Here is a 141,685-nt window from a genome sequence, read left to right on the forward strand (position 1 = left end):
TTGAGGATCAAGCTCCAATAGTGAAAAGGGCTCAGAGAAACCTAGCTGATCATGAAGCTTTATTGGCCAAGAAGAACTCCAACAAACAAGAGGCCAAAGAGCTAGCACAACTAATTGATGATTTGAATAACTCACCTTTCAAGATTGAACCAGAGTTGAACCAACTCAGAGCTAAGCACGCCGAACTCAAGAAAGAACTAGAGAATGTGAAGGCTGCCATCAATCGTCATGAGTCCAACCTGGCTCAAATACTTGATGCCATCAAGCAAAAGAGATAGGAGATGTTGACCAAAGTCAAAGAGAGTTTTAAGAATAAAACCAGATACACACCATATGTGAGCTCAGGAAATCAAATCTCACATATAGCTACAAATAAAGGTAATATCAAAAGACAATGCTTAAATACTTAGCGTAATAGTATAAAGATTATAACCTCAGAGTATAGACAGCGTAAAGATAACTCTGATCTTCAAGCGAAGACTTCCAAATCCACAGGGACAACTGACTGGTTGATCATAAGCCTAATTCCTCCATACTCTAGCAATCTGGTACCCATCCGGGATTTTATCTAAATAATTGAAAATAAAGCAAGCGTAAGTACATATCATACTCAACAAATATAACATGGGGTTCATGAGGCTCAAAAGGCTGACACTGGTTAACTGCGATTAGCTTTTAATTGTCACAATTTTAGCAATTGAGTAGCAACACAGTTATCATAAGCCCATAAACACAAGATCAGGTAAACATGAATAATGAATAGCATAAACAATTAATCATTAGTGAGCATCTTCATCATCCATATCATTAGTATTCATCATCTATTCCGTAAATGTTCCAAGGCCGCTCATGACCGTGAGCACGGCTGATATACCAGTTTTACACTCTGCAGAGGTTGTACACTTTCACTGTGAGTCGTGATTTACCCTTTCGCCCGAGGTGATCAGCCTCTTGACCCACTACCAAGGAAGGTCAGCAGGGTTCACTATAAAGCCTTTCACCCGAGGCCGCACTATACCCGATTCGGCAAGCCATTCTTACGCCAATAAAGATAACCACTAACAAGATAGAAAAGGTCCTCATACTGAGCTAAAGCTAGAGCCATGTAGCCCTCATAGTTGTACTGTAAGTCCCGAATGATCACTTACAGATAAGTCCTTAGGGAGAGAAATCTAGAGCACCATAAATAGCCCAATGCTCTAGCCCCCTTGTTCCATATTGCTAAAAAGCATCTTTTAGTGTTTATTGCGTATACCATTAGTCAAATTACAAGATCATGGTTGTAGTTGAGCACTAGCATCATACTACCCAATGCAATACCCCATAGGTATCAAGGTACAAGGTACAAAGTACTAGGAATTCCTTAATGGCAGTCAAGGTAGACACATGTAGTATGAATTAAATGATTAAAGGTGAATAGGTAACAAGAAAGATCCCATGCTATACTTGCCTTAAAAACCGATCTATCGGTAAGCTTTAATCTTCAACATTCTTCTCCTTCTTCTTGATCACCACGTATATCTCACCGACTGGACGAAATCATAAAGCACCACACAAGCATCCATATAATCATACACGAAGCAAACAATAGATCTAAATTAGAACAGTACACCAATCATAGGAAAATAATAAAAAGAGTTTGAAATATGATTCTATGCATAGCTACGAATACACAGACGCAAGAAGCACTCTAATCGGAGCTACGGTTGAAAAGATATAACTACCGACATATCTACTCATAAACTATTAGCTTCATGTGTTTTAATTATATAAAACATATATAAGAGGTTTTATAGATAATATAATTTAAGTCAAATTTAGATTTGAATTATAAAACTAAAGTGAAAGAAATCATAGTTTATTTATAAAACCAAATTGCATAAGTATTATTCAAATTAGAGTTTAAACCATAAAATTTTAGAAATAGTGACATGGTAACCACTGTTACTAACACGTAGATCTGATTGCTATGAATCAAACACAACATGAATGGACTAAAACGAAATTAAAACGTAGAAGATATGATTTAAACAAGATTTCCTTTAGTAAAATAATAGATTAAATCTAACCTCAAATTTTAAAAGTTGCAAACACATCTAAAAGTGATATAAACATGTAGACAACGTAAATATAAACCTAACGCAAGTTGAATGGATAAAATCGGAGTTAGAACGAAGAAACGGTGAAGATCCATCATTGATTATAAGTGGTGTATTTCTATAGTATTGTTGGATTTGTTTTTCTATAAGAAAACAACCATAAAACATATACATGATGTCATGTGATGTCATCAAGCTAATTGGAACAACTAACTAGAGCAGGGCACGTGCACGGCATCAAGAGCTTAACCAAAATATAAAGGATATACATGCTTACATGGGAACCTTCGCTTCTAGATAGAAGATTACGTTGCTAAGCTTACATACTTGTCGTCCTTGGCGCTTGCTAGCTTGCATTATTGACATGCATGCATGGTTCTATTTGCTTGAAGGTTTGCATATGTTGTAGTAGGAAGACAAAGGACAGAACACAGAGCAGGTTTCCAAGGCAGGGAAGCAGTAGGCCGGCTGCGCACATGGTCCGCAACAGTTGTCAGTTGCAGATGGCATTGATAGGCCTACTCAACTAGATGAGAAGAACTCTAGTGATGGGTAGAAGAACGATGACGTACAGCTCGACGGGGCGGCGACGGGCAGTGCGGCGGAGTCGGCGGCGACGACGACAACGATGGCAACGGCGAGAGAAAGAGGAGAAAAATATAATTTACTACACGAGCGATTTCCCAAACTAGGGGCTCCCCTTATGGTATCTTTGATGTGCTTTGCTCAAGGGGTTGGTTGATATATATAGGAAGAAAAACTCCCCACATCCATGTCAACTAGCGATATGGTACTAATTGACATTGCACCATCCACCTGCACTAATGGACCTAAATAAACATTAAAGCCTATTAGTAAATAAATGTATGTGCCTTTATGATTTACTAGGATTATTGCACATGGGCATTGAGCATTGAGAAAAATGAGAGATTTATTATTTTTGGAATTAATTAATTTCGTGGATAAAATAGTTCCAGAAAGTCTAGAATTATTATTTAAGCTGCGAAAAATACTCTGAGACCTCTGAAAATTTGGGGGAAATTCTTAGAGACACTTTGAAACATGATGAACCCAAATAAAGTATTTGGAGCTCATAAAAATATTGTTGGGAACTTGGAACATAAAGATTAAGGTGAAGGAGGTATGAATTAAATTCCAGAAAGAAGCTGAAAAATTCCTAGAGATAGATATTCATCTCCTAAACGTATAAAAATATATATTTTGCACATAGAAACACGAGGTGCGACCGACATGAATGCAACAAACACGTTTCTACCTTATGATAATTTTTAAATTAATGAAAATTTTTATTTTCCTATGTTTTCATGTGCACAAAAATTCACAAATAAATCATTTCAACTCTATTTCAAAAAATTCAAATTTTAGGGTGTTACAATTCTACCCCCTTAAGATGAATGTCATCCTCGAGATTCGGAAGACGTCGACTAGGAGATAGGAATACTCTGCCTTTGAATTCTTCTTTACTTTCTCATACAGTTCTATCGTCTTGATAAGGATCCCACTTTACTTTGCACACATGTTGACCTTACTCCAAATAACTTACCAAAAAGGATTCCAAGATTCTAATAGATACTCCAAAAGATACTCATGTAACTTCAATCACTACGCACCTTTCCTACAATACCAATTTTCTTCCTTAAAATACTTATCTTCCAACAGAGCCTGATGAATCTCTTAGTCAGAAGGAATTTCTACTACCAACTTTCAAAACATTAATGATTCCGGTCAAGTTGCTCAACTTGGCATATAATTCTTAGTCCTTGGTGTCACCCGAACCTTCTTAACACAACTCTCCTTTGCTAAGGGCATCGGCTGCGACTTTTACTTCACCAGGTGATAGCACTTTTCCAAGTCATAAGCAATTTCATTCCAATGAAGATATCACAAGCTCAAAACCAACTTAGTGAAGATGTCCTATAGATTCTTGTGATCCTCCTATATGTCACTTTTCTTCCAAAAGACAGTACTTCCATGCTTCAAAATGGATAACTCCAGATAACACGTTAGGTAGTTCAACTCACACTTCTTTAATTGACTTAATTAACAAGCCTCTACTTTTCCTTCTCACACATCTTTGGGTATCACCACGCTTCCGCTGCGCAAACTAGAACGTAGGACACTTCACCGTACAAAATTTTCAACTTGGCTACCCCCTTAAGAAAAGATAAACTAGGGGACACAAGAAGGTAGCTTGCACCTTCTTCTAGATGAGCTAACTAATATCAAGATGTTCCGACATCCCAATGATACTCTTGTGTATGGGTAAAAACAAGAAATCTGAAATTCCTCGCGAGATGAAAAACAGCAGTGCAGTAACACAGCTGTAACTCCCATTCTGTTAATCCAATAAAGTTGTAGATTATACCGTTGGAAATCTTATAAAATTCTCCACAACTTCCTTATAGAATACTTTTCCAAATTCTGCCATTAACTTGGTTGAAAATAGGGTACAACAGAAACTACTCCAGGTTCCAAACAGCACAGATGCATCGCCTTGTGATTTTTGTATCTCCATAACCAAAATAGCTATTAGGGTGATTCTTGCGCTCAGAGGAAGATATGGAAGTCTACTATTGTCCAGAATTGTCTCATGATTTTTGGTCATCCGAAATTAGAGATATAAGCTGAAGAGTGCAGACTGCTCCGAAAAGACAAGATAGAGGAAACACAAGAAAACCATAACCCAACTATTTATTTCACTAATCCTTATACCTTAGGCCTATAAACTAAATGAAATTATGGGAACACCCACCAAGATCATTGCAGTCATTACAAAAATCTAAAACCAGCATAAGCATAATGACAGTTCAACAAAGTAATAAAGGTGCACACTCAATCATTGACTCAACTTGCGATACTATCGTCCTTATTATATTAGGGATAATAATCCTAAGACTCATCCTCAGATTTCGTAAGAAGGTGATGAGGAATAGTTCTAAAAGCATATCAAACCAAGGAGTGAAGATGAGAACAAAGACTTTAAAATAAGCACCAAGGTAGAGTTGAATAGCAAGGGTAGAAATATAGTAGAAAAGAAAATATCAAGGTTCATAGAGCAATGGTTTTTGTAGCAACTTTTAAACCTTAGAATGACTAGTTTCTACTAGGCTTGCGTTCTACAGTCAGCATTGCTCTGATACCACTCTGTCGCACCCAGTTTTAAGAATAAAACTAAATACACACCATATGTGAGCTCAGAAAGTCAAATCTCACATATAACTACAAATAAAGGTAATATCAAAAGACAATGCTTAAATACTTAGCGTAATAGTATAAAGATTATAACCTCAGAGTATAGACAGCATAATGACAACTCTGATCTTCAGGCGAAGACTTCCAAATCCAAAGGGATAACTGACTGGTTGATCATAAGCCTAATTCCTCTATACTCTAGCAATCTGGTACCTATCTAGGATTTTTATCTAAATAATAGAAAATAAAGCAAGCGTAAGTACATAACATACTCAACAAATATAACATGGGGTTCATGAGGCTCAAAAGGCTGACACTGGTGAAAGGTTCTAATGGCTAGAGGGGGGGTGAATAGCCTAATAAAAATTTCTACAACAACACTTAACCAAATGGTTAGACAATTATGAGGCGAAGCGAGTGTTGCACTAGCCTACTTAAAATGCAAGCCACCTACCACAATTCTAGTTTAGATAGTGTCTATTCACACAATAGCAAATATACTATCCTATGTTAGTGTGCTCTCAAAGACTAACTAAAGAGCCACACCAACCAAGCAAGCAAGCTCTCACAACTAGCTACACTAAAGAGCTTGTCAACTAGTTTGCGGTAAAGTAAAGAGAGTGGTTAGGATAGTTATACCGCCGTATAGATGAAGAACCAATCAATCACAAAGATGAATAACAATGAAGACCAATCACCTCGGAATCAATGATGAAGACAATGATTTTTTACCGAGGTTCACTTGCTTGCCGGCAAGCTAGTCCTCGTTGTGGCGATTCACTCACTTGGAGGTTCACGCGCTAATTGGCTTCACACGCCAAACCCTCAATAGGGTGCCGCACAACCAACACAAGATGAGGATCACACAAGCCACGAGCAATCCACTAGAGTACCTTTTGGCGCTCCGCCGGGGAAAGGTCAAGAACCCCTCACAATCACCACGATCGGAGCCGGAGACAATCACCACCTCCGCTCGACGATCCTCGCTGCTCCAAGCCGACTAGGTGGCGGCAACCACCAAGAGTAACAAGCGAAATCCGCAGCGAACCACGATCACTAAGTGCCTCTAGATGCAATCACTCAAGCAATGCACTTGGATCACTCCCAATCTCACTATGATGATGAATCAATGATGTAGATGAATGGGAGGGCTTTGGCTTAGCTCACAAGGTTTCTATGTCAATGAAAATGGCCAAAGATGTAAGCCACAACTGGCCATGGGGCTATAAATAGAGCCCCCATCAAATAGAGCCGTTATACCCCTTCACTGGGCAAAACGCGCTCTGACCGGACGCTCCGGTCAAACTGATCGGACGCTGGCCCTCAGCGTCCGGTCGCTCGATGGACGCCACGCGTCACCAGCTTCAAACACAGTTCGTCAGATTCCAACGGCTACGAAGCTGACCGGACGCTCCGATCAAAACTGACCGGACGCTGAAGCCCCAGCGTCCGGTCGTTTCCAGTAAGCTCCCCGAGGCATGTTTTTCCGACCGGACGCGTCCGGTCCACCTTGACCGGATGCAGCCAGCGTCCGGTGCTCAACCCTAGCCTACTGTGCCGTCTGACAGCTCGACCGGACGCAGCCTTTCAGCGTCCGATCGCTGAGTGACCCAGCGTCCGGTCAGTAGACCGACGCCAGCATCATTTCGATCAACTCCATTTCAACTCTAACTTCTTCACCCTTGCTCAAGTGTGCCAACCACCAAGAATTTTGCATCCGGCGCAAATAGAAAATAGACATTTCATTTTTCCAAAAGCGCCGAATCCCGCCTCGCAAGCTCGGCGGGAGGGAGAGAGGGACCCAAACCCATCTCAACCCTGCAAACACCTTGTGCACATGTGTTAGTATATTTTCACAAATATTATCAAGGGTGTTAGCACTCCACTAGATCCTAAATGCATATGCAATGAGTTAGAGCATCTAGTGGCACTTTGATAACCGCATTCCGATACGAGTTTCACCCCTCTTAATAGTACGGCTATCAAACCTAAATGTGATCACACTCTCTAAGTGTCTTGATCACCAAAACAAAATAGCTCCTATGGTTTATACCTTTGCCTTGAGCTTTTTGTTTTTCTCTTTCTTCATTTCAAGTTTAAGCCCTTGATCATCGCCATGCCATCACCATTGTCATGCTATGATCTTCATTAGCTTCTTCTACTTGAAGTGTGCTACCTATGTCATGATCACTTGATAAACTAGGTTAGCACTTAGGGTTTCATCAATTTACCAAAACCAAACTAGAGCTTTCAACTGGTTAACTGCAATTAGCTTTTAATTGTCACAATTTTAGCAATTGAGTAGCAACAAAGTTATCATAAGCCCATAAACACATGATCAGGTAAACATGAATAATGAATAGCATAAACAATTAATCATTAGTGAGCATCTTCATCATCCATATCATTAGTATCATCATCTATTCCGTAAATGTTCCAAGGCCACTCATGACCGTGAGCACGGCTGATATACCAGTTTTATACTCTACAGAGGTCGTACACTTTCACTGTGAGTCGTGATTTACCCTTTCGCCCGAGGTGATCAGCCTCTTGACCCACTACCAAGAAAGGTCGGCAGGGTTCACTAAAGCCTTTCAAAGGTTTATCTAACAAGTTAGGGCCATTAGATTCACTTGGCAAACAGATGTAGAGCCCCCCTTCCTGATGGCACAATGACACGAAGCCTATACATAAGGGGATAGAGGCCGCACTATACCCGATTCGGCAAGCCATTCTTACACCAATAAAGATAACCACTAACAAGCTAGAAAAGGTCCTCATACTGAGCTAAAGCCAGAGCCATGTAGCCCTCACAGCTGTACTGTAAGTCCCGAATAATCACTTACAGATAAGTCCTTAGGGAGAGAAATCTAGAGCACCATAAATAGCCCAATGCTCTAGCCCCCTTGTTCCATATTGCTAAAAAGCATCTTTTAGTGTTTATTACATATACCATTAGTCAAGTTACAAGATCATGGTTGTAGTTGAGCACTAGCATCATACTACCCAATGCAATACCCCATAGGTATCAAGGTACAAGATACAAAGTACTAGGAATTTCTTAATGGCAGTCAAGGTAGACACATGTAGTATAAATTAAATGATTAAAGGTGAATAGGTAACAAGAAAGATCCCATGCTATACTTGCCTTAAAAATCGATCCTTCGGAAAGCTTTAATCTTCAACATTCTTCTCCTTCTTCTTGATCACCACGTATATCTCACCAACTGGACGAAATCATAAAGCACCACACAAGCATCCATATAATCATACACGAAGCAAACAATAGATCTAAATTAGAACAGTACACCAATCATAGGAAAATAATAAAAAGAGTTTGAAATATGATTCTACGCATAGCTACGAACACACAGACGCAAGAAGCACTCTAATCAGAGCTACGGTTGAAAAGATATAACTACCGACAGATCTACTCATAAAACTATTAGCTTCATGTGTTTTAATTATATAAAACATATATAAGAGGTTTTATAGATAATATAATTTAAGTCAAATTTAGATTTGAATTATAAAACTAAAGTGAAAGAAATCATATTTTATTTATAAATCCCAATTGCATAAGTATTATTCAAATTAGAGTTTAAACCATAAAATTTCAGAAATAGTGACATGGTAACCACTATTATTAACACGTAGATCTCGTTGCTATGAATCTAACGCAACTTGAATGGACTAAAACGAAATTAAAACATAGAAGATATGATTTAAACATGATTTCCTTTAGTAAAATAATAGATTAAATCTAACCTTAAATTTTAAAAGTTGAAAACACATCTAAGAGTGGTATAAACATGTAGACAACGTAAATACGAACCTAACGCAAGTTGAATGGATCAAATCAGAGTTAGAACGAAGAAACGGTGAGGATCCATCGTTGATTATAAGTGGTGTATTTCTATAGTATTGTTGGATTTGTTTTTCTATAAGAAAACGGCCATAAAACATATAGATGATGTCATGTGATGTCATCAAGCTAATTGGAACAGCTAACTGGAGCAGGGCTGGTGCACGGCATCAAGAGCTTAACCAAAATATAAAGGATATACATGCTTACATGGGAACCTTCGCTTCCAGATAGAAGATTACGTTGCTAAGCTTACATACTTGTCGTCATTGGCGCTTGCTAGCTTGCATTATTGACATGCATGCATGGTTCTATTTGCTTGAAGGTTTGCATATGTTGCAGTAGAAAGACAAAGGATAGAACACAGAGCAGGTTTCCAAGGCAGGAAAGCAGTAGGTCGCCTGCGCACATGGTCCACAACAGTTGTCAGTTGTAGATGGCATTGACAGGCCTGCTCAACAAGATGAGAAGAAGTCCAGCGATGAGTAGAAGAACGACGACGTACAGCTCGACGGGGCGGCAACGGGCAGTGCAGCGGCGTCGGCGACGACGACGACGATGACGACGGCAACGGCGAGAGAAAGAGGAGAAAAATATAATTTACTACACGAGGAATTTTCTAAACTAGAGGCTCCCCTTACGGTAGCTTTGGTGTGCTTTGCCCAAGGGGTTGGTTGATATATATAGGAAGAAAAACTCCCCACATCCACGTCAACTAGTGATATGGTACTAATTGATGTTGCACCATCCACCTGCACTAATAGGCCTAAATAAACATTAAAGCCCATTAGTAAATAAATGTATGGGTCTTTATGATTTACTAGGATTATTGCACATGGGCTTTGAGCATTGGGAAAAATGAGAGATTTATTATTTTTGAAATTAATTAATTTCGTGGATAAAATAATTCCAGAAAAGTCTAGAATTATTATTTAAGCTGTGAAAAATACTCTGAGACCTCTGAAAATTTGGAGAAAATTCTCAGAGACACTTTGGAACATGATGAACCCAAATAAAGTATTTGGAGCTCATAAAAATATTGTTGGGAACTTGGAACATAAAGATTAAGGTGAAGGAGGTAGGAATTAAATTCCAGAAAGAAGCTGGAAAATTCCTAGAGATAGATATTCGTCTCCTAAACGTATAAAAAATATACATTTTGCATATAGAAACGCGAGGTGCGACCGGCATGAATGCAACAAACACGTTTCTACCTTATGATAGTTTTTAAATTAATAATTTTTTTATTTTTCTATGTTTTCATGTGCACAAAAATTCACAAATAAATCATTTCAGCTCTATTTCAATAAAATCAAATTTTAAGGTGTTACGCTTGTTCTGGACCTTTTTATTATAATGCCTTACAACCCTTAACTTATTGGCTTCAATATTCTGAAGAGCACGTAGCCAATTATAACTTAAGTCTTTTAAATCATCCATCATTAGATTCTTGTAGACTTAAGTCTTCTAAATTCGATACGTACAATTTAAAAGGTTTACCTTATTGAGGAGGAACCAACACAGGTGGACACTTCATATATTCTTTTATCTTCTTAAATGCCTTTTGTTGTACGTCACCCTATTTAAATTCTTGATCATTTTTCAACTTCAACAAAAGAGAAAATGGCAGAACCCTTTTTGACAAATTTAAAATAAATCTTTTGATAAAATTAATCTTACCAAGCAAAGATTGTAACTCTATTTTAGTAGTCAGGTGTACTACCTCATCAACTGCTTTCATACTTTTTTGATCAATTTCAATTCCTCTCTCGTGGACCATAAAATCCAAAAATTGTCCAGCTGATACTTCAAAGGCACACTTATTAGGATTCATCTTTAAATCATGTTTTCTTGTGCACTTCAAAGTCTCCCACAAATCAGCTAGATGTTCTTTATACCCTTTGGATTTCACATCCACGTTATCAATGTAGATTTCAACAATCCTGCCAATCAACTTATAAAAAATATAATTCATTACCCTCTAATAAGTTGGACCTGCATTCTTCAAACCAAAGGTCATCACAACCCATTCAAATAAGCCGATTGCGCCAGGGCACCTAAAAGCTATTTTTGCTATGTCTTCCTCAGCCATAAAAATTTGATTATATCCTGCGTTGTCATCCATAAGACTAATAACCTTGTGCCCGGCTGCTGCATCTACCAACATATCGGCTATTGGCATCAAATAACCATCCATGGGTGTAGCCTTGTTTAGATCTCTGAAATCAATACAAACTCTTAACTTCCTATTTTTCTTATACACAGGAGCAACACTTGATATCCACTCTGCATAACGACACAGTCGGATAAATTTTGCTTCTAGTAATCTTTCAGTCTCCTTTTTAATATCATCAAGAATATTTGGGTTAAATCTCCTCGGAGCTTGTTTAAATTGCTGATATCCAGATTTGATTGGCAACCAATGCTCAACAATTGATTGATCTAGACCAGGCATCTCATAATATTCCCAAGCAAAACAATCTTTAGATTCCTTTAATAAATCTATCAACTCTCGCTTATACTCAGGATCCAACTTAGCACTTATATACGTCACCCTAGGCCTATCTCTAGGACCAATATCTATCTCCTCTAATTCATCGGCCGACGTAAAGTCATGTCATAGTTTACCATCATACCATCTATTAGATTATCCACTAAAACAAGCTCTTAGAGTCGACTACTTGGATCGGCTATTGGCTTTCATCATTGATCTTAATGAAGCCTCATTTCCATCGCTTGCCAGAAAAACACTCAAAATCTTCTAGTTCCCAATATATTGGGTCAGCTATTGCTATACTCATAGAATCATCAGCATGAACCAGCTCAACATCATCTCCATGCCACTGAATCAAGCATTGATGCATAGTCGATGGTATACAATAATTTGTATGAATCCAATCACGACCAAGGAGTAAACTATATGAACTCTTTCCATCAATGACAAAGAATGTAGTGAGCAAAGTCTTACTTCTAATTGTCAATTCAACGTTTATTGCCCCTGGTCTTGGATGCATTACCCCAAAATCCTTAAGCATCATGCCAGTCTCAATAAAATCTTCTGGTCCCTTACCAAGCTTGCAAAAAGTAGTATAAGGCATAAGATTAACAAAAGCACCTCCATCCACCAACATTTTGCTCATCAGCTTTCCATCAACAAAACCTTTCACATATAAAGCCTTCAAGTGCCAATGCTTGACCGGCTTATCAAATATAGCTTACTGTATCACTATCAATTTGGTGACCATCTCCTTATATTCTGATTTATCAAAATCTGAATAGACTTCTTGATCTGCTGGAGCTCTAAATTCTGATGGCAAAAGAAAAACTATTTGAATATTAGCCAATGGTTGACCCTTATCGGCTGTTTGTTTAGCACACTATACTTGAGGTTTATCATATTCCTAAGCCTGTTCTAGCTCTCTATTCCTTAGGCGTTGTACCCTTGTTTTCTGACATCTTGTTAAACCTCCTATACACCATTGTCCTTCTTGCCAAACATACTCCTCCTCATCACATTGTTCTTCATAATTAGCCCAGTTTTGATCAACAACTTGCTTCCTAAGCCGATTATAAACACTTCTATTTTTTAAGCGCCGATTTATATTATGATGATACTCAATTCGAGTATGGATAGAATGGCGGTTGGCTTGAGATTGCCTAAACTCCAATATTGTTCACTACACTCTGGGCAATTATTTCTAGTAGGCAATTTCAAACCTTCATTCCAACATTGTCTGAAAAAGGACAATTCCAATGTAATTCAGTTTATTCTCTTTTATACCTGTCCTTTTCTTGTTGATGCTCATATTCTTTCTCTTCTAACCAACGCTGATAATCCTTTTCTTTCTGCCACTACCATTTATTCAATAAAATTCGAGATGTAACATGCAACCTCATTGCCCCATTTCTTGATGTCTCTCCCTGCTCATATCGGCTCTTCTATTGGTCACGATGCCTTTTAATTTCTCTATATTCATCAATCGATATTTGTATCTCTGGATCAACTATTCTAGTTTTTTTTGCTCTAGTTGATGTTAGGACTTTAGTCTTCTCTTTGAGCAACTTAGCATCAACCATATTCTGATCTCTTGGGAAAGGATTATCATCAACTTTCATCTTTCAAGGTGTACCAAATTTAAGCTTCCCTTGGTGAATAGCCCTCTATATATGTTGTCGGAAAATTCTGCACTCATTAGTAGAATGAGAAGTAGTGTTATGAAATTTGCCAAACTTCTTATTCTTTAACTGATCAGGAGGTAATATAGCATGATTGGTGGGCAATTTGATCTGTCTTTTCTCAAGCAAGAAATCAAAGAGCTTGTCTTATTTTGTGACGTCAAAATCATAACTTTCTTCAACTCCTTTTCCCCAAGGATTTGGAACCATCACTATCTTCTTACCCTAATTCCATTCAGCTACAGCAATCTTCTCTTCTTCATCATCCTCACCATCATCATCAACTAAATATGGATTATAAGCTTCAACCATTGCGGTATTCTTTTGGAATAAGGTATCTCTGCGCATATTCTGGAATTGGCTATTAAGTGCTACCACCCGTTGAGCCAACTGACCTAAATTGTCAAACTCTTACCCAAGCAGTTTTTTTCTCCATGTTGGCAACATTCCTTGAACAGCTAAAGCAGCTAGCTGATCATCAGTCATATTCAATGAAAAGCATAAATTTCTTGTTTCTCAGAACCTCTAGAGAAACTCAGCACCCGATTCATTAGTTCTTGGCCTTATGGTCGTCAAATCTATGATTTTCCTTTTTCTGTCCCAGTATAGAAATATGTATGAAATTTCTTCTCCAGGTCAGTCCAATTGGCAATAAAATTAATTGGTAATGATAAAAACTAGGTGGAAGCTGGTCCTAATAGGGACAAAGAGAAGAAACAAACTCGATGAGCTTCAATGGATGCTTCACCCAACCAAGTAAGATACCAACTAACATGGTCTATTATACGTGTACTATCTTGACCAGTGAACTTAGCAAATTTTAGAAGCCTATAATTTATAGGAAGAGCAACTAAATCATACCACTCTGTATATGGATATTTGTATGAAAAGGTCTGCCCTTTTGGTTTTAAACCAAACTAATTATTCATCATTTCAGTTACTCTGAGCAACAACTTATCAGCATTTGAATTTAGATTTCTATGCAATTGCTGACCTATCTACGGATTAAAATTTTGGGTATCTTGATACCCTAGATTTGGAATCATATGAAGGGTATTATAATATATGCCATAATGATATCCTTGTGGAATCTCTATCTGTTGAGTCTTTTACTAATTTGCTGCTTGAAGTCTCTTATTGTAAGTGTCAGGATCTGTATCTCTATGAATCCTTTGAACTGATGGTGCTATTTTTTGAGCCGACGGTGGTATTTGGCATGATGTGCCAAAATTAACCATTTAATTCTAAACTTGCCCCGTCAGCTATTGCACATGCTGCACTAATGATCCAGGATTATACTATGTTTGATTAGTATAGTACTCTAAACTTGCTCAGATGAGCTCTCAATTGCCTGGGCATCATCATTGCCAGCTAGTGCTGCTTCTTGATGGCTAGTACTAGCTTGATTAGTCTCTTGAGTCGATGGATGTGGAATGTTGTAATAAGCCGGTCTAATCTGATCAATTGGATATCCATGAAACACCTCCTTCATGGTATTGTGGAATGTGTTCAAGAAAGTTGTATTATGATTCAACATGGCATCATAAACATATTTGTTGATAGCATCTACAAAGAAATGCCTATCATCAACTTCATCTTTATCTAACTGCCCATGTATCAAAACTCTTGGTAGTGGATATTTCTGAATAACTTTATTGTCACGTGTCTTGGTGTAGGACAACAAACACTTGTTCTGAAACTCCTCTATAGCTTTACCAATGACATCTTTATCCTCATCAGGTAAGTCTTCATAAGGCACCATAAGAAAGTTCCTGTTGTTGTGAGCTGCCATGACAATTGTGGTCCCATCGGGCGTGCCAAAAAGTGTGTTGGTGCAAAAATGTGGCGATGCAATCAACACACAATAAGTCGGACGATCTGAATAGAATGAGATTGGAGATCTACTTAGCTTCAACACAAGAACGGTTGGTTTCGGGACCAAAGGCGCGCCAGTCAATTTGACCTGTAATTGACAAGGAGAGAAAATCTTATTAGTAGTTTAAGGCGGAACATATCGGTGTTGCTCTAGATAGTTCCAAATATGCGGCTAAACAGCCAATTCGATAGGGCTATCGACTAAATAGTCGATATCCAACATATCAGTAAAGCGAGGATCGCTGAATTGAAGATTATCGGCTAATATCAATGATGATGGTACGAATTCAAAATAACCGATACTCATGGGTCATAGCGATTTTATTATGATTGATTAATCCAGACAGAACAGGTACAATACACCCAAATATAAGTAATATAAAGAAACATCATCAGCTCGATGGATATAATCGGTGTAAAGCATTGAGTCGATAAGTTTAATGAAAAAGAATATAACATGCGAACAAATCGACTGTCTAGTACAAATAAATCTACAAATGCTCTAAATCTAATCTGTTACCATCAACAATAGGTTCGATCGGATCAATACAGCTATGATAATAATAACAAACTAAAGCCAAAGAATCTATAAAACCATCTATATATTGATAGGTTCATGAAAAGCATGCTATATGTGTGAAAGCACTGGCGAATCGGCTAAAATAGTCGATGCATGCATAGAAAACAAATAGAGTACATATCTCATTCATGAACAAAACCACTAATCGATTATCTCTAATCCAAAGTCTTACTAGTGAGGTTCGACCGGGTCGATGCACCTATAGTTGTGTCATTAGATTAGATCTTATTAACTAGTGAACTTACTCAAGATTGGAACATGTCTTTGAATGCATACTATGTTTGATTGGAATAGAGATAAAACAGTCGATCTAGCAGAATTAAGCCATCCATTATAAGATTCAAAGTGTGACTAGGCTAGAAGACCAATTAAGATGATGTGATGCTGATTCTATCTCTATCTCAATCAGGTGATTTGTTATAATTAATAAAACATTAATTATAACAAGATTGATAACTGGTAAATCAACCAAAAATAGAAGGAAAATCCTACTAATCTTAGTAGATTCAATAACTAGTGATATTGTGTTAAACAATAAGTTATTTAACACAAGATTGATAACTTTGATCTATATTATGGTTCGTAAGAGATCAATTAGCTGATGCAGCCTTACAAACAACAATAGGAATCGATAACTAACTTTTACTACAACTCGTAAGAGATCAATCGGCTGATGCAGCCTTACAAGTAATAATAAAAGTTGTGACGGTACTCACAGACAAGCCGGAGGTTGATCAGTCGATTCAGCCCTACTTGTTGAAGAACTCATCAAGATCTATAGTAGTCCTACTCCTAATGCGATGGCGAAAGCCGGAAAGATTATGTTGACTGATTGTTTGTTTTCTTGTACAATAATCAGGGTCCAATATTTATACCCAGAACCTAAACATGAATCCTACTCAAATATGACTCATTACAATTCTTGGAATAAAAGAAAACATTCCTAACTTAAAATAACTTGGACCCTAATCTTTTCCTTTCTGTAGAGTCTGACTATCTTTCCCCATAGTCCATTGATGTCATCTAGTGACGTTATCCAAAAAGAGACAATTCTAGTACCACATCTGAATCAGCTAACATGGATCTTTACACAACCGATTCCTTGATGACACAATCCTAGAAGCTTCGAGTTTTCGCGCTCTCCTTCCAAAATTTTGGTGTAAACAAAAACTAAGGTTCTCTAATTCTGACTTGGGTAAGCTATATCTTCTACTATTCAACTAGAGACATAACTAGGGAAGACACCAGCAGAGGATGCTTTCCTTCACAACCACATCCTACGTGCCCTTACAAATGGGAGGTGGACTACAGAGGATTCAACGAGGCTATAAGAGTCGCCCTAGCGAGCTAACACCGATCCGGAATGTAGGATGCATCTACGATTAACCTAAGTCTAAGCACCATGCTTACACTTATGATTAATACTTTACTCCCCCTAGGAAGAGAATAAAGCACTCAAAAGAGTCACAAACATGATGAACAATATAAACAAGATGCTTACTTGGATCAAAAGTTGATTACTAGAGAAATCTCAGAGGTAAGCTCAGATAAAACTTGGATCCACCAAGGTACAAGCCGTAGAGAGAGCACCGATAGGCCGGCATATCCTCCAAACTCTTCCCCCACTCTCTATATCACTATTATTTACAAAACTAGATCCTAAAGAGGACTAATCTTCTCTTGATAGCTGACTCTAATCCTGACGAGGAGAATATGAATTTGGGTTTTGGGATGGCTTTAGGGAGAGGGGTAGGGGCTGATATATATAGGCTGGAGCATCAATTAGGGACCCTTAGATCAAACCAACTTGAAAGAACGGTGTCGATGCAATCTAGGAGGCGATGGGAAACCGACGTACGAAGGAGGGACTAACTGGTGGGACCCACAGGCTGACCAACCTATAGGTGGGGCCGGCTGGCCCCCATGTCAGCTTCTCATGGTCATCTTCGGTGGAGAGTCTCTTGGAGTCTTCCCACACTATTTACGCGATGGAATTCCGTGATTGCCATTGACGAATAAGTCCTCCTTGGCGGTTTTTTGAGTAAATCCTGCTAAAAATATAGATTCACCAAAACTCATGGAATTTGTAAATTTAAACCCCTAGACCTATCTTGGTGATCATTTTTATGCATGTATACAAGTTATTTTGATGGTTTATAATTGATGTTAGTGACCGTCAACAAGCTCCCCCGAGCTTAACCTTTGCCAGTACCTGAGCAAAGCTAAACTCAGCAATGGATTAGGAGGTGCTACAATGCTTTCACTCCTCAAAAGTACACATGCGTTCAATAAAAAATTCTTCTCTGGATTAGAATAATTGATCTAACTTTCAAACTTACCCATATTACCTTCAACCATGAGGCTTCTTAGCCTTCACTTGGGTCTTGAGCAATTGAAAGACCTAACGATCAAGTCAAGCACTATGTCTTAAATTCTTTGTTCAACCATCATTCTAGAGTTTTTGTAAATTTTCAAAATAAAACTCAGAGATTCCATTGTATGACACTCTTAAGTTTCTTAATATATGTGGTATTTGTGGATTCTCACCAAGGCAATAAAAATGTTATGCCTTTTTCTCTTCCTACCACTAAGGCTTTTGTGGAGTTCATAGGTAGAGAGAAAGCTAGGACATACTTGCAATGCATATATTGTAAAGTCAAACCTCGGATTCAAAGAGAGTTGAGTCATACAATCAAATCAATATGTGCATGTGTGTGGAATATATGGTGGATATATATGGTGGCTAATCCTAATTCTACTTTGCTCCTTAAAAACTTATCTCTCTTTTGAAACTTGGAAACAATTGCTAGAGAGCACAGGCTATCTTATTCATCTCTTTTTTTCAGGCGGGCATCTGAGTACCCATTGTTTTTTATATCTCGGATACTTGTCCATTTTTCTCAACTTTTTTTCTTTATCTTCCCTTTTTTATGAATAACTTTTGCATAGCCCCATGCCTCTTTTCTGCAACAAAACTTTAGAGAGATAGCAACAAGAACTTGGAGCATTTATTTGGTGGATGGAAAACCAGTCTAGCATGTTTTTGTGTTCACTCCTAGTGTAGGAGTAAAACATTTTTGGATGGATCTAGATGGAAGACATGTTTTTGCACCTACTCCCAGTGTAGGAGTAAGGCATATGTGGGTGGTGTGTACGTGATCTTGATTTTAAGAGCATGACAAACTTCTCATAAGGGTCAATAAAGCTTGACAAAACTCAATGCAAAAGCAATCAGCATATATGTGGAAATTTTTCTAGCCTAAATAACATGTATGGCTCTAGTAGGAATTTAATCTTTGTCATAAAAGAACTCATCATGTAGTATTTTTATGTTTTTCAAAAGATAAATCTTCAGAACTTTTGTGTCACTTGGAATAAGATAAACAGTAGCTTAGACCTTCTCATATCATATCCGTCAATTACCTAGACTTAGATCAAGCATACGCTACCCACGAGTTTCAAGTTCAGAGTAAACCCTTATGTCAAAACAATCTTATCCAAAACTCAGGAGAATTCAAGGCTAAAAACTAGATACTTGAAAGGAATTACAACAGAGCAACTATTCATCATTTCCATTTAAGAGATTATTCTAAGTCCTCTTTTTTCAGCTCTTAAAACAAATTAAAGCAAACTAGACACACCCTTTTATTTTGTTTTCAATTTTACTAGATCACACGTTATTACTATAGCTATATATATTTATTATAAAGATATCTTTTTATTTTGTTTTTAGTTATTCATCTTTTTAATACTAAAAACTAAAACAAAGGGGAAAGAATACTTACTTGGATACATGAGGATGCTTCTCTCCCAAGCTAGCTCTTTTGGTGAGGGTTCGGTTTTGTAAGTCCTTCGAACCAAACTTCTCCTTGTGAAGTTCATTGATCAAGTATCTTGGTTCGCTCTGAAGATGAAGATTCTTGTGATGACGCTTTTAATGGTGATGTCACCTTCTTCCGCCAAACCTGTCTTGGTTTTGAGTTTTCATTTTGGTTTGACAGGTTTAGGACCTTTACTTGTAGAAGTTTGGGGAACCGACTGTCTTCCCCCACACTTTGCTTGAAGTGTGTCCTGCTCATAAAACAAGGTAGAGATCAAGTGCATGGGCTCTATTGGTGGGAAAACACCAACATAACTAAAACTTTACTTATTCTTCTCTAACCCTTAAGCACATTGAACAAGATGAAGTTGATGTTGTGTGTTTTGTTCAATTATGTCATGGGTGATAAGATCAAAAGATTGAGCATGAGTGTAACATTTAAGTACATTTGGCAAAAACGGTTGAGTTTCTTAACCTTGGAAGGATTGTCTATCTATAAATCTTTACATGATTATGACTATCATCTTCCAGAGATAAGACATGCAAAGTTTTAGATCATTTGGTTAAGGCTATGAGATTAAGAAAATAGTGCTAGGAACAAGCTCCAAGAACTAAACATGTCGAGTTAGTGAAATTGGATCGAGTAAGTTGTGACTCAAACATGTTTGTTTATTATTTATGTGCCTACCAGAATCAAGGGAAAACTTTTTTCAATAATGGCCATTTACCTTTCGATGTTACCTTTGTCATTGGGGCATGGTAGCACCATATGATGAAGGGTAGATGACTCATGATGGTCCTTTCCTTTTTGCTTGAGGTTTTCCTTGTTCAGCTAGCCTCACAGCTTGAGTTGTTCATAAGCTTCTTGACTACTAGGTTGCACTCCTTTTTTATCCTTTTGTCATTCCATCTTTCTGCTCTTCAATCTTTTGACACCCTGTTAGACCTTCCACCTCACTCATTGTTTTATGCCTGCAAAGGATTAGTGGACAACACATACCCAAAGGAATATACAATTTTGAAACACGGGTTGTTTGTCTAGAATTTTGTAGTTTTCATCTATGCTAATGGAAAGATGGCTTTAGGATTACTTTAGCATAGATTTTGTTTATAATGTTCTATACAAGTATGGCTCAAGGCAAAGGTCACTTGCAATAGAAGACAAAGTGAATGAATTTTGATACTTATAGTTCTTCCATCCATGATGAATGAACTATGTCTTCTTTATGCAATGTTATTGGAGTTCATCATGTGCCTTGCTTCATCTCTGATTTGAATTCATCTCATGACTTATCCAAATTGAATTGAGAGTTTTCTACAGGACGTCCAACAAAATATCTAGTATCTATTAAGGCAATTTTTAGTTCAATAACCAAATTGGACTCCATGTCTAATTTGATTAAGGAAGGCATTTTAACCTAAGCATCTCACTTAATTTAAAATGCCTTTGGAAGTATGTCGAGTACTTCCAAACCAAAACTTACTATGGCAGACAAAGGTAACATGAAAGCACTATAGAGATTTACTCAAACGGAGATGAAAGAACACGATTGTTATTTAGCAAATTGAGCATGGCTTAAAGGTAGAGACAACCAAAATTAGCAACATGGCATAAGATTTTTTTTCAGAGAAGGTTATCCCCCACACTTGAATTTTGCAAGGCAAAATCAAGTTTGGATGGATATGATTCAACGTTGCATGATAATTGGTTGGACATACTTTGAGTCATCATCCTTCATTCTTTTTGCTTCAAAACTGAAATGGTTAGTGACAAAAATGCCCAAAGGAATATTTTCACAATTATGTTTCTATACTTATTTCACAAGGGTATCACAACAAAAGGTGGAAACTCATATTATCTTCCAAAAGTGATTGTTTTAGGACAAAAGCTCGTCCTTGGGAAACCTTCGAATTATGTTTCATATTGGTGAAGTATACATTCCAACCATTGTCGTTGCTCTTTTTGGTCATCCTTGTGTTCTTCATGACTCCTATGCTTTGGTTGTCTTAGTGGATTTCTAGGGTCATCATGAGACTTAGGAGAAAGAGCATAAGAGGGATCATCGGGGTCAAGGATGGGTTCAGATAAGACATCTAATGTGGGCATAGAAGGGGAGAGAATAGGAGTGGCTTCTAAATGCTTGGCTCTCCTTCTATGAGATCACTAGACATGCCATCCTTGAATTCTTCCCAATGTCCTATATGGGAATAAGGATGCTTTCTAAGAGGTCTCTTCTTGAGAGGATTTGAATTATATTTGCTCGAAGGTTTCTTATGAAGGTGAGAATTTAAGCTTTTCCCAAAATTAGCATAAAAAAGATCATCCTTAATTTCAATAGGGTTTTCCAAAGGTGGAATTCCTTCTTCTCTTGGAGGATTTTGGGGTATTGATGGTTTGGGATTGATAGCTAAACCTTGGGATTGGAGTGGTTGTGATTTGGCTATCAAAACATCATCTTCTTGTTCGAGAGATGATTCCTTCTCTTCCTTGGGGAGTTTATTAGGAATGCTAGTACAGGGAGTCCTTCCACTAATTCTATCAAGCATAGACCTTGCTTTACTAGTAGATAAATGATGGAAAGCTCCTCTAGAGGCTGCATCAAGGGATTCCCTAGAATCCTTGCTAAGACCCATGTAAAAATATTGAAGAAGTATAGGGTCTTGAATGTCAAGATTCGGGCCAGCGATGATTAGTTCATTAAAACATTTCCACAATGTGTCGTTTGGGATTGATAGCTAAACCTTGGGATTGGAGTGGTTGTGATTTGGCTATCAAAACATCCTCTTCTTGTTCGAGAGATGATTCCTTCTCTTCCTCGGGGAGTTTATTAGGAATGCTAGTACAGGGAGTCCTTCCACTAATTCTATCAAGCATAGACCTTGCTTTACTAGTAGATAAATGATGGAAAGCTCCTCTAGAGGCTACATCAAGGGATTCCCTAGAATCCTTGCTAAGACCCATGTAAAAATATCCCATATAGGACATTGGGAAGAATTCAAGGATGGCATGTCTAGTGAACTCGAAGGCTAACCACTTTAGAGATGAGAAAGAAACATAAACAAAATTTAGAGCATAGCGTTTCCAAATCTCCTTGCATACTTCCTATGGTTAGACTATACCATTGTTTTGCTCTTCCCATCAAAGAGAACGGAAACAACTTCCATCTTAAGGACTTTTCAGACATGCCAGTGATATGCAAGCATGCGCAAGTCTATTCAAACTCTCGTAGGTGTGAGTATGGATTTTCGTTGCCTTCTTCCAAGAAGGATTTATCCTGAATCAATTTTATAAAATATAGGCGTAGCTCATAACCAGGTGTTATGATAGAGTCTGAGGACTCTAGTGGCTTTAGGCTTTGCGCTTGTGGGTTTAGCATATTGATAAATAGGAGTAGAATCCATGCTAAAAGAAAAAGTAAAACAAAAGAAAGAATAAAAGATAAAAGGTTAAGCTAGGCTTGTAGTTAATTCAACAATTGTTTCCCCGGCAACGGCGCCAAAAAGCTTGTTGGTATTTATTAACGCACACAGATAAATCCACAAGTACACGAATACCGCTGTAGCTTTCACCCAGAAGTATTCCAAGTATCATATCCATAGGGAAACGTGTGAGACTAACTATGGTCTAACTTAACTAAGGATAGCAACAAGGTTAGGATAAATAGGAGCGCAAAGAGGAAAACTAAGGTTCTCTAATTCTGCCTTGGGTAAGCTATGTCTTCTACTATTCAACTAGGGACATTACTAGGAAAAGACACCAGCAGAGGATGCTTTCCTTCGCAACCGCGTCCTACGTGCCCTTACAAACGGGAGGTGGACTACAGAGGATTCAATGAGGCCATAAGAATCACCCTCACGAGCTACCACCAATCCAGAATGCAGGATGCATCTATGATTAACCTAAGTCTAAGCACCACGCTTACACTTATGATTAATACTTTACTCCCCCTAGGAAGAAAATAAAGCACTCAAAAGAGTCGCAAACCTGATGAACAATATAAACAAGATGCTTACTTGGATCAGAAGTTGATTAATAGAGAAATCTCAGAGGCAAGTTTAGATAGAACTTGGATCCGCCAAGGTACAAGCCATAGAAAAAGCACTAACAGGCCAGCACCTCCTTCAAACTCTTCCCTCACTCTCTATCTCACTATTATTTACAAGACTAGATCCTAAAGAGGACTAATCTTCTCTTGATAGCTGGCTCTGATCATGACGAGGAGAATATAAATTATTGTTTCAGGATGGCTTCAGGGAGGGGGGCAGGGGCTGGTATATATAGGCTGGAGCATTAATTCTGGACCCTCGGCTCAAACCAACTTGAAAGAACGACGTAGATGCAATCTAGGGGGCGGTGGGAAACTAGCATACGAAGGAGGGACTAACTGGTGGAACCCATAGGCTAGCCGGTCTATACGTAGGGCCGGCCAGCCCCTCATGTCAGCCTCTCACGGTCATCTTTGGTGGAGAGTCTCCTAGAGTCTTCTAGAGTCTTTCCATGCTGTTTATGCGGCATAATTCTATGATTTCCTTTAACAAATAAGTCCTCCTTAGTAGTTTTCTTAGTAAATCCTACTAAAATATAGATTCACCAAAACTCATGGAATTTGTTAATTTAAACCCCTAGACCTATCTTGGTGATCATTTTTATGCATTTGTACAAGTTATGTTGACGGTTTATAATTGATGTTTGTGATCGTCAACATACGCCCATCGACGTCATAGCCAGATGCTTGTTGAGCTAACATGTTGACCTTTTGATTTTCATGCCTCAGAATATGCTGAATTCAAAATTCGGCAAAATAGTCAATAATATCAAGGCAAGCATCAAGACAAGTTCTTAGTGATCCTTCTAAACATTGAAATTCACCAGCAACTTGTTGTACCAGCAGCAAGGAATCACCGTAGACTTCAACATGTTTTACCTCCATGGAACACAACATAATCTACCCGAATAAGAGAGCTTCATATTCGGTTTGATTGTTAGTGTAATAGAAATCCACGGCTTGACATCCCAATTTCAGCACCATTGGGAGAAACAGTAATAATACCAACACCTTGGCCATCCTTACAAACCGATCCATCAAAATAAAGTTTCCATGGGGTAAAAGTAAGGTAATTGATCTCATCATCTAAATCAATACCATGCTCAATAATAAAATCAGCAAGAACTTGACCTTTTAAAGTTCTCAATGGTTCAAAAGTCAAGTCATATTCAATTAGTGTATATGCCCATTTACCAATCCTCCTACCAAGGATTGGCCAATATAGCGTGTGCTTTATCACATCGGCCTGGCAAGCAACAACACATGTCCATGTCTCAAGATCAAGAAGACGTCAATCAACATAAATGATAACGCATGCTTTCCTTTTGTCTTCTTGAGTCAACACAACACTGATACACCTTCTTTGGCAATAATACATAATGTGAATGGAGCTTCACTCCTAAATGCACAAAGAACTGGTGGTGTTGATAGAGAGTTCTTGAGAAGCATGATTAACTTAACTTAATTTCTAATCAGCTTCTAAATTTTGTCCTGTAACATTGGTCATGGTCTAAAGCCAAACCCAATGACAATTTGCTCACATGGGTTGGCCGAAGTAATTCCCTGTCCAAACAGAATTTACACTACATGATGATATGGAGCCGATCATCAATCGGCTCTAGAGAAATGGGAACAAAGCCTCCTCTAATGAGTTAAAACCAGCAAGGTCTCTCCTTGACAAGCAAATCATATCATCATGCCCCCAAGCAAAGGGGCATCAGCCGTGGTATAAGCCGATGAGTCTGCATGGACAATCTCAACTTCATTATTCACCCACTGAATGAGGAACTAGTGCAAGCTAGAAGGCACACATCGATTGCCATGAATCCATTCGCGCCTAAGAATCAAACCATAGCTCCCTTGCACCTCTGCAACGACGAAAATTATGGCCAATGTTTTGCTCCCAATAGTAAGCTTCATCAAGGCAAATCCTTTGGTTGAAATAGAATTTCCTCCAACACCTTGGACCGCCCTCTTGGTCTTAATCAACTCCTCATCATATCCGCCAAGCTTCTTATAAAGTGAATATGGCATTAGATTCACCATGGCTCCATTATCCACCAACATGTTGTTGACCAGTTTGCCATTAATGTAGCCCTTCACATGTAGTGGCTTGAGGTGATTCATGTGGTCTGTTGGCTTCTAGAAAATAGCACTCTAAGGGGCAAAGCCATCTTGATTTCCAGAAGGCCCCTCAACATGTACAGGAACAAAAACAGGCGCCAAATCAACCAGAGGCATATCGGCGGCTGCTGGAATCATGAGAGTCAACTTAGCCGACTTGGAATCGGCTAGGCCGACTTGCACAATGGCCAGAGGAGCTACACCAGGAGAAGTCGGCTTGGCCGACTTAAAGTCAGCTTGGCCGATTTGGCCAGAGATAGGGGAAGTTAGCTTGGCTGACTGAGAAATCAGCTTAGCTGACTTTGAGCAGGCGATGAGCTTTTTCTTGCTTGACTAAGGGAGAATTGGATCCATCTTGTCAAAAATTTGTTTCCCCATATTTGCTAGCCCTTCTTGCTTAAGCTTCTTGTAACGAGCACGCTGGAGTTTGCGCTTTTGTGTTCTCGACAAACCTGAAGGGCACCATGTCGGTTGGAAGTTCTCGAGAGCTGATGTGCTACTCTGGGCATCATGATCATTGGCAGCAATGCCCCTTGATATTTTCTGCACATCAGATTCATTCAGATTGTAAATGACAATCGGTCCTTCACTTTCTTTGATTAGAGCATCTGCAGAACTGATTTTGCTGATAATTTGCTCATCGGCCTTTTCTATGGGATTAGTGAGAACTTTTTTGTCCCTCAACACATACACTTGCTCTGCTAACATCTTACTCTTTTGTTGGACCTGATTAGCAAGTTTAACCAAAACCGGCTTAATCGGTTCTACCTTGCTGGAGCTCGATTGGTCGTAGCTCAATCGGCTCTGAGGGATACACCATTGCTCATTCTGAACTAAACCAGCAGGCATCCTCCATCGGTGAAGATTTTGATGTATTAATGGGTAAGGAATCAACACTCCATCTTTACATGTGCTGTAATTTTTATTTGTAGCTAGCTTGACCAATTTGGGAAATCAGTCTTGTTGATTTTTTCTGTCCACCAACATTAAAATCAATTTGTCCGACTTTTAAAGTCTGCCTAATAGATCCTCTTTGAACAATAGTGTTAGTGGCTGATTTCTGCTTGTCCACAGGAGTTTGAGCTTGCCCACCAAGCCTAGAAGATTTGATTGTGATCTTGAGACTCTACCGATTGCCATTCAACTTTTCTAGCACCACCTCGTGATCTAAAACTTTCTTTCCCTTCTTTGGTTCTCTAGCCTCGCCGATTATCACATTTTTTCCAATAGCGGAATCGGCTTGCTCCGGCCAAATCAAGATGGCTGGATTATTTATCTCTAGAACTTCAGCCATGGAAAGTGTCTTTTTGTAGGGCAAAGGATGTGCATCTCCGTCATGCGTAGCTTCATGTCCAACTTTGCCTCTTTTGATTTCCAAAACCGATTAATAAATTTCTATGAATCAGTTTGGGAGGCGTCACATGAAGCCTCAGGCATTGGAACCATGCACAATAACTTTGGAGAGTTAGACAACACCATAATATGAGGCAATGAAGCATGTGGTGCTGCTGTCCTGTCATCGGTTTGAGAAATACAAACTGAATCAGGTGTGTATGTAGCAGTAGGAAGAATAGTGCTAACCCCTCCTGAATTGGTCCTATCGGTTTTGGGCGCCGAAGAGACCAATTCGGGTTTCTTCCAAAAAATGAGCTTGTCGTTTTGATCAATATAACAGCAAGACAACCTCTTGCTAGGAGGTATAATTCCAGCCCCTCCTCAATTGGTCCTATCAGTTTTAGGTGCCGAAGAGACCATTTTGGATTGGTCATGTTGATCAAAATAACACGGCTTCTCAGCAAGAAGTTTAGCGCTAACCTCTCTTGAATTGGCCCTATCGGTTTCAGGCGCCGAAGAGGCCAATGTGGATTGATTATCAAAAGCAAACCTACCATGTTGATCAAGATAATAGTAAAACAGTCTCTCATATTGAGGTTGAATAAAAGTCGGGGCCGATTCACTAATATATGTAGCATGAGGTGAAGTAGCAATAGGAGCACCAAACTTTCTTTCCTCTAACTCATCTAATCTGGACATAAGCTTAACCATAGTATGAAAAAGAGGAGAATCTTCATCTATTTCTAGTGCTTTTACCTCAGCTATGGTTGTAGACTTGATGATGCTCTCCTGATCCATTGGATCGGTGAACTCGCCACTGTGACCGTTGTTCCACATCTTGATAAAAGGAGATCAAGACCATATGCTTTTGGCCTTTTGGGCTAGATTAAGCAATGATAATGAGAACACAAAAAGGATATATTGGAACCAATGAATAGGCTAGGTCAGAAAGATCGGCTATAAGAGATAGCTGAACCAATCGTTCCCCAGTAGAGTCACCAAAAAGTGTGTTGACGCTTAATTAGGTCACACACTCGATAAGGAGCTAGACCGCTCGATGTAGGGCCTAGCCGATTTTGGGATCGGCCAGCGCCTAGGGGATGTCCACACCTGGACCTTGTGCCTCCAGCGATGAGCATGATAGGCAAGACATGTCGCTAGAGGAGCCTCGCCGAGGGCATGATACGCAAGACACATCGGCGAGGTCTCTTGAGACTCGAAACCCCACATGCCCGAGAGGGACCCTGTTGGGGCGTGCAGTGGCTATGGGCTACTCTAGCCAGCCTGGCCATGCTAGAGCTTCGCCGTTGTCGATCTACCATCCATGCAGCGTCGACGAAGAACGAGGAGAAGTAGAGGGGAAGGGAGGGTAAAAGAGAGGTAGTAGATTGATTTGTTGTATTTTTTTGTCAATTGGATAGATGGCAACTCAATCGGCCATAATCCTCTCATATATATAGAGCGGGGTGGCCTTATCCCAGTAGGAAACCTCTCCAAGCCTTATTTTCCAAGTTTCCCACAAGTTTGGAACAGTTTGGATCATAATCCAAAAGGCTAGATCCGAACAGGGTTTTTGTTAGGTCTGTCGTAAGTCCTAACATGGGTCGAAACTCCTAACAGTCGAAACTTCCGACCTTTGTCAGAACTCCCGACGTGGAGATAACCCTAGACACCTGAGCAGGTTTCTTTAGACTTCCCAAAAGTCCCAACACCTATTGGAACTTTCGACAGTCGAAACTCCCGACAACAAAGCATCTTTCTGGGGGCATAACTCGTTCATCCAGACTCCAAATTAGACGTTCCATATATGTTTTTTGACCGTCTCGATGAGAGGAACACAATGGTGAAGTCATTCCATATTTTGACAACTTCACAAAATGGACAATTTTGGTTGTCAACAATATGCATGCACGAACACGTCATGCAAACCACGTCCGACTACCAGACCCTGCTGACTCCACCTCGATGACTGAGTTTGACTCCAACTCGGACACACCGAGGGGCTTCTCGCTTGGCTACTACACACCGACTATGCCTTCGTCGGACACGCCCGAGGCCTTCGCCTCTCCACGATCCACGCACTCGTCCGACTACGACTCCATGCACAGACTAAGCCAAAAGCAAGTTATCTGACTGCTCTTCGACTACATCAAGCTTTCCGACTGCATCGAGCTGCAAGCGAGCTGTTCGAGCCACAAGCGAGCCCTCGAGCCTACATCCGACTACTCGGATACTATAGCTCATCGACTACTCCACTCGCCTGCCAATCAAGCTAAGTCATAGTTTAATATTTTTCTAAGTATATTCTTTAATCTTTATATATCTCCGGATATTATACATGTGCCTCTGCAGTCATACTATAAAATTGCATTCCTAACTACTCACACAGCTCCGAGCTTGTAGTCAGAACTACACCTAAAGGCTAGTACAACATGCGCTCTGCGCGCATTCTCTTTTTTCGTACAGCGCCAACTGATCTAGTCTTCTCTTAACGGTTGTAATAATATGTGAGTACTACGAACTCACATTTGTGACGCACTATTTACTCGCATGGCTCACATAGTTATGGTCATGAACCTCATGACCATACGCCGAAGATACAAGTGGTTACAAATACGGGGTCAACTACTTGGGAAATTTACACAGCCTAGCAAGAGCAAGACGCAAAAATTTTTACATGCATTTCATAATACTGGGATCCACCCTTGACCTATTATTTTACATGCATTGGACCTGCTCCTGACTTGATATCCTGAATATCAATAACTATAAAATTATGTATATTTATCTTATAGGGAACCAGATCTGGGTGAGGTACGCGCCTTTGCAGGCTACCTTACTCGGACCACTACTTCGTTGGGTGAGGTATGTGCCTCAGCGGACTGCCTCTCATCAACAACTCGCCACCGCGGCTCGCATCGACAACTCCCCGCTGCTGACCGCCTCGGCTCTCGTCGACAACTCGCCGCTGCCGCTGCCTCGGCCCTCGTCGTCAATGGCTCCAACCATCATCGTCAGCATATACGGCGGTCATCACTGTCAGCATGCCGTTCCTTCCCACTACATGGATGGGTGGCCACGCTGCTACCTTACGTCCGCTACAGAGATTTGCCACTGACGGCTCACATCTCTGTGACTAATGTCGCATCAATTTTACAAGGTACATAACCTAGTGTTGTTCACACCTTCAACAAGTAGCCATGCTGCTACTTTCTAAAACACAAGATATGCCAGCTACCCACGCTGGTATACATTTTTGACTTATAAAGTCACCTAACAGGGATACGCCGACTATTTAGATGGCTCACATCTCTACGACTAAGTATTATGTCGCACCCACGACATCTAGCCCTACGCTAACACATGTCATCCCGGAATGGATTCCTCCAGAAGCGAGGCGACTAACTTGTCCTTCTGGCGCATGAGCCACAAAAAAGACAGCCATCAAGGTCCCTTGAACACATGTGCTTGAGCACTTTATGCCGACAAAAAGTCGCACATGGTTTTTTACAATCGTCCTGACTACGTTGACTAAGCCTACTCAGATAAAATCGTCTTACGTCCCTATGTGGCCTATCAAGACGACATAGTTCACATCTGACGAACTCAAGGCTAAGTCCTAACCGACTATCAGTCTTCATATTATAATCACGACCTCTACTTGGGAGCACGTCATTTTTCAGTCAGACTTCCGAAGGCACTCGGCTCATCAAAGACTAACACAATCCATCAATGATTCAAACTGTCTTTCGAGCCAACGTCAAAAGTTCTGAATGTGTCCTTCCTTGGCAAGCACAGGGCTCCAGTTGAACAGATCGCTACACCAGATCTGCCGGCAATCACTAGGATACGAGTTCATCGCGACTCCGCATGATTATGAACTCCGGCCTCTACATGGCTAACACAAGTTGTCGGTGTTTTGAGTTGCCACCAACAAGTAAATTTCTAATATTGCGCGTCTGGCTCGGATGGTGTGCTAAGAGGACACGAGGTTTATACTAGTTTGGGCAGAACATCCCTACGTCCAATTCGTTGTTGCTGCTTGTGTTACTAGCACCGAAGTTCATAGTAGGGGTTATAAACGGTCAAGAGAGGGACAGGTCCCAAGTCTCTGATGGAAGGAATGAATGGGTGTCGAGAGCTTGATCGCTGCTTTGCTGCGTGTTCGGGGTTTGGTGGATCAACCGGATTCGAGTCTGATGGTTCGATGCGATGTGTTGCGATCATTGGCTCAATGCCCCTTGCGGGACACCCTGCTTTCCCTTTTATAGGCCAAGGGAAATCACAGGTTACAGTGGAGGAAGAGAATATAACAAGAGGAAGAAGTCCTGTAGGATCATCGGATCCTTCTTTTCCTATATGCGGGTCCCACCGACCCTATAGACGTCAACAGGGATAGCTTCCCGTCGCAGCCCTGTCCGTCACTGGCGCCATGTACAGGCGTCGTCTGCCGATCATAGCGCTCCACTCTGTCCTGGCGGACGTCGTGGCGAACTGACGCGCCCGTCAGTGTTCGTACGGGGGTTAGGCAGAACAGTACCGGTACGCCCGATGTTGTTCCTAACATGAACCCCTAGGTACATCCCATCGTGGGTCATGGGCTACATTGAGGCGTGCCAGTCTCTTCGCTGGCATCAGAGCTTTCACCTAGACCCATACGCTTGGATCTGGAGTGGTTGGCGGCGGTATGGGTCTCCATCGGACGAGACGGAGCCCTCGGCCTTAGGGTCGGGCGAGACGGAGTTCCTTGCCAAAGGCTAGGCGAGGCAGAGCCCAAACTCAAGGGTCGAGCGAGGCGGAGCCAGCCCTTAGAGGTCGGGGGAGGTGGAGCCCGTGGCCTTGGTGTCGGGCGAGACGGAGCCTGCCCCCAGAGGTCGGGCGAGACGGAGTCCGACCTCAGGGGTTGGGTGAGGCGGAGCCCGTGGCCTCGGTGTCGGGCGAGGCGGAGCCAACCCTCAAGGGTCGGGTGAGGCGGAGCCCACCGCCTCGGTGTCGGGCGAGGTGGAGCCACCCTCAGAGGTCGGATGAGGCAGAGCCCGCGGCCTCGGTGTCGGGCGAGGCGGAGCCATCCCTCAAGGGTCGGACGAGGCGGAGCCCGCGGCCTCGGTGTCGGGCGAGGCGTTGCCAGTCCTTAGGGATCGGATGAGGCGGAGCTAGCCCTCAGATGTCTGGCGAGGCAGAGGTAGCCCTCAGAGGTCGGGTGAGGCGGAGCCCGCGGCCTCGGTATCTGGCGAGGTGGAGCCATCCCTCAGAGGTCGGACGAGGCAGAACCCACGGCCTCGGTGTTGAGCGAGGCGTTGCCAACCCTCAGGGGCCGGATGAGGCAGAGCCAGCCCTCAGAGGTCTGGCGAGGCAGAGTCAACCCTCAGGGGTCGAGTGAGGCGGAGCCTACGGCCTCGGTGTAGGGCGAGGCGGAGCCACCCTCAAGGGTGGGTTGGAGTTGTAGTTGTGCTCTTGACTGTTCGAATATATCAATGTTGATGGTTATTAACGCCTCCTCTTTGTGTATCCTGATATTGGTCCCCGACATAAGCTGACTTCGTAGCCACGCCGGAATATTCTAATTCAAGTTTCAGCATTCAGATATCCTACATGCTACCGAGTACGCGATGACAAGCAACGACGCGCTGCTCAAACAAGCAAGCTCAGGAGCCGTCCAAGTTGAGAAAGCAAGCAAGGCCAAAGCATATGTGTATATGCATGCACGAACAGGTCATGCCTACCACGTCCGACTACCAGCCCGTGCTGAATCCGACGACTGAGTTCGACTCCAACTCAGACACGCCGGGGGGCTTCGATCTTCGCTCGGCTACTGCGGCCCGACTATGCCTCGAACGGGCACATCGGCATCTGTCATCATCTTTTGATGGGTCCAGTCGCAAGATCTAGTCCAAGTCTGGAATAATAAGACTTATCTACAGTGGCATGATGGATCCCAGCAACACACTGGAATATCCAAGTTAAGGCTTCAGCAATTAAGACATTGCTTCATCACGAGATCAGCCGCCGCAACCACTACGGCGACAACTCGATGATAACTTCGTCAACTCGGACTCGACACACCAGTCCGGATGGGTTCCGAGTGCTCAACATGTCAGTCGGCCGACTGGTTCCCTTCATCAACAACCTCCTGCTCGGGGACGATGACTAAACTGATGCTCGTGGACTCCCAAATCCAAAACGGATCGATCGGCCGCTGCTCGCTCATAACCTGGCTGATATCAACTCAGGGGTAACTCGACTCCGTGTCTCGAGACCGCTCCATGAATCTAGACCCGCAGTAATCAGCGGTGCCCATGTCTTGTCACACGATCTGGATTGCTTCTACTACAAGCTAACGTCGACGACGGTTCTTCAGCCGCACCCATGACACACTCGAACTCCTTGTCATGGGATATAACACTCGTGCTAAACACGCAGTCACTCTGTGGTGGAATTGCTCTGATTAACGGATATGCTCCGGTCATGCAGTACAATATTTTGAGACAAGAAACAGATCGATTTGCTTGACGTTTCCACCAACCAGCAGGAAAGCAAAGAGTCTGTAGTAGGGAGCACCTGCAAGCCACGGAAACTTGCATGTGCACATTCATCTACGTATGAGGCAAATCTGCTCTTTGAATTGCTTGCTTATCTACGTTTTGGAAGATGACGCAACCAGACTAATCTCAAGAAATACGAGGACTTTGCCACCAACAGGCTCGACGTTCTCACATGTACACAACCTCCTCGCCGCGCCCGCGCTCGTCTTGGTTGCATCACGACTCCCAAGTAAGCAAGGTCACGGCGATCGACCACATGCAGAGCCAATAAGCTAGCAGCGACCTTTCTAGAAGCAAATAAAAGAAGATGCACGACTTTCAGAGCTGTACCACGCGGAGAATAAGATTTCGGGATTAGACTCCAACATGAGGTCGACACATCTCTATCTACTCGGGCAATAAGCTAGGGCCAAGCAAATCAGGTCGACACATCTCTATCTACTCAGGCGACACTCCGACTATACTCGGAGGCTCAGATTCAAGGATGGAAGATCAAATTTACAAGCACTAACCACTTTCGGCAACATTAATTGTTCAACCTACTTTCTGACAGGTAGTTGGACAATTACTCCTGCATCCCTGAGTATATTCTTTTTCAAATTCTAGCGCCGACTACAAGTACTCGGACACAGGCTCGGGGGCTGCGGGATACATATCATCAAAGGATGTTTTTTATTCTTTTTTCAAGAATTTGTAGAAAAGACCTTCCAACTCTTTGTCCCAAACAGCAAGAGGCTCGGGGGCTACACTCAGTGAGTGCACTTTTCTGGAAAGTGTACACCACTCGAAGATCTCAAAAAGCGCTACATGGTTTCTCTCAAGAAAGCACTCGGACGACTCTTATTTCTACTCGGCAAGACCTAGAGGAACAAGAAGGTTTCCAAGTTCAACCATACAGTGCTCAGGGGTTTGTTGGTGCAGGGCCCTAGGGGTACCTTGCAAGGAAGGAAGGAGATCTAGTCCGACTAGAATTCTCCACATGTAATCCTAGTAACATTGCTATTCTATAATCCTACTAGGACTCTTACATTGTAACCGACTAGGAGATTTGCCTCCTGGACTATATAAAGGAGGGCAGAGCTCCCTAGATTGGCAGGCCATGACACACAATCATACAAAGCAATCCAACGCAAAGGCTCATGCCGACTGGACGTAAAGGCTTTTACTCGATTCCGAGAGCCCGAACCAGTATAAAATTGCCATCTCTTGCGTTACCGTCGAGTTCCTGAGTTTGTTGAAGCCCACCGAACACCGTCCCGGGTACCCCCGTGATGGGTTGTCGGTCATCGAACACCGACAGTCACTCACACCAATGATTTCAACAAACTCAAGGTAAAAAAGGGTATATCTAGAAATGAGAATGACACCAATTTTCATGTTAACACAAGTCACAAAAGGGCAGTGACATATGTGTCTGTCTGCATTGATCCTCCCATCACTATTTCTAAATTCTACTCCCTGTTTCTCAAAAAGAATGCCATTCTTCCACAAGTCAAAGGAATCTCGAATTTGACCAAACATATATAGAAAATTACTAGTATTTATGATGTGTAAGATATACCACGAAATAAATATTCATGACAAACTTATTTGGAGATACAAATATCTATAATATTTGATATAAATATAATCAAAGTTTAGAAATTTTGACCGAGTTCAAACCCAGTATGACAATTTTTTTGGAAAGGGAAGGAGGGAATATATTTACATAATTTTTTTTGGCAAGAGGAGTATATACACAACTTTTTCTTTTTTTGTGCAAAGAGGAGTATATACATCACTGCTCCGCTAGGGACAAGCAAATCTGATTGTTAACTTGAGCCCAGCCCAAGAAACAGGCGATCACGTTGGGACAAGTAGTAGTAGTATGAGGTAAGCCCATCGTAATTAGGTTGACTTAGTCTAAGCCCAGCCCAATCTTCAGAGCCCGCTTCTACATATAATGCTCCTCTTAGCTAAGCCACTGGCCCACTGCTCCATGTTACTGGGAGTATTAGTAGTCAAATAGGAGATATTTATATTTTTTAGTTGTGGATCTTCGCCCAGGAAAAAAATGAAGCGACACACACAAAGACATGTCCGTCATGGCGTTTAATTGTGGAGGTGGCACGTCCCTTGTTGCTGAAAGCAAACACGGGGAGCGGACGATGCTGTTGCTGTCGGCGGCGTCTCTTCGTTTTCGGACGTCGCAAACGGAAGCGTCCGGCCATCGCGCCATCGAACTCTCTCCACAATGACCATTTTACCCCTCAGCACGTGCCACCATTCTTTTACTAGGGCCTTGTTTAGATGTCATCCAAATTCTAAATTTTTTCACTCTCTCTCCATCACATCAATTTTTAGCCGCTTGCATAGAGTATTAAATATAGGTAAAAAAACTAATTACACAGTTTAGTTGAAAATCACGAGATGAATCTTTTGAGCCTAGTCGGTCCAGATTGGACAATATTTGCCAAATAAGACGAAAGTTGTACTATTTATCGGTTTCACTTTTTTTTGCAATCTAAACGAGGCCTAGCTTCGCTTTTGCACGCTGCTTGTATTCCCTCGTCGGGCACGAGGGAACGTCTCCAATTGCAAAGCTACGACCTAAGTGTTTTTGTTTATTAGGTATGTAGTATCCGTTGAGTATCTGTTACCTGACCGATGCTCGATGGATACGGGAATGAACAAGAATCTATACCCGAGACAGTTAACGGGGACAGGAATGGGATGAATTTTCCGTAACGGAAAAAAGAACTTTTCGACGATACCCGACGGGTATATCCCGTTGCCATCCTTACACTAGTCTTGAGTTATGGACACACGTGTGCGTGTCGGTGTATGAGTGCTGTGCAGATTTGGGTACTCCGTCAGGCCCAACGCGGTGTTGGCCTCGGACACCAAGTAGGAAAAATTGAGTTCAGGCCACTAACCTCCCAACGCAAATATTATGCATCTATTTTTTTTCTACAAACTTCACCACCCTGCACTGTGCAGCTTTTTTCCAGTCCCACTGGTTCACAACGCGAGCTCAAAAAGCAGCGTCCGCTTTGTGTCAGGTGAAGCAGTCCGGAATCATCCGATCCAAAATCCGAGCCTAGCTGAGGCATTTGGTTTGCGGCACGTCATGCAGCGTTTCCGTGAACCAAGGCAAGCTAATCCCTCGGACGAACTCATTCCGCAAAAAACCCGTCGGACGAGCTGATTCCATTCGGTGCCTGACCGATCCATGCAGAACGAACTCAATGTCCAAACCAAACAGGCTGTATCTCAACAAATTTTAAGTCTGATTAAATTTATAGAAAAAAACATTAGCACCAATTATTTCTAAATAAGTTTATTATAAAAGTATTCGCGACTATTTGTCTAATAATGCTAATTATACACAATAAATATTAGTAACTTTATATTTTTGTCAAAGTTGAAAATGATTGATTTCTTGAAAGACAGGTGAAGCATCCCTAGTCATTCAGGAACTCAAATGTGATGCAAATACTAGTCCCAGGAGGCTAGTAACACATTTATTATATCAGATAAGTCTCAGCGCAGTAGTCTCGACAAGCGCAGACAATAAAGACATGCCACGATTAAAAGTAACCAGAACATAACATAGGTCCAGCAGACCCAGAAACAAAGCTCGCTACTACACATCTGACGAATCCCAACGCCACAAGCTTAGTGGGGTGCAAACACGTCCTTATTCGTACGCCACGTCACGGTTGAAGTCCGGATCTTCCTCTGTTCAACAAAGCAAGGGTGAGTACAAAGTACTCAGCAAATCCAACCTTACCATACGAAATGGGATAACAGTATATGCATATGGATAAATCAACGATAAGACTTGGTTTATTTGCATAAAGCTATCTTTTTACACATGCAGGGTTTCATTTATAAATACCTTTGCAAAAGACATATTTTTCGTATATGATAGTATTTCTGAAAAAGGGGTTGTTCACAATTTTAAGTGTTGTTGAACCCTTGTTCCCACAACACATGGCAGACAACCATTTATTTTCAAAATCACACTCACTCTTATGTTTTCACTTATCCCAACCCTCTGAAACAAAACCATAACCCGTCCAAGACCGTGGACACGACTATCTAGATAGATTTTACACTCTGCAGAGGTTGTACATTTTCACCACAAGTAGGATACTGTAACTTAACACCGTCATGCAAGCACAGATCCATCAAAGCCATTACCCTCCATAGCTAGCACTGGCGCTCACCACGGGAACACTAAGGCCACATCTCATAATACAATAATTTATAGAGCTCTTTACATCTCATACAATTCCTCAGTTTCCACATGTATCTCCTAGTGTCCCGTTGCACACCTGCCTCCAGGTGATTGCCATACCAACTAGAGGAATTTAGACTAAGCCTTTCCCATGCAAGGCGAGTGGTTGTACGATAAATGAGTTAGGCAAGATGAATCATCAACTCAGTCCTTAATCGAGACAAGACGAATATCTTCATGCTTAACCACAAAAGGTACAAGCCCTAACACCACGACATCCCACAAAAGGAACACCGATCCACCCCATCTCTAGAGTAATCATCATCTATAACTTGTTCATTAACCCTTCATAATACCCACAATTTATTATCACAACTCACACAATTTTTCATTTAAAATCATTGTATTTGAGAAAACATAGTAATGAGTATCCATAATGAGTATCAAGTCCTAAGCATACTAAATAATAACATTTTACCATAGCATATTATTTGTTCCTAAGTCTGAACAAGATAATTATCAGGTAATATCAATTCAAGGATGGTTATTCAAACGGGTTTTAGCTAAGCAGCAAAAATACTTCGTAGGTATAATCGTACATGCAATATTAAAAACGGCTTCTACGGGTTGTGTTAACAAATAGGATCAACATGCACCAAAGGGGAATAGGCTGGACTTGCCTCCGTCAGCGTCCTCAAGAAACTCCTGCTGGCAGTCCGGGTCCTCGGCGTCGAACTCACGGTACTCACCTCCGACGTCCTCGTCCTCGGGCTCGTTCACTCTATTAGCTAAAGAACTGTTTACACCAAAATTTAGGAAAGAAGAACGCGGGAACTCAAAGCTCCTAAGATTGTATCATCAAGGAACCGATCAGATGCGAATTGATATCAACTGGTTTTGATGCAGTGTTGAAATCGGCTATTTTATGGATGACGTCAGCAGACAACATCGACAGACTACATACGGATGGCGTCAGGGAGAAAAATATTGGACTCTACAAAAGGAAAAAGGATTGGAGTCCAAGTTATCTTAAATTAGGAATATTTTCTTTTATTTCAAAGATTGTAATAAGTCGTGTTTGAGTAGGATTCATGTTTAAGTTCTGGGTATAAATATTGGACCCCGGCTATTGTAAGAAGGTCCCCCAATCAATCAATACCAATTACTTTTTTTGGCTTTACGCCAACCCTTAGGAGTAGGAGTACTATAGATCTCAATGAGTTCTTCAACAAGTAGGGTTGCATCGATTCGGTCGACCTCCGGCTTATCTGTAAGTACCATCATAGCTTATACTTCTGTTTATAAGGCTTCATCAGTCCGACCGACCTCTTACAAGCTCTAGTATAAGCTAGTTATCGACTCTTATCTAGTTCAAGTACGACTGCATCGGTTAAGTTCGAGCTCCACTGCTCGAATTAGATTAAGGTCAAGTTATCGGCTCTACCTAAGGGTGACGTCCTTCGGGTAGATTCATTAAGTTATCGGTCTTACTGATATTCTTGTTGTCATTAGTTTCAGCAATATTAACCTGTCCGATCGAGATTGATGTAGATTGGCCTCACATCCTTTTAGTACATCGTTTATTTTGCTATATTGTGTTAATTTTCACTTTAAACGATGGATTATGTTTTATCGACCGTTCTACTTCGATCTTGATCGTGCATAGTATGCGGTCAAGGCATTGAGAAGGTTTACTAGCTAGTTGAATCTGGTCTATAGCTCGCTATTTTGGTTGTAACGATTCGGTCGATCCCCACTGTTAGCACTTTAGATCGGAGTATACTAGCTGGTAAATTTGCTTTTGACCAGGCATGACCTTGGCTGTTTGCTATACCTGCATCGGCTAAATAGCCGATTGCCCGTACTTTAACGCTTACAATGTGTTTTCATGATCCTGTTAAATGTGAATAGATCTATTTACTTTAAAGGTTTGATTTGTTGTCCTTATTATGGCTGTCATCGATCCGGTCAAGCCTCACTGCTAAGGATAACAGGTTAGGTCTGATGAGTTTATATATCTATCCATATTGAATAGTCGATTGTTCACATGCTGTAATTCCTTTTCTACTTGTATCGACTGTTTTAGCTGATTTGCATGTGCTTTCATAGATATGGCATGTTTTCATGGACTTTGAAAGCATCTAGGCCTCTAGTTGGGTTTCGGTGATTAATGACAATACGAGATTACTGTGACTAACGTGTGTTTTGCAGATGCAATTAAGTTAGGTCATGGTAATGACAATTGATTGGGCAATCATGGTTGTCATGCCCCTACGATGGAAATCATTTCGGTTTTCAAAGGATGGACGATAAGGTTAAAGATGGACTAGTTCTAAGTGTCGTTTGGTGTTGAGGAGACACTTAGAGTAGTTTAGGACTTTGTTTTTCCTTTGGCCATACTATTAAGGGGGTATGGATGGGTAGCTTGACCTAGGTGAGTCTAGTGGATTAGGTGTGGTGCACACTTGTCAAATCTAGCACTAGGTAGCTCCTAAATAGCCCTAAGATCAATTGGAGCAAACTTCATTCACATATGATTTCGAGTTGGAAGTGAATGAGGGGTAAAATGTTGATCGGACGTTGGTTTCGGTGTGTGACCGGACGCTGGCGCAGAGTCCGGTCAGTTCATTTGATCAAGGTGAAGTCATCTGGATGCGACCGGACGCTGAGTGATATGTGACCGGACACTAGGTGCTAGAGTCCGGTCAACTCTAGTAAGGTTCCAGAGAGAAAGAATCCTGATCAGACGCTGGTCAGGTTTTGGCTACTGACCGGCTGCTGAGCAGCAAAGTGACCGGATGCTGGGTGCTAGAGTTCGATCAATATCAATAAGGTTCTAGAGAGCAGTTTTCATGACCAGACGCATCTAGTCAGTGCTGACCAGACGCTGGTCAGTGTCTGGTCATAATTTAACTGCTCGGTGGTGGGGAGAACTGACCAGAGCGTCCGGTCACCCCGTAGTGGCACATAATGGTTTGTTTTGAATGAAGGGTTATAAATACTTCCTCTATTCACTCAAGGGATCACTTTTGCTCATTTCAACAGCTGAGAAACACCCATGAGAGTGCCAAGGAGAGCAAGGTCCTAGTGAGGTGATTGAGATATGAGAATCCAAGAGAGTGGCCTCATTAGTGAAAGCAAGAGTAGTAAAGTGTGCATCCACTCTTCTCATTAGGCTTGTTGTGGTCAAGTGAGAGTTTGTGCTTGTTACTCTTGATGATCACCATCACCTAGATGGCTTGGTGGTGATTGGGAGTTTGGTGATCATCCGACGAAGCTTGTGGATGACCCAACTCAAGTTGTGAGCGGTTGTGGGTGATTCACCACGACGGAGTATCGAAGAATCAACCCGTAGAGAGCACTTGATCCTTGCGCGGATCAAGGGGGAGCTACACCCTTGCGTAAGTGCTCCAACGAGGACTAGTGGGGAGTGACGACTCTCCGATACCTCGATAAAACATCGCCATGTTCCTCCTTCTCTTTTTACTTTAAGCATTTACTTTGAGCAATTCAATTCTTGTCTTTATATTTATAGAATTGCCATGCTAGAGTAGGATTAGAACTTAGGGTGCAAAACTTTTTGTGCGGTAGAACATTAGAAACACTTTCTAGGCACAAGAGGTGAAGTGAGCTAAGTGTAGGGTTTAATTATTGCAAAGAATTTTAGAATTAACTCAATTTACCCCCCTCTTGGGCATCTTGATCCTTTCAATTAGTAACAGAGCCTTGTGCTCACGTATTTAGGCTTAACTATCTAGAGAAATATGTCTCACGGGGATGGTCCTCCTCCTATCTTTGAGGGAGATGATTTTCCTTTCTAGAAAATCTGCATGAAGGCATATTTAGAAGCTCTAGATGTTGGAATACTTAGAGCCACCTCACAAGGATTCCCAAAACCTCGGGACCCCACGCACCTTCAAGGCGATGAAGTGAACTACGAGAAATGGAATGCAAAGGCTAGAAACACCATCTTTAGAGGCCTTTGCGAAGATGTATTTAACCGGGTGAGGAACCACAAGGACGCCCATGCACTATGGTCAGACATTTGTGCGCTCCATGAGGGAACTAAGAGCGAGCATAAGGAATGCTATCATCTCATAATGAAAAAGCTTAATTCTTTTTAGATGCTTCTAAAGAGAGTGCTAATAAAATGTACTCACGCTTGAATCACTACACCACAACACCAAGATTAGCGATGGACGGTCTGACGCTAAAAGCAGCTATAGCGACAGACAATCTGACGCTTAAAAGTTATAACGATAAACTTCTGCAGACGCTGTAAATCCTGTCGCTAAAAATCTTTAGCGCCATACAGTACTTTTAGCGTCAGACAGTCTGTTGCCCTAATTTTTTTAGCGATAGATAGCCTACCAGTACTCTATAGCGACAAACAATTTGAAGTTACAAATGTTTTTAGCGACTGATGGTTTGACGAGATCATTTAAATGCATTAAAAAAATAAAAGGCCATTTGGTTGCAAATTAATACAAAAGTAACATCATTGTGCACATTTCTCATACAAATAGATTCATTCATGAACCTGAAACATAGATCCATGATCAGATAAAGTTACTATGCTTCAGTATGATATATTATTACAAAAGTAGGAATCACTCCATTTTAGATGCATATAAACACTGCTTGCAAAAGAAGCAAAGTTATATGCCTGTAAAAATTGTAAACCTGCACAATCAACAAGTCTATACTCTTTCACTACAGGATATAAATATTATTGATTTCGTCTAATTAGTTGACTAGATGAAAAGCAAGGATGGCTTGTCATTTTTCCTGCTACTCAAAAATTCAGAACTTGAAACACATGGCTGAGCTGTTGCTGAACTAAAACAAGCCAAGACCAAGTTGCCGAACAGAGCGAGATGAGCTGCTGCTATTTCAGTTAATTTACTGCAGTGCAATAACAGAATGATAAGTATAACTCGGTTACAAATTGCAACTTTCAACTTACAATGAGAGAATGAGATGACATAGTTTCACAAATATAATTCACATATTTAGTTTGCTCGAACACTAAAACTTTCAAACAAGTACTCATGATAGTCATAACTAAAGTAAGTGGCCATATGCTTAAATCTGATATAGAGGCTATTAACATGTGTTGCAATTGGTCCTATATAAACATGAAAACACAAGAACAAAGTTACGAACAAGAGTGCAGCCAACACTGATGTAAAAAAAGAATTGTAATACAGAAGTGAGTGGTGAAGAACAGTTGGCACCTACCTTTGCCCAAGCTATGCCGCACGCATTGCATAAAGTCCTACGACCCTCTGGTCCACGACGCATATGAGGCGTCGCATTTGCGCTGATGCCACAGCGTAGGCATCTGAACAGCTATAACACAGAGCTTAGAAATTATCTTACTGCTGCACAGTGCAATATTTATTTGAATAAATAAACAAAAAGCAGCACTACTTTCGGATCACCCAGGCATGCTGTTGAAGTTCAATACAACTGGCAATCACTGAAATAGTGATATACCTTTCTGTTCATCTATTAAAAGATAATAAATAACATAAAAGCCAAAATAGCAAGTCAACTATTGCGCTGCTTTATGCATAGGAATACGGCGGTCATTGAAAATTTATTGTTTTGACAATCCTTTCAGATAAAATACACTAAATATGGTCATAGATCATTTGGTCTATCTGAATTCAGGTCCCACTACCACATAATCCAAGCCTAAAAAGGCTAGACAGGCCATGACCCTTTTTGGGAACCTAAGATCCAAACAATTCTACTAAACATGATAAACCAAAAACACGGAACAACCTTTAGCTGCACAAGAAATGCACCACCAGTTCTTCCATGACATTCAATAGCTACATTTACACTACTTAGCTATCTAGCATTGCGCATTAACCGCACAAAACACAAGAAGCATTAGCTAAATTGGACTCCACATCAAGTTTAGACCTGTCCTTAAGGAACAAACTCTATAGAAAATTTGGAACAGCTTTACTGGCTCCTGCCAGATCCTGAGTTCCAAATAGTTACTCACCCCAAAATTCATTGCAGAAATTAAATCATATTGCTAAATTTGACTGTTGGCTGTTAAAGATAGTATCATTTCCTCACTTGGCAGGCTCGTCCACTCTGGCATCAACTTCACCGTTGCCGCCACCCACACCAGCGTCCCGGTCCTCATCGAACTGCATGACTTACAAATCGGGCTGGACTTAAATTTGGGCATGGGGTTCAGCAGAACCCTGCTTCAGGTGGTCAACCAGAACTCCAGTTAGCAAACAAATCCACAACAGCTTGGATGGAACTGGAGCCATTACAAATAGATTGTTGCAAATTAATACAAAACATATATGGTCAGCCATTACAAACATGAATCAATGATTCATCAATGCTAAGTCTACAGTATTTCTGCTGGCAGCAGCATACAAGCTCTAAGCCGCGTGCATTGGGAACCTGCTAGTACCAAAAGAGACGAATAAATAATTATTTTTCAAGCTACAATGGAGTCACTTGTTTATTGTGTCCTGCAACTAGTCAAAATAGATGCAGCACGTAATATTACATATTGCTAGCAATTTCATTTCATGGAGAAAATAAATGTTCTATCAAAATAACCAGCAAGGAAGCTAGGTCATGCCAGCATTACCATAATTCCAAAACATCACATAAGAGTAAATAATTCTAGCATAGCACTGCCTACTAGCCTAGAAATGTGAGTAACTAAATATTCTAAAGTCATAACTGATGAGCACTAAAAGAATCTACAGATGAGTTTTGAGTATCATAAGTTCTAACACCTACTGTGCATACAAGTCTACAAGTGCAATGTTATTAGACAAAGTTCATGGAAATAATGTACCTTTATCCTTTGAGCTTGGGAAATTGGACATATGATTGATTGGATGTTGGATTGTTGGAGGAAGCTAATTTAGGAACAGGTAGCCCATCAAGGATGGTGGAGCAGAGATGAAAAAGCACATGTTTAGTTCATATATCATATAAAAATAAATAGGTTCAAATCATATAAACAGGTTAACAATCCTGCAGCAAAAATCAATCTAACACAAATAGTTGATGTTCTAATTAACATCTCATAGCAAATTTGAATTTACCAAAATCTCAAGCCATCAGTAGTACATATGCTGGTCAAATTTGATCCATTATTAACATATTCACAAATCACAACAGTAGTATACATGCTGGAATTTAACATATTCACAAAGTTATAAATGAGATGCAACAAACATAGAACTAGATTCACAAGTGATGTTGCCTTGTGTGTAAATTACCTGTAGCACCCTGAGAAGAATTTGATGGCCAATAAGCTTCAGCTGCAGATATAGTAGTAATTAGAAATTTTGATAACTGATTACAGACCAAGAGAAAAAAGATACAAATTCATACTAGCTTTTGTTATCTCATATATGCCGCAAGAATATACTAATGTACAATATGAATTAGCTTGAATAATCACACAAGCAAGGAACTGATCATTAGCTAATGATTACATGAGAATTAATTCACCGTTTCACCTTGTTGCTTGAACATGACATTTCACCTATGTGACCCTGCATCATGAGATAAAAATGTTGCTGCTCAAACCTGCAGAAAACAGAGCTAAGCTATGCAGTGCCAAATTGCTGCTTATGCTGCCCAACAGTGGTCTAGCTGATGGCTTTAGTTGCTTTGAACTGTAGAGGTAAAATATCATGGAGGCAGTACATACCTTTCGACTCTGTAGGCTGCATCTTGGACCTTCCTATGCAATGTCGCTTCCTTCTTTCTAGAGAGTAGAAATTATCATCAATAAAATAACTGCAGATTAATATGTGTGTACTATACAAACAGTACAAAAAATTAATTCTACTTCCAAGAGAGTGGCCTCAGAAATTAATCACAGTCAGACCAACATCTCTACAGCAATCACAATCTCTGAAAAACTTAAACAATAGTCCTAGCTAGTTTACTCAGGAACCTTGAACATATGTTGATTGGTAATAATTTAATAAAAAAACAGTAGTGGCATTCAGATTTGAACGCCGCACCACACATCACAGGTACAAGTAAATCTATTAGTGAATCTGCTATCACATTATGACTATCATTACACATCTTAAGGCCTTTTGTTCTCCTCTCTTTTTTTATACATGTAAGGTGTCCAATGTCAATCAGTTCTCTTCCCTGTTCTCATGTAAGCATGAGTAAAACAATATGTTCCATCCAGGTTGGTTTGAAATATACTTAGATGGTTTTGTTATAACCTTGTGTAGGTAGCATTCTAATTTAATCATTCTAATAGTTCATGTGGCTTTGTTTTCAAAGAATACAGTTTAGAGTTGAGAGTGCAGCCGGTGGTGTGTAAACTCGAAACTTTGTCTTGAAAGCATACATGTCATTGTCTTTCCAAATTCTAGCCACCAGCTGATTTCATGTATTAAGAAAATGTTAAGATCCCATGTGTAGTTAGTCTATAGGTCTATAGTTTACACAAGAGCAGAAGAAACATAGCTCATGAAATCTAACTAGTACATATCATAGTAGCAGGGAGTATTCATATGAATTCAGTAATGTGGGACATGTATATGCATTTGCTCAGAATTCAGTAATGTGGAACCTGTATATGCATTGGCTCATAATTTAATTACAAGTTGAGAGCTGCACCTTTACTGAATGTTGATGTCGACCTGCTTGTTTCCCTACAAGTTGTCAATCAGCACTCTTTGCAATTCTACAAATGGTTTGTTTTGAAAGAATGTACAAAGTAAATCTGCTAAGAAATAAACAGATAGCAGAAAAAAGAATTAAACAGATAGCAAAGTAAATCAGCACTCCTTGCAATGCTACAAAGTCAAGATATGAACAAAGAATTAAAGATATAGCATAACAACATGTGGCTCTTAACACAGGCTTAGATTGATCGAATATAACACAGAAATCAAATAGAAAGGGAACACACTTGTTCTTGATTTTCTTTGACAGGGTTTCCATGTCATGCTGCTGCCCAAGCCATGCCTGCTTCCTCCAAGCACATATGAGCATGTAAGTACAATTGTCAATAGGTTCATACACCAACTGAACATATGCTACATGCTATTTATTTTCTTTAGCTACTGTAAGACTAGACAAATCTGTCTCGTTTTCAGCTTAGAAACAGTACAAATATCAATAAGCAAGTAAGACAACATTTGAACAAAGCACTTCATTCTCTTCTATGGTAAAGTATCTACTGATCTACTCTTTCTTTCTGTCCTCACTACTACACACAAGTAATGATACAGAACAACTGAACAAGTAGTTCTGCATTTTCAAAAATCAATAGAGAATATTATTAGTAACTACAAAATTATTTTGTAGGTGGAGTCTGACAAAATACTGTGAACATATTACTACCTCCTGTCACATTCATTTGACCTTCAGGTAGAGCTTACAAGCAAGGTTGTTACAATGTAGTTAGAATGTCTCACGCCATAGATTAGAGTTGGGAGAGAGAAAGAGGAGAAAAGCTCATCAGAACCCTAGATCTAGGAGGAGGGCCTACCTCGTTGGGGTCACCGTGCTATCGCCACGCTGGGGTTGCCGCACCAGGGCCCGTCTATGCCACCGCTATCATGCCTAGGGTCGCTAAGCTAGGCCACCACGCCGAGGGCCTCCCACTGCCATCCATGGCACGGGGGCGCTGTGGGGCGTAGGGAGGAGCGCGGTGAGGTGCGAGGAGGAGCACGGTGGGGCGTCGTGGGTGGGCGTGGTGGGAGGCGGTGGGGCTGAATCCGAAGGGGAGGGGCGGTGCGGCGGTTGGATCTATGGAAATCTAGGAGGGAGGGAGGTGGCACCGCCAGATCTAGTCCGGGGAGAGAGAGGGGGCGGCGGGGAAGGAGAGGGAGGGGCTAGCCAGATCTGGGGAGAGAGGGGTAGCAGGGAAGGATAGGTAGGGGCCGGCCGCCGGGGAAGAGAGGGCGGCGCTAGGGAAGGAGAGGGAGGGGCCGACCGCCGATGGGGCGTAGGGAGGAGCGCGGTGGGATCCAGGGAGGGAGCGAGCTGGGGCGAGAGGGTGGGGAGGGTGGGAATGGGTGGGAGCTGGGGCGTGTAGGCAAGTGGAAGACGAGAACAACTGGCGGCGCCTCTTTCTCTAGATTTGGGATTTGGAAGAGAAGGGTCTAGGGTTTTTGTACTCATGGGCCAAGCCAAAATTTGCACGCGAGGGCTGAATGTAAGTGGGCACGTGAGCTCAATGTAAGTGGGCGCGTGAGCAAGGTGGGGCCCTTTTTTAGTGATAGACGGATTGATGCTATACCTATTTTCAACGACAGATAGTTCGACATTAAAGATGATTACCTATAGCGATAGACAGTTAATCTCTAAATGGAGAATTAGCGTCAGATTGTCTGTGAGTTATCTTTAGCGTCAGATCATCCATCAATAAAAAAAAGTTTTAGCGTCAGATGTCTGATGGTGATATGGTGTTGTCATGTAGTGAATGTTCTTGTAGAAGAAGTCAATGGGCTTGAACTTACTCAAATGCAACCATCCGACGTTGTAAGAAAAATCTTGAGTGTCCTCCCCATTGACAAATATGGGCATATTGTGACCGTGCTTCATTAAGGTGATCTTTCCACCGCTACACCAACACAAATCTTAGGAAAGATCAATGCTCATGAGATGTACATGCATATCACACCACAAGATGGCTCATCCTCTACCAAGAAGAAAGGCAAAGACTTAGCATTCAAGGCTAGCCAAGAGAAGGGCAAAGCAAGAATTGAGTATGAGAGCTCAAGTGATGATGCAAGTCTTGCTCTCATGATGAGAAGAACCACCAAGATGCTAACGAAGCTCAACAAGAATGGCATCAAGTTTGATGGCAAGAAAAAGAAGTTCTTCACTAGCACTAGAAGGAAGCCAATCTCCTAGATGGATTGCTACAATTGTGGAGAACTTGGTCATCTAGCTCATCAATGCACCAAGCTCAAGAAAGACAAGTACAAGGGCAAGAAAGATGACTCAAGTGATGAAGATAATGATGAGAAGAAGAAAAACAAGCCATACAAGAAGAAAGATGGCATGAAGAAGGACTTCCACAAGAAGAAGAAAAATGAGAAGGCATACATCGTTGGTGATTGGCTCATGGACATTGACTCATCAAGTTGCTCATCCGATGATGATAGTGAGAATGAGAAGGTGGCCGCTATTGTGATTGACTCTTCATCATCTTCACCGACACCACCACCATCATCCTCTACACACCTATGCCTTATGGACAAGCATGAATGAAAGGTATCAAATGATGATGATAGTAGTGGTGATGATCATGCTAACAATGATGATAGTGATAGTGATAGTGATGATGATGAATTTGAATCACCTTCATATGATGATCTTGTTAAGTTGCTAAATCAATACACTAAGATCATTAGAAAGACTAGAGCTAGAAATGAAAAGCTTGAAATTAAGAATGACTCTCTTTTAGCTAAATGTGACATAGTAGAAAAGGCTAGTGTTGAGCTTAGAGAAACAAATGATATTATGTCATACAAACTCAAGGAGCTCAAATCTTCTAAGAAAGAGTTTAAAGATAAACATGATAAACTTGAGGGGATGCATAAAGAGCTCATCACTAGCTACAAAATGCTAAAAGAAGAATATACAACTCTCAAGATCAATCATGATAATCTATCGCTCAAGATTTTTTATCTAATGAGCCACATGATGCTACTAACGATGTTGTTAAGATTGATATAGCTACATCATGTGATGATTTAATTGTTGAGAGCATTGAGCAAGGATCTAGTGGCAAAGGCAAGCAAGTGGTAGAAATCAACAACTATGATGAGTATGCCAAGCTCAAGCATGATAATGAAAAGCTCAAGAAAGATCTTGAAGAGCTCAAAACCACCAACACTATAGTGTTAGAAACTCTTGATCATGATGGTGATTTGATTCTTGAGAATGAGAAGCTCAAAGAAGAGAACAAGAGACTCAAGGAAGAGAAAAATGATGATGCACTCAAAGAAGAGAACAAGAAGCTCAAGTTGGAAAAAGAACATCTCAAGATTGGTTTGAGCAAGTTCACAAGAGGCAAGCATCTTCAAAGTGAGTTACTAATGAACACCATCATGAAGATGGATAGAAGTGGCATTGGGTACTTGGCAAACCAAGAGAAGAAGGCTCAAGCTCAACAACAACAACACAAGTCAAAGCCAAAGCCAAAGAGGTGTTTTGAGTGTGGACAAGGAGGTCACTTTGCCCATGAGTGTCAAACTCCACCACCACAACTTTTGCCCAAGCATGCTAGACCCTTTGCTTTCAATGCTCATTACATGCTTAGAAAGGACTCTAGTGGAAAGATGAAAGTTATGTTCTTAGGACCTCCCAACAAGAATAGGCCTAAGAAAATTTAGGTAGCAAAGTCACTTGTTGAGAAAGTGAAGGGCCCTCAACAAGTTTGGGTTCCTAAACAAGCTTGATCTCTTGTGTGTAGGTGAACTACAAGACCGGTGGAAGTCATTGGGTAATTGATAGTGGTTGCACACAACATATGACCGGTGATCCTCATATGTTCACCTCCCTAGATGAAGAAGTAGATGGACAAGAAAGAATCACATTTGGAGATAATTCAAAGGGCAAAGTTAAAGGATTGGGCAAAGTGGCAATATCAAATGATCATTCAATCTCAAATGTGCTAGATGTTGCTTCATTGAGTTTCAACTTGCTATCCATTGGACAATTGTGTGATCTTGGCTTTCAATGCCTATTTACCGAGAAGGAAGTGGTTGTATCCAAGAAAGATGTCGATCAAGTGATATTCAAGGGATTTAGATACAACAACCTATATCTAGTGGACTTCACCTCCAAAAATGCTAACTTGAAGACAAGCCTATTCACCAAAACAACACTTGGGTGGCTATGGCATAGAAGACTTGCTCATGTTAGGATGAGCTCACTCAAGAAGCTAATGAAGAATGAATTGGTGAGAGGGTTGAAGGATGTGAAGTTTGAGAAGGACAAGCATTGTAGTGCATGTCAAGCTAGCAAACAAGTTGCAAACACTCATCCTACAAAAGCTTTCATGTCAACAACAAGAGTGCTAGAGCTCCTTCATATGGACTTATTTGGACCAACAACATACAAGAGTTTGGGAGGAAATCTTTATTGTCTTGTGATTGTTGATGACTACTCTAGATACACATGGGTATTCTTGCTTCATGACAAATCCGAAGTTGCATCATGTTTCAAGAAGTTTGCCAAGAGAGCACAAAATGAGTTTGAGGTGAAGCTCAAGAAGATTAGAAGTGACAACAGAAAGAAATTTGACAACACAAACATTGAAGCTTATTGTGATAAAGTTGGGATCAAGCATAAGGTCTCCGCAACATATACTCCTCAACAAAATGGTGTAGTTGAGAGAAAGAACCGGACATTAATCACACTAGCAATAACAATGCTTGATGAGCACAACACACTTGAAGCTCTATGGGCGGAAGCTATCAACACCGCATGTTATGCATCCAACCACCTATTCATTCAAAAGTTTCTTGGCAAGACACCTTATGAGTTGCTAAATAGGAAGAAGTCGGACGTCTCCTTTTTTAGGGTGTTTGGTTGCAAATGCTACATCTACAAGAAGCGACAACACCTAGGGAAGTTTCAAAGATGTTGTGATATTAGTTTTCTTGTTGGTTACTCATCAACATCCAAAGCATATAGAGTATTTAATCATGCCATCGGCTTGGTTGAAGAAACATATGGTGTGGAATTTGATGAATCTAATGGCTCCCAAGGAGCACATGATAATCTTGATGATGTAGGTGATGAACCATTGAGGAAGGCTATGAAGAACATTCCGGTTGGAGACATCAAGCCTAATGATGATGAAGATGATGTATGAGTGATTAATCCACCTTCTTCATCAAATGTGCCACAAGATGGTGATAAAGATGGGAGAGTAGAAAATGAAGATACTCATGTCTCTCATGAGCAAATGGTGACACAAGCACAAGTTATTGATGCTCCACAACCTCCCCCTCAAGTGGTTGATAGAAGAAATTCACCTCTACTACAAGCTCATCCACAACATCTCATCATAGAGAGTCCATCAAAGGGTGTAATGACTCGATCTCAAAAACTTGCTTCGTTTGTTGAACATCACTCTTTTTGTCTCTTGCTTTGAGCCTACTAAGGTAGAAGAAGCTCTTCAAGATCCAGATTGGATAAATGCCATGCATGAAGAATTGAACAACTTCACCCGCGATGAAGTTTGGACTCTTAAAGAGCGACCACAAGGTGCAAGAGTCATTGGAACAAAGTGGGTGTTCCACAACAAGTAAGATGATCAAGGCATTGTTGTGAGGAACAAGGCAAGACTAGTTGCATAAGGGTCCTCTCAAGTTGAAGGGTTGGATTTTGGAGATACCTTTGCACCGATTGCAAGACTTGAAGCCATTCATATCCTCCTTACATATGCATCACATCATGAAATGAAACTATATCAAATGGATGTGAAAAGTGCATTTTTAAATGGCTTTATTAATGAACTAGTCTATGTTGATCAACCTCCCAGGTTTGAAGACCCTAGATATCCTAATTATGTTTATAGGTTGTCCAAGGCGCTATATGGGCTTAAGCAAGCCCCAAGAGCTTGGTATGAGCGTCTTTGGGACTTCCTTATTGAGAAGGGCTTCACCATTAGGAAGGTCGACACCACACTATTCACCAAGAAGCTTGATGGATATATCTTCATTTGTCAAGTATATGTTGATGATATCATCTTTGGATCATCAAATGAAGATTCTTGTAAAGAGTTTGGTGAATTGATGTCGAAGGAATTCGAGATGTTAATGATTGGAGAGCTTACATTCTTTCTTGGTTTTCAAGTCAAGCAAATGAGAGAAGGAATTTTCATCTCTCAAGAGAAGTATACCAAGGATCTTCTTAAGAGGTTCAATATGGATGAATGTAAGCCAATCAAGACACCAATGCCATCTAATGGACATCTTGGCCTAGATGAGGGAGGTAAAATGATTGATCAAACTCTACCGCTCTATGATTGGTAGCTTATTATATTTAACCACATCTAGGCCCGACATCATATTTAGTGTGTGTATGTGTGCTAGATTTTAAGCTAATCCTAAGGAATCTTATTTGATTGCTGTTAAAAGAATCCTTAGGTATATTAAGCACACACCAAGCATTGGCCTTTGGTATCCCAAAGGAGCTAGATTTGAATTAGTTGGCTATTCCGATTTGGATTACGCCGGTTGCAAAGTTGATAGAAAAAGCACATCCGGAGGGTGCCATTTGCTTGGTAGATCACTTGTGTCTTGGTCCTCCAAGAAGCAAAATAGTGTGGCTTTGTCCACCACCGAAGCAGAATACATTACTGCGGGTGCTTGTTGTGCACGAATACTTTATATGAAGCAAACTTTGCTAGACTATGGTGTAGTTCTAGAAAAGATACCACTTTTGTGTGACAATGAGAGTGCGGTAAAACTTGCTAATAATCTAGTTCAACACTCTCGCACCAAGCACATAGATATCCGCCATCACTTTCTTAGAGATCATGTTGCTAAGAATGATATTTCACTAGAAGGTGTAAGGACCAAGGATCAATTGGCGGATATCTTCACTAAACCACTAGATGAGGCGATATTTTGTCGGTTGAGGAATGAGCTCAATGTGCTTGATTTTAGCAACTTCACTAGAAAATGAGCTTGTGTTGTCCCTTGCATTGCATTGTAATATACAACATGTTTAACTTTTGGTAATGCATTTAGGGCTTGTCTAACATGGTTAAGATAACCACCACGAAGCATGTGAAGAAGCTTAACCTTAGATCAAATTTAACAAGCAACTAGAATTACTTTCAAGTATTTCATTGCATATGCATGTATGTTGTTTTATCGTTTCTCTTCAATCACCCTTTTATTGCCTATTTTTCTTAAAAAGAATTATAGCCTAAGGAAAAATACTTTGAAAATTTTGAGGGTTTGAGAGAGGTCACTCACATTAGTCCAAATTGGTGTTTATATGGGTCTTATTAAAGTTGTGACTTGATTGGGAATAGGCAGCATGAAGGAACTTTGAAGATCTGCTGAAAAAGAGTGATCGGACGCTGCACCGGACTCTGATGTCCAGCGTCTGGTCAGTTCATAGGAGATGAACTATTGCTGCAAAGGAGTGACCGGACGTTGAAACAGTGTTCTCCCTATGTCCGGTCCGAAGGTGATCCTGCGTTTGATCAAGCGAAGAAGACAAAGATAGGATCGACCGGACTCTGGCTACGTCCGATCAGTGGTGATCAGACACGTCCGGTCGCAACTCGAGGGGTTTTGGACCTCTCTGGAGTCGACCGGACTCTGGGTGGCAGTGTCCGGTCATTGCCACCTGAGCATCCGGTCAGTAGATGTCATGCGGTTTTTAGACTCTATCTCATTTCCTTTTCTAATCCGTCGGTGGCCACCATATAACCTAACCGCATCACACCGTGACCTAACCTCGCATCTCGCAACCATGTCGACATCACCGCCATGCCTCCACCAATCGTTCACGCTGTGCTCCCATGCCCTAGCCACCGCCTGCTGCGCTGCACTGTGCCTCCTCGTGCCACGCCACCACCACATCATGCCACCGTGCCCCACGATGTCATACCCACACCGAAGCAGCGCCAGTGCACCAGCCATCGCAGCTCGCCTGCACCGTGCCCTAGTGCCACCGAGCTCACGCTCTCTAATTGTGCCACCTCCCCACACCATTGTGCCCACCATGGCAAAGCTACCTGACCACGCCCGAGCCACCATCGTGATCCACCACCGCGCCAGCATCTCCATGCCCTGTCCAGTGCCGCATTGCATCGTCGGAACCCTAGATGTCAAGTTGTTGATCCAGTGGTTCCTCAATTCATTCCTCTTCTCATCGGTTTGCCAGTTCGTCAAGTAGCAAGCCCTTGATTCTAATTTTGTATCTATTGCTTGCTTCTTAGGGTTTCGTATCTCTAGATGTATATTGAAATTATTCATATATCCAATCTATTCTAACATGCAGTGAGTCGGTGTTTCTAAGGTCACTTTGATAGTTGTCAGTCAACTCAGGGCCAAGCTCATCAGTATGGATCGAGGCCATGCCTTGGAAGTGTTAGTGATAGTTATTTCTAGTCCAAGGCAGTAGATCATTCTAGATGGCATGTGTCAAGAACGCCGAAGGTGGTCTAGGTGATGAGGATCTGTGGCCTTTGCCTCGCTTGCCTACTGATGTGAAAGGCAAGGCGATGAAGAAGCTTGCGACAAAGAAGAGGAAGTATGCCGATGCTGACACAGAGAGAGCAGCAGCAGTTGCAGCCACTACAGAGCATGCAGAGATAGGAGGTGCTCGGAGTGGTGTTGTCATTGTAGATCAGCTTTCACTAGCACAGAGGGTAGCCATTGAGTAGGTTGAGCATCATCATGGTAGTCTAGCTAGGACTATCATGCTTGAGGGACGACGTGTTGCTATAGAGGAGACTTAGCCTTAGGGGCAGCCACAACAATCAGAGGGTGCTGAGCAAACTCAGGAGGGAGAGCAGATAGAGGAGACAGAGCCGACATCTCATCCACAGCTTTGCCACTCTAGTTGCTCCCATACTCAGGTGACACCAAGGCTAGAGACACAGAGGAGGGGTTCTTGTCCGCCTCCTAGACCATAGGGTCTACCTCTAGTGACTCATCTAGATTTAAGGGCCACCACGGTCAAGCAGGTGTAGCAGCTTAGATTTGTGCAGTTCAAGGAGTGGTTCCCGCCTAGGAGGGATGAGCGTGCTTTTGAGGGGTTCTATACACCACTGTAGGAGGATTTATATAATGCATATCTTAACAGTGGGGTTGCATTCAGGTCTCAGAGGGTTTGCTCCATTGAGTCCATTGTAGCAGCAGCAGGAGAGCAGATTTGCCCTTACCTATCTTACTTGCTAGGGCTGATAGACTTACTTGGATGGATAGGCAGATATGTTCCATCATGGGTGCGTGAGTTCTATGCTACACTTTGGATTGACCCACAGCATAGATTTATACATTTTGCATTCAGAGGTAGAGACTACAGGCTGATGAGCTTCAGGGTTAGAGAGATACTTAGGCTTTAGGAGCAACCCATCTGGCTACATGAGGTTTGCTATGGTCAGACAACTCCTCCCAGACGCCCTCACGGTGGTCTTGTGCCTCCTATAGATTTGGTCCGCCATTGCTTCATAGAGCCATTCGGTGAGGGGTCGAGCAGGACACCCAGTGACCACACTCCTACAACTAGACTGCTTGATGCTATCATGAGGAGGACCCTGCTTTGGAGGATGGGATATCATGAGGGCTTGACTCACATTCAGTTATGGCTACTGAACTCTCTGATGCAGTAGACTATGTTTGCTATTTGGGATCTCATACTATCAGAGATGGAGGATACCCTTGTAGAGGGGTTTAGGGGTCATCGTTAGCTGCCTTATGCACATTGGATTACCTTTCTAATTCACAAGGCATTTACAGTGAGGCCTCCTGAGATGTTGGCAGAGTATTTTGGTGCTACTACCGAGTTCCCTGCATATAACATGACCCAGATGCTCTGTCACAGCAGGCCAAGTGCACCTAGCCAGCTGTGCCATCGCCTAGAGGTGCTAGAGACTACAGCCAACAAGGATGAGACTATCAGGGGCATTGTAGCTATAGAGGAGGAGCAGTTAGATGCTTAGCAAGAGGGTATGGTAGAGAGTGACCCTAGCGATAGTTCAGATCATGACTACTAGGATATCCCTCAGATGCCTCCTCGATGACATGACCATGAGGCTGGTAGCTCTAGCTCAGCCCCATAGGCACCGTAGATAGACCCCGCTCTCCTTGCTATACTTGAGCGGATGAGGCAAGATCAGGCTCGTCAGGCCTAGGAGACCGCAGCTACATTTGCATAGTTTTAGGTCAGACAGGATGAGTTCTAGCGACAATAGCAGGCTATACAGCAGCAATAGTAGGCCATGTAGTAGCAGCAACTCCTAATGCAGCAGTAGTTACTTAGATTTATGCAGCATGTAGTTACTGCTATTGGGGCTTCACTGCCACAACCTTCACCCTAGATCGGCCAGCCTACCACCACTTCTATGACTCCAGCTTTATAGCCTAGTGGGCTTTAGAGTCAGGGATAGCCAGTGACACAGTTTCCTTCACCTACAGAGCAGGTGTCCTAGTGGTTTGCCTCGCCAGTGCCAGCCCTATAGTTCACACCTCTTCATATGGGCTTCACACTGGCTCAGAGTTTGTCGTTGTAGGGTAGCCTACTTTGCCAGATACCCTAGTCTCCAGGAGCCTTGGTGCGTCATTTAGTGAGTTACAGGGCAGCCTACTTTGCTAGATCTACATGTCTCTGGTCCTTCCATAGTTGCTCCTATCACTAGGACTATAGAGACGCTCCCTTCTTCAGTTGCATCATTAGAGCCACCTGCTTTAGTGATACCTATAGAGTCCTAGGCCGCACCAGTCCTAGATCTGACCCAGACCACTTTAGCGTCGCTTCCAGTGATAGAGGGTCAGACTGCTCAGAGCTTAGGATCAGATGATGATGCTACCTAGTTCTAGATCGCTCATCGCACCTCAGCGCTCGACTCGTCCACTGCAGCCCCACTGACTGATCCTTAGGTTTTGGTGTTTGACGCCAAAGGGGGAGAGGGATTGAGTATGATAGACTTAGGGGGAGCGACATATCTAGGGGGAGCTTATTTATTATATTTGGCTTTTTATGTGTGATACACTATTATGCATTCATGTTTACTTTCGTGCATCGAACTATATTTATGTGATAGTGATATCTACATGATGTGATATTTATGTGATATGTGACGTGTGTGCTCTCTACTTTGAATCTTTATATATGTCATGTCACTTGGTTATGCTCATTTGCTTTGCTTCCGCATTTTTACTCCGATGCAAATGAGCTTTGTTACTTATACTCATGCTTATTTCATATCTATTTAGTACATCATGTTGGCTTGGGACATATAAGCTTGCCTAACTCTTTTGTTCTTATTGTCAAAAGCTTAAATGAACCAAGCATGTTGAAAACCTCATCTCTTTTACATACTCAAGGATGTATTGTCATCAATCACCAAAAAGGGAGAGATTGAAAGCATCTAGGCCTCTAGTTGGGTTTCAGTGATTAATGACAATACGAGATTACTATGACTAACGTGTGTTTTACAGATGTAATTAATTAGGTCATGGTAATGATAGTTGATTGGGCAATCATGGTTGTCATGCCCCTACGATGGAAATCATTTTGATTTTCAAAGGATGGATGACAAGGTTAAGGATAGACTAGTTCTAAGTGTCGTTTGGTGTTGAGGAGACACTTAGAGTAGTTTAGGACTTTGTTTTTCCTTTGGCCATACTATTAAGGGGGGTATGGATGGGTAGCTTGACCTAGGTGAGTCTAGTGGGTTAGGTGTGGTGCACACTTGTCAAATCTAGCACTAGGTAGCTCCTAAATAGCCCTAAGATCAATTGGAGCAAACTTCATTCACATATGATTGCGAGTTGGAAGTGAATGGAGGGTCCAATGTTGACCGGACACTGGTTCTGGTGTGACCGGACGTTGGCGCAGAGTCCGGTTAGTTCATTTGATCAAGGTGAAATCGTCTGGATGCGACCGGGCGCTGAGTGATATGTGACCGGACGTTGGGTGCCAAAGTTCGGTCAGCTCAAGTAAGGTTCCAGAGATGGAGAATCCTGATCAAACATGTACGGTCAGTGCTGACCGGACGCAAGTCAGGTTCTGACTACTGATCGGACGTTGAGCAGCAAAGTGACCGGATGTTGGTTGCCAGAGTCTGGTCAACATCAGTAAGGTTCTAGAGAGCAGTTTTCATGACCGGACGCATCTGGTCAGTGCTGATCGAACGCTGGTTAGTGTCTGGTCACAACTTAACTGCTCGGTGGCGGGGAGAACTGACCGGAGCGTCTGGTCACCTTGATCGGAGCATCCAGTCACCCTGTAGTGGCACATAATGATTCATTTTGAATGAGGGGTTATAAATACTTCCTCTATTCACTCAAGGGATCACTTTTGCTCATTTCAACATCTTTGAAACACCCTTGAGAGTGCCAAGGAGAGCAAGGTCCTAGTGAGGCGATTGAGATTTGAGAATCCAAGAGAGAGGCCTCATTAGTGAAAGCAAGAGTAGCAAAGTGTGCATCCACCCTTCTCATTAGGCTTATCATTGTCAAGTGAGAGTTCGTGCTTGTTACTCTTAGTGATCGCTATCACCTAGATGGCTTGGTGGTGATTGGGAGTTTGGTGATCATCTGGCGGAGCTTGTGGATGACCCAACTCAAGTTGTGAGCAGTTGTGGGTGATTCACCGCAACGGAGTGCCAAAGAATCAACCCATAGAGAGCACTTGATCTTTCGCGGATCAAGGGGGAGCTACACTCTTGCGCCGGTGCTCCAACGAGGAAAAGTGGGGAGTGGTGACTCTTCGATACCTCGGCAAAACAATGTCACGTTCCTCCTTCTCTCTTTACTTTAAGCATTTACTTTGAGCAATTCAATTCTTGTCTTTACATTCATAGAATTGTCATGCTAGAGTAGGATTGGAACTTAGGGTGCAAAACTTTTTGTGCGGTAGAACATTAGAAACATTTTCTGGGCACAAGGGGTGAAGTGGGCTAAGTGTATGGTTTAATTATTGCAAAGAATTTTAGAATTAGCCCAATTGACCCCCCTCTTGGGCATCTTGATCCTTTCAGACTTGTTGAAGTATGGTCGGTTCTATGGACTTTCTGGTTCTAGACTATCATCATCATCATAGCTGCATTGATCTAGTCGAACCTCACTGTTGATGATAATAGATTAGATCTAGATGGTTCGTAGATCTGTATATATCAAATAGTCAATTGTTTGCGTGGCATATCCCTTTTCACCGGATTCATTGGCTCTACACCACGTATTGATCAAAATCTAATTTAGCCAGTGATGTATCTTTGACACATACATGTTAATAGCTCAAGGGAAAGGATCATTAAGACTGGGTGCCTTGCACTCGTTACTATAAAATCAATCATTATTCATTAACTTGATAGTCCTAAACAACCGATTTCGTCTCATATCAGTTGTTTTAGTCGATTTTCCCGTCTAGCTGCTCCCAAAGTGGCACACTTGGAACTGTTTGGGCAAAACCGACATGTTCTACCCTAAATTACTAATAAACTTTCTCTCCTTGTCAATTATAGGTCAAATTGACTAGCATGCCCTTGGGAATTCGCAGGGTCAACTGGTCCTACGTTGAAGCCAGACAAATCTCCATATCGTTCCAGCTTGCTGCGTGTCCACCTAGCGCGGCTACCACGTTTTCGCGCCGACATGCATTTTGGCACGCTTGGTGGGACCCCACAATCGTCATGGCAACTCACAACAACAGGGACATCCTTATGGTGCCTTATGAAGACCTACCTGATGAGGATAAAGATGTCATCAACAAAGCTATAGAAGAATTCCAGAATAAGTGTTTGTTGTCCTACACCAAGACATGTGACAATAAAGTTGTTCAGAAATATCCACTACCAAGAGTTTTGATGCATGGGTAGTCTGAAAGGACCTAGGATGCCACTTAGAGGGGGGTGAATAGGCATTTCTAAAAATTAACACCTTTAAATGCAGAAACGATTAGTAAAGGGAGTTTCCAAAATGGAAACTCCAAATAAGAGTAATACCACCCCTCACAAGTTAGCCACATAGTATGTAAAAGATACTAAATAAATCTAGCAGCCACAACCCTACAACACAACAATTAGTGTAGTGAATAGATAAAAATAGAGTAGGGGACAATATCGGACACGTCCGATAGAGGTACCAGACACGTCCGGTTCGATTGAACACTTCAGGCAATATCAGACATGTCCGGTAGTTATACCAGACATGTCCGGTATACATGAGTTCTGCAGTGTGACCCCTAACTTGCTCCTTTTGATTCCAAACTTCAATCCAACCTGTAGGCACCCACTAAAGATAGTGCCACACATAGGTAACCTACACAAGAGCTAGAGCAACACAAGTATCAAATGAAATGCGAATTGAGACACGATATTTGTTTTACCAAAGTTTAAACTCATTCGAGTCCTACTCTCCATTGAGAGGGCTATGGGTGACCCAGCGAAGGTCAGCACTAGAGGGTACCACGAAGGTCACTCTAGCCGGAGTCTTTTCCAACTCCTTTTCCTCCTTCCACTAGTTGATTCCGAGGTGGTGGAATCGACCGTTACAAATTTTTTGAGGGACACCACAATCTCTCGGGTGCTCTCTGGTGACGCCTAGCAATCTAGGACCGAAGAGTCCAAGAGTAACAAATGCAAATCATGAGATTGACAATATGCACAAGTGCTCAAGTGGTTGGATTGCTCTCTTTTTGAATTTCTCTCAACCCACAAATGGATTTTGTGATTTGGATCACACACTCACTAAGAGAGGGTTTGGGAGAGTTGGCAAAGCTAAAAACATGCTAGAGGATCAGTAGAATCAGCAGCCTCCAAAGGTGGAGGCTTGGGGGTATTTATAGCCCCTTTGAAAAACTAGTCGTTCACGTCCGGTATGACTTGCACTGTGCTAATGATAATAGAGTAAAATATCATTGTGAGGCGTTAGAACTCTCGACGAATGCCAAAATTCCCGACCATCAGAACTAACGACTCTTAGCTCATTTGAAAACTAGCCGTTGGGCTCTGGCCTGCTATACCGAACACGTCTGGTGTGACCAGACAGTCAACTCTCTAAGTCAGTTAAGCGTGAGATGTCGGAACTCCCGACGATTGCCAAAACTCCCAACCGTCGGAACCCCCGACTAATGTCGGAACTCCCGATGAACCAACCCGAGAACACTAAGAACTTTACTGTGGCTAGGTGAATATCGAACACATCCGGCATTACCAGACCAGCAAAAAAACAAGTTAGCTCTTTTGTCTCTTAAACACTCAAAACTCACATGGGTTGGCATGAGCACTTATGAATGATTATCTATCAACATGATGCATCCCTCTTAATAGTACAACATACCTATTAAACTCAAGATCAAAGGAAAAGCGAATTTATACCGCTTGAGTTGATCTCTTTTGAATTGATGCCGTGTCTTTCAATCTTCATCAAGTGAGGGTGCCAACATGTTGATATTGATCTTTTTACTTGAGCATAGCCATCTTGAGCACATGACTTGATTTCATTCATCAGATATGAATAATCCCAAATGTATCAAGTCACTTCCATCAAACACTCCAATAGTGATTTGATCCTCACATCAACATGACCATCATAGTTTGATTAGTACCTCAACTAAATGCAAGTACTTCCTTCTTCACCCTAGCTAGGTTCTTCGCCCACCAAGCCATCACTTGCCCTTCACTCTTGCTTAGTACCTCGAAGCCTTTCCTTGCTATCTTCACCATCTCAAGCCATCAAGTCACATCTTGTGTTGAATCATCCATTCATTTGTATTGTTATCTTTTTCATTTCAATTTAGCAAGCTTCAAATATAAGACCATTCCATATGCAATCCCTCATGTCTCATTAATTTATTCTTATAGAGCTTGCTTTCACATAGTACATGGAAATCCCACAATAAATAAGCCTTTGTATGAATTCCATTTGCATTGTTGTCTTGTGCTTGAACTAGATTATTTATACAACACATCATTTTGGCTTTCATTAAATACCTATGAGATAACCTATTATCTGTCCACACTTAGCAAATGGGTTGGACCTTTAATCATGTTGTCATTCAATCATGCAAAACCCACTAAAGGGCTAGATGCACTTTCAATCTCCCCCTTTTTGGTGATTGATGACAACTTGATTAAAGCTTACAAAAGGATATAAACATTTAAACTTTTGGGTTTAATAATTTATGAGAGGCTCCCCCTTAATATGTGCTTATTATTAGAATTCACAAAATGACCTCAAATGTCAATTGCACATACTAAAACCTATAGGAGACTCCCCCTAAATCATTGCATCCGTGGGGTGCAAGTGTGTGTGACAAAGTAAAACCGTGATGCATATGACAAGATATATCACACAAGAATAAATATAAAAGCATCACATCAAACATTTTCATTCTAGCATGCATGGTCCTTATGAAAATAAATACAACACATGTATGTCACACATAGCACTCATTACACATTTTCTCAAGTCCATGAGCCACTAATATAAATAAAGATCATGTCTCAAGAGATACATAGATAAAGCATAAGTATAAGTCTAGATACATCAATGAAGCTCAAAAACTACAACTGTAGTATATATCTCCAGGTACAAAGATAAGCAAATAAAATAAACATCCTGAAGCTTTAATCAGTCTCTCTCCCCCTTTGTCATCCATCACCACAAAGGTCCAACAATGACATACTAAGCACAAAGGGGCTATAAGCTATCTCTAAAAGTTGTGATCACTCATCACCATCTTCATCTCCATCTCTGCCATCATCTTCATCATTTGAGCATGGAGCACCAGGTGGGCGAGAACCACCCTCACCAGCTGGGTCATAGCCACCAGACCCGTAGTAGCTGAAACCACTTGTGAGGTCACTCCACCAGTCTGAAGCATACTCATCTGCAGCACTAGGATGTGGCTGAGAGTGAGTAGGCACACGAGTCTGTAGTGGTAAAGTGTTAGGGTGCTCTGGTGCCTACTACTGCTATTCCTGTCCCTAAAGAAACTTAGCAAACTCTCTGTTGTACCTAGCCTACTGCTCCTCCTCAGTCTCAGGCTCACTGGCTACCTCATCTGATAGTGGAGACCTAGGAGGATCAAGCTCAAGTCTAGCAGCAATCTACATCAGAGTCCAAGTGTCCTTCCTCCTAGCCTCCCTCTCCTTTTGCTGCCTGACCTGTATGTCCTTACACATCCCAAAGATAGAACTGAAGAATCTGTGGATGGGTGAGGGAGGGCTACCATGACATGAAGTAGAATGAGAAGAAGCATGTGGTAGCGGGGAAGCTCCTCCTGCTGCTGCACCACCTATAGGTGCATCTGCCTCTCCTCCTACTGCTGCTCCCCTAGACCTGTTGGAGGTACTCCAATCTTAGGCAGATCTGCAACTATCTTTAGGACCTTATGTACCTTGTCATACTCAAAGGTATGCCCTATGACCTGCTCAATCATGTGCATTAAGTACGGAGCAAATCCATAGCCCTTGAGGGGCCTCTCTCCAACACTCCTGATCTCACACCAGATGAAGTCAAATACACTGAAGGGTCATGCATCTGGTGCCATCCTATGGAGTAAGTTCCTAGAATAGTCTGCTATGTTGCCCTTGTCTCTACACTGGTAGTCAATGGTCTTCCTGAACATCCTATCTAGGTATCTATATGTAGGGTGAAGACCTAGAACCTTCCCCACTACTCCTCTCTCACCTCCTGGTGGGTACATTTAGGCTAGCTGCTTTGGAGGCAACACCTGCTCTATGTGGATCCTGTCTCTCTGAAGATCATCCTCTAAGGAGACAAGTAGAGCTGCAAAAGCATCATAATCCACACTATACCACTAGCCCTCAAGCATCTAGTGCATACACCTCTCATCCTCCTCAACATATAGAGTGGCATAGAATTGAGCTATCACTTCTATGTTCTAGTCATGCTGGAACTCCATGATCTCATACACCCCTGTACGCTCACAAGTAGCAATAGCATGATCGATGGAGGACTTATGCAATTCTATGACATACTACTAATCAATCCACTAAGATCTAGCAATCACTGGGTTTCTGGTGAGGATCACACTAGTGTAGAAGTCCATATGAAAGGCTGTTTGAAATCGATGATCAAACTGAATCCAAGACAAGCTCCTTAGATAAATTCTCCTCTCATCTTTGGCTCTTCTGGTCATGCCTTTCCCTCGATAGTCAACTCTAGAAACATAAGAGGGTACACTAGGTGGATGTGTCTTAAGTAAGCCATAGTGCATACCCTGACCTGGCTGGTGCTGAACTGGAGGTACTGCTTGCTCCTCCTCAATCTCTTGCTCATCATCTGAGCTGCCACCATCTGAACCTCTATCAGTGCTCTTCCACTTTCTGTTACTGGGCTCCACTCTATACTCCTCTATATCTATGTTAGAGGAAGAACTATTGTCTCCCTCTATGTACTATGGAGCACCCCTAGTAGCTCTGGAGAGTCTCCTGCTATTGCCCTACTCCTGCTGACTGAATCTAGGATGCAAGTCCTGCCTTGCCTTCTTGTATTTCTCTAATGCTAGATCATGCCTATGCTTGGATCTGGGCTCCTGTCTTCCACTCATGGTTGCTGCCCTATATCCAAATGAATTTGTAACAAATTTTAGATACATGCCCAAGAGATAGCTTATTTAGGTTGAAATATAGAAATAAGATTAATTATCCTATGCTTTGCAATCACCTCAACCAAACTAGGTCACAAGGTTTACAAAACATAATAGACAATTAAACTTAGTCCTAAGAATCAACAACTGAGAAGATCAAAATAAGAGAGGAAAAACTGCTCTGCTGCCTTGAGTGGGCAACAACCCTAACCAGGGCCCTTGGCTCAATCTTCAACCAATCCAATTCAAACTCTGGTCATTGCTTCTAGTCAGGTAATGTAGCATCTCTACCGAAGGGTTTTAAAAAACATGCCCTAACCACTTAGATTGGATGAGGTTCGGGATTAGGGTACCTTGAGAAAGAGGATGAAGATGAGATTCGAAATCCAAGTCCTGGAGCCTTCAATCTTGATGCAAACCTCCTCCGGTCCAATCTCCCTCTCTTCTTTTTCTTGGTGGAATCACTCGGTCACCAAAACAATGGAAGATGTGTGGTGGCGCTGGCTTGGATGAGAGAAAAGAGAGATAGAGGACTAGGGCCGAAGGGGTATGGGCCTTTTATTGACCCGCGCATACTGAACACGTCCGGTAGGCATACTAGACACGTCTGGTATTTGCAGGCTGGCTGTTTTTGTTCCAAAAATTCATTCTCTTGATTCCATTCCCCTTATCTGTTATTACTCTGTCCAAAAGGTATACAATCTTGATCCAAACTAAGAATCATCAATATTCTTATCCAATGCCATTAATTGATTTTCTCTTTTCCAAATATTTGGCAAATTTATGATTTTGCTTACTTAAGAGAGATATAGTAGAATGTAGACTTAAGAAACCCATGTCATGTGTGATTAGTCAATCAAACAATCAAGGAGAGCTATAATCATCTCATGACAAGGATAGGTCACAAAGACCAAGATTCAAATAGTTTTTCAAATTCACACCACCTACACATGCTAGTTATGGGTTTTGAAAAACATCTTTCCTATGTCACACAAATGCACATTCTAACATATAGAGGGCCTTAGATGCACTTTCAATGCATGTATGTAAATACATACCTTTGCCTTGAGCCCACAAGAATTCCACTAAGTAGATACGTAGCATGATAATCTTTATGTTGACCTTAATTGCCAAATAATAATGCTAGATATGAAAGCAATTTTCATCCAAAGGACTACAAGTAATGCTAGATAAATTTGTTAGTCCACAAAGGTGCAAAATAGAAACTAAGCTCTCCCTAAGTAAGTGCTTTAAGTAATTTGAATGACTTTCAACTAGCACTTTATTCTATTAAGAATTTGGGAGTCAATTTTCAATTTTGACGAACACAAAGTAATAATGCCATATTTTAGAATTGAGTTCAAGAGATGCTCACAATCCACTTAGATTTGATAAATCACAAGCTTCTAAGTAAATTAAGGATATATAAAAATATATGGATCAAAGACTCAGTTGCAATCCAATTAGTGTTTTGGTTCTTGCAATACCGGACATGTTCGGAATACGTAGAACAGAAATACTTTCTTTCTGTCCCTGGCCATGCCGAACATGTCTGATAGGAATATCGAACACGTCCGGTAGGTGTAGGACAGAGACAATTAATCCACTACCTATGATTCTTCATTTTAGCTCTAGCATTTCTTGTATACCTGCATCTCAACAAATGACTTGCTCTACTAGAGAGACATTAAAAGCATCATATTGTAAAATAAAATACTTTTCAATTGAATCTAATTAGCCACTTTCAATATTTCACAAATAAACCTATTTGTGAGCCATTGAACACAAAATATACAAAGTGGCTATCCTATAAGGTTTAGGTACTTGTTACAAATGGTGAGGATGAAGTAGATGATATATTCATTAAATTATCTTTGAGTCAACCATATAGGAGATTATGATAAGAATTGGTTGATAGATTGAATGAATATTTTCAATTTGCTTGCTCAACCACCCTGAGGCCTTCATCTCATCACCAAGTACCTACATCTTTATCCTAAGCACACTTTGGTACCCAACTCTTGTTGGGTCCTTCTGAGTTAGTCAATAAGTGCTTAGGTACCCAAATGGCTTTAGTACTAGTTTGTGGTGAACACATCACCTTGCTAGTGCTAACTCTATTTGTGGTCTTCCTAAGCATATCATTATAAACAAATGTGTTTGGCTTAGGAGTGTTACTATTTGGGCATTCATAGCTTAGATGCCCCTTTCTTCTACAAGCATAGCATATGCGGCCTTTGTTTGCTCTATGCTTGTTTTGCTTGTATGGACATCTATCAACCTTGTGGCCCATCTCATTGCATCCATAACATCTTCTTGTTGCAACTTGGGCTTCCTTTCTTGCCTCTTTGTACATTGGGCATTTCTTGATAGGATGCCCCAATTTCTTGCTCATGAGACAAGCACTTTATCCATCACTTTTCTTTTGGTTGGCCAACTTGTTTGAGGCCTTTTGTTTGGCCGCTTCACACTTGTCGGCCCAACTCTTATGTGGACACATTGCCCACTCATGTCCATATAATCCACAACCATAGCATAACCTTTTTTCCATGTTTCTTGCTCTTGGTTGTGTTGGCCTTGCTTGAAATGTGATTCTTTTGTTGGGCTTTGGAGGAAGCATGGTTTGAACCCTTCTCAAGCCTCTTCACCATGTTATCACAGTTATCTTGAGAAGGTTGTGCTTTCTCCTTACCCTTCAACCGAATCACATCTTTGTTTAATCTTTCCACTTCTTCTTTGAGCTCTATGTTTTCTATGAGTTTAGCTCAATCGAAGATTGGCTTGCTTGAGAAGCACACTCATTAGTACAAGAAATATTTAATTGAGATGGTGTACTAGTGAGTGAATGTGTGAGAGGTTGAGAAAATTTTACTGATGTGATCACAACCTCATGAGCCACCTCAAGCATGATGCTTGATTCTACTACTTCCTCATGTGAGCACTTGAGATGAACATAGTTCGCTTGTAGCACATCGTACTTGCTTGATAGTTCATCTAGCCTTGCCTTGAGCTCAAAGTTTTCCTTATCTAGTTGTGAAACACTAGAAGAGGAGTTAGTAACTAAAGCATGCTCAATTGATAATTTTGCATACCTCTCATTGATTTCTTTTAGTTCTTCTAACTTGGAGATGAGAAACATTTCTTGTCATTGAAGTGATTGCTCTTGCTTCTCATTCTCTTCTTCAAGTTCATCATTCTTTTCAACTATCTTCATGATGATGAACTTGTCTTTGCGGTTGAGATGATCAAGGTTGTAGTTGTCTTCAACTTCAACATCACTCTTATCTTGATCATCTACTTGTGCTTTCTCCTTTTCTTGATCTTTCTTGTTACTCTTATTCTTGCTTTTCTTGGCCATGAGACACAAGTGATGAGAATCATGAGATACTAAGGTTGACTCATCACTTGGTCGCCACTGAGCTTGAGCATCGCTACAAACAGCGGCTTGCTGCTCTGCTGACTCGGCCATACCAGACACGTCCGGTATGTGCAGGTAGATAGTAGGTCATGCGCTGCTTGCACTTCTTGCTTTGGCTTGGTGCTCTTGAGGTCTTGTGAAGCTTCTTTGCTGCATGAAGACACAATGGACATACTTTCCATTGAAAAACTAGTTGTTTTCTAGCCGTTGGAATACCGGACACGTCCGGTATGCATATCAGACACGTCCGGTATGACTTGCACTACGCCAATGGTAACAGAGTAAAATATCGTTGTGAGGCGTTGGATTTCCTGATGAATGCTAGAACTCCTGGCCGTTGGAACTCTTGACTCACGTCAGAACTCCTAACCCTCAGCTCATTTGAAAACTAGCCGTTGGGCTCTGGCTTGCTATACCGGACATGTCCGGCATCGTACTAGACACGTTTGGTGTGACCAGGCAATCAACTCTCTAAGTCAGTTAAGCATGAGACATTAGAACTTCTGATGATTGCTGGAACTCCCGACCGTCGGAACTCATGACTCATGTCGAAACTCCCGACGAACCAACCTGATAACACCAAGAAATTTACTGTGGCTGGGCGAATACCGGACACGTCCGGTATTGCCAGACCAACAAAAAAACAAGTTAGCTCTTTTGTCTCTTAAACACTCAAAACTCACATGGGTTGGCATGAGCACTTATGAATGATTATCTATCAACATGATGCATCCCTCTTAATAGTATAGCATACCTATTAAACTCAAGATCAAAGGGAAAGCGAATTTATACCGCTTGAGTTGATCTCTTTGGAATTGATGTCGTGTCTTTCAATCTTCATCAAGTGAGGGTGCCAACATGTCGATATTGATCTTTTTACTTGAGAATAGCCATCTTGAGCATGTGACTTGATTTCATTCATCAGATATGAATAATCCCAAAAGTATCAAGTCACTTCCATCAAACACTCCAATAGTGATTTGATCCTCCACATCAACATGACCATCATAGCTTGATTAGTACCTCAACTAAATGCAAGTACTTCCTTCTTCACCCTAGCTAGGTTCTTCAGCCGCCAAGCCATCGCTTGCCCTTCACCCTTGCTTAGTACTTCAAAACCTTTCCTTGCTATCTTCACCATCTCAAGCCATCAAGTCACAACTTGTGTTGAATCATCCATTTATTTGTATTGTTATATTTTTTATTTCAATTTAGCAAGCTTCAAATATGAGACCATTCCATATGCAATCCCTCATGTCTCATTAATTTATTCTTACGGAGCTTTCTTTCACATAGTACATGGAAATCCCACAATAAATAAGCCTTTGTAATGGGGACGGGGATCCCGATCTTCCGTTAGGTAGAGGTAACTATCGTTGTGGCGGAGAATGACACACCGATCCGACTACAGATCGAAAGATCGAACCCTGCAATCTTAGCACCGTAGCTCCTCTGGTTATCAACCAAGTCACGGACTAGGTTGACCTCGCCAAGAAGGCTAATCCCTGCCTATGCAACAAAGAACACAAGCAATAACAAGAAAGAACACAACCAAATTGCAGATGAATGATTAAGCTCATGAAGTTGGGATCTCACAAATCGATGAACGGTGAAACTGTTCTTGATAGAATAATCTAGGCAAAACCCTTCCCCTAATGGAGGAGTGGTGGCTGTTTATGAAGACTCTAGGGTCGTGCAAGACCCCTGGACGCGCCCCTAATGGGCCCAAATACGATACATGGTCCAACGGACCAAAAGACGGTGTCGCAGCACCCTGGTAGATTCTAGACACTGATTGTGACCATGATTTCTATTGATTCTGAACAGATTTTGATATGAGACCACTTGGATTGGCTTCCTTATTAAATTAGCTTTCCATCCATATGTGGATCGTCGAAAACGAAGTCAGATGCGTCCTGGGTGACTGGTTTAAGGAAGACTGGTCCTGGAGGCTGAGGCAGACTCAAAATCTTGTTGGATCAGGACTCTAGTTTCTATTGGACGTCCTTGCTGGTCATCATCGCCTCCACCACATCCTCTAAGTCCTTCATGACCCTCTCCAATGTTCCTAAGCAAGATAACATCATTAGGTAGTAGTCTATTCTCAAAAGTATAAAAAGAATCGCTTAAGAACGAGCTCACCTCTAAATTAAGTTGACGCATTTGAGCCCGGGTCATTGGACCTTGTATGACGGTTGGAGGATCAGTGGATGCATTTGAAGGAGTGATGTCCTCATCATCCTCCCCTTCTTGAAATGGAGTCATCCTCGACTCAAGCTCATCTTTTTCTCCCAAATAAGGTTTCAAATCTGCAATGTTAAAGGTGGGACTAACCCCGAACTCAGGTGGCAACTCAAGTTTATAGGCATTATCATTTATTTTCTCAATAATCTTATAAGGACCAGCTGCTCTTGGCATTAATTTAGACTTACGCAGCTCAGGAAATCTATCTTTTCTCAAATGTAACCAAACCAAATCACCCGGTTCAAGTTTAATCTCTTTTCTACCTTTACTACCAGCAATTCTATACTTTTCATTCATTCTTTCAATATTTGTTTTAGTTGTTTCGTGCAACTTATGAATAAAATAAGCACGCTCTCTAGCATCAATATGTATTCTCTCAGTGGTAGGTAAAGGCAAAAGATCAATAGGAGCATGGGGGTTAAAACCATACACTACCTGAAAAGGACTTACCGTGGTGGTGGAATGTTCCACCCTGTTATATGCAAACTCCATATGCGGCAAACACTCTTCCCATATCTTCAAATTGCGCTTCAAAATTGCTCTCAACATGGTGGACAATGTTCGATTCACAACCTCATTTTGTCCATCAGTTTGGGGATGACATGTTGTAGAAAACAGCAGCTTGGTCCCCAATTTATTCCACAACGTGCGCCAAAAATGACTCAAGAATTTTGCATCGCGATCTGAAACTATAGTAGAAGACATACCATGCAAGCGAACGATTTCTTGAAAGAAAAGGTCAGCAATATGAACAACATCATCGCTCTTATGACAAGGAATAAAATGTGCCATCTTAGAAAAACGATCAACCACCACAAAAATACTATCCCTCCCCCTCTTAGTCCTTGGCAAACCCAACATAAAATCCATAGATATATCAGCTCAAGGAGTAGAAGGAACAGGAAGAGGCATATACAAACCATGTGGGTTCAACCGTGACTTAGCTTTTTGACATGTGGCACACCAAGCCACGTACCGCTCTACATCTCGCCTCATCCTTGGCTAAAAGAAGTGAGTGGACATCACCTCCTCTGTCTTCTTGGCACCAAAATGTCCCATCAATCCGCCTCCATGTGCCTCCTGCAACAACAAAAGATGAATGGAACCAACTGGAATGCATAGGCAGTTAGCTCTAAACAAAAACCCATCATTGATCATAAACTTATTCCATGCACGTCCCTCTCTACAATTAAGCAACACGTCCTTAAAATTAGGATCAAGCACATATTGTTCTTTTATTGATTGAAGACCAAAAATCCAACAATCAAGTTGGGACAGCATTGTATATCTTCTAGACAAAGCATCAGCAATCACATTATCCTTCCCTTTCTTGTGTTTGATAATATAAGGAAAAGATTCAATAAATTCAACCCATTTAGCATGCCTACGATTCAGATTATTTTGAGAGCAAAGATACTTAAGCGATTCATGATCAGAATGAATAACAAATTCTTTAGGCCACAAATAATGACGCCACATCTCTAAAGAATGAACAAGTGCATACAATTCCTTATCATACGTGGAATAATTAAGAATACGGCCATGCAATTTTTCACTAAAGTAAGCAATGGGTTTACCATCTTGCATCAAAACACCTCCAATCCCAACTCCACTAGCATCACATTCTAGCTCAAAAGTCTTACCAAAGTTTGGAAGTTGCAGCAATGGTGCGTGTGTGAACTTGTCCTTCAAAGTGTCAAAGGACTCCTCATGTGCCTTTTCCTAATGAAACACCACCCCTTTCTTCATCAACTCATGCAATGGGGCAGCAATGGTGCTGAAATCTTTGACGAAGCGGCGGTAGAATTCTATAAGACCAAGAAAACTCCTCACCTGTGTGATGGTTTGGGGAACCGGCCAGCTCTTTATGGCTTCAATTTTCATCTCATCCACCTCAATTCCTTGTGGAGTGACAACATAGCCAAGAAAAGAAACTCGATCCATGCAAAAGATGCACTTCTCAAGGTTACCAAATAAACGTGCATCACGTAAAGCATTAAAAACAACACGTAAGTGATCCATATGTGCATCAAAAGACTTATTGTAAATCAATATATCATCAAAGTAAACTACCAAAAAATGACCAATAAAAACTCTTAAAACCTCATTCATTAAGCACATGAAAGTGCTAGGTGCATTTGTCAAACCAAAAGGCATTACTAACCACTCATACAACCCGAATTTGGTTTTAAAAGCAGTTTTCCATTCATCTCCAAGTTTCATTCTAATTTGGTGGTAGCCAATTCACAAGTCAATCTTAGTGAAAATTATAGAACCACACAACTCATCAAGCATGTCGTCTAGCCTAGGAATAGGATGATGATATCAAATAGTAATATTATTGATGGCTCGCCAAGTTCCATCTTTCTCAGGAACCAAAAGTACAGGAACAGCACAAGGACTAAGGCTTTCACGTACATACCCACGGTCCAAAAGGTCTTGGACTTGCCACTGAATTTCCTTAGTCTCCTCAAGATTGGTTCGATATGCAGCACGGTTGGGCAAGGTTGCTCCCGGAATCAAATCGATTTGATGTTCTATTCCTCTCATAGGTGGCAGCCCCGGGGGTATCTTAGCTGGAAAAATGTCCTCATACTCCGACAAAAGGTTAGTGATAGCAGGAGGCGCCGAGCTAACAATATCATCAAGCAAAAACATAGCTCGTTTGCATACCAAAGCATAGCAAATATCATCATCAGAAATTTCAGCAAAGTCACATTTTATTGCAAGCATAACACCACCCTTCAATTTAATACCTTCGGCCTTAGAAATAGATGTAGACTTATCCTTTTTAGGTGGAAGAATAGGATTAGCAACTTGCTGATTTTCAGATGGAACATTATTCAAACTAGCAACACGTTCTCTATCAGCTTGTACAATTTGAGCAAGGGTCAAAGGTACCAAAGTAATTCTCTTTCCTTTATGCACAAAGGTGTATTTATTACTTCTACCATGGTGTGTAGCATCATTATCATGTTCCTAGGGATGACCCAAGAAGAGTGAACAAGCTTGCATAGGTACCACATCACAATCAACAGAATCAGCATAAAAACCAATAGAAAATGATACTCTGCAAGTTTGTGTTACCTTTGCTTTACTAGAATCATTTAGCCATTGAATATGGTATGGACGTGGGTGTGGGCGTGTGGTCAAGCCAAGCTTATTGACCAAATTAGAACTCACCAAATTATTGTAGCTACCTCCATCAATAATGACACATGCTCGACGGTTGCCGATGATGAAGAAAATCTGGAACAAATTATGGCGTTGTAGCTTCTCAGGTTGCTGTACTTGTGAACTAAGCATCCGTTGTACAATGATGCTCCTATAGGATGTCGTGGCCTTGTCACCAAGAACTTCGCCGTCCTCCTCATCTGCATCTTAGTCTTCTTCATCCTCAATGTCAGAAGTGCTGATGTAACCATCTTTTGTAGCAATATATGCTCGCTGACTTGGGCAGTCCTTCTACACATAGCCAATGCCATGGCAGCGGTGGCACTGAATGCCTGAAGTGCGTCCCATCGATGCAACGGATGAGGCACTCTTGGTAGGCACCTGCAAAGAATTTTTACCTGAATTGGAAGGTCGTGCGGGAGGTGCCTTAGGTGTAGCAGAAACTCTAGAGGTTGTTGGTCGCTTGCTCACTGGTGGAGGCGCCCAAAAAGTGGTTGGCTTGGTCAGCCCCGAAGATGGTGCCGAGAGTGGCGTGTATGTGGTGCTGACCTTGCTCTTGCTCTGCTGTTCACGCCTCTACAATTCCTTTTTTGCAAGCATAGCAAACTAAAACAACTGGTTGATAGTGTTAAATTCTTTATAATCAATAATGTCCTAAATCTCATGCCTCAAACCCGAATAAAAATGATAGATGTCATCTTCGTTCCCCTCCACAACACTACAGCGCATCAATCCCTTTTGGAGCTCACTATAGTAATCCTGTACAGATTTATCTCCTTGTTCTAAACGCATCAATTTCTTACGCAAGTCTCTATAATAAGAAGGGGGAACATAACAATCACGCATAGCTACCTTAAGTTCTTCCCATGTACCAGGTAAAGCATCCTGTGCAGCTAGCCCATTCCACCAAATAATGGCAAAATCCTTAAACTCACTAGTAGCTTGTCGAACTCTATGATGCTCAGGCACGAGGTGGGCACTAAACTTTTGTTCTACTGTCATCTCCCAATCAAGATATCCCTCAGCATCATAATGACCCAAAAAAGATGGTATTGTGAACTTAATCTTAGCATAAGGATCATTAGGCACATAGTGATTATTACCTTGATGGTGGTGGATGTCACCCATACCTGTCGTGTTGCGGCAAAGACATCATCGTAATCTTGCTTGTCGGAAGGCTGCTCGATCTATGTTCCCAGTGGCATCATGCACCATGTCTTCTGGCAAGAGACCATCGGTGTTGCTACCGAAGACATCATTGTTGTTGACCGCCACCAAGGTTTCCAACTCAGTAACCTTGTCGGTTAGCGTGGAAATTTGTTTGTCGAATCTCTCCATGTTGTTGCCAATGTTGAGTTCAATGAGTGCGTCAGTGACGGCCTTCCTGACAGCCTCATTCATCCTTTTTTGGGCATCCTCTACAATAGCTTGTAGTTGCTCTTGGCTTACACACTCGTTGAAACCCTTAGGATTGTTATCTCCAGTCTGATCACCTCCTGCCATTGTAAACACAAAAACAGGAACAAACAGTGAAAGTTATCCATACCAAATGACTATGTGGTTGCAGTGGTGTCACTTTTCATAGCAAGTGGAAGCGTCTTACCAAGCTCTTACAAAGTTCTTACCAACGCAAGCAGTGGGCGGTACAACCAGCGGCTGGTTCATGATACCTGTGAGGCAGTGGTACCGAGATTACAAGGCTCTTTTTGTACTGATTTGAAGAGTTTGTGGAGCTTGGAAGGCATACAAAGAATAATATGTATATCTGGCACACGAGTTAGTAACAGAAAGTAATACTGAATTATAGTCCAAAGTACTTGTTCTCGTTGCTGGTCTAAAATGTTCCAAGTACCAGGTGTGTGACAAACAAGTATGGTGGATGGAAATAGGAACACAAACAAGAAACCAGATAGCACACGCTAATACAACTCACTTTGGTCTTCTCTATGTGCTCCTTTGAATATTGTTCCTCTTTTGCCCCTCTTTTTTTCTATTTTTTGGGCTATCGTTGTTTTTTTTGGAAAATTTTGACTTTTTTATATTATTTTTTGATATTTTTCCTTCACTTAGGAGCACAAAAGAAGTAACCACAGAAAATATGAGCTTAAAAAATGAAAGACGTGGCCTGTGGAAATTTCAGAAGACGTGCTCAAAATCGACAAAAAGCTTGTGACCACGAAAAGAGGATCTTGTGACCAGTTTTTGACCAATTTAAATTTTTCCAACCCCAGCAAAAGCTGGGGATGGATGGATCCGCAAATTTTTCTGATCGATTTTGATATATGGAACATCGAAATCGGAGTTCGTATACGAAAACTATACCAGTTTTAAGAATTGGCTCCGAATTAGAGGACAAAACGGGAACAATGTGCGCAAAATTGGTCACAGCAACAAAGATTTGATGGAAACGATGGGGGAAAAAACACAAACTGGACTCTAACACGACCTAACCAGCAATAAGACCTCGACCCGAACACAAACTCAACACGACGGACTCTGAAACTAAAATATGCAAAGGCTATGGTGCGAAAGGTTCTAGGATAGGAAATAAAAGTATGACACTGGACTATGGGACGAATGCGAAACACTCAAAACTAGGGAATAAATGTGAACCTGACGGTATATCTTAGCTCTAATTACCACTTAATGGGGACGGGGATCCTGATCTTCCGTCAGGTAGAGGTAACTATCATTGTGGCAGAGAATGACACACCGATCTAGCTTCAGATCAAAAGATCAAACCCTGCAATCTTAGCACCACAGCTCCTCTGGTTATCAACCAAGTTATAGACTAGGTTGACCTCACCAAGAAGGCTAATCCCTGCCTGCGCAACGAAGAACACAAGCAAGAACAAGAAAGAACACAACCAAATTGCAGATGAATAATTAAGCTCACAAAGTTGGGGTCTCACAAACCGATGAACGGCAAAATTGTTCTTGATAGAATAATCTAAGCAAAACCCAAACCCTAATGGAGGAGTGATGGCTATTTATGAAGACTCTAGGGTCATGCAAGACCCCTGGACGCACCCCTAATGGGCCCAAACACGATACATGGTCCAATAGACCAAAAGACGGTGTTGCAGCACCCTGTCAGATTCTGGACGCTGACTTGTGACCATGATTCCTGTTGATTCCGAATAGCTTTTGATGTGAGACCACTTGGATTGGCTTCCTTATCAAATTAGCTTTCCATCCATATGTGGATCGTCGAAAACGGAGTCCGGATGCGTCCTGGGTGACCAGTTTAAGGCAGACTGGTCCTGGAGGCCGAGGCAGACTCGAAATCATGTTGGATCAGGACTCCAGTTTCTATTGGACATCCTTGCTGGTCATCATCGCCTCCACCATGTCCTCTAAGTCCTTCATGACCCTCTCCGATGTTCCTAAGTAAGATAACATCATTAGGTAGTAGTCTATTCTCAAAAGTATGAAAATAATCGCTTAAGAACGAGCTCACCTCTAAATTGAGTTGACGCATTTGAGCCCGGGTTATTAGACCTTGCATGACGGTTGGAGGATCAGCAGATGCATCTGAAGGAGTGATGTCCTCATCACTTTGCATGAATTCTATTTGCATTGTTGTCTTGTGCTTGAACTAGATTGTTTATACAACAACACATCATTTTGGCTTTCATTAAGTACCTGTGAGATAACCTATTACCTGTCCACACTTAGCAAATGGGTTATACCTTTAATCACATTGTCATTCAATCATCCAAAACCCACTAAATGGCTAGATGCACTTTCACTGTCAGATACAGACAAAGCTGATGATAGGCGTTTCTTCGTAGATGCTATAAATAAATCTATTCATGATGCCAAGTTGAACCATAATACAATTTTCTTGAACATGTTCCACAATACCATGAGAGAGGTGTTTCATGGATATCAAATTGATCAGGATGGGCCGGCTTTTTACAACATTCCACATCCATCGACTCAGCGGACTAATCAAGCTGGTACTAGCCATCAAGAAGCAGCACTAACTATGCAGTATGTGCAACAACCGATGGGGAAAGTTCAGAATCAAATGGTTAATTTTGGCACATCAGGCCAAATACTATTGTCGGCTCAAAAAATAGCGCAATTGGTTCAAAGGATTCGTAGAGATACAGATCTTAACATCTACAACCAGAGACTTCCAGTAGCAAATCAGCAAAAGACCCAACAGATAGAGATCCCACAAGAATATCATTATGGCACAGATTACAATACCCTTCATATGATTCCAAATCCAGGGTATCAAGGTACCCAAAATTTTAATCTACAGATGGGTCATCAATTATAGAGAAATCCAGATTCAAACGTTGATGAGTTGTTGCTCAGAGTGACCGAGATGATGAAGAATCAGTTCGGTTTGAAACCAAAAGGGCAGACCTTTTCATATAAACGTCCATATCTAGAGTGGTATGATTTGGTCGCTCTTCCTACAAATTATAGTCTCCCGGAATTTGCTAAGTTCACTGGTCAAGATAGCATGAGTACAATAGAATATGTCGGTTGATATCTTACATAGTTGGCCAAAGCATCCATTGAAGAGGCTCATCAAGTTCATGTCTTCTCCTTGTCACTGTCAGGACCAGCCTTCACTTGGTTTTTATCATTGCCAGTTAATTCCATTGCCAATTGGACTGACCTAGAGAAGAAGTTTCATACATATTTCTATACTAGGACATGAGAAAAGAAAATTACAGATTTAACTACCATAAGGCAAAGAACTAATGAATCGGATGCTGAGTTTCTTCAGAGGTTTCGAGAGACTAGAAATTTGTACTTCTCATTGAATCTAACTAATGATCAGCTAGCTGCTTTAGCTGTTCAAGGAATGTTGCCAACATGAAGAGAGAAGCTGCTTGGACAAGAGTTTGACAATTTAGGTCAGTTGGCTCAATGAGTGGCAGCACTCAATAGCCAATTTTAGAATATGCATAGAGATACCTAATTCTAGAAGAGTGCCTTAATTGTCGAAGCCTATAATCCATATTTAGTTGATGACGACGATGAGGACGATGAAGAAGAAGAGATTGCTGTGGCTGAATGGAATTAGGGTAAGAAGACAGTAATGGTGTCAAATCCTTAGGGAAAAGGAGTCGAAGAGAGCTATGATTTCGACGTCACAAAATAAGACAAGCTCTTTGATTTCTTGCTTAAGAGAGGATAGGTCAAGTTGTCTGCTAATCATGTTATATTACCTCCTGATCAGTTGAAGAATAAGAAGTTCTACAAATTTCAAAATGCCACTTCTCATTCTACTAACGAGTGTAGAATTTTCCAGCAACATATACAGAGGGCTATTCAGCAAGGGAAGCTTAAATTTGACACACCTCGGAAGATGAAAGTTGATGATAATCCTTTCCCAAGAGATTAGAACATGGTTGATGCTAAGTTGCTTAAAGGGAAAACTAAAGTCCCAACATCAACTAGGATAAAAGAATCCGGAACCATCGACCCAAAGATACAAATATCGGCTGATGAATATAGAGAGATTAGAAGGCATCGTGACCAACAAAAGAGCCGATATGAGCAGGGAGAGACGTCAAGAAATAGAGCGATGAGGTCACGTGTCACATCTCAAATTTTGTTGAATAAATGACAACGACAGAAGGAAAAGGATTTTCAGCGTTGGTTAGAAGAGAAAGAATACTAGCATCAACAGGAGAGCGAGAGGTATGAATGGAAGCAAACTGAATCACATTAGAATTGTCCTTTCTTTAGACATTGTTGGAATGAATGTTTGAAATTGCCTACTAGAAATAATTGCCCAGAGTGCAGTGAGCAATATTGGGAGTTTAGGCAATCTCAAGCCAACCGCCGGTCTATTCATGCTCAAGATGAGTATCATCATAATAATATGGATCGGCGCTTAAAAAATAGAAGTGTTCATAATTGGCTTGAGAAGCGAGTTGTTGATTAAAACTGGGCTGATTATGAAGAAGAGGGTGATGAGATAGAGTATGTTTGGTAGGAAGGCCAATGGTGTCTAGGAGGTTTGACAAGAAGCCAGAAAAGAAGGGTACAACGCCTAAGCAATAGAGAGCTAGAACAGGTTCAAGCATCAGGCAGACCTCAAGTATGGCGTGCTAAATAAATAGTCGTTAGGGGTCAACCATTGGCTAATATTCAAATGGCTTTTCTGTTGCCATCAGAATTTAGAGCTCTAGTAGATCAAGAAGTCTATTCAGATTTTGACAAATCGGAATATAAGGAGATAGTTGCCAAGTTAACAGTGATACAACAAGCTATATTCGATAAGCCAGTCAAGCATCGGCGCTTAAAGGCTTTATATGTAAAAGGTTTTGTTGATGGGAAGCCGATGAGCAAGATGTTGGTAGATGGAGGTGCTTCTGTTAATCTTATGCCTTATACTACTTTTCACAAGCTTGACAAGGGACCAGGAGATTTGATTCAGACCGACATGATGCTTAAGAATTTTGGGGGTAATGCATCCAAGACCAGGGGGGCAATAAACATCGAATTGACAATCGTAAGTAAGACTCTACTCACCACATTCTTTGTCATTGATGAAAAGGGTTCATACAGTTTACTCCTTAGTCATGATTAGATTCATGCAAATTGTTGTGTACCATTGACTATGCATCAATGCTTGATTCAGTGGCATGGAGATGATGTTGAGCTGGTTCATGCTGATGATTCTATGAGTATAGCAACAGCTGACCCAATGTATTGGTAATTAGAAGATTTCGAGTGTTTTTCTGGCAAGCGATGGGAAGGAGGCTTCATTAAAACCAATGATGAAAGCCAACAGCCGATCCAAGCAGTCGGCTCTGAGAGTTTATTTTAATGGATAATCCAATAGATAGTACAGATGGTAAACTAGGACATGGCTTTACATCAGCCAATAAATTAGAGGAGATAGATATTGGTCCTAGAGATAGGCCTAGGCCGACGTATGTAAGTGCTAAGTTGGATCCTGAGTATAAGCGAGAGTTGGTAGATTTATTAAAGGAATTTAAAGATTGTTTTGCTTGGGAATATTATGAGATGCCTAGTTTAGATCGATCAATTGTTGAACATCGGTTGCCAATCAAACCTGGATATTGGCTATTTAAACAAGCTCCGAGGAGATTTAACCCAAATGTTCTTGATGACATCAAAAAGGAGACTGAAAGATTACTAGAAGCAAAATTTATCCGACCGTGCTGATATGCAGAGTGGATATCGAATGTTATTCCTATGTATAAGAAAAATGGAAACCTAAGGGTTTGCATCAATTTTAGAGATCTGAACAAGGCTACACCCATGGATGGTTATCCGATGCCGATAGCCGATATGTTGGTAAATGCAGCAGCCGGATATAAGGTTATTAGTTTTATAGACGGCAATGCAGGGTATAATCAAATTTTTATGGTTGAGGAAGACATAGCAAAGACAACTTTTAGGTGCCTTTGGAGTGCACAAGAAAATATGGTTTAAAGATGAATCCCAATAAGTGTGCCTTTGGAGTATGAGCTAGATAATTTTTAGGTTTTATGGTCCACGAGAGAGGAATCAAAATTGGTTAGAAAAGTATGAAAGCAATTGATGAGGCAGTGCCCTTGACTACTAAAACAGAGTTACAATCTTTGCTTGGTAAGATTAATTTTATTAGGAGGTTTATTTCAAATTTATCAGAAAAGGTTCTACCATTTTCTCCCTTGTTGAAGTTGAAAAATGATCAATAATTTAAATGGGGTGACATACAACAAAAGGTGTTTGAGGAGATAAAAGAATATATGAAATGTCCACCCATGCTGGTCCCTCCTCAGCAAGGTAAGCCTTTTGAGTTGTACGTATCGGCCGATGACCAAACGATTGGATCGGCCTTAATGCAAGAGTTTAAAGAAAAAGAACGAGTTGTTTTCTATCTAAGTAGAAGGCTTTTGGATTCAGAAACAAGATATTCTCCTATCGAAAAGTTATGCTTGTGCTTATATTTCTCTTGCACTAAGTTGCGATATTACTTGTTATCGGCTAAGTGTATAGTTGTTTCCAAGGCTGGTGTGATCAAGCACATGCTATCAATGTCGATACTAAATGGGAGAATGAGGAAGTGGATTCTTGCATTTTCAGAATTTGACTTGAGGTACAAATCGGCTAAAGTATTCAAAGGGCAAATAATAGCCAATTTTGTCACTCAGCATCATAAGCCGAGTATTGGCTATGTACAACTGATACCTTGGACGCTATTCTTTGATGGATCATCGTGCAAGCAAGGTGGTGGCATTGGTATTGTTATCATTGCACCTCGGGGGGCCAAGTTTTGAGTTTGCTTTTCTGACTAAACCAATAACTACCAATAATCAGGCAGAATATGAAGCTATTCTTAAGGGGCTTCAACTTCTTCATGAAGTAAAGGCCAAATCAATTGAAGTATTTGGAGACTCGGTTGATTATTAATCAGTTGATCGGCCTATATGAATGTAAAGATGATATTCTGAGGGGATACTATGATGAATACCAGAGGTTACTCAAGGAGTTTCCTCATATTTCTCTTCAACATATTCCAAGAGCACAGAATCAAAAGGCTAATCGGTTAGCTCAAAGTGCGTCAGGTTATTAAGTGTTTCAAGAGATCTTAAGTAGTGAAACCTTGACTAATGATTGGAGAGTTGAAATAGCCGATTACCTTAAGAATCCATCACAGAAGGTTACTAGGAAATTAAGGTATAAATCGACCAAGTATGTCTTGCTAGATGATCAACTATATTACAAGACAGTCGATGGGGAGTTGCTCAAATGCTTAAATCAAGAAGAGGCTAAAGTGTTGATGGGTGAGGTGCACGAAGGGATATGTGGAGCTCATCAATTGGCTTATAAGATGAAATGAATCATTCGTAGGACCAGATATTTCTAGCCAACAATGCTAGAAGATTGTTTTGAATATTATAAGGGGTGTCAAGATTGTCAACGTTTTGGTAATATTCAGAAATCACCCACATCGGCTATGAATCCAATAATCAAACTATGGCCGTTTTGAGGTTAGGGAATTAATTTAATTGGTTAGATTTTTCTGCCTTCAAGTAAAGGACATAAGTTTATATTGGTAGTAACAGATTACTTCACTAAGTGGGTTGAGGCAATTCCTTTGAAGACAGTAACCTCAAAGAACATGGTTGATTTTGTCAAGGAGCATATTGTATATCGTTTTGGGATTTCTCAAACTATCACTACTGATCAGGGGATAATGTTCACATCGGAAGAGTTCAGAGATTTTGCTACCAGTATAGGAATGAAGTTATTAAATTCTTCTCCTTACTATGCTCAGGCTAATGGCTAGGCAGAGGTGTCCAATCAAATTATGATTAAGCTAATCAAGAAAAAGATCAAAGAACAACCAAGGAAGTGGTATTCAATGCTTAACGAGGCATTATGGGCATATAGGATGGCCTATCATGGATCGATTAAAGCGTTACCTTATGAACTTGTGTATGGTCATAACGTAGTCCTTCCTTGGAAGATTCAAAATGGATCAATGCGTGTCATGTTGCAAAATGATTTGTCAGCCGAAGTTTACAAAAATATTATGATGGATGACTTTGAAGACTTAAGTTGCCATCGGCTACATGCTCTTGAGAATATCAAAGCCAATAAGCTAAGGATTGTGAAGTATTACAATAAGAAGGTCAAGAGCAAATAATTTTCTGAAGGAGACCTGGTCTAGAAGGTGAAATTACCGATCAGGTCAAGAGATAGCAAGTTCGGTAAGTGGTCACCTAATTGGGAAGGACCTTATCGAATTAAACGTTGTGCGCATGGCAATGCTTATATTTTGAAAACACTAGGAGAAGAGGAGTTTGACAGAGCAATCAATGGAAAGTATCTAAAGAAATATTATAATAGCGTTTGAATTAATACCTGATAGCCAATTTGTTTAGTCATTGGCTCTAATAGTCGATACCAGAAGGGTATCGCCTCTAGTTCAAAAATAGACCCGAAGAGGTAAAAGCCAATACGATATGTATCGCCTATAGAGCAAAAACAAACATAGACAAATTGGTACGTAGAACATGGGCACAGGGCAAAAGAGGAGTCACTTAAAATGAAGAGATTGTTTGTTAGCTTCTCCTATTATAAGCTAAAGGCCAGGGAACACTGTGTTCACTATGTCTTCGGCCTAGGAAGCAAGGGCTATGGAGTTGGTGGTGTTGAAGAAGTCCTTGATGAGGCACTCATGGTCCTTAGGATGTTCGGTGGCTAGGAAACATGGGGAAGAAGTCGAAGCTCATGGAAAGAGCAAGCTTGCGCAACAACCAATGCCATGGCAGCACCATGACGAACACCATGAAGGGAAACCTCTCTAATGTGGTTTGAGATGTCATGTAGGCATGAAAGGTCCTAATATGGCTAGAGGAGGGTGTATAGCCTATTTAAAAATCTACAAACCAACTAGAGCAATTTGATTAGTATAACAAATAGCGAAATGCAAACTTGCTCTAGCTCTACAAGGGTTGCAAGCCACCTATCCAACAATTTTAGTTGCTATGATCACTAGACACACAATTTGCCATGTCACTACTCACTAAGAGCTCTCACACTTGCTACACTAAAGAGCTCCACTAGATGAACTTAAACTACAAAGGAAGCTCTCAATTCTAGCTACACTAAAGAGCTTGCTACAACTAGCTTATGGGAATATAAATGAGTGAGTAGAGTGATTATATCGCCGTGTAGATGAGTGAACCAATCACAAGACGAATACTAAATCAATCACCGGGAGAATACCAAAGGGCAAGAGACAACTAATTTTCTCCTGAGGTTCACGTGCTTGCCAACACGCTACGTCCTCGTTGTGTCGACCAACACTTGGTGGTTCAGTGGCTAAGAGGTATTGCATGAACCTCGTCCACACAATTGGACACCGCAAGAACCTACCCACAAGTGAGGTAACTCAATGACACGAGCAATCCACTAGGGTTACCTTTTGGAGCTCCACCAGAGAAGGCACAAGTCCCCTCACAATCACCGAAGATGGCCATGAACAATCACCAACTTGTGCCAATCCTCCTCTGCTTCTCCAAGCCATCTAGGTGGTGGCAACCACCAAGAGCAACAAGCGAATCCCGCAGCGAAACACGAACACCAAGTGCCTTTAGATGCAATCACTCAAGCAATGCACTTGGATTCTCTCCCGATCTCACAAAGATGATGAATCAATGATGAAGATGAGTGGGAGGGCTTTGGCTAAGCTCACAAGGTTGCTATGTCAATGCAAATAGCCAAGAGAGTGAGCTTGAGCCAGCCATTGGGGCATAAATAGAAGCCCCCACAAAATAGAGTCGTTGGCTCTTTAGTTCACTAAAAATCAGGGCGATCGGACGCGCCGGTTAGATCGATCGGACATAGGACCCCAGCGTCCAGTCGCGCGATACACGCCATGTGTCCCCTACTTCAAACATTGATCGCCCAATCTCAACGATCATCAGTATATTTAAGTTGTGACCAAACATGCTGCTTGAAAGTGACCGGACGTAGGACCCCAGCGTCCGATCGTTTCTAGTAAAGTTCCACTCGTGCTCGGACGCGTCCAGTCACCACCGACCGGACTCACCCAGTGTCCGGTCACTCACTGTCTCCTCTATGCGCTGCCACATCAGCACGACCGGACGCTAAACAGTGTTCAGCCTGCATTCGGTCGCCTACGTCCGGTCAAGAGACCTAGGGTAGCCTTCACTACGTGCCACTGACCGGACGTAGACCCCAACGTCCGGTCACTGCGTGACCAGCGTCCGATGCACTCAATGAAACCCTATCTTTTTTGTATAGGGCGCCGATGGCATCGTTGGACTGTCCACACTCTACGGGAGGATACTCCACTAGTGAAGTCTCTTACCCTTGCTCCCAAGTGCTAAACACAATGTGTATCACTATTGTGCACGTGTGTTAGCATATTTTCACAAACATTTTCAAGGGTGTTAGCACTCCACTAGATTCTAAATGCATATGCAATGAGTTAGAGCATCTAGTAGCACTTTGATAACCACATTTCGATACGAGTTTCACCCCTCTTAATAGTACGGCTATCGATCCTAAATGTGATCACACTCTTTAAGTGTCTCGATCACTAAACCGAAAAACTCCTATCAATTTCACCTTTGCCTTGAGCTTTTTGTTTTTCTTTCCTCTTTTCCAAGCCAAGCATATGATCATCACCATGCCATCACTATCATCATCATGTCATGATCTTCATTTGCTTCATCACTTGGAATGTGCCACCTATCTCATAATTACTTTGATAAACTAGGTTAGCACTTAGGGTTTCATCAATTTACCAAAACCAAACTAGAGCTTTCAAGGTGAACCACCGGCACGGCGCCCCTGGCGTTGACGAATCTTGCGGCATACTCTGTAGTTGATCGAAGGCTTTCCAACTGGGCTGATAGGTCTAGAAAGATTCAAGGACTCGGCTAGCCTCGCTTGAGCGGGGTTGGCCCCACGTTTCGAGAAGATGAGAACATCCTATGGTGCATTCAGATGAAAGTCCTTCCGCTCAAGATAACGGGTTGCATTCTCCTAGTGACGAAGACATTGGTGTGGTGGCATAGAATCATCAAGGGCCTCTTCAGCAGGCCTCATGCCGCTCTCCATATCCTCGAGCCTATTAGAAAGCAAATTGCACCAAAGGCACAGAAGGTTTGGGACGAAGCAGGTTGTTTTTTAATCCACAACCATGGCACGTATATATAGCCCGAGAGATGAGAAGATAGACTTCGTTAGGGGTATGGAATTGAAGTCAGTTATGGAAACGAATCAACACTCTAGAAATTCAGGGAACGGTTCATGGAAGCACAACGGATTCAGACTTATTGCTTCCCATAAATTACAGATACCGTGGGATTGATACAAAAGTTTACATTAACCGACGATCAGCCCACTAAGACTTCCTTGGATTGAAGGGAGTCCGGATCCCCACAAGGCCAAAGGTCATCATGGACCGAGTCATATCGGCCCGCTGATAGAATTAGCATCAGGGGAGAGAGAAATCCGCTTGCTAAAAAGATGCCCATGTATCCAACCGATTTCTCAGCATGAGCACTTAATAGAGTGAACAAGGGTAGGGTGTCCACACATTGAAACCCTTGCAAATACTAGAATAACTCTACGATCATGGTGAGAAAACTTAGGTGAAGTCACAAGAATTATTCTAACTGCAGTAGCTGATCCTCTTGCTCGACAAGGTGCTGAAATGAGTGACACAATCATCCTATGCACAAGAATTCTTCTAACCACTCAAAGCCCTCATAGCAAGGAATTATACAATGGAGGGTCTAATGGAGCCAAGGGCACTCGATGAGGCAAGCAAAAGATAAACATAACTGAGTCATTGGATTGCTCTCGCCAGGGTCGGATAAACATTTATAGTCGGTCTAGAAGGTTGAATCCAAGCGCCCGTGAAGCAATAGTGCTCTCGTGAAGCTTTAAAGTGTGGGCTCATAAGCAGTCAAGAATGTTAGTGAAGGTGACAGATAGTAGGCCCTAGGTCAAGGTTCTCTACCCGTGACCACGGACCTATCGAGGGTACAGACGTGGTAATTTTGGAATAAAATTACTTTTATCCCAAAATTAGGGGGCATGTGTTTACACCAAAATTTGAGAAAGAAGAACGCGGGAACTCGAAGCTCCTAAGATTGTATCATCAAGGAACCGATCAGATGCGAATTGATATCAGTTGGTTTTGATGCAATGTCAGAATCGACTATTTTATGGATGACGTCAGCAGACAACATCGACAGACTACATATGGATGGTGTTAGGGAGAAAAATGTCAGACTCTACAAAAGGGAAAAGGATTGGAGTCTAAGTTATCTTAAATTAGGAATGTTTTCTTTTATGTCAAAGATTGTAATTAGTCGTGTTTGAGTAGGATTCATGTTTAAGTCCTGGGTATAAATATTGGACCCCGGCTATTGTAAGAAGGATCCCTAATCAATCAACACCAATTACTTTTTTTGGCTTTACGCCAACCCTTAGGACTAGGAGTACTGTAGATCTCGGAGAGTTCTTCAACAAGCAGGGCTGCATCGATTCGGTCGACCTCCGGCTTGTCTGTAAGTACCGTCATGGCTTATACTTCTGTTTGTAAGGCTTCATCGGTCTGGCCGACCTCTTACAAGCTCTAGTATGAGCTAGTTATCGACTCTTATCTAGTTCAAGTATAGCTGCATCGGTTAAGTTTGAGCTCAACTGCTCGAATTAGATTAAGGTCAAGTTATTGGCTTTACCTAAGGGTGGCGTCCTTCGGGTAGATTCATTAAGTTACCGGTCTTACTGATGTTCTTGTTATCATTAGTTTCAGCAATATCAACATGCCCGATCGAGATTGATCTAGATCGACCTCACATCCTTTTAGTACATCGTTTATTTTGCTATATTGTGTTAATTTTCACTTAAAACGATGGATTATGTTTTATCGACCGTTCTACTTCGATCTTGATCGTGCATAGTACGCGGTTAAGGCATGTCTGATCCTGAGAAGGTTTACTAGCTAGTTGAATCTGGTCTATAGCTTGCTATTATGGCTGTAACAATCCGGTCGATCTCCACTGTTAGCACTTTAGATCAGAGATGCTAGCTAATAGATTTGCTTTCGACCAGGCGTGACCTTTGTTTGCTATGCCTGCATCGGCTAATTAGCCGATCGCCCGTACTTTGAAGCGGCACACTTAGAACTGTCTGGACAAAACCGGCATGTTCTTTATCAATTGCAGGTCAAATTAACTGGCACGTCCTTGGAAATTCGTAGGGTCGACTGGTCCTGCGTTGAAGCCAGACAGATCTCCAGATCGTTCTGGCTTGCCGCATGTCCACCCGACGTGGCTACCACGTTTTCGTGCCGACAAGAACGCAACGACCGCAACAGACAAACAAGCACAGATAAATATTCACATAAATTCAAATGAGCTCTAAAATCATGAAATTTATATGGGAGATAGATTATGATTTTAGATGAATTTAGGAACAAGAATCATTGGAATCGAGGATGGAGGATATATGAATTTTAGAAGCTGGCTGTTCGTTTGGTCCAAAAAGGAACAGTGCACGTGGCTGGGAGTGGTATTTGGACTTCACGACATGCCCATTGGGCTGCTGCTTGCTTGTGCGTGGCGCTAGCATTTTGGACTGTAAAGAAACAACAGAAGGAGAGGGGGTACTGGAGATAGGACAGAGAGACAGAGCAGCGACCACGTTCAGGCGTTCGCGCTCGTCCGCCATTGCTAACTGCGGAGGCTCGGCTAGCTGGCGATATTGGCCACCGTTCTCGAATCCGAGAACACGGGGAGGGGGAGGAGAGGTAGGGGATGCATGGTGGCTGCCCACCTCGGTCTATTGTAGCTCGGACGCGGAGATCGACGAAGCGAGCTGCCCGCTCGGGAAAAACAGAGAGGGAGGAGGAGGGGCAGTGGGAGCAAGCTGTGGCGCCGGTGGCTTCGGTAACTCGGTGCAGTGGCGAGAAGCAGCTCGGGCTGCCCTTTTATATAGGCCGGAGAAGGGCACTGGCCGGCGGGCTGTGTCACCGGTTCACCTGCTCGCCATCAATGGCGTCGCTGTGGCGCCATGGCTGCACAGGACGATGGGACGACGCTGCGGGTGGGCGGTGCGGTAAGTAGCGGGGCGTGCGGCAGCGGCTTTGCAGAGCGAAGGACGATGGGCGGTGCGGCGTCTAGCCTATGGGCGGTGGCATCTCTGCTTGGTCGGTGCCTACTTACCAACGAGGCGCTGCTGTGTGCGTGCGAGCGAGTTGAGGCTGTCTGATGCGTGTTTGGCTACTTGCCGTGCTTTGCATGCTGGGTGCGGTGCCTGCTGCTACGTACTGTTATTTGCGCGTGGTAAATGGTAAACGTGGGTGTTGCCCTGCTGTGCGTTGCGCCTTGCTATCTATGTGATCAGCAAAAGGGAAAGGAGGGAGGCGGGACCTGCTGGCGTGGCGTCGTGCGAGCTGCCGCAGTCGGCGAGGGGGGGGGGGGGGGGGGGGGGGGGGGGGGGTGCCGCTGTGGCGACGATGGTGGTGGAGTCGGCGCACATGTCGTTGTTGTGCATCGAGCAAGGGCGAGTGAAGCCAGAGAGAGAGGTGGGGGACGGTGGGTGATGCCGATGCTACGACGTGCGGATAAATATCGAAGAGAGATAACTACAGACGATATATAGGATGGATAAGAGTTGGAAGCAGATAATATAGCTCATATGATTTATAGTTTTCGAAATAAATTTTGAAAATAATTCTTTAATACAAGTGATTTTTTGAATGTGAAATTTTTAGGATGCAACAGAAATGACATTTTTTTTAGACCGAAGGAGTGGGTGAAAACTAGAAAGTGGGTTCCATCCCTAAGAAGACCTATGTCTCTGCGTCAGTACTTATTACACACTAACATGATATAAGAACCAAACAAATGGAATCACCCGCAAACAAAAACCTTTTATGATATTTAATTGAACTTGGTCTTTTTTAATTAAATTAAATCAAATAAATCTTAAGACCTATATTGAATCTTAGGTGCATTAAAACCTTAGTCTTATATAATATTTTCAACAAATGTTGACTCAGCTCAAATAGGCGGCTTGTGTGTGCACCTATTATAAAGTTGAGAGATGCGAAGGACGTGTCACACTCACACATGTGTAGGGTCAAGATGGTGAACTAGAGGCGGTGAACAGTCATTTCTAATATTAATTTAATGGCTAACCGAAACAAATGCGAAATTAAACTAGTCGGTCTAGCCGAGACTACATTCTCTATCTTTGTCAAAAGCACCTTATAAAAATATCCTTATCCAAACAACTAAGGTGTCGAGCTGGTAGGAGCTCACTTAAACAATTCTATTTAGCAAGATCACACAAACCTATACAACTAGCTAGTCCACTAAACACAATCGAACTCCTATTCATACTAGTAAGCAAAACGTACAAAGCACAAATACTACTAGCACTACACTAAAACTACTCAACTAGTTATACTACTAAAGCACAACTATAGAGCAACAACTACTTAGTTACACAAACTAAGTAAGGTTACTTAGCTACACAAGCTAAGCAAGCAATTAGTTAACTACTCAAGCAAACTAGTTACACAATTAAGAGTAACAACACTAGCACAACAATAAGAACAAGTAATACAAGCTAGTGTGTGAGAAAGTATATAAAGAGTGTGATGCATATAACATGATATAGCACAAACAATAAGAAGAAATTGACCACGAAAATAAACATATGAAGACAGGCATGGTCATGGTCATTAAACCAACAAACACCATGCAAACCTCACAAACACAAGTACTTAAAGTAGATAAGAATATAAGCTTAATGTTTGATCCTACAACCATTCATCGATCCAAAGTTTTCATATCCAACAGATGCCATCACACGAGATTTTTGGCAAAACCAAAAAATTCCGTCCAGACAAATTAATTTAGCCAGAGCACCTTTGCTTGAAAATCGGTCCAAAATTACCAAGCCAATCACCAAGAACTCAGAATTCTCGGCCTTTTGGAAATTCCAGCAGTGTAAAAACTGCACTCTAAAAGTCAACCTAGATGATGCTCCATTCGTCATTTTACGAATTGTGAGGAGGATGACTAGGTGAGGGGGTCTCCATTCGTCACTTTCACATTTCATATTGATCATTTAATTGCTTCAATGCTTCATAAATCCAATTAGCTTCTCTATTTGCATTGTCATTAATTCACAAAAAAACCATAATATGTGTGGATGCACTTTCAGCTATATAACTTCACTCCTAGGTGCGTTGGGGGTTAGTGTTTGAGTTGGGAAAATGTTATGATCCAAATTCTAGAGGATGGTGAAAGGTCCCTAGTTTGGTTTTGGTAATTGAGTAACAACCTAGTTGGACTAATGTGTTTAAATGTGAGATACACAGGTGATTAGTCCATAGGTACACTTGTGTGAGCAACTCATGCCATGACAGTGAAGATGGCTTGGATTTGTTGCAAGGCTCACACATGTGATGAAGGAGCTCATTGCATATGAGACATGACATTGAGTCATGTGACTAAGGTAGAGAAGATCAAGACAAGACTTGGCTTGGTGGACCGGTTGCAAGCGTGAAGGGCAAGTTGGAGGTTTTGGAGTGATGGACCGCGTAGCAGTGAACCTTGAGCAAGACTTGGCACCGATGGACGAAGGCAACGGTGAAAAACAAGTGAGGCCAAGATTGATGAACCAACAAGGTCACGTAATGATATGAAGTGGATCATATCATTTGTGATATGGTTGGTGCATGTGTTGCATCAACGATGGAGGAGATGGAATGGAATGCGCAAGGCAAAGGTATATTTGTAGGGCATTTCATTTCATCGATCATAGGTGTGTAGAGAAGTTTATGACCAAGTTTAGGATAGATGGTCATACTATCAAAAGGGGCAAACTTATTTGCATATCGGTCATCTGGTGCCACTCGAGTGATCTAACTTTGCATCGTTGCTAGGATCGAGTGGTGTGGTGAATTGAGTGACTAATCCTTTCAAAAAATATTTGTGAAATGCTAACACACTTGCACAAGTTGTTGAACACTTGGTGGTGTTGGCACATTTACAGAGAAGAAGTTGTTGGAGTTAAAACGGATAATCTTGGAGAAGGAAATAGGGATCGGATCCTGCTGGCGGGCAGTATTGAACTCTACCTAGGTGGGTCCAGTCGCTAACCCTAGCCTCAGGCATGGCCAGCGGGAGTTCTGGACCCTGCAGTCTTGAAGGACCGGACCCTGACACACGAGTCCGGTTTTGCAGCGTGACGCGATAGAGAGCAGGCAGGGATGACCAGACCCTGCTGTCTCGCGGTGACTAAACTCTGGTCCATAGGTTCGATCGCTCGGCAAGGCGTGGTGGTGATGCATGGCAAGCTGCATATAATTGGACTTAGGGCGTGGGTCTGGCCATGGTCGTTCAGACTTGGTCTGACGTGTTTTTGGTGCTCAGGGAGCTCTCTGTAAATTACCGGACCCTGGCGAGGGTGAGTCCAGTTGTAGTGAGCAAGTGGGTCCAATCATCTTGAGCAGGGACACATGAGGACCGGACTCTGGCATCTGTATGTCCGGTCATCTTCAGGGGGCGCGTCCGGTCCTGTGCTAAGGCATGCGTGAGATAGCCATTGGAATCTCGCGGCCAGGGTTGAATGAAGGGGACACGTGACAACCAATCAGTGACTGGACTCTAGTGACCTACGTGTCTAGTCGTTATGTATAGAGAGTCCAGTTGCCTTGCAGTGAACCCAATGAAGGGGTATAATAGCTCTATTCACTTGGGGGCTATAAAACCAAGCACTAGCCAGCCTTGGGCTGGCCGCTGAGCACCCTCACGCCTATGTGGCTTGCATAGGAGTGCTTGGATGACCTCTAACTCGTGCTTGCAAGAGTGTGATCTGATTGTGAGTGAGTGATTCTAGTGCAATTGCATAGTGAGATCACATTGAGTGGCACTAGTGTTTGTGTTGCAAGCCAGTGGTGCTTGTTACTCTTAGAGGTTGTCACCTCCTAGACGGCTTGATGGTGGTCTCCGTCGAAGCACGCAAAGAAGATTTTGCGGTGCTCCAGAGAAGAGAATGTGAGGGGTATTGTGCTCACCCCGTGGGAGCCACGAAGAGCAACTCTAGTAGAGCGTGTCATTGAGCTACCTTGAAGGTTCTAGTTTGGTTTTGGTGAATTGATGAAACCCTAAGTGCTAACCTAGTTTATCAAAGTGATCATGAGATATGTAGCAAATTCCAAGTGGTGAAGCAAATGGTGATGGTGTAACCATGGAGATGATCAAGTGCTTGGGCTTGGAAAAGAAGAAAGAGAAAAATAAAAAGCTCAAGGCAAAGGTGAAACTTGATAGGAGCTTTTTGTTTTGGTGATCGAGACACTTAGTGAGTGTGATCACATTTAGGATAGATAGCCATACTATTAAGGGGGCTGAAACTCATATCGAAATACGGTTATCAAAGTGCCACTAGATGCTCTAACTCATTGCATATGCACTTAGATTTCCTTGAAAATATTTGTGAAAATATGCTAACACACGTGCACAAGGTGATACACTTGGTGGTTGCACATTTGAGCAAGGGTGGCGAAGTTGGTGAAGTCGAGGGGTTGTTTTCCCTTGACCGAACGTAGCGACCAGACTTGGGCCATGCGTCCAGTCAGTGTTGCATAGAGGAGGCACGTTGTCAGTCTCTGACTGGATGCTAGCTCAAGTGGTGATCTGATGCGACGGAGGCACGTCCGGTCGTACATGATGTACGATGATGTGGTGGCGCGTAGTAAGGAGAAGGAGGAGCGGACGCTGAGGTGCGTTCGGTCATGCTACACCTGACATGTCCGATCACATAAAAATGGCCCTAGAACCTTACTGGAACTGACCTGATGCTAAGGAGCCGCTGTGATCAGTGCGTCCGATCACTTATTAGCGACGCGCAGAATTGTGTTGACCTGACATGGCACAGGAGCGTCAGGTTGTGGCTAGTATCGGCTTGATTAGTCCCCTAAGTTGATGGATGTGAAATATTGTAATAAGCCGGTCCAACCTGATCAAGTGGAAATCCATAAAACACCTCCTTCATGGTATTGTGGAATGTATTCAAGAAAGCTGTATTATGATTCAGCATTGCATCATGAACAGATTTGTTGACAGCTTCTATAAAGAAACGCCTATTATCAGCTTCGTCTGTATCTGACTATCCATGCATCAAAACTCTTGGTAGTGGATATTTCTGAATAACTTTATTGTCACGTGTTTTGGTGTAGGACAACAAGCACTTGTTCTGAAACTCCTCTATAGCGTTACCAATGACATCTTTATCTTCATTAGATAAGTCTTCATAAGGTACCATAAGAATATCCTTGTTGTTGTGAACTGCCATGACGATTGTGGTCCCACTGGGCGTACCAAAAAGGTGTGTTGACACAAAAATGTGACGATGTGATCAACACACAGCAAGCCGAAAGATCTAAGTGAAACAAGACCAGAGATCTGCTTGGCTTCAACATAGAACCAACCAATTCTGAAAACCCAACGATGTACCAGTCAATTTGACCTGCAATTGACAATGAGAGAAAATCTTATCAGTAATTTAAGGTGGAACATATCATTGTTGCACCAAACAGTTCCAAATGTATGGCTAGATAGCCGATTCAATGAGGCTATCGACTAAATAGTTGATATCCGACGTATCCATAAGAAGCGATACAAGAAAGCATCATTGGCTAAATGGAACATGATCGATATAAAGTGTTAAGCCGATAGGTTTGATGAAAAGAGTATAATATGCAAACAAATCGACTATCTAATATAAATTAATCTACAAATAGTTTGAATCTAATCTATTATCATCAACAGTGAGGTTCGATTGGATCGACACAGCTATGATAATAATGATAAACTAAAGCCAAAGAATCTATAAAACCGTCTATATGTCGATAGATTCATGAAAACATGCTATATGCGTGAGAGTATAGGCAAATCGGCTAAAATAGCCGATGCAGTCATAGCAAACCAACAAAGTACAGATCTTGATCATGAATAAAGCCACTAACCGATAATTTCTAATCTAAAGTCTTACCAGTGAGGTTTGACCGGATCAATACAGCTATGGTAGTGTCATTCGATTAGATCTCATTAACTAGTAAGTTTATTTAAGATTGAAACAAGTCTTTGAATGCATACTATGTTTGATTGGAATAGAAATAAAATAGCCGATCTAGCGAAATTAAGCCATCAATCATAAGATTTAAAGCGTGACCAGACTAGAAGATGACCAATTAAGATGATATGATGTCGATCTATTTCTATCTCAATAAGGTGATTTGTTATAATTAATAAAACATTAATTATAACAAGATTGATAACTGGTGAATCAACCAAAAGTAGCTAGGAAAATCTTACTAATCTCAGCAAATTCAAAAATTGGTGATATTGTATTAAACAACAAATTATCTAACACAAAATCGATAACTTTGATCTATATTATGATTCGTAAGAGATCAATCAGCTGATGCAGCCTTACAAACTATGATACAGATCGATAACTAACTTATATTATAACTCATAAAAGATCAATCAGCTGATGCAGCTTTACAAGCATAATACAAGTCATGACGGTACTCACAAGCAAGCCGGAGGTCGATCAGTCGATGCATCCCTATTTGCTGAAGAACTCATTGAGATCTATAGTACTCCTACTCCTAATGCGATGGTGAAAGCCAGAAAGATTGTATTGATTGTGTGTTCATGTCATTTTACAATAATCAGGGTATAATATTTATACCTAGAACCTAAACATGAATCCTACTCAAATACGACTCATTACAATTCTTGGAATAAAAGAAAACTCCCTAACTTAATAATAACTTGGACCCCAATTTTCCTTATTCGTAGAGTCTGACACATCTCCCTAGTGCCACTCAAGTATAGCCCATTGACACTGTCAGCTAACGTCATCCATAAAATAGCCGATTCTGACATCACATCTAAATCAGCTGATATCGATTCTCATCTAATCGATTCCTTGATGACACAATCCTAAAAGCTTTGAGTTCTCGCGTTCTTCTTCCCAAATTTTGGTGTAAACTATAAGATTACAATATCCAATGATATGAGCATTTCTAATGTGTTGCTAGTAAAGAGCTTGAACTTCAATTTGCTATTCGTAGCTTAATTGTGTGATCTTAGATTCAAATGCATATTTGGAGTAGATGATGTAGAGATCATAAGTGTAGATGGCTCTAACTTGATCTTCAAAGGCTTTAGATATGATAATCTATACTTGGTTAATTTCAATGCTAGTGATGCTCAATTGTCAACATGCTTGTTCACTAAGTCTAGTATGGGTTGGTTATGACATAGAAGGCTTGGTCATATTGGAATGAAACAATTGAATAGATTGGTTAAGCATGACTTGGTTAGAGGCTTAAAAGATATTGTGTTTGAGAAGGATAAGCTTTGTAGCACTTGTCAAGACGGCAAACAAGATGGAAACACCTATCCTAAGAAAAGCAGGATGAGCACTAGTAAAGCATTTGAGTTATTGCACATGGGTTTGTTTGGGCCAACATAATACACTAGCATCGGTGGAAACAAATATGGCTTTGTGATAGTGGATGACTACACTAGATACACTTGGACATTCTTTCTAGTGGACAAGAGTGATGTGTTTGCAACTTTCAAATCATTTGTCAAAGGCATTCACAGTGAAACAACCATCAAGAGAATTAGAAGTGACAATGGTAGTGAGTTCAAGAACACTAGAATTGATTAGTTGTGTGATGAATTTGGAATTAGACATCAATTCTCGACCAAGTACACTCCATAATCAAATGGTCTTTGTAAGGAAAATGGACCCTTGGCCCATTTACTTTAGATTTTGGTGTTTGATGACCAACACAACCAAATTGGACTAATGAATTTGCAAGTGTTTATTTTGTAGTTCAAAAGGGTGCAAGATGTGACTTGGACGAAGGCGACGTGGTGATCTGATGATCAACACTTCAAGAAAGACCTTAGAAGCACAAGAGAAGACCCAAGATATCAAGCAAAGTCTAAGCACGAAGATTGGAACTAAGCCGTACGCAAGATCACGAAGAGATGAGCTCACTATGGTGACTGGATGCAGGACCGGAAGCTGGATAAGCAACCGGACGCTGCGACTGGAAGCTGGACAAGTGGCTCGGCAGATAGGTGACCGGATCCCTGACCGGACGCTGGCAGCAACCGACCGGACGTAGGACAGCAGCGTCCGATCGATTACAGTAAGGTTCTAGAGCAGCACATCTGCGACTGGACGCGTCCGATGGCAGGTGACTAGATGCTGGCCAACGTCCGATCAGCATATTACCGGCTCAATGGTCGGGACGACCGGACGTGTCTGGTCAGGATGATTCAGCGTCTGGTCAGTAGCAGTTTCGCGGGAATTCAACCCCAACGGCTACTTTCTCAGTAAGGCTTATAAATACAACCCCAACCGGCCATTTGAGGTGTGTGGAACTGAGGAAACATACCAAGGGTGTTGATACACCATTTTAGTGATCTCCACATGCATAGTGCTTAGTGTTTTATTAGGTGATTAGCATAAGTGAAAGGTCCTTGTTTGGTTTTGGTAATGGAGTGACAACTTAGGTGGACTAATTGTGTTTATGTGAGATACACAGGTGATTAGTCCACAGGTACATGTGTGTGAGCAACATATGCCATGGAGGTGAAAATGGCTTGGAGATGTTGCAAAACTCACACATGTGATGATGAAGGAGCTTATTGCACATGAGACATGACATTGAGTCATGTGATCAAGGTGGAGAAGATCAAGACAAGACTTGGCTTGATGGACCGGTTGCAAGCGTGAAGGGCAAGTCGAAGGCTTTGGAGTGATGGACCGTGTGGCGGTGAAGCTTGAGCAAGACTTGGCGCTGATGGATGATGGCAATGGTGAAGAGCAAGTAAAGTCAAGATCGATGAACCAATATGATCACGTGATGATATGAATTGGATCATATCATTGTTGATCGTGTTGGTGCATGTGTTGCATCAACATTGGAGGAGATGGAATGGAATGCGCAAGGCAAAGGTATAACCTAGGGCATTTCATTTCACCGGTCATAGGTGTGTAGAGAAGTTTATGACTAGGTTTAGGATAGATGGCCGTACTATCAAGAGGGGCAAACTTGTTTGCATATCGGTCATCTAAGTGTCACTCGAGTGATCTAACTTTGCATCGTCGCTAGGATTGAGTGGCGTGACAAGTTGAGTGGCTAACCCTTTGGGAAATGATTGTGAAAAGCTAACACACATACACATGGTGGTGTACACTTGGTGGTGTTGGCACATTTACAAAGGAGATGAAGTTGGAGTTCATGTGGATCAACTTGGTGAAGAAAAGGAGTGAGTCGCGCTGGTCAGAGAGTGACCGGACGCGTCCGGTATGGTGACTAGACATGTCTGGTATTAACCAGCGAACTCAGCGACCGGACGTGTCCGGTCGCCACACCAGACGTGTCTGGTGTGAATCTACATGGTCAACGTTCTGTGAATGGTCGACCGGACGCTAGCAGCATCCGGTCAGGGGTAACTGGACGTGTCCGGTCAGACCTAGGTGCTTACTGGACTCGACTGGACACAGCGCCTCTACGTCCAGTCATGTCTGCTTCTGCGTCTGGTGTGAGCATCCGGTCGGACAAGTCAGAGAGCCATTGTGGCAATGGCTAGTTTGAATGAGACACGTGGCAATCAGGCACTACCGGACACGTCCGGCATTGCAACCGGACGCGTCTAGTATGCACGTTCGGTGTGTCCGGTGCTGCGTCCGGTCAGCCCGAAAAACACCCAGTCAGGGGGTAACGGCTAGTTTAGCCCTTGGGGCTATAAATAGAAGTGGCCCTTGGCCATGGCTGGTGTTGAGCACCTTGGGAGACTTTGTGTCCATGCTTGAGAGTGCTTAGGAGCCCTCCATCTCACACATACTTGATAGTGATCATCCGATTGTGTGAGTGAGCAATTCTAGTGCGATTGCATCGTGAGGTTGCATCGAGTGGCACTAGGTGATCGAGTTGCAAGCCGGTGGTGCTCGTTACTCTTGGAGGTTGCCACCTCCTAGACGGCTTGGTGGTGGTCTCCGTCGAAGCCCGCAAGAAGCTTGTGCGGCGCTCCGGAGAAGAGCTTGTGAAGGGTACTTGAGCTCACCCCGCAGGAGTCGCGAAGAGCAACTTTAGTAAAGCGTGTCATTGAGCTACCCTCACTCAAGGGGTAGGTTCTTGCGGTGCCCGATGTGCGGGCTTGGCGGGTGATGCCAATTAGCCGCCGAACCACCAAGTGAGTGGTCGATACAACGGGGACTAGCGTGTTGGCAAACACGTGAACCTCGGGAGAAAAATCATTGTGTCAACCTTGTTCTTCCCATTGGTTTGCATCCCCATTACATAAGCTTGCAATTACTTTTATACATATTAAGCTTGTGTAGTTGCTCTTGTAATTAGTTAGCTTGTGTAGCTTACTAGTTACCTTCTTGCTTGTGTAGCATAGAAGTAGCTCCCTTGCATGACTAATTTGGTTTGCGTAACCTTGTTAGTCACATTGCTTAGTTTGTGTAGCTAAGTAATTGCGCTCTCTAATTTGGCATTGGTTGCCTTGTTATTGAGCATTGCTAGTGAGCTTAGTTGGCTTTGTGCTTTTGCTTACTAGCATATGTAGGAGCTCCCTTGTTGCTTAAAGTACTAGTGACATAGGTTTGTGTGACCTTGCTTCTAGAATTGGTTAGGAGAGCTCTAGCTAGCCCGGCACCTTTGTTGCTTGATTAGTATCTTTGTAAGGTGCTAGTGAACATAGATAGAGGGGTGTAGTCTTGGCTAGTCCGATAGTTTTAATTCCACACTTGTTTCGGTTAGCCGACGAGATTAAGTTTTAGAAAAGACTATTCACCCCCCTCTAGTCGCCATCTCAACCCTTTCAATTGGTTTCAGAGCCCGATCTCTCATTTGTGGTCTTCACCGACCTGAGAGGATGGCATCTAATGGGCTAGATGTTTGTGAGGCACACATTTTTTATGGCACAAACTTTGCACTTTGGAAAAATCATATGCTTGATCATTTTCATGCAAAGGGACCTAAATTTTGGTGGGTTGTCACAAGTGGTCTCACCCATGTCTTGGATCATAGAAATCTCACCAAAGCTCAATGAGTTCTCTATGAATTTGATGCACATGCTTGTTGTTTTCTAATGGATGCTTTAAATTTTGATTTGATGAAGCAAGTAAACTACAAGGGGACCGCTCGTGAGATATGGGAGTCCATCAAGCACACCTTTGGTGATTCCTCCACATGGGATGATGGAAAATTCAAGAAGGAGGATGAGCCCAAGAAGGAGGCACATGAGTGTGTTGAGCATGACCACAATTCGGTGATTGTGGAAGATTGCTCCACCTCATTGTCAAGTGATGATGATGATCGATCAACTACAAGTTCACTTGACAAGGTTAATGATGATGCCACAAGTGTTGCAAGTGATGATGCTACCCCATGCACACTTGATGGAGATGATGGTTCATGCTCAAGCCATGATGATGATGCTACTACAAGCTCTTCTCCATCACCACATTGTCTCATGTCACAAGGTGACACCAAGGTATCAAATGATGATGTGGTTGATCATGTTGATTCATATGATGAGCTTGTTAGTAGACTTGCTAGAATGACCATGTCTTTAGAAAATGAGAAAGCTAAAACATTGAAATTAGAAAATGAAAACTCATTTCTAAAGAACTCTTGTGAAGAACATAAGAAACTACTTAATGCTTATAAATCTTCACTTGATGAGCTAAATGAGAATCATGAGACACTACTTGCATCTCATGATGATTTATTAGAAAAGCATGCCTCTCTCATTAAAGTGTTTACAAAGAAACTTAAAAATAATGAGAGCTCATCACATGGATCAAATGATAAATTGCATATTATTGCTAACCCTTATGATGTAGGCAAGAAGCATGTATCCACCTCTTGTGATGATTTATTAGATATGTCATGCTCTTCACATATAGATGCTTGTTCTACTTCTATGTCTTGTGAGACTAACCTTTTGAAGGAGAACAATGAGCTCAAAAATGAAGTGAAGAAATTGAGCAATAAGTTAGAGAGGTGCTACAACTCTCAAGTCACGTTTGAGCATATATTGAAGACTCAAAGAAACTTTGGTGACAAGAGTAGAGTCGGCTTCAAGACTAACAAAGTCAATCATCAAGAAAGCCGCAATGACACAAGTGGCATTAGCTTCAACAAGAGCAAGATCAAGGGCAAAAGATGGGGCAAGAGAAGATATGGAAGAGAGATGAAGAAGCAAGAACAAGAGAAGTTCTCTCATTTCATGTGCTTCAAGTGCCATGAAATGGGACATCTTGCAAATCATTGCCCCAATAAAGAAAAGCTCAAGTTGAAGAAAGAAGAAGAGAGGCTAAGACATGTTAAGTGCTTCAAGTGCCGCACATGGGGCCATCTCACCTCTATGTGCCCAACCAAGCAATTGGTGAAGCAACAAGTGAAGCCTCAACCAAAGCCACAAGTTGAGCAAGAGAGGACACCCCAAGATCAAATCAAGATCAACCATGAAGATGGTGGTGATTTGATGATAAAGAAGAAGAAAACAAGAAGGGGTGGAAAGGCAAGGCATCCAATGCAAACTCAAGATGCCAAGATGATGAGCAAGAATGAAGATGAGAAGAAAGATTATGCTCACATCAAGTGCTTCAAGTGTGAAAGAATGGGACACTTTGCCTCTAAGTGTCCTAGCAAGCTTGAGAAGAAGGCTCAAGCAATCCATGAGAGGCAAGGCAATGAGAAGCACCACATGAGCAAGGAAGAGAAGGCTAAATCAAAGAGAAAGTGCTACTCATACCGGGAAAGGGGACACATGGCACACTCATGTCCCCTAGGTAACACTCCTAAGCCTATTTCAATTGATGATGATTCTATGCTTAGGAAGGATGGCAATGGTACCTCATTGGTTGCAATTGCAAAACATCCCGCTATTCATACTAAGGCTATGCCCAAGTATGTTGCTCCTAACTTGAGAGGACCCAAACTTGTTTGGGTACCATCAAAAAGTGGATGATTGATTGTAGGTACCATCGGCATTGGAGACTTGATTCAATTAATCTCACATTGTTCATCATATGTTGAATCAAATTATGAAGCTTAGTGCACATCCAAACCCAATGCCAAGAGAAAATTGAGTGAAGTCCAAGTGCTATCAACATACAAGTGCTATAATTCAAGTTGTTGGTAACTCATTGGATATATTTGATGACTTGCAGATAATTAAGTTGAAGCTTGCTAGTTGGATGATCATGAGCTAACCAAGGTATATCTCTTGTCGATCATTTCATTTGGGTGCATATGAGTTGATTGAATTGGATAAATATGCAAAGTTGCTTGCTATAAGTTGATTGAATGGATAATTGCTTAGTAATCAAGTTTGGATTGATTTGTGTTGGATAAATTCATGAGATGACATTTAGTAAGTGATTTGAATGGATATATGTCTTATGGAAGTATTCAAACAAGTTAGCTTCAAGTTTGATTCATATTTGATGAAGAATAGCTCAAGTGTTGAAATCTGTCCTATATTGCAAAATCTGAGCTAGCTGTGAACTTAGCCATGTTTGAGTATTGAAAACTTATTGGATTGGCATAAAAATCGGTGTATATGCTCTAGACTTATGGTATAAGATGCTGTACAAATTTCATAAGAATCGGACAAGAAATGCTTTGGTTTTGGAGTAGTTCTTGTCAGCTACAGTGCAGCTGTTTTCAGCATGTAGCAGTGGTGGAAAATTTAACATTTGGCAGCAATCTAGAAGTCAAATGAAGCTCAAATTTTTCCAGCTACTAGATAACTTAGTAAAGAAGATCTACACCAAATTTCGTGGTATTTGGATTTGTGCTTTGGTGGATATGCTTATTTCTTTAAAAGGTACAAAATCTGTCAAAAAAGTGACAAATGTTGGATTGATCAAGAGTCACTTTGATTGAAAGGTCCTCAAGTTGGAAACATGTTTACAAGTGTTTGAGGTACCTAAGTTTGGTTTTGAGATGACCTAAAAGCATTACAAGCAAAGAGTACAAGGCCATTTGATTGTGGAGTGTACTTTGCATATATTTGGTACTCAAATTGGAAGATCAAGATCAAACTCAAGATGAAGTTGAAGGTTAAGTTCTAGTAACTATTGGAAATCATTTGGTAGAAAGAAAAGAACTTAAACAAGAAGAAAAGGACTTAAAGAAGGGATCAAGGTTACTCATCAAGTTAAGTCCATCACTTGAATCAATCAATCAAGTTATTTCAAGTGAGTGTCAAGAATGATTCTTGGAGAAAGGTCACTTCTCCCTAGTGTAGGGGCTTGCCGCCTATGTGTAGATAAACCAAGTGTGGTACTTGGAAGGCTAACATGGAAGTGGCGATCCGAGGAACATTTAAAATGCTTAGTTGAAGCAATCAAAAGGGTTGATCAAGAAAAGCAAGCAACACCTAAAAGAGAGCTAATCATGATATTTCAAGTGGTATTCTCAAATTGATAATCTCATGCAAGCAAAGATCAAAAGATAAAGCAAGTCAACCACAACAAGAAAGTGCACTTGATCATAAGTGGTATTCATTTCATATGGGTGAAGAATGAAATTCAACATGGTATCAATTGGTCTTCACCAAGCTTATAATTGGACTTCATATGGCTATTGGAGTAATGAATTGGAATCTATGTGACTATCCTCTACTCCAACATAGCAAAGGTATCATTGTAATGTGCATGATCATTTCATCCCTTACTAGTATGCGGTTAGTGCATATAGTACATGCTTCATAGGATCATGCATAACAAATGAAATGTTTAAATTCATAGCCTACTACTATTGCTTGAATGGTTAATTGATCTAGTGGTTAGTATATGAATTTGTTCATGAGCTAGTAAACCTAAGTACTTGACTTAATTTGAATTGCTAAACAAGTAACAAGTACAACATTGGCAAGATAACCCTTACATGATGTGTGAAGAAGCTTGTCATTGGTTCAAACCGGACTTGGAAGCTTAGGCAAATCATTTTAGTTTAAGTCAATCATAGAAGCTCATGATAGTGATAAGAGTACAAGCACAAGACAACAATGCAAATGGATATCTAGTTTGTTTCAAATGGTATCTAGACTCAAGTATTTCATCAAGAATTCACAAGTGATGTCTAGATCAACCTTCAAGTAATATCCTATAAGTGTTACTCTTGAAGATAGCAAATATTCAAGAAATGGTCTTTATTGATAAATCAAACAAGTGGTTCCATACTAGAAGATTCTTTAAAATGGTATTCACTTCCTACAAGTGGTATCTATACATAGTATCAATCATGCAAGATGATGGTTCCACAAGTGATCCTCAACTTTAAGTGATCATAAAATGAAGAATGCATCCCTCACCTACAAGAGCTTAAGTGTATAAAATGGATGACCCATGCATAAGAATGATAAGATACAAGTAGTATAAGTCATTTTTTTAAATGGTATCTACATATGGTGTCATTCCAATATTCAAGTAATGTCCATCAAAAATGCAAAATTCTAGTCTCAACCATCTACCCCAAAGTGCATACCTTTGCATCAATAAGAAGCATACCCTTTATGGAAATTGATGACAAAGGGGGAGAAATTGTACAAAGATATGATATGATATGAAAGATATGGGGGAGAAATTGTACCATGGGGGAGAGATTGTACAAGGATGTAAAAGATATGAAAATCTTTAGAATGTACAAAGGAAAGAGATAAGACATGGACATGGACAAAGAGGGAGCAACATTGGAGAAAAGAGATGGATCAAAATTCTTGGACAAGAAGAGAAGCACACAAATAGGGGGAGCAAGCTCATGAACTTTGATTGATTGCATTTGATATGTGCATATTCATGTGCTTGCTTGCATTGCATAAAACTTTTAAATTCAATATGCATGCTTGTGTGGTGTATGCTAGTTGTAGAACTTGAATGATGATTTGATAACTAGCATGCATAGGATGATAGCTAGACACTTGGTATGCTTTACAAGTAAAGCTAGTACCTTATTTTTAATATTGATCTCATGAGGTATCTAGTGTTTTTATTTCCTAGTGGCATCTAGCTAATCATGGTGCTAAGGATGAACTTAAAGGTGCAACTACGATTGGCATCACACTTCAAAGGTTTATTCTATACACCTTAGCATCATTCGGTAGTATTTACTCTCCCACAATTTAAATCTATGCATATGTGCAAGCTTAAAATCAAATACTCTAGCACATATGTAGGGGAGCTAATACTACCATTTCAGGTTTGTGGTACTTGTCCAAAATCATTTACACATGGTAAAAATGCTTGGGCAAGCAACATGAATCTAAAAGAGCTTAATTTATATATCTTTGTAGAGTTGTCATCAATTACCAAAAAGGGGGAGATTGAAAGGACCTTGTTTGGTTTTGGTAATTGAGTGACAACTTAGGTGGACTAATTGTGTTTATGTGAGATACACAGGTGATTAGTCCACAGGTACATGTGTGTGAGCAACATATGCCATGGAGGTGAAAATGGCTTAGAGATGTTGCAAAGCTCACACATGTGATGATGAAGGAGCTTATTGCACATGAGACATGACATTGAGTCATGTGATCAAGGTGGAGAAGATCAAGACAAGACTTGGCTTGATGGACCGGTTGCAAGCGTGAAGGGCAAGTCGAAGGCTTTGGAGTGATGGACCGTGTGGCGGTGAAGCTTGAGCAAGACTTGGCGCCGATGGACGATGGCAACGGTGAAGAGCAAGTAAAGTCAAGATCAATGAACCAATATGATCACATGATGATATGAAGTGGATCATATCATTGTTGATCATGTTGGTGCATGTGTTGCATCGACATTGGAGGAGATGGAATGGAATGCGCAAGGCAAAGGTATAACCTAGGGCATTTCATTTCACCGGTCATAGGTGTGTAGAGAAGTTTATGACCGGGTTTAGGATAGATGGCTGTACTATCAAGAGGGCCAAACTTGTTTGCATATCGGTCATCTAAGTGCCACTCGAGTGATCTAACTTTGCATCATCGCTAGGATTGAGTGGCGTGGTAAGTTGAGTGGCTAACCCTTTGGGAAATGATTGTGAAAAGCTAACACACATACACATGGTGGTGTACACTTGGTGGTGTTGGCACATTTACAAAGGAGATGAAGTTGGAGTTGACGTGGATCAACTTGGTGAAGAAAAGGAGTGAGTCGCGCTGGTTAGAGAGTGACCGGACGTGCCTGGTATGGTGACCGGACACGTCCAGTATTAACCGGCGAACTCAGCGACCGGACACGTCCGGTCGCCACACCGGATGTGTCCAGTGTGAATCTGCATGGTCAGCATTCTATGAATGGTTGATTGGACACTGGTAGGGTCCGATTAGGGGTAACCGGACGCGTCCGGTCGGACCTAGGTGCTTACTGGACTCGCTTGAACACAGCGCCTCTGCATCCGGTCATGTCTGCTTCTGCGTCCAATGTGAGCGTTCGGTCAGACAAGTCAGAGAGCCGTTGTGGCAATGGCTAGTTTGAATGGGACACATGGCGATCAGGCACTACTGGACACATCTGGTATTGCGACCAGACACGTTCGGTATGCACGTCCGGTGCATCTGGTGCGTCCGGTGCTGCGTCCGGTGCAGCGTCTGGTCAGCCCAAAAAACACCCAGTGAAGGGGTAACGGCTAGTTTAGCCCTTGGGACTATAAATAGAAGTGGCCCTTGGCCATGGCTGGTGTTGAGCACCTTAGGGGACTTTGTGTCCATGCTTGAGAGTGCTTAGGAGCCCTCCATCTCACACATACTTGATAGTGATCATCCGATTATGTGAGTGAGCGATTCTAGTACAATTGCATCATGAGGTTGCGTCGAGTGGCACTAGGTGATCGAGTTGCAAGCTGGTGGTGCTTGTTACTCTTGGAGGTTGCCACCTCCTAGATGGCTTGGTGGTGGTCTCCGTCGAAGCCCGCAAGAAGCTTGTGCGGCCCTCCGGAGAAGAGCTTGTGAGGGGTACTTGTGCTCGCCCCACGGGAGTCGCGAAGAGCAACTTTAGTAAAGCATGTCTGTTGACACCGTTTTTTGCACGTGTCAAAATGATCGGAGTGGACTAATCGGCAAGGGGAAAGTTACTGTATACTTGATAGCCGATGAAAGCCAGCTTGTAAAGATGGTTGCCGATAGCTGGTGATGGTCGATGGAGAGGTTGATTTAGACTAGGGCGTTGCCGATGAGGTTGAAGGTGTCATTGTCGATGCCGATGAAGGGAGGCTTGAAGACTACTGCCGATGAAACAGGGAGTATGCCAATGAAGGAAGACTTGAGGACTACTGCCGATGAAACAAGGAGTATGCTGATGAAGGAAGACTTGAGGACTACTGCTGATGAAACAGGGGGTATGCCGATGGGAAGGAGGACGGTGAGATTTCCATCGTAATTGAGGCGGACAGGGAAATAGATAGGAGTTGATTTCCTTTTCTATATTTGTTAGAGTATGATTCATGTAAGAGTCACGTGTTTCCTTAGATATGGGCTTGGTGTCCTAGTTGTGTTTGGTTGTGTCTCTTTAGATCAGGGTATAAATATGGAGTGAGAGGCAATGTAATTAGATATATCAATCAATATCAAAACCAATTTTTACTACCATTTGCATCTACTTACTTTTCGGCGACTTCGTCAATTTGCATTATTTTCTCTTTATGAGTTCTCATTGATTCGGCGAGCTGCATCGCTTCAGTGCGACCTTCGGCGATCCTCGAGTTCCGCGTGAGTACCTCTTGGCCGTGACTTCCGGGCGTATCGCTGTTGTCAGGACCAAAGTGCTCGTATCTTCATCCTTGTCGATTAACAGGTCAAATCGACTGGCACGCCTTGGATATCGATTCGGGTATTAGCCCTTTGTGTTTGCAGATCCACTTTTGCATCAACACATCTTTTGGCACGCCCGGTGGGACAAACCAATCCGATCAATATGTTTAATTCCGAGATCGATGCGGGGAACATTATCGTGGTATCAGAAGAAGATCTTAAGGAAGAGCAGAGGCAGGCTATGGAAAAGGCCGTAGAAGAATACAGGCAGCTTTGTCTGAAATCGTTTAGCCTGAACAAGAGTGGACAAGTCATCCAGAAGCAAGATTTGCCGTTGCCTCGGCAGGTTACCTTTGACTCCAATCCTGGTAAACTTCAAGAGATGGTTAATTCTGCAGTAAATCATGCTTTGATTAATCATTCCAATGTGTTGTCCAATACTATTCATAATGCTGTGGTTCGAACTCTCAAAGAAGGACAAGCGTCACCGCATTATGTTGGGCCTGCCTATCATCAACCAGAGCCGGCATCTGTCAATACTCCATCGGCTCCCTCGGCCGTTGTGGGTACAGAAGTTACTTCTTCTCCAGTATCGGTAGGCTTACCTAATATTCAATCTACACCGATACGATCAGATCCGGTACTACCAGGAGGACGAATTCAGCTTAGTACAGATCTATCGGCATCAGCTATGTCAGGCCCTGTGTCTCAGAATAGCCAGATTCCTACTAATTGGTGGGGATATGGTATGCCTCCGGAGTCATCTGCTTTCAATCCTGGATTACCTCAAGTGTTTGACGTAGTAGGAAAAGCTCCTATACCATCGGCTGTTTCGCCGATGGCCCAAGTGCCTCAATATGCCACAGCAACTATTGTGCAACCAACTCTAGGGGGTTTCTAGATGCCTTTGGTTCAAACGCCCAATTCAAATCCATCGGCAAGCTTACTGCCGATGCAGCAGAAAGCCCCTGTTATGAGTCAAACTGGGGTTCAGTTTATGCCTCAAGCTGGTTATAATTATCCAACAATGTCAGCAAATTACCAGCCATCGGTAAGTTTTGTACCGATGGGTTCTAATAATGGTTGGTCAGGACAGTTACCTGTTCAACATACAGTTCAGCAAAATCAACAGATTGCAGGGATTTAACAGGGTTATATGCAAGCTGGTGTCTAGAATCAAGCATCGGTAGCACAGCCGATGAATCCTTTCCAACAGGTTAATGGACCACAAGTAACGGCGAATATGCCGATTGCTGGAGATCGTGGGCCACAAAGATATGTGGAGGGATATCAGCAGGCACTTCCTGTAGAAATTCAGCCAGTTCGTCATCAAGAGGCTGATGCTTTTTGGACCGATAGGATAGCAGAAATTATGAAGGATCAGTTTGGGATAAAGCCCAAGGTCAATACTTATTCTTATCGGACTCTATATCCTCCTGCATATGATTTAATTCCTCTCCCAAATCGGTACAAGGTACCATATTTCACTAAATTCTCCGAGCAAGATGACACATCAACAATGGAACACGTCAATCACTTCATTATTCAATGTGGAGAGGCAGCTAGCAGAGATGAATTAAGAGTTCGATTATTTTCATCATCTTTGTCTGGATTGGCATTTACGTGGTTCATTTTATTACCACCAAATTCTATTATTACCTGGGCTGATCTAGAAAAACAATTTCATAAGTATTTCTTTGCTGGAATCCATGAAAAGAAGCTTACTGATTTAGTAAAATTGAGACAGCGCAATGATGAATCGGTAGAGAGCTTTGTGCAAAGACTACAAGATGTAAAAAATAAGTGCTACAGTCTGGTGCTGGATGATCGGCAGCTTGCCGATCTGGCTTTCCAAGGGTTATTGCCATATCTTAAAGACAGATATGCTTCTCAGGAGTTTGAAAGCCTCAGTCATCTTGTGCAAAGGATCTTTGATCAAGATACTAGGGTTTTTGAACCTAAAAAGAATTGGAGTAAAAAGGTATCATTTGTTGAAGAAGTAGGAGATTCTGATTCTGATGAAGAACCAGTTATCGGCTTAGCTGAGTGGGTTAAGAATAAAAAGCCGATATCTTGTCCCTTTGGTCAAAAAGAGCCAGAAAAGTTTACCTTTGATATCACCAAGGCCTGACAAAATATTTGATCTTCTGCTTTAAGAGGGCCAAATTAAGCTGTCACCTAATCATGTGATCCCATTAGCAGAAGAGTTGAAGAAGATCTTGTACTGCAAATGGCACAATGCAACTTCACACAGTACAAATGAGTGCAAGGTGTTCAGGCAACAGTTACAATCGGCTATTGAATCTGGGAGAATTAAGTTTGGTACTTCCAATGCCCAAAGGCCGATGAAAATTGATCAACACCCTTTTCCAACAAATACGTTGGAGGCCAAAGGGAAAACCAAGGTATTGACGTCCGAGGCTGCTGAGAAAAACGCATCAGTGGATCCCCAACATCGGATAACTACCGATGATGCAAAAAGTAAGGGTTTGCTGGGAGAAAGCAGTAGTTCCAAAAAACCTCCTCGACCTGGCATTGTGATTACTCATCGAAGGCAGCAGGAGGGTTGGCGTCAGTGTAATGATCGATATCAACAATAGCAAGAAGAAAGACGTCGGGAAGAATGGCATCGGCATAAAGATCATTGGAGGTGCCCGTTTTTTATCCATTGCTGGGAAGAAGGTATTAAATTGCCAACTGTTGAAAATTGCCCTGAGTGCAATGGTTATTATGGGGTCAATCGGTCAGAAAGAAGATTTCAACCTGGCAATCAGGGTTTATTTATCAATGAGCCGATCAGAAGCAGAGCATCAGTGCATGATCGGCTGGGGGGCAGACTTAGTGTACATGAAAGGCTTGGTAAACGCGCTGGATATTTTCCAAGGAATCAAGAGGAGCTTGAGGAAATGGCAAATGCAAGAGTTCCCGATGAGGAAATATTCTACAGGGACCCTAATATACGCCGTGTAGAATCGACTAGGACCTGTTATCAGCCGGTTTGGAAAACCAAGTTTCCTCGATGGTGCCCGGAGGGTCTAACAAAGACACAGAGAAGGAGGATGCAACGTGAGCGTCAGGAGGATTTATACCAAGAGGAAAATTCCTCCAATGAGAGGTCCGGTCATCAGCAGTGGCAGGTAAAACACAAAAATAAGGGTCCATCGGTAGATGTTAATATGGTATTCATGTTGCCGATGGAATTTTTGGCACTATCTGATAATGAGGAAGAAGTTGTTCTCTCTGATCAAGTAGCTCAGTTGACACTAGATCCAATGATGGCTGTTTTTGAGAAACCTACCGATGACGAGAGACAGCATCTTAAGGCTTTGTTTGTGAAGGGCAGAGTTGATGGGCAGCCTGTGTCTAAGGTACTTATTGATGGAGGGGCTGCGATTAATATTATGCCTTATGTGATGTATCGGAAACTTGGTAAGGGAGATCAAGACTTGACCAAAACCGATATGATGCTGAAAGATTTTGAAGGCAATGTGTCACCGGCTAAAGGGGCAGTATGCGTTGAATTGACCATCGGCAGCAAAACCTTGCCGACGACGTTCTTTGTTATTAACGGCAAGGGTGCATATAATCTGCTTCTAGGGAGGGATTGGATTCATGCTAATTGTTGTGTTCCTTCTACAATGCATCAATGCCTCGTACAGTGGATTAGGGATAAGATTGAGGTTGTCCCTGGTGATTCTTCTTATATCATCGCATCGGCAGAGTCAGATACTTATGAGCGAACTAAATGCATATCAGGAGAAGCTTGGGAAAAAGAGTTCCTTAGAGTTGCTGATTATGAAATTCCACCGATCCAAGCAGTCGGTTCTGAAGAAGAGTTTTAATGGATAGGTTTGCCGATGATGGAAAATTAGGTCAAGGGTTCACATCGGCAGATGATTTAGTAGAAGTAGATATCGGTGATGGCGATAGGCCAAGACCTACTTTTATTAGTGCTAAGTTAGATTCCAAGTGTAAGCAGCAAATAATTGATGTGTTAAAAGAGTATAAAGATTGTTTTGCTTGGGATTATACTGAGATGCCTGGGTTAGACCGATCGGTAGTTGAACATCGGTTACCTATCAAATCTGGATTTCGGCCACATCAGCAGCCAGCGCGCCGATGCAACCCTAATATACTTCCTGATATTAAGGCCGAAATAACTAAATTAATTGAGGCAAAGTTTATTCGGCAGTGTCGATATGCAGAGTGGATCTCTAATGTGGTTCCTGTTTATAAGAAGAATGGAAAGCTTCGTGTTTGTATTGATTTCAGGAATCTCAATAAAGCCACACCGATGGATGGCTATCCAATGCCGATTGCTGATTTGTTGATTGATGCTGCAGCCGGACATCAAATTATCAGCTTCATGGATGGTAATGCAGGCTACAATCAAATATTCATGGCTGAAGAAGATATTCCCAAGACTGCTTTCAGATGTCCAGGTCATGTGGGGTTGTTTGAGTGGATAGTTATGACGTTTGGTTTGAAAAATGCCGGCGCTACTTATCAGAGAGCTATGAACTTTATTTTTCATGAATACATCGGCACATTAGTAGAGATCTACATTGATGATGTGGTGATTAAGTCTGGAGATATCACAAAACATCTAGCCGATCTACGAAAGATACTAGAGTGTACAAGGAAGCATGGATTGAAGATGAATCCTAATAAATGTGCATTTGGTGTATCGGCAGGTCAATTCTTGGGTTTTATGGTGCATCAGCGGGGCATCGAAATCAGTAGGAAGTCTATTGATGCAATTAACAAGGTGGTTGCTCCTGCCAATAAGACTGAATTGCAATCTTTGATCGGTAAGATTAATTTCATTAGAAGATTCATATCTAATCTGTCGGGTAAGATCAAGGCTTTCAGTCCATTACTTAAATTGAAGGCCGATCAGGAATTTGTATGGGGAGCTGAGCAGCAGTTAGCCCTCGATGAAATTAAGAAATATTTAACAAATCCTCCAGTGCTAGTTCCACCTCAACACGGGAAGCCTTTCAGGTTGTATTTGTCAGCTGATGATACTGTTATTGGTTCAGCTCTTATTCAAGAATTTGAAGGGAAAGAACGTGTTATTTATTATCTGAGCAGAAGATTAGTGGATGCTGAGACAAGGTATTCGGCCGTCGAAAAATTATGTCTATGTTTATACTTTTCTTGTGTCAAATTGAGACATTATTTGTTATCTGCCGAATGTACGGTCATATGCAAAGACGACGTAGTCAAGTACATGCTGTCAATGCCGATATTAAGTGGTAGAATCGGCAAGTGGATTTTAGCATTATCAGAATTTGAACTACGTTACGAATCGACCAAGGCAGTTAAGGGGCAAGTTATGGCTGATTTCGTTACTCAGCATTGTAATACAGTGGACTCTCTGGAGATTGCCCCTTGGACACTTTTCTTCGATGGTTCCACATGCGGTGAAGGAGCAGGTATCGGCATTGTGTTGATTTCACCTCAAGGAAGGAAGTATGAGTTTTCATTGCCGATTGTTGCTACATCGACAAACAATCAGGCTGAATACCAAGCCTTGATAAAAGGGTTAGAATTACTGAAGGAGATACGTGCCGATGCTGTTGAAATCTTTGGTGATTCTATGCTAGTTATAAATCAATTGACTGGAATTTATGAATGCCGAAGTGAAGCTTTGATTTCGTATTATGAAAGATGTTTGCAATTGTTGAAAGGATTTAGAGATTTTCGTCTTGAACATATCTCTCGGTTGCATAATGAGGAAGCTAATCGACTAGCTCAGCATGCTTCAGGGTATCAGCCTATTCAGGAAGTGCTAACATCGGCAGTTGATACCGATGACTGGAGGAAGGAGGTTGTCGATTATTTAAAGGATCCATATAGAAAGGTTGAGAGACTGTATAAGGTTCCAAGCTACTAAGTATGTGCTCCTCGATGATGAATTATATTATCGAACTATAGATGGAGTTTTACTTAGATGTGTTAGCAGTGATGAATCGAAAAGCTTGATGGGTGAAATTCATGAAGGAGTGTGTGGGGCGCATCAATCGGCTTTCAAGATGAAGTGGATGATCAGAAGGAATGGGTACTATTGGCCGACTATTCTTGAAGATTGTTTTAAATATTTTAAAGGATGTCAGGGGTGTCAAAAGTTTGGTAATATTCAAAGAGTGCCTGCATCGGCTATGAACCCTATAATCAAACTGTGGCCGTTCTAGGGATGGGCTATTGATCTCATTGGTCAGATTTATCCGCCATCGAGTAAAGGACATAAATTTATTCTGGTTGCTACCGATTATTTCACAAAATGGGTTGAGGTAATTCCTTTAAAAAAGGTGACATCGGTTAATATGATTGATTTTGTGAAAGAGCATATTGTCTACCGATTTGGTATTCCTCAGACTATCACTACCGATCAGGGCACTATGTTTATATCAGGAGAATTTGATGAGTTTGCTGTAGGTATGGGAATTAAAGTTTTAAATTCTTCTCCATATTATGCTCAAGCTAATGGTCAAGCTGAGGCTTCTAACAAAGGGATCATCAAACTCATTAAGCGCAAAATTGAAGAAAATCCTAGGAGGTGGCATACAGTATTAAATGAAGCCTTGTGGTCATATCGGATGTCATGTCATGGTGCAACCAAAGTAACGCCTTATCAGTTAGTATATGGACACGATGCAGTATTGCCTTGGGAAATTAAAATTGGCTCTAGGCGAATACGTTCTCAAAATCAGCTGACAGCCGATGATTATAATACCCTTATGAAGGATGAGTTGGAAGATGTGGCGGGTCATCGGTTAAGGGCTTTAGTTAGCATCGAAGAAAATAAGAAAAGAGTAGCCAGATGGTATGACAAGAAGGTGAAGATAAAGGAGTTTGCCGATGGAGATCTGGTCTGGAAATTGGTTTTACCGATTGGGACTAAAAGTTCAAAGTTTGGAAAGTGGTCTCCTAATTGGGAAGGTCCATATCGGATAAATCAGTCTGTTCCTGGTAACGCATATATTCTAGAAACCCTCGAAGGGGTTGTGTTTCCTAGAGCATTAAATGGAAAATATTTAAAGAAATATTACCCTAGTATCTGGATGGATGCATAAAAGTATAAGTGCCGATAACAGTCCTATCGGCTAGAATTATGCAAGGATGTCAATGTCTCATAAAGTGCCGATACAATAAACAAGATTACAAGTTCAACAAGGATTGGATAGCTAATATCGCACGCAGGCGAATCTGCTCGGCTTCCTCCATTTCTTTGATATCGTCATCGGCAGTACCCTCCACTAGGCTTGAGTTTTTTCTTCATGGCCAAAGCTTTGCGAGCCTGGATATCTCTTTCTTGCTGAAGGGCTTTGATGGCATTGGGTAGCTGGCTTTCTTTTTGTTGAGCATGAGTTAAGGCTGCATCGACTTCCTTCAATTCAGCCAATAGAGCCATCTTCCTTGCTGATAAATCCAAGATTTTCTGCTTAAGTTCAGCACCCGAAGTCTGCAAGTTGCCGATGCCCTTGTGCTTCTCATCGGCAATTTGTTTCAGTTGTAGCATCTCTTCTTTGAGTTGAGCCTGAGCTGCTCTATCGGCAATACGTTGAGCAGCCCGTTGATATTGTAGTTGGCGACTCTCTAAATGGGCTGCTGGGAAGAGTACTTCTTCAACATCGGCAGGGACCTAGGCCACGGATTGTTTTGAAAATTGCCTTTGCGGGGTCCGAGTCATCTACCAGTTGGGCGGTATCCTGCTGTAGCAAGTTCAGGAGAGCTTCCAACCTGGACTTAGTTTCTGCCGATATTGTTCCCAGTGCAAGGGAAGAACTTGTTTCCTCTCCATCATCGTCAGAGACGTCAATAGCGAAGGAGAATAGGCTGTTTGGGGAGTCTTGTTCCTGAGGAAAAGGAAAGGAGGTCAGTTAAGGATAAGTATGAGTATTGTAAATCAGCTAGGTTAATCGGTTTACCTGTTTCAAGGCGATTTCCTGTGCTTGACTAGAGGAAGCAACCTGGAGTATGTCGTGTGGGGGATCGGTTGAGCTTGCCGATGGGATATACTCTGTGACTTCATCGGTGGTTGGCTCTTGAGGTATGATGACCGATGACATTGGGGCAGATGTAGGGATCGGCATGGACCTTTGTCGTTTTGGCTAGTGCTTCAGCATCTGTTAAAGCTTTGCGCTTTGCTTGGGCATCGGCAACGATTGGCTGGAGGGCATCGGCACTTGTTGATTGTGAAGCTTGGACATCTGGTACGCTTGCCGATGTACCCAATTGTTGCTGCAAAACAAGTGTAAGGTATGATATTTAACAGATAAAATGTAAAGTTAAGAAGATACCTCTGAAGGTTCGTCAAAAGAAGTGGTGCTTGATATCGGAGGAATTGCCGATGACGATCCAGCAGCAGCTCTTACCCCCTGGTGATTAATGTTAATATAGTTTGTGATCGGCATGAGTAGAAATAAACAAGGTTGTTACCTTGAATGCCTTGACCAAGGTTGTAGCAGCAGCCGATGGAGTGGCCCTGGCTGTAGCCAATTTGGACTTGGAGGTGATGGTCTTGGTACGGATCTTCTGGTGAGTCAAAGCGGCTAAGGTGGGAGCGTTGTAGCCGATCGGTGATATCGGGGAAACAGGCCGAAGATCGAAGGGTTTCCCACTTTTGCTCATAGTTGGTGCTGGGTTGTTAACCTGTCACGAGAGAGTTAGTTACCGATATATGAAAGGAAAAAGCAGGAAGGGAGCTAAAAGGAACTTACTGCGTCATCGGGAATGGCGTATTCAGGGTCGATCATGTGCCGATATGTGTGAACAGATGTTGCAAACAGTTGTTCCTTCCACTCTCGCCACCATTGCTTATATGACTCGGTGATGAAAGATACTGGCGTCCAGGTGGATATATCAACATCTGTAGTATCGGCATCGGGGGAGAGTTGTACTACCTTGTTCCAATCTGTTCCGCAGGTAATTGTTTCCCTGGGTTTGATCACATCGGCAAAGCAAAGTTTGATTGGCAGTTGCCCAAAAGCCAATTGACGGGATACTGCCGATGGGTTGTAAAATTCATACGTAATGCTGGTGTTTTTCCCGCTACCAAATGTATTTACTAGGGATTACCCTGGGAGTAATGATGGCCATCATGAGTTCCTTATCCTGATTCAGAGTGTCATCGGCAAAGTTGAAAAGAAGGGGGAATCTGTTTTCTTCGTCAATATAAGGTACCCAGGCCCTATGATCACGAGAAAGACCATTGTAGAGGCTCTGGAAGAATCTACCGATCTGGTCTTCATTGGCCTCTGTTCCAGGAAGGACAATTATGGCTTCACCAAAATTGAGGGGTGAGCGTGTTGCTGATTCATCATCCCCAAGCACATGGTCTTCAGCAATTTCTCATGGGAATTGTTGGGCAAAAAAGTCCCATTGCAGACGTTTGTGCATATGGGCATTCAGCCACATGTTGATAAACCACCACGGGCCTCCTAGGTTGCCGATGGGTTCGCCAAGCAAAAGTTTCTGAGACACTTGATGAAGAAGATGATAAGTGGAGCTCAGAAGGTATCGGCCAAGAGGAAACCTTACACCATTAGCCAAAAGTTCAGCTGCGGGGAGGAAGGCGTTGGTTGGTCCTACTGATCGACCACAGAAGATAAATTTTTCTAACCACATATTCAAGAATGTGGCATGTTCCCTCTGGTTAAGTGTCCCAGTCTTCTGGTATTCTTGAATGTATCCCGTCCAACCGCCGATGTTGCGGGTATTCACCCTATATTCAGATTTTCTACCATAAATGGAGCCTTCATCGGCAGTTGAAATATCCAAGCCAGTGAGCATGTGGACATCGGCAAGTGTAGGAGTAGCTGGGCCATGTCCAAACATAAAAGTGTTTGTTGTGTCTGACCAGAAGTAAGCAGCTGCAATCATCATCGATTCATTCTTCTGCATATCGGCAATAGATAACCTAATGCATTGGTCTAACTTCCGTTCTGCCCAGTATACTTGCATCGATCTATTAACCCTCAAGTACCAATCTTTCCACCCTTTGGTGGTTTTGGGCCAAGATCGAAATGTGTCTTTCCATAAATTCAGAGAGAAATTTTGGGCTCTAAAGGGGATTCTGTTAACCTCTGCATTAATCAGATCGGTTGGATCTGGGTTGCCCATTGGTCCTAGGCATTGGACATGCGGCTGATCGGTTGGAATAACTAATTTGTTGCGCAGTTCCTAAGTTTGAAGGATCCGGAGAACAAAAGAAAGAAATCACCAACTGTATGGATTTGCAAAAACTAGGGGAATCAAAGTAAAGGTAATGGAAGTGGAGCGAACCGCGGGGACGTCGAAGTTGATTGCCATTATCTTGAGGAAGATGAGGGCACGAGCCGGAGACTTGAGGTAACGCTGGAGAAGGGTTCTTGTTGGTTGAGGTCGTGCAGTGGTTCGTCGGAGTCGCCGCCGGAAAGAGAAAATGTCAAAGATTGGAGTCTGAGGGTAGAAGACGAGTGTTCCGGAGGAATCTATTTATAAGCCGCTTGGAGTAGGGGTATTTTGGACTTATCTCTATGCCGCGCGCATGTAGGTCGAAGTGGTTCAGATGGATATGGTAACTGTTCGCACGATAATCAGGGGATTGTACAGATGGGTTGATGGCAAGTAATCATGACTTGGAAGAGATATCGGTACAGGATATTTTAATTCTGAAAATGACAGCATTATCATGTTAAGATCTTGCCGATGGGTTATTGTTTCGGTATCTTAACCATAATCAAGGCAAGAGTGGTTGGCGATTGTGCGATATTTACTGAAGTGCGTGAATCAGGATTAGATTTGATTGGATTTGATAACAGATCAGGTTTTGGCTTGGAGAATGAGTTATGGTAATCTGGAGTAAATTTCGGAGCATTAATGGTTTTATACTCCGAAATTAGGGGGGCATGTGTTGACACCGTTTTTTGCACGTGTCAAAATGATCGGAGTGGACTAATCGGCAAGGGGAAAGTTACTGTATACTTGATAGCCGATGAAAGCCAGCTTGTAAAGATGGTTGCCGATAGCTGGTGATGGTCGATGGAGAGGTTGATTTAGACTCGGGCGTTGCCGATGAGGTTGAAGGTGTCATTGTCGATGCCGATGAAGGGAGGCTTGAAGACTACTACCGATGAAACAGGGAGTATGCCGATGAAGGAAGACTTGAGGACTACTGCCGATGAAACAAGGAGTATGCTGATGAAGGAAGACTTGAGGACTACTGCCGATGAAACAGGGGGTATGCCGATGGGAAGGAGGACGGTGAGATTTCCATCGTAATTGAGGCGGACAGGGAAATAGATAGGAGTTGATTTCCTTTTCTATATTTGTTAGAGTATGATTCATGTAAGAGTCACGTGTTTCCTTAGATATGGGCTTGGTGTCCTAGTTGTGTTTGGTTGTGTCTCTTTAGATCAGGGTATAAATATGGAGTGAGAGGCAATGTAATTAGATATATCAATCAATATCAAAACCAATTTTTACTCCCATTTGCATCTACTTACTTTTCGGCGACTTCGTCAATTTGCATTATTTTCTCTTTACGAGTTCTCATTGATTCGGCGAGCTGCATCGCTTCAGTGCGACCTTCGGCGATCCTCGAGTTCCGCGTGAGTACCTCTTGGCCGTGACTTCTGGGCGTATCGCTGTTGTCAGGACCAAAGTGCTCGTATCTTCATCCTTGTCGATTAACAGGTCAAATTGACTGGCACGCCTTGGATATCGATTTGGGTATTAGCCCTTTGTGTTTGCAGATCCACTTTTGCATCAACAATGTCATTGAGCTACCCTCACTCAAGGGGTAGGTTCTTGCGGCGCCCGACGTGCGGGCTTGGCGAGTGATGCCAATTAGCCGCCGAACCACCAAGTGAGCGGTCGTTACAACGGGGACTAGCGTGTTGGCAAACACGTGAACCTCGGGAGAAAAATTATCGTGTCAACCTTGTTCTTCCCGTTGGTTTGCATCCCCATTACACAAGCTTGCAATTACTTTTATACATATTAAGCTTGTGTAGTTGCTCTTGTAATTAGTTAGCTTGTGTAGCTTACTAGTTACCTTCTTGCTTGTGTAGCATAGAAGTAGCTCCCTTGCGTTACTAATTTGGTTTGTGTAACCTTGTTAGTCACATTGCTTAGTTTGTGTAGCTAAGTAATTGCGTTCTCTAATTTGGCATTGGTTGCCTTGTTATTGAGCATTGCTAGTGAGCTTAGTTGGCTTTGTGCTTTTGCTTACTGGCATGTGTAGGAGCTCCCTTGTTGCTTAAAGTACTAGTGGCATAGGTTTGTGTGACCTTGCTTCTAGAATTGGTTAGGAGAGCTCTAGCTAGCCCGGCACCTTTGTTGCTTGATTAGTATCTTTGCAAGGTGCTAGTGAACATAGATAGAGGGGTGTAGTCTTGGCTAGTCCGATAGTTTTAATTCCGCACTTGTTTCAGTTAGCCGATGAGATTAAGTTTTAGAAAAGACTATTCACCCCCCTCTAGTTGCCATCTCGACCCTTTCAATAAGTGCTTTGCGAAGTGCTTAGGTTGATTAGACCACCGCTTATGCGCTTGCTCTAGGTTTATGCCTAGTGTTTAGTGAGGTTTGCATACCTCTTACCACCCCGTGCTTGTGAGCACAAGTGTTGTACATCGGAGGGGCTTGAAGTCTTGCGAGATCACACCAACCGCGTTTGTGGTGTGGCCACCACCGTGTACCGGAGGGAACAAGGCCCGCGGCGTTTCAGCTGAAAGCTTGATAGTGAAGACGGTGGGGAGCATCCGGGAGAGGCTTGCTAAGAGGCACATCGGAGACCCTTGTGTGTGGGGAAGGCCCGAGGCTATCCATGGAGGTACCCGACCGGGAGCTTGGACCTTATGAGGGATTCCTTGCGAGGGGCTCCAACGAGGACTAGGGGGAAGCTTGCACGCTTCTCAATACCTTGGTAAAAATACCAGAGTCATCGACGGGAGTTTGCATATCTCTACCTTGCTCTTTAGCTTCCGCATTTACATTGATTACTTTACTATGTTTGCGGTAGAGATAGCAACACACTAGCAAAACCATAGTTGCACATCTAGATAGCTTATCTATTGCATAGGTTTTGCTAGGGTTAGAAAAAGAGGCCATAGTTTAGAGTTAGAATTTTAAGTTGCCTAATTCACCCCCCCCCCCCTCTTAGGTGTCATGGTCCCTTCAATTGGTATCAGAGCCGGTTGGCTCATATTTGGACCTTTGGCTTAACCACCGTTGAGCCGACGCTATTGTAGAGTGGTTGGGATGGATACCGCTAGGCCTCCTCAATTTGATGGCACTAACTTCCTCTACTATAAGGCTAGAATGGCTTGCCACCTTGAGGTGGTTGATTTAGGTGTATGAAGAGTCACTCATGATGGGATGAAACCCATTAAGAATCCTGAAAAGCCCACAAAGAGTGACGAAAAAGAAATGCATTTTAATGCTAGAGCTAAGAATTGCTTGTTTGAATCATTTAGCATGGATGTGTTTAACCAAGTGTTCACCTTAAATACGGTACATGAAATTTGGTTAAAACTCCAAGAGCTCCATGATGGCACAAGTAATGTCCATGAGCAAATACATTGTCTAGCTATGCAAAATTATGATTCCTTTGCTATGAATGATAATGAGCTTGTTCGTGATATGTATTCTCGATTGAATCTAATTATCAATGAGCTCCATTTAATAGAATTATTAAAGCTAGATGATGCGGACATCGTGAGGAAGATCATCTCTGTTCTACCACAAAAGAAATATGCAAGCATCATCACCATTCTTCACAACATGGAGAACTTGAGCACCATGACCCCGGGCATTGTCATTGGCAAGCTAGTGGCATTTGAAATGTCACGTAAAATGGGTCAAGGAGAAGCATCTTCATCAAGCAAAGGCAAAGCTCTCACTTGTAGCGAGAAGAAAAAGATGAAGGGTAAGAAAGTTGAGTCAAGCTCAAGCTCCTCAAGTGAAGAAGAAGAAGATGAGGATGAGGATGAGGATGATGATGATGATGAACAAGAATCAAGTGATGATGATCAATCTTCCTCCTCCACCTCCGACCTTGATGAAGAATCAATCAAACTTATCAAAAAGGTGGAGAAGATGATCGTAAGGCTCAATGTTAAGGGTGTGCCCATCCAAATTCAAGACCTCGTTTTCACTAATCAAAGAAACGAGCAAAGAAAGAGAGGATGCTATGGATGCGGCAAGATGGCGCACTTTGTGGAAGTTTGTCCAAACAAGCCCACACCCAAGGCAAAGAAGAAGGCATGCAAGAACAAAGCCCTCACATCAATAAGGTCATGGGATAATTCTTCAAGTGAAGAAGATCATCACAAGAGGCGAGGGCACAAGCACTCATCATCAAGTTCTTCTCATGTGTGCCTTATGGCATGAGGTAATGAAAGCTCATCCTCTAGTGAGAGCTGAAAGCATCTAGGCCCCTAGTTGGATTTCGGTGATTAATGTCAATATAAGGTTACTATGACTAACGTGTGTTTTGCAGAGGCAATTAAGTTAGGTCATGGTAAAGGAGATCGATTGGGCAATCGAGGTTGTCATGCCCCTACGATGGAAATCGTTTCTGTTTTCAAAGGATGGACGACAAGGTTAAGGATAACTAGTTCTAAGTGTTGATTGGAGTTGGAGAGACACTTAGAGTAGTTTAGGACTTTGTTTTTTCCTTTGGCCGTACTATGAAGGGGGGTATGAACGGGTAGCTTGACCTAGTTGAGTCTAGTGAGTTAGGTGTGGTGTACACTTGTTAAAACTAGCTCTAGGTAGCTCCTATGAATGCCTAAGATCCTTTGGAGCAAACTCCATTCACATATGTTCGAAAGTTGGAAGTGAATGGAGGGTCAAACACTGACCGGACGCTGGCCGCAGGGTTCGGTCAGTTCATTTGACCGTGAAGATCAAGTCTGGTGTGACCGGACGCTGGGAGGTCATGTGACCGAACGCTGAGGGCCAGCGTCTGGTCGACTCCAGTAAGGGTCCAGACTTGGGAAAGAGTGACCGGACGCGTCCGGTCAGTGTGACCGGACCCTGAGTATCCAGCGTCCGGTCATTTACAGTAAGCATCCAAGAGCGACCGGACGCGTCCGGTCGGTACTGATCGGACCCTGACAGCGTCCGGTCATCACTTGAAAACTGTTCGCGGGTTGAACTGACCGGAGCATCCGGTCATCATGACCGGAGCGTCCAGTCATCCCGCAGAAGCTCATAACGGTTCGTTTTTCAAGCTACCTTATAAATAGAAGCTCCACTCGTGAGTGGAGTATCTTTTGCTCATTCCAATAGCTGATAAACACGTTTGTGAGTGCCAAGAAGAGCAAGGTCCTAGTGAGGTGTTTGTGATTTGAGAATCCAAGAGAGTAGCCTCACTAGCAAATCAAGAGTAGCAAAGTGTGCATCTATCTTCTCATTAGGCTTCGCATGGTCAAGTGAGAGTTTGTGCTTGTTACTCTTGGTGATCGCCATCACCTAGATGGCTTGGTGGTGATTGGGAGTTTGGTGTTCACCCGGCGGAGCTTGTGGGTGACCCAACTCAAGTTGTGAGCGGCTTTGGGTGATTCGCCGCGACGGAGTGTCGAAGAATCAACCCGTAGAGAGCACTTGATCCTTGCGCGGATCAAGGGGGAGCTACACCCTTGCGCGGGTGCTCCAATGAGGACTAGTGGGGAGTGGCGACTCTCCGATACATCGGCAAAATATCGCCGCGTTCCTTTCTCTCTCTATTTACTTTGAGCACTTACTTTGAGCATTTACTTTGAGCAATTCAATACTTGTTTTTACATCCATAAGAATTGCTTGCTAGAGTAAGTTTGAAACTTAGGTTGAGAGGTTGTTGTGCATTAGTTTGATATAAACACTTTTCTAGGCACAAGGGGTTAATTGGGCTATCCGTAGGATTTGATTATTGCAAGAGAATTTAGAATTAGCCCAATTCACCCCCCCCCTCTTGGGCATCTTGATCCTTTCAATTGTTATCAGAGCCTCGTGCTCACGTTTTTAAGCTTAATCGCTTAGAGCAAGATGTCTCACGGGGATGGACCTCCTCCTATCTTTGAGGGAGATGATTTTCCATATTGGAAAATCCGCATGGAGAATTACTTAGAAGCTCTAGATGTTGGAATTCTTAAAGCCGCCTCTCAAGGGTTCCCAGCACCTAGGAATGCCGCACAACTTCAAGGCGATGAAGTGAATTATGAAAAATGGAATGCAAAGGCTCGCAACACCATCTTTAGAGGCCTTTGCAAAGATGTGTTTAATCGTGTAAGGAACCACAAAGACGCCCATGCACTATGGTCGGACGTTTGTGCACTCCATGAGGGAACCAAGAGTGAGCGTGAGGAACGCTATCATCTTGTGATTAAAAAGCTAAATTCTTTTGAGATGTTTCCCAAAGAAAGTGCTAATGAGATGTATTCTTGATTAAATGTTCTTGTAGAGGAAGTCAATGGGCTTGGACTCACTCAAATGTCACCATCCGATGTTGTGAGAAAAATCTTGAGTGTCCTCCCCATTGACAAATATGGGCATATTGTGACCGTGCTACATCAAGGTGATCTTTCTGCCACTACACCGACACAAATCTTGGGAAAGATCAATGCTCATGAGATGTACATGCACATCACACCACAAGATGGCTCATCCTCTACAAAGAAGAAAGAGAAGGACTTAGCATTCAAAGCTAGCCAAGACAAGGGCAAAGCAAGACTTGAGTATGAGAGCTCAAGTGATGAAGATGATGAAGAAAGCCTTGCCCTCATGGTGAAAAAGACCACCAAGATGCTAAAAAGGCTAAACAAGAGTGGCATCAAGTTTGATGGCAAGAAGAAGAAGTTCTTCACTAGCTCAAGAAGAAAGCCAATCTCCGAGATGGATTGCTACAATTGTGGCGAACTTGGTCATCTAGCTCATCAATGCACAAAGCCCAAGAAAGACAAGTTCAAGAACAAGGGCAAGAAAGATGATTCAAGTGATGAAGATGAAAAGAAGAAGAACAAGCCATACAAGAAGAGAGATGGCAAAAAGAGGGAGTTCTACAAGAAGAAGAAGAGTGGCAAGGCCTATATTGTCGGTGATTGGCTCACGGACATTGATTCATCAAGTGGATCATTCGATGATGATAGTGACGATGAAAAGGTGGCCGCCATTGCTATTGATCTTGCATCTTCATCGCCACCATCGCCATCATCCTCTACACACCTATGCCTTATGGCCAAAGGTGAACGCAAGGTAACTAAGAGTGATGATAGTAGTGATGATGAACATGCTAGTGATGATGATAGTGATAGCGATGATGATGACTCACCTACATATGATGATCTTGTCAAAATACTAAGAAAATATACTAAGATCATTAGAAAAGTAGAGCTACAAATGAAAAACTTGATGCTAAAAATGATTCACTCTTAGCTAAGTGTGATACATTAGAAAAGGCTAATGATGAGCTAAAGGAAACAAATGATTCTATATCATCCAAACTCAAGGAGCTCAAATCTTCTAAGAAAGAGCTTAAAGATAAAAATGATAAACTTGAGTGGGTACACAATGAGCTTATCACTAGTCACAATAAGCTAAAAGATGAATATGCAACTCTAAAGATCAATTATGATACCCTTATTATTGCACAAGAATTCTTACCAAATGAGCCACATGATGCTACTAACCATGTTGTTAAGATTGATATAGCTACCTCATGTGATGATTTAATTGATGAAAGCATTGAGCATGGATCTAGTAGCAAGGGCAAGCAAGTGGTTGAATGCAATGACTATAATGAGTATGTCAAGCTCAAGAGTAACAATGAGAAGCTCATGAAAGATCTTGAAGAGATGAAAAGTCACAACACCATTGTGCTAGAAACTCTTGATCATGACAAAGAGGTGATCCTTGAGAATGAGAAGTTAAAAGAAGAAATCAAGAAACTCAAGGAGGAGAAGAACAATGATATTCTCAAGGAAGAGAACAAGAAGCTCAAGATGGAGAAAGAGCATCTCAAGGTGGGATTGAGCAAGTTTGCTAGAGGCAAGCATCTCCAAAGTGAGCTACTCATGAATACCGTCATGAAGATGGATAGAAGTGGCATTGGATATATGGCAAGTGTAGAGAAGAAGAAGGCTCAAGCTCAACACCAACAATCAAAGCCAAAGCTAAAGCCAAAGAGATGTTTTGAGTGTGGACAAGAAGGCCACTTTGCTCATGAGTGTCAAACTCCACCACCACAACCCTTGCCCAAGCATGCTAGACCCTTTGCTTTCAATGCTCACTACATGCTTAGAAAAGATTCGAGTGGAAAGATGTTCTTAGGTCCCCCCAACAAGAGTAGGCCTAAGAAAATTTGGGTGGCTAAGTCACTTGTTGAGAAGGTGAAGGGCCCTCAACAAGCTTGGATCCCTAAAGCTTGAATCTATTGTGTGTAAGTGAACTACAAGACCGGTGGAAGTCATTGGGTTATTGATAGTGGTTGCACTCAACATATGACCGGTGATCCTCGTATGTTCACCTCACTAGATGAAAAGGTAGATGGACAAGAGAAAATAACATTTGGAGATAATTCAAAGGGCAAGGTTAAAGGATTGGACAAAGTGGCAATATCAAATGATCATTCCATCTCCAATGTGCTCTATGTTGCTTCATTAAGTTTCAATTTGCTATCTGTTGGACAATTGTGTGATCTTGGCTTCCAATGCTTGTTCACCGAGAAGGAGGTAGTTGTATCTAAGGTAGATGACAATCAAGTGATATTCAATGGATTTAGATACAACAACTTATATCTAGTTGACTTCACCTCCAAAGATGCAAACTTGAAGACTTGCCTATTCACCAAAACAACACTTGGGTGGCTATGGCATAGAAGACTTGCTCATGTTGGGATGAGCTCACTCAAGAAGCTTATGAAGAATGATTTGGTGAGAGGATTAAAGGATGTGAAGTTTGAGAAGGACAAGCTTTGTAGTGCATGTCAAGCCGGCAAGCAAGTTGCAAACACTCATCCAACCAAAGCTTTCATGTCAACCACAAGAGTGCTAGAACTCCTACACATGGATTTATTTGGACCAACAACATACAAGAGTTTGGGAGGAAATCTCTATTGTCTTGTGATTGTGGATGACTATTCAAGATATACATGGGTGTTCTTCCTTCATGACAAATCTGAAGTTGCATGTTGTTTCAAGAAGTTTGCCAAGAGAGCTCAAAATGAATTTGAAGTGAAGCTCAAGAAGATAAGAAGTGACAATGGCAAAGAGTTTGACAACACAAACATAGAAGCTTATTGTGATGAAGTTGGAATCAAACATGAAGTCTCCGCAACCTATACTCCTCAACAAAATGGTGTAGTTGAGAGAAAGAACCGGACTTTGATCACTCTTGCAAGGACAATGCTAGATGAGTACAACACCCCCGAAGCTCTATGGGCGGAAGCAATCAACACCGCATGTTATGCATCCAACCGCCTATTTCTTCAAAAGTTCCTTGTCAAGACACCATATGAGTTGCTCAATGGGAAGAAGCCGGACGTCTCCTTCTTTAGGGTGTTTGGTTGCAAGTGCTACATCTACAAGAAGCGGCAACACCTAGGGAAGTTTCAAAGGTGTTGTGATATAGGTTTTCTTATTGGTTACTCATTGAAGTCCAAAGCATATAGAGTATTTAATCATGCCACCGGCTTGGTTGAAGAAACATATGATGTGGAATTTGATGAATCTAACTGGCTCCCAAGGAGCACATGAGAATCTTGATGATGTAGGTGATGAACCATTGAGGGAGGCTATGAAGAATATTCCGGTGGGAGACATCAAGCCAAAAGATGATGAAGATGATGTACAAGTCATTAACCAACCCTCTTCATCAAATGTACCACAAGATGGTGAAAAAGTTGGGAGAGTAGAAAATGAAGATACTCATATCTCCCATGAGCAAATGGTGGTACAAGCACAAGATGTTGATGCTCCACAACCTCCCCCTCAAGTGGTCAATAGAAGAAATACACCTCTCCTACAAGATCATCCACAAGATCTCATCATAGGGAGTCCAACAAAGGGGGTGATGACTCGATCTCAAAAACTTACCTCATTTATTGCTCATCACTCTTTTGTCTCTTGCTATGAGCCTACCAAGGTAGAAGAAGCTCTAAAAGATCCGGATTGGATCAATGCCATGCATGAAGAGTTGAACAACTTCACTCGCAATGAAGTTTGGAATCTTGAAGAGCGACCAAAAGGTGCAAGAGTGATTGGAACGAAGTGGGTGTTCCAGCAACAAGCAAGATGATCAAGGTGTTGTTGTGAGGAACAAGGCAAGACTAGTGGCAAAGGGGTTCTCTCAAGTTGAAGGTTTAGATTTTGGAGAAACCTTTGCACCGGTTGCAAGATTAGAAGCCATCCGTATCCTTCTTGCATATGCATCACATCATGAAATGAAACTATATCAAATGGATGTGAAAAGTGCATTCTTAAATGGCTTTATTAATGAACTAGTCTATGTTGATCAACCTCCCGGGTTTGAAGACCCTAGATATCCTAATCATGTTTATAGGTTGTCCAAGGCACTATATGGGCTTAAGCAAGCCCCAAGAGCTTGGTATGAGCGCCTTCGGGATTTCCTTATTGAGAAGGGCTTCACCATTGGGAAGGTCGACACCACACTATTCACCAAGAAGCTTGATGGGCTATATCTTCATTTGTCAAGTATATGTTGATGATATCATCTTTGGATCATCAAATGAAGACTCATGCAAAGAATTTGGTGAATTGATGTCTAAGGAGTTCGAGATGTCAATGATTGGTGAGCTTACATTCTTGCTTGGTTTTCAAGTCAAGCAAATGAAAGAAGGCATCTTCATCTCTCAAGAGAAATACACAAAAGATCTTCTCAAGAGATTCAAGATGGATGAATGTAAGCCAATCAAGACCCCAATGCCTACCAATGGACATCTCGACCTAGATGAGGGAGGTAACTCGGTTGATCAAACTCTCTACCGTTCTATGATTGGTAGCTTGTTATATTTAACCGCATCTAGGCCCGACATCATGTTTAGTGTGTGTATGTGTGCTAGGTTTCAAGCTAGTCCTAAGGAAACACATTTAATTGCCGTAAAAAGAATCCTTAGGTATCTTAAGCACACGCCAAGCATTGGCCTTTGGTATCCCAAAGGAGCTTTATTTGAATTAATTGGCTATTCCGATTCGGATTACGCCGGATGCAAAGTTGATAGAAAGAGCACATCCGGAGGGTGCCATTTGCTTGGTAGATCACTTGTGTCTTGGTCCTCCAAGAAACAAAATAGTGTGGCTTTGTCCACCGCCGAAGCGGAATACATTGCCGCGGGTGCTTGTTGTGCACAAATATTATACATGAAACAAACTTTACTAGACTATGGAGTAGTTCTAGAGAAAGTACCTCTTTTGTGCGACAATGAAAGTGCGGTAAAACTTGCAAATAATCCAGGTTCAACACTCTCGCACCAAGCATATAGATATCCGCCATCACTTTCTAAGAGATCATGTAGCTAAAAATGATATATCACTAGAAGGTGTAAGATCCGAAGATCAATTAGCGGATATCTTCACTAAACCGCTAGATGAGGCTACATTTTGTAGATTGCGGAACGAGCTCAATGTACTTGATTTTAGTAACTTCACTAAAAATTGAGCTTGTGTTGTCCCTTGCATTCATTGTAATATACAACATGTTTAATTTGTGGCAATGCATATAGGGCTTGTCTAACATGGTTAAGATAACCGCCGAAAAGCGTGTGAAGAAGCTTAACCTTGGATCAAACTTGACAAGCAACTAGATTTACTTACAAGTATTACATGTGCATGAATGTTGTTTTTGTCGTTTTGTTCCATTTGCCCTCTTGTTGCCTATTTTATTAAAAAGAATTATAGCCTAAGGCAAAATATTTTGAAAAATATGAGGGTTTGAGAGAGGTCACTCACATCAGTCCCAATTGGTGTTTATTTGGATCTTATTCAAGTTGGGACTTGATTGGGAACAGGCAGCGCGAAGGAAGTTTGAAGATTTGCTGGAAAAGGTGCACCGGACGCTGCACCGGACGCTGCTGTCCAGCGTCCGGTCAGTTCACAGGAGGTGAACTGCTGTTGAAGGAGTGACCGGACGCTACGTCTGTGCGTCCGGTTAGGAAGGGTTCTGCGTCCGGTCGATCAAGGAAGGACAAGCAGTACTGACCGGACCCTGCCTACGTCCGGTCATGGACCACCGGACGCGTCCGGTCCTGATTCCAAAGGATCTAGACCTCTCTGGAATCGACCGGATGCTGGGTGGTAGCGTCCGGTCGCTACCACCAGAGTGTCCGGTCAGTGGATCTCGCGCGTCTTAAGGACTCTTTTCCCGTTTCCTTTTCTGTCATGAGTTGGGGGATTACTTAACCTGCCCGCAACCCCTGTCTCCCGTCAAACCCTAGCCCGAGCCGCCGCCGCATCTCTGTCGTAACCACCTGCGCCGGTCATCTCGTGACCGCCACCGTGCTCGGCCTCCTCGCCAGCCGCGCGCCACCACGCCTGCCCAGCCGCGCGCCTCCGTGCCCCTGCCCCGCGCCACCACCGGCCTGTCGCAGCCAAGCGCCGCCGAGCTCTAGCCCTGCCTCGCCTCTACAGCATCGCGCCCAAGCTCGCCGCTCCACCGTTGCCAGGCTACCGGTCTTCACGTCAAGTGCTCTTGCCCTACCCTCCCATTGATTGGTAAGGCAAGTCTTGTGTTTCACTCTTGATCTCCACAATTGTGACCTAGATCAAATTCTAAACGCACTGATTCCCAATTGCATTTAGGGCGTTTGACCTAACCCTAGCCCGGTTCCGAGGATCCCCTGCGTGATATCTTCTCTCTTCTCGGATCGCTGATCGTCAGGTAGAAAGCCACTCGATTCAAGTTCGCATCTACATTGCTTTCTCTATTAGGATTTCGCATCTATTAGATATATGGTATTTATTTGTATATCCATCTATCCTATCATGCAGCGAGTCGGTTCCGTTGTGTTTCGTCTAGCAGTTGGCAGTTAACTCGGAGCCTAGCTCGCGAGTAAGGATCGAGGCCAAGCCTCGAAAGCGGCAGTTTGACAGTTGATCTTCATCAGCGGCAGTTCACCATCTTGTCAGTTCAGATGGCTCGCACCAAGAATGTTGGTGGTGGCCCAGGTGATGATGATAGGAGGCCCCCGCCTCGCCAGCCAGCTGGATCTAAAGGCAAGTCAACCAAGCAGGTAACATCCAAGAAGCGGAAGTACCCCGACGCAGAGACAGCGAGAGCAGCAGCTGTTGCAGAGGCCGCAGAGCGTGCCGAGAGAGGTGGTACCCGCAGCGGAGTTGTCATTGCAGATCAGCTAGTTTCACCCGCAGTCAGAGCTGCAATTGAGGAGGTTGAGCGTCGTCACGGTAGTCCAGCCGGGACTACCACGCTTGTAGGACAACGGGTTGCCATTGAGGAGGGTCCGTCAGCACAGCAGCAACCCCCACCAGCAGAGCCTCAGCCAGCCTAGGAGACTCAGGAGAGTTAGGAGACCGAGCCGGCACCTCAGCTACGCCGCTCGAGTCGTACCAGTGCTGCAGTTCCACCGAGGCTAGTTACACAGCGCAGGGGTTCACGCCCTCCGCCCAGACCACAGGGTCCGCCTCCAGTGGTTCACCTCGACTTGAGGGCTGCTACAGCCAGGCAGGTTCAGCAGCTGCGGTTTGTTGAGTTTGAGGTTTGGTTTCCTCCGAGGAGGGATGAGAGAATAGCTGAGGGGTTCTACACGCCACTGCAGGAGGATTTCTACAATGCATATCTTAACAGTGGGGCAGTGTTCAGATCATAGAGGGTCTGTCAGATAGAGTCCATTGTGGCAGCAGCCGGAGAGGGCATTTGGCAATACTTGTCATATTTGCCAGGACTGTCAGATCTGATTGGACGGACAGGGATATATGTACCTTCTTGGGTCCGTCAGTTTTATGCCTCACTCTTCATCGATCCACATCACAGATTCATTCACTTTGCTTTCAATGGCAAAGACTATAGAGTGACGAGTAGCAGGGTCAGAGAGATACTGAGACTACAGGAGCAACCTGTAAAGATGCATGAGGTTTGCTATGGACATCAGGAGCCTCCCAGGCGTCCTCATGGAGGGCAGGTGCCCCCTAAAGATTTAGTGTGGCATTGCTTCAAGGAGCCTTTTGGTGAGGGGTCGAGCAGGAACCCTAGTGACTTGACTCCTACAGCGAGGATACTAGAGGCCATCATCAGGAGGACACTGCTTCCCAGGTTGGGATATAGGGAGGGCCTGACTCGCTTACAGCTCTGGCTTCTCAATGCCATCATGCAGATGATAGTGTTTGACATCTGGGACCTCCTTCTTTCAGAGATGGAGGATACTATAGCTGAGGGATTCAAGGGTCGCAGGCAGCTTCCCTATGCTCACTGGATCACGTTCCTCATCCGCAGAGTTGTGATTGATAAGCCCCCTGGCATGATGGATGAGTATACAGGTGCCACTACAAAGTTCCTAGCTTACAACCTGTCATAGAGGATCAGACACGCCTCTCCTCAGGCACCCAGACAGCCTAGCCGTTGTCTCAACGTGCCAGAGTCCGCAGCTCAGCAGGATGAGATCATCAGAGGGATTGCAGCCACTGAGGAGGAGGAGCTAGAGGCACAGCAGGAGGTGAGCGAGTATAGTGACAGCTCTGACGACGACTACCAGCCTATACCTCAGATGCCTCCATGTAGACACGATGCAGAGGCAGGTAGCTCCAGTTCTGCTCCACCTGCTCCACAGACAGACCCCGCTCTCATTGCTATTCTTGAGCGGATGCAGCAGGATCAGACACGACAGGCACAGGAGACAGCTACAAACTTCGCACAGTTTCAGGCTCATTAGGACGAGTTTCAGCGGCAGCAGCAGCTCCTTCAGCACCAGCAGTTACTTATGCAGCAGCAGCTCATGGGATTCATGCAGCATGTAGTGACAGCCATTGGGATCCCACTGCCACAGACTTCGCCCCAGCTTGCATAGCCTCCTACCACTTCGACGACTCCAGCAGTATAGCCCATCGAGCTTTAGAGTCAGGGACAGCCTCCAGCTCAGTTTCCGTCACCTCCTGTACAGGTGTCCTAGTGGTTAGCCTCACCTGGTGTAGCCCCGCAGTTCACTCCTTATCACACGGGTTTCTCACCAGAGCAGACTTCCTCACTATTCATGCCTGAGTCGTCAGTCTCCAGGAGTCTTGGAGCATCATTCAGTGAGTTGACCGGCATGCCTACTCCGCCTCACATGCATACTGCCGGTCCGTCTACAGTAGCTCCAGCTATCATGACTACTCAGAGGCTCCCCTCGTCTGTCGCCTCGTCAGATCCTACGACAGACATACTTGCAGCTTCACAGGCAGCACCAGCTCAGACCCAGACCGCTTCAGCGACACTTCCTGCTTTAGAGGGTCAGTCAGTTCAGAGCTCAGGGTTAGATGATGATGGCACCCAGTTCCATCTTGCTCCACATACTTCAGTGCCCGACTCGTCCACTGCAGCCCCACCGACCGACCCTTAGGTTTTGGTGTTTGATGCCAAAGGGGGAGAGGGTTTGAGTATGTAGACTTAGGGGAGCGAGTTTTAGGGGGAGCTAGTTATCTAGTATTAGCTTATTATATACATTTGGAGTTTTATTTGTGTGATACACTATTACTTATGCATTCGTGAGTTTACTTTCATGCATACTATTATATATATGTGATAGTGCTATCTATGTGATTGTGATATTTGACATGAGTGATTTCTACTTTGCTTTATCTATATGTCATATCACTTGTGGAATGCTCATTTGCTTTTGCTTCCACGTTTATACTTCGAAGCAAATGAGCTTTGTTATTTGTACTCATGCTTAATTCATATCCTTTGAGTACATTGTGTTGGCTTGGGTCATATAAGCTTGACTAACTCTTTTGTTCTCATTGATAAAAGCTTATATGAACCAAGTCCGTCAAAAACCTCACTCCATAACATACTCGAGGTGGTATTGTCATCAATCACCAAAAAGGGGGAGATTGAAAGCATCTAGGCCCCTAGTTGGATTTCGGTGATTAATGTCAATACAAGGTTACTATGACTAACGTGTGTTTTGCAGAGGCAATTAAGTTAGGTCATGGTAAAGGAGATCGATTGGGCAATCGAGGTTGTCATGCCCCTACGATGGAAATCGTTTCCGTTTTCAAAGGATGGACGACAAGGTTAAGGATAACTAGTTCTAAGTGTCGATTGGAGTTGGAGAGACACTTACAGTAGTTTAGGACTTTGTTTTTTCCTTTGGCCGTACTATGAAGGGGGGTATGAACGGGTAGCTTGACCTAGTTGAGTCTAGTGAGTTAGGTCTGGTGCACACTTGTTAAAACTAGCTCTAGGTAGCTCCTATGAATGCCTAAGATCCTTTGGAGCAAACTCCATTCACATATGTTCGAAAGTTGGAAGTGAATGGAGGGTCAAACACTGACCGGACGCTGGCTTCGGTGCAACCGGACGCTGGCCGCAGGGTCCGGTCAGTTCATTTGACCGTGAAGATCAAGTCTGGTGTGACCGGACGCTGGGAGGTCATGTGACCGGATGCTGAGGGCCAGCGTCCGGTCGACTCCAGTAAGGGTCCAGACTTGGGAAAGAGTGACCGGACGCGTCCGGTCAGTGTGACCGGACCCTGAGTATCCAGCGTCCGGTCGTTTACAGTAAGCATCCAAGAGCGACTGGATGCGTCCGGTCGGTACTGACCAGACCCTGACAGCGTCCGGTCATCACTTGAAAACTGTTCGTGGGTTGAACTGACCGGAGCGTCCGGTCATCACGACCGGAGCGTCCGGTCATCCCGCAGAAGCTCATAATGGTTCGTTTTTTAGGCTGCCTTATAAATAGAAGCTCCACTCGTGAGTGGAGTATCTTTTGCTCATTCCAACAGCTGAGAAACACGTTTGTGAGTGCCAAGAAGAGCAAGGTCCTAGTGAGGTGTTTGTGATTTGAGAATCCAAGAGAGTAGCCTCACTAGCAAATCAAGAGTAGCAAAGTGTGCATCCATCTTCTCATTAGGCTTCGCGTGGTCAAGTGAGAGTTCGTGCTTGTTACTCTTGGTGATCGCCATCACCTAGACGGCTTGGTGGTGATTGGGAGTTTGGTGTTCACCCGGCGGAGCTTGTGGGTGACCCAACTCAAGTTGTGAGCGGCTTTGGGTGATTCGCCGCGACGGAGTGTCGAAGAATCAACCCATAGAGAGCACTTGATCCTTGCGCAGATCAAGGGGGAGCTACACCCTTGCACGGGTGCTCCAACGAGGACTAGTGGGGAGTGGCGACTCACCGATACCTCGGCAAAACATCGCCGCGTTCCTTTCTCTCTCTATTTACTTTGAGCACTTACTTTGAGCATTTACTTTGAGCAATTCAATACTTGTTTTTACATCCATAAGAATTGCTTGCTAGAGTAAGTTTGAAACTTAGGTTGAGAGGTTGTTGTGCATTAGTTTGATATAAACACTTTTCTAGGCACAAGGGGTTAATTGGGCTATCCGTAGGATTTGATTATTGCAAGAGAATTTAGACTTAGCCCAATTCACCCCCCCTCTTGGGCATCTTGATCCTTTCAAGAGCGATAGTGATAATGATTTGCCTTCTTATAATACAATTGTGCAACAAAATCATAAATATGCTAAAGTTTGCACTAGTCAACAAAAGAAGCTCAAAAATTTAAAAGAGCTAGGTAGTTCACAAGAAGCATACAAGAATTTGCTTGAATAATATGAAAACTTTGCAAATCTCAATGTTGAACTATCTACTAAAATTGAGCAACTTGAGGCTAGTGCAACAACAAATGAATGCACAATCAATGATAAGCAACTTGAAAAGAAAAATGAAAAATTAAAAGAAAAGTTAGCTAGCTCACAAAATGATTATCAAAGTTTGCTTGCTAAATTGGAAATCATGTGCAAACATTGTGATGAGCTAACTAATAAAGTTGCTAATCTTGAAGCCGTCAAAAATACCCCCACCAAGGCACCTAAAAAGAAAAGTTCTATCATTAAAAGGGATGTCTCTACTTCTTGCAATGATTTATGTTTAGACTCACCTTTGTGCAACCAAGTTTGTGTTGAGAAAGTTATTGTAGATACATGCACACAAGAGGTTGCAAAGGAAAATGAGGAACTTAAGCAAGAAGTAGCTCGCCTCACGAAGGACTTGACTCAAGTAAAAGACAAGGCGAAGCAAGCTCAACTTCATCAAGATAACACCGTCAAGGGAGTGAAGAAGCTTGATGAAGGACAAACCGTGGTTTGCTACGTGTGCCACAAGGAAGGCCACAAGTCCTATGAGTGCAAGGTGAAGAATGGGGGAGGAGCAAAGAAGGAGGAGAAAAAGCAAACAAGCAAGTTCTCCAACACCTACACCAACATGGTGGACAAGAAGGCCTCCACACCTTATCTCTTGAAGAAGAAGAAAAATGACAAGGTGGTGGCCATCAAGGTGAACAAGCAAGCCAACAATGGGGTCAAACGCTTTTGGGTGCCAAAGAAAATCATTTCAAACATGAAGAGCACCAAGAAGGTTTGGATCCCAAAAGGGAAGTGAGAAGTCCGTCGGACGTCGGGGAATTTGGAGACTTGGCAAAGTTTGAGTGCATTTCATGGGGTGCATCATGATGGACAAAGTCATTGCCAAGTAGGTTAGTGAATACTATGGACCCAAATTCCCCTTCCCATGTTAGGTAACTAGATGTCATTACTTTCAAATTAGTATTCATTTCAATTGGTTTTGTTTTTCAATTGATATACTCTTAAAGCATCTAGTTATATTTCATGCCTATGATTGCATTTACATGCTTAATCTTTTGTCATGCATTCAATAGGTATATCATATGGTAGGCTTGCTCGGTTTCATTATCAACCCTTGGAGCAAACCTACATGGTTTAAAATTGTTTAGAAGCACGGCACATAGCTTGCTTTACAATTATTTATCAAATATGTGCCAAAGTCCAAATTGCAGATAATCTCTCCCAAATATCATCTTTCAAGTGGTATTTTGATTCTTAAATCAATGTGCACAAATGGTACAAGTATTCAACACTTGTGTGCACATATTTAGGGGGAGTAATTCTACAACTTGGATGCTTTGAGACTATCACTTGTTCAAATGGTATCAATTTTCAAACCTATCACATGTGTAGTAGTCTCATTGTAAGAAAATTGGAGTCCCTGGAGTTAAGCATCACTCTTCTATTGGCATCATCTTGTTGTTTTCATTTCATATTTACATGCTTTCTCCATGCATTATATAGATTAAACTCTCTTGTACAATAAATTGCTAATTTTGCATATGCTTTGCTTTCTACCATATGTATGCATATATTTAGGGGGAGCTTAGTCTATATAATGTGAGAGTCAAAATTTGTGATTCATTTCACTCTCTACACAAAGGATCATGAAGTTTGACCCTCCCTTGTGCTACTAATGTCTTCCTTTTCGGTGTTTGATGCCAAAGGGGGAGAATTTGAAGGACCAAAGACAAGCATTTAGTTACAAGTAGTAATGGTCCGAGAAAGGGAGGAAAGTGAATTATGGGAGTCTAAGTAATGGGAGAATTTTTAGAAAGCTAGGCTTTAATCCATAATATCACATGGGGACATTTGCAAGGGCAAGAAAAGCTTTTAAGTAAAGTTTTAATTGGTATCTGTCAATTAGTATCATATAACCTTGCCCTTTGCATTGCATCCTAGCAAGTAGGTAGTTTTTAACTTCCAAATTCTTATTATTTGCTTGCTTTGGTCGTGTTGGCATCAATCACCAAAAAGGGGGAGATTGTAAGGAAAATGGACCCTTGGCCCATTTACTTTGGATTTTGGTGTTTGATGACCAACACAACCAAATTGGACTAATGAATTTGCAAGTGTTTATTTTGTAGTTCAAAAGGGTGCAAGATGTGACTTGGACGAAGGCAACGTGGTGATCCGATGATCAACACTTTAAGAAAGACCTTAGAAGCACAAGAGAAGACCCAAGATATCAAGCAAAGTCCAAGCATGAAGATTGGAACCAAGCCGTACGCAAGATCGTGAAGAAATGAGCTCACTATGGTGACTAGATGCAGGACCGAACGCTGGATAAGCAATCGGACGCTGTGACCGAATGCTGGACAAGTGGCTCGGTAGATAGGCGACCGGATCCCTGACCGGACGCTGGTGGCAACCGATCGGACGTAGGACAGCAGCGTCCGATCGATTACAGTAAGGTTCTAGAGTGGCACATCTGCGACCAGATGCATCCGGTGGTAGGCGACCGGACGCTGGCCAGCGTCCGATCAGCATATTGCTGGCTCAACGGTCGGGATGACTGAACGTGTCCGGTTAGGACGATTCAGCGTCCGGTCAGTAGCAGTTTCATGGGAATTCAACCCCAATGGCTACTTTCTCAGTGGGCCTTATAAATACAACCCCCAACCGGCCATTTGAGGTGTGTGGAACTGAGGAAACATACCAAGGGTGTTGATACACCATTTTAGTGATCTCCACATGCATAGTGCTTAGTGTTTTATTAGGTGATTAGCATAAGTGCTTTGCGAAGTGCTTAGGTTGATTAGACCACCGCTTATGTGCTTGCTCTAGGTTTATGCCTAGTGTTTAGTGAGGTTTGCATACCTCTTGCCACCCCGTGCTTGCAAGCACAAGTGTTGTACATCGGAGGGGCTTGAAGTCTTGTGAGATCACACCAACCGCGTTTGTGGTGTGGCTGCCACCGTGTACCAGAGGGAACAAGGCCCGCGATGTTTCGGCCAGAAGCTTGATAGTGAAGATGGCGGGGAGCATCTGGGAGAGGCTTGCTGAGAGGCACGTCGGAGATCCACTTGCGTGTGGGGAAGGCCCGAGGCTATCCACGGAGGTACCCAACCAGGACCTTGGCCCTTGTGAGGGATTCCTTGCGAGGGGCTCCAACGAGGACTAGGGGGAAGCTTGCGCGCTTCTTGATACCTTGGTAAAAATACCGGAGTCGTCGATGGGAGTTTGCATATCTCTACCTTGCTCTTTAGCTTCCGCATTTACATTGATTACTTTACTACGTTTGCGGTAGAGATAGCAACACACTAGCAAAACCATAGTTGCATATCTAGATAGCTTATCTATTGCATAGGTTTTGCTTGGGTTAGAAAAAGAGGCCATAGTTTAGAGTTAGAATTTTAAGTTGTCTAATTCACCCCCCCCCCTCTTAGGCGTCACGGTCCCTTCAGTGTTGTTGAGAGGAAGAATAGAACCTTGATTGATATGGCAAGATCAATGTTGAGTGAGTACAACATGAGTCAATCCTTTTGGGCCGAAGCTATCAACATGGCTTGCTATTGTAGCAACCTCTTGTGTTGTCACCCATTAAAAGAGAAGACACCTTATGAGCTCTTGAATGGTAGAAAGCCCAACATTGCATATTTTTGGGTTTTTGGTTGCAAATGCTACATATTGAAGAAATGCACTAGATTGGGAAAGTTTGAGAAGAAGTGTGATGAAGGACTCTTACTTGGATACTCCACTACAAGCAAAGCATATAGAGTTTGGAATTTAGAAAGTGGTACTCTTGAGGAAGTTCATGATGTTGAATTTGATGAAACCAAGGGTTCCCAAGATGAGAATAAGAACTTAGAAGATATTAAAGGCATTCAACTTTTAAATGCCATGAAGAACATGGATGTTGGTAAATTGAGTCCTAGGCAAGTGATTGATGAAGAAGATAAAAGTGCAAGTGCTCTCTAACTCAAATGTACAAGTTGGCACTAATCAAGCAAGCACAAGTGGCTCTCATGACAATGTGGAAGATCAACAAGTGGCTAGTACATCATCTCAACTGAATGATCAAGCAAGTGCAAGCAATGTTCCAATACTCTAACCAACCAATATTGCTAGAGATCATCCATTGGACACTATAATTGGAGATATTTCTAGAGGTGTGCAAACTAGATCAAGATTGACATCATTTTATGAGCATTTCTCATTTGTATCATTCATTGAACCAAAGAAGATAGAAGAAGCTTTGAGGTATGTTAATTGGGTTAATGTTGTGCATGAAGAATTAAACAACTTCACTAGAAATCAAGTATAGGAGTTAGTTGAGAGACCAAAGAACCACAATGTGATTGGAACCAAATGGGTCTTTAGAAACAAGCAAGATCAAGATGGGATAGTAGTAAGGAGCAAAGCAAGATTAGTAGCACAAGGACACACTCAAGTGGAAGGTCCATACTTTGGAGAAACATATGCCCTGATTGCTAGATTGGAAGCAATTAGAATCTTGCTAGCCTATGCTTGTGCTCACAATATCAAGCTCTATCAAATGGATGCCAAGACTATATTTCTCAATGGCTACATCAATGAAGAAGTTTATGTTGAGCAACCTCTCGGTTTTGAAGATGACAAGAAGCCCAACCATGTATACAAGTTGAAGAAGGCATTGTATGGTTTGAAGCAAGCACCTAGAGCATGGTATGAGAGGTTGAGGGACTTTCTCCTCTCTAAAGGGTTCATGATGGGCAAGGTTGACACCACTCTTTTTATCAAGAAGATTGGCAAGGATTTGTTTGTGTTGCAAATCTATGTTGATGACATCATATTTGGATCAACTAATCAAGACTTTTGTGAAGAGTTTATGAGGCAGAACCTCCTAAATTATAGGGCCCACATGCACCTGTCACTGTCCAATGACCTTTGACATCTATGCATATGTTTCCGGTAACTTAAGAAGATTTGTCGGGTGTCCTCGGGGAACCCCAAATCATCCACGATTTTCGAGCAGGATCACATTACAGAGTCATTGTAGTATTACAACATTTATTCAAATATATACATCAGAGTAAAAACAACGGAAGTCTTACAATAACTTAGTTTACAAACCAGTGGTTTCAAATCTTACAAACTAAGTTCGATAGTTAATGCAAAACGTAGTAGTGGAGTGGCATTATACATAATACAAAACACACAATAGAACTACCCTGCCCAAGGGCCACACATTTACTTCTCATCGTCAGATCGAACAATAGTCATGCAGCATGATCCAAAACAGATCTACTCATGAGGCTCACCTGCAACAAGGGTCAACGAACCCTGAGTACAAAAGTACTCAACAAGACTTAACTAAAATAAAATTGAGAAGACTCAAGAATGTAAGCTCAGGGATTCAAGGTAGGGCTTTAGCAATAATCAAAGTTCTTTTGCGTAAAAGCTTTTTAACAAAATTCTTTATTTCGACAGTTAAAACTTCATAAAATCCTATATAAAGATGACACGATCCGTATTGAGATCATGAAACTTCATATCCAACA

At 42.2% G+C, this 141,685-nt stretch overlaps 1 protein-coding gene across 1 annotated transcript; it reads right to left on the reverse strand.

Annotated features, from left to right (window-relative positions):
- Window positions 1-63,311: 63,311 nt before the first annotated feature.
- Window positions 63,312-117,315, reverse strand: LOC136470135 (uncharacterized). Its single transcript, XM_066468084.1, has 5 exons — window positions 117,106-117,315; window positions 116,825-117,037; window positions 116,686-116,763; window positions 116,540-116,626; window positions 63,312-63,494 (listed from the first exon to the last, which is right to left on the reverse strand). Exons 1-5 carry the CDS (start codon window positions 117,139-117,141, stop codon window positions 63,312-63,314), a joined length of 597 nt encoding a protein of 198 aa, XP_066324181.1. The 5' UTR covers window positions 117,142-117,315.
- Between the last annotated feature and the right edge of the window lie 24,370 nt (window positions 117,316-141,685).

The sequence above is a fragment of the Miscanthus floridulus genome, chromosome 8, assembly GCF_019320115.1.
Source record: "Miscanthus floridulus cultivar M001 chromosome 8, ASM1932011v1, whole genome shotgun sequence".
NCBI classification, from domain to species: Eukaryota; Viridiplantae; Streptophyta; class Magnoliopsida; order Poales; family Poaceae; genus Miscanthus; species Miscanthus floridulus.

What these genes read in the sequence shown, in the direction of transcription:
- LOC136470135 (XM_066468084.1), bottom strand. Translation starts at nt 117,141, where the DNA reads ATGATCGACCCTGAATACGCCATTCCCGATGACGCA. An exon ending in CCTTGGTCAAGGCATTCAAG is followed by an intron (nt 116,764 to 116,824) that starts GTAACAACCTTG and finishes ATTAATCACCAG; the next exon opens with GGGGTAAGAGCTGCTGCTGG. An exon ending in CTTTTGACGAACCTTCAGAG is followed by an intron (nt 116,627 to 116,685) that starts GTATCTTCTTAA and finishes CTTGTTTTGCAG; the next exon opens with CAACAATTGGGTACATCGGC.